The sequence below is a fragment of the Tachysurus vachellii genome, chromosome 1, assembly GCF_030014155.1.
Source record: "Tachysurus vachellii isolate PV-2020 chromosome 1, HZAU_Pvac_v1, whole genome shotgun sequence".
Lineage (NCBI taxonomy): Eukaryota > Metazoa > Chordata > Actinopteri > Siluriformes > Bagridae > Tachysurus > Tachysurus vachellii.
Window position 1 is genome coordinate 26601303 of NC_083460.1, and position 137475 is coordinate 26738777.

Below are 137475 nucleotides of genomic sequence, written 5' to 3' on the forward strand. Positions count from 1 at the left end.
TTAATAAATCAGCGACACTCAACTCTAATCTAGCATGGCTAGAGTCCAGCACATTTTGGTTATTTTCCTCCTTATTGCCCCTTTAAGACATCTATTACAAACAACATATGATAATAAATGTCATATAATAAATTGTCCCTAGTGTGTGAGTGCGTGAGTGAATGAGTGTGTGTGTGTGCCCTGCGATGGGTTGGCACTCCGTCCAGGGTGTATCCTACCTTGATGCCCTATGACGCCTGAGATAGGCGCAGGCTCCCTGTGACCCGAGGTAGTTCGGATAAGCGGTAGAAGATGAATGAATGAATGAATGAATGAATAATAAATTTTAAGGTGTCAATCCATCTAAGTAGGAGGGAATACAGTTAGCATAGATGTACCTGCACACATACCAGTGTAAATACAATGTGAAATGTGAACAAAACAGGTGAGAAGGAATTCCACATCAGGAAAAAGAGCATTACTAAGTGAGATGGACGTCCAGAACAAGTACTGTGTTTTCAAAGCAGTAAGCATAAGCACCACCTTGTGGTCATGTGTTCCAATATTACAAGAATAAATGATGGGTTTATTCCAGTAGTTCAAATTTTTTACTGCTCCTGTATTTGGTTTTTTTATGTTAGCAGTTTTTAAACTGATTGCATTACTCATAGAGTGTGAAGACAATTAATCAAGCAGAAAGGAGATAGGAGATATTTCAGCTCACTGTTCATTATAAGCCTCTGAAGATCACACATCATGTAGGATGACAGCCTTTGTTTTCTAATTGGGTCTAATCAGATGTTATCATAAAAACCCAGCTCATTGTGAATCGAAGAGTTCATCAGTCAATACTTTGTTCATTCGTCATCAGTACCACTTTATTTTAGTCAGGGTCAAAGTGGATCTGAAGCCTATCCAAGGATACGTATTATACTATTCACAAGATATCTGAATAGTCTAATATGGTTAATTATGATGTATCTTTCAGCATTATGTTAAAGCCAATTAAACACAGGTCCTTAAAGTACAAACATAGAATATAGGCAGAAGTTCAAGTTGTGTTTTATGTAGCGGATTTCACTCAGCACTACAAATGAACCACCAACTCCAGGCTCTTTGGTGAACTACGTCAGCAGTTTGATAAACAAACAGGTCAACAGTCTGTCAGCTTACTTTCTTCAGCCACATTCAGAACTGAGAGAGTCTGAAGAGTCACCGATTGACGTCACTCAAACTTTAACTGCATATATTTTTCATTTTTTTTTCCCAAAACACATTTTTTTCTGTACCATATAAAAAAAAATTATAACATATATGAGCTGGACAAGAAAATACACAGGGTTACAAAAATTTCTCCATATTCTGTTTCTTTCAAAATAAAAAACATTAAATTTGCTGGAACACAACACTACTATAATAACCAGAACATGGCTTTCTCAAATCCCAGGACAGCCCTTGAGGCATTGTTGGGTGTTTTGGCAAGATTCTACCCTCTCAACTTCTCAGCTATAGAGTTGGGTTAAATTCTCTTATCACTTTTATGGATTTGCCATATTTAATAAATGTAAATGTCTGAAAATCATAAAATTACTAAAGATTGGTACATGGAACACTTTCTAATAAGATTGATCAGACGTTACAATGAAGGATCACATGGGAGTCATGAATATTTGTCACTTTCTCTTCAATTCTCAGCAAGAATTTTTCTCTTGCAATGTCTTTTATTATTCCTTTCTTTTTTTTGGCCTCATGCTGTACATGAAACCTGAAATTTATACTAGTTGTGAGCGTGTGAAAGAGAGAGAGAGAGAGAGAGAGAGAGAGAGAGAGAGAGAGAGAGAGTTTCTCTTCATGTTTCCTGGAGTGATGGTTGAAAAAAGTTGGATCTTGATTCACAGAGAAACTGTACCTAGTGTTTATCAGTGCAAACCAGTGCAAGGAGAGTGGACTGCACTCTTTGTGTAGAACAAATCAAGAACCCTTAATGTGTTTTTTTATTTGTCCTTAAATCTCTAACACTTCTATATAGAATCCTGTTTCCATCTAAGAAGTAGAAAGACTAAAGCTAAGAACCCTTAATTATACAAAACACTATAGTGGCTAAAAAGGCAGTTCAGGGATTTGACCTCACAATATTCACATTGTTAGCACAGAACATTAATTACTATAGTCAACTGATTATTTTGTGGCATAATATTTCCACAATACCAAACTCTTACATAGATGATGGTATGGATGTCTTTTTTAAGGGAAAAGCTTCAATGATGATCATTCAGATATCTACAGTACTTAAGAATTATTACGTTACTGCCAGACTCAAAAGACTGCAAAATAAATAAGACTGTCCCCTTAAATCATCTTATTTTCAGTTAGCAGCCATTACCATTAAGACGATAAAACAACAAGAGAAATAGCTTGACAGGTGTGACATGTTATACAGTGCAAGCCTGTAAGGTGTAGGTGCAGAGCCAGTGGGAAAAGGTGCTTAATACTGAGTCTGTATTACTTAATACTGAGTCTGTAATACTTTGTCCAATGGTGCAAAGGAACCAAGAAAAAAAGTTTTTTAAAGCAATTAAAAAAAAAAATCTTTAAAAAAAAAAAAAGTAAACTTTAAAATTTACAAAAAAAGTTTTTAAAATTCTGAACAAATTAATATATTATCACAAATGTGCCAAACTATGAAACAAATATGGATTTATTAGTGTAATAAATTAACATGGTAATTAAAAAAAAAATACCTGTACTCTGTTAGTATGTGCTGATAACAGACATTGCCACTAGATGGCAGCTTTTTTTTTTTTTTTTTTTTTTAAAAGACTGGGCTGGAAAATACCATCAGGCTCTCAGTTATTATCTAGCAAGGTTAGTTTTTATGACTGCTTTATAGAGGACTAGGTGGAGTTATACGACTTGTTGAAAAGAATCTATTCACTCAGAGTCACTCTCAAGAACATTCATAATTTCATTTAAAATCCTTCCTATCCTTACAAAGAATAAAACAGTATAATAAAAGTTTGATTGTCCTTATGATGGAGCACTAAGGCCTAAAGTTTGCTCATGTTAATGTGCAATAGTGGCAGGCATCAAAGTGCATTTTGGATTGTTTGTGCATTAAGACAAAATACACTGGAGATCAAAATTAGAGAACAATTTATAAACAATTGAACAATTCTGAAATGTCATCTTCACTGCTCAGCAATTGAAGGAGTTTTTGTCCTGCCTATACCATGCTACCAGAACACCTTTTCAACAAAATAACTAAGGCATTTCAACAAAAAACATTATTTTGCAGAAAACACACTGATCAAAATTAGAGAACAATGACTGTAGCATGGAAAAAAGATTACAAAATTTTCTGAAGGTTACAACAGTCAGCAATTAGTAGGAAGTGAACAGGCCTCTGCTCTGAATGACTTCAGCACATCTGCATCCACAGGACAGCACTGGTCTCTCACACTGCGCTGGTGTGATTTTGGTCCACTCTTCTTCCAGTCTCCTCCACAGTTCGGTGACTGTAGTGGGTTTCTTGGCCATAACTTTGTCGCCAAGGATTTTCCAGAGGTTCTCTATTGGGTTGAGATCAGGACTCTGGGCAGGCCATGTCATTATTTCAATGTTTTCAGTTTCAAGGAACTGCTTTACCCGTTTTGCTGTGTGACATGGAGCATTGTCCTGCATGAACACTGCAGGCTGATTGGGTGATGAACACAGGGAAGGAACCATATGTTGTTGAAGGTTCTGATAAACATTTGCATTCACTCTACCATGTAGCTGTATAAGAGGCCCAACTCCTGCTGCAGAAAACATACCCCAAACCATGACACTTCCTCCTCCACTTTTCACTGACTTCTTTACACACTTTGGGTTCAGTCGTTCTCCAGTTTGTCGCCGAACATAATGTTTCCCATCGGACCCAAATAAATTAAACTTGCTTTCATCACTGAAGTGAACTTTGGAGCAGTTCTCCTCTGTCCACACAACATGCTCCTCAGCAAAGCTTAGTCTAGCCTTTTGATTCTTCCTGCTAATGAGAGGTTTGGTCACTGCAGAGTGGGCTTTCATTCCAAATGCTCTTAAACGTTGAGACACTGTATGACGAGACAGATCCTTACCCTGTTCAGCACTGAACTGGTGAGCAATCCCAGCTGCAGTGTGGAAACGATTGCCCATTGAGATCCTCCGCAGTATCCTGTCCTCTCTTGTATTTGTCTTCTGTGGGCGACCAGCCTTCTTGGGGGACTTGAATGAGTTTGTGATGTTGTAAAGATTCAATATTCTTGAAATCACAGATTTGGAACGACCAACTTGTCTTGCTATGGCTGATAGGATCATCCCTTTGGCCTTCATCTGGACAACCTGCTGCCAGAGGCTTTCAGTCACTTCAGAACGGCCCACCATCTTGCAGAGTCAGTGAAACTGGAAGTTAGGCTTCCAGTTAAATAGGGGTTGACAGATAATCAAGGAAATTAGCACCAGGTGCCAGATTAACACCAATAACTGGGAGGTATCTGAAAGTGTTCTCTAATTTTGATCAGTGTGTTTTCTGCAAAATAATGTTTTTTGTTGAAATGCCTTAGTTATTTTGTGGAAAGTTATTTTCTGGTAGCGTGGTATAGACAGGACAAAAACTCCTTCAACTGTTGAGCAGTGAAGATGACATTATTTCAGAATTGTTCAATTGTTTATAAATTGTTCTCTAATTATGATCTCCAGTGTACAACCAGGCAATGAAGAAAGAGCCTGAAATACAGCTGAAAGGGACTTTGGAGATTAATATACTACATACTAGACAGATTATCCTTTTTTTTTTTTTAAACCCTTTAGGTTATGCATCTTTAGATTTATAGATCTATAGCACTACATTAGTGATTGTATAAATAACTCACACCTATACAGTGATTGTATAAATAACACAACAGAATCAGAATCAGAATCAGAAACAGGTTTATATATTCTTTCTGCACTTGGTGTGCAGAAAGAAATAAAGGAAACACAGATTATAAAAGTTGACAGAAACGGTGACATTCCAGCTAAATATGTTTTTATGTGTAAAACAGCTGTGTTAATGTGTTTATGCTTTTAATAAAATGTAGCTTCATCTGGCCGAAGAAAAACCTTTTGTTTTATTTATAAATAAATAAATAAATAAATAAATAAAGCAAGCTGATGACGTAAACACGTTTTTGTGTGTGTGTGTGTGTGTGTGTGTGTGTGTGTGTGTGTGTGTGTGTGTGTGTGTGTGTGTGTGTGTGTGTGTGTGTGTGTGTGTGTGTGTGTGGCTACGTCTACGTGCGCGTTCTTGTGCGCGTTCTCGTGCACGTCAGGATCAAATAGAGGACGACGAGCGAACGGCTAGTCAGACAGAATCGGGCGATTGAGTCGTCGCGCTTGTTTTGTATATTTACGTCAAGTTTTTTTTAAGTTATAGTACCGCATTTCGTTTGAGACAAAGAGCTAGCAAGCGTGAGGAGCCAACATGTTGTTTCTGTGGGCGCTTGGTGTTGTTTTGTTTAGTTTTCAGCAGGCCTTTGCGGGGACAGGTAAGAATTTTCAGCTCTAATCGCTGACCAGCCATCACTTGATGCTACACATTAGCAGTTAGCTCTTTCGGTTGGTTTTAAATGTACGTCACAACGAGCAATTTAATGTAATCGTAGATGAGTCGTGTAGTGTATTAGATCTTATATCGCAGTATTACTGAGCTTTAAACGTTAATAAAAGGATTTTCTCGCCAACAAAGCCGTTTTAGTTATGAGCTAGTTAGGTAGCTAGCTGTTTGCTAGCTAGCAACCTATTTAGCACGTTTTATTGTTTAAGTATAAGTACTACATTCATATATATTACGCGTACTTTTAATCATTACCGACTTTTCGACATAAATGTTATTACGTTGATGTTGATTAATATTAATCGCCTACGCATTTACTAAAGTGGCCTTTTTCCCCCATTTTAAAATCCCATTCCTATAAACTTTGCTCTAAAGATTAGGTTGTGGTGTTTTTGTTATTGCACTCGTTGTGCTGCCTACTTTAGAGCCAAAATATCTGTTTTTGATAATAGCGTATGGGGTACTATTTGCATACTTGATTAAACCGGTTTAGACCAGTTTTCTAACCGCCTACGTCCTATAAATCCTCACTTTCTAAGATCAGGTTAAATAAAAAAAAAAACCTGTTGCTTTCATACTGTTGTCTGTAGTGTTGACCATTGTTGTTCTTAGACAAATTCAACGTGCACATTGCAGTAATCTAAGAACCTGTCTGTTGGAAAATGTACTTTTCAGTCAGGCTTCAGTCTTTAAAGGATTAAGTATAAGCTCATTATAACTTTACAGAACTGTGAATGGCCATGGAGCAGAAATGCATACCGGCTTGTTGCTAAACAAAAGAGGAGCAGAAAAATGCTGGTGATTAGGTCAGCCATGATCTGTTTCTGAACCTGTGTCTTATGTTTCTTTTTCTTTTAAGAATATGCACATATATTATTTTGATCATTAATTCAGTGTTCATGTCATGACTACATGTTTTGGCACTTGAAACAACAGCTAAGTGAATGTTTGTGTCTGTTAATCCCATACCGAAATAGCAGCTGAGGTTAACACATTACAAATAAACCCAGGCAGTCTGCATGCTGCTATGAACTGGAGCCCAGTTTTGTTTTTGAAATCAGTCTTTTTTTTTTACCCATGTCATTTTATGACCACCTTTGTGCTAGTAGAACAGCAGGTAAAAGTTGAGGTCATCTGAAGGCAGTGACAGACACTGTTAGCTGAGAGGAGTTGTGCTGTAGTAGCTGTATGTCAGAATTAAAATTAGATTTTCCCTCGAGCCCTCTGTCTTCTGCTCAATGCAGCCTGGAAAATTGGGTTAACAAGAGCATGCAGGTATTTATCCAGAGCTGGATCGATTTGGTATTGTCAGCATGATGGCTGACTGACTAGTGGCTGCCATTTTGTTCAGGGGAGCATTTCTGTCTATAGAGCAGATTTACACAACATTGTTGTACAACATAATCAGGAACATCCTGTATTTCATAACTAAGCTGTTTTAGCAGTAAACTACATTATTTTGTTTTGGTTTAGTCAAAGATGCTGTAATCATGACGTATTTAGATGGGTGTGTGTGCTGTAGCATCCAAAATGGCACTTTTTCCATGATGGAAAAACATATCACAGTTTATATTGAATATATTTATATTAATATAATGGTTTCTGTCCAATTTTTGTACACAAACAGTTTCACTGATGCAAATTTGTTTCTCTCTCTCTCTCTGTAGAGATGAGTATATTTCTTAACTCGGGCTGTGTTCTGTGTGTATGTTATCAAATATTTGTTCTCCAGCCTGTAACTCACTTGCAAAAATTAATTCACTGTCACACTGTAACTGAGTTTGACATGAAAAATTATATAGAAACACAGATGCCTTATAATGAGTGTTCTTGTTCAACAATATTTCAACTGATTAATGAAACAAACAGAATGAAATGTATCAATCATTTACTTGGGACCAATTTCGAGAATAATTAGCATTCAACAGGAAAAAAGTCCATTATTGTTTTAATGCTTGTTTTAAAACTGTGTAGCCAAATGCTAATTTAAGGAAGTGAGTAAGTCATAGTCTTTGGTTATTTAGTGAGGTCTGAGCTTATGCTTTTAATTTTGTAAATATATAACCTTTTAGTAACGGTCACAGATTCAGCCTATTCCAGTTTAAAGGCCAAGTGATATTTAATCACGTACACCGGCTGCTTCCTAGCTTACTGGTTGGAACATGCAGAATAATAGTGAATACCATTCCTTATACAGCTGAAACTTTTATTTCATCTGTGACATGTATTGGAACCTGTGCACAGTCTCCTTAATATTGAAATATAAAGTTGCACTAGACTTCAAGACAACACATTTTGTCAAGAGCTCATGTTCTCAGCATTGATGTTGAAGTTTGTTTATTAATTGGAGACGCATGTCCTCCTAGTAGTTCCATTGAACTAACTCCATAGGGGTTTAGACCAAGCCTACCTTTTGTGTGCAGGCTTTTCCTAAAACAAACTGAAGCCTCCAAGAATCATCGGAAGAGTTCTGAGTTTCCGTAAATCTAAAACAATATCACCATGGTCTGACTTTATATTCTTGAGAAGTATGCCCTGGGTCATATTACATTACAGTTACAGTTTATTTTCCACCTTGTTCTCAGTTTCTCCCCACATTTTACTCCATGCCCTGGCTGTTGTCTTTGCTTTTCAAGATCTGTTTTCCGTTTTGAATTTGGGTGTCATGTAGTATCTACGTTCATGCAAGCCAGTATTTGTTCATGCACAGTAATGCCCAAAATCTAGAAAGCATTAAGTTATATCTTACATTACTTTCTTTGTTCTAACCATCTCTTCTTCTTTTGTGTTTTTGTTCTCTGTTGCCTTAAATAATACTTATTAAACATTACCATCATTTATTATTCCTCATTCCATTCAATTCTTATTTTGAAACCAAAATCGATCCTTGCCACTTGATCTTTTATGGACAGCGGGCTTCATAAAGTCCCCCATGTCCCAGACAAAGCTGGTAGGTGACAGTGCAGTTATGCACTGTGAAGTGATAGGGAACCCCATCCCAGAGATACAGTGGTGGTTTATAGAGGGGGATGAGCCCAATGAGACGGCCTCTCAGCTCTTTGAAGGAGCTCAGCATGATCGTGTGCGCATCAACACCACCTACATCCAACATGGTGCCAGTACCCTGCTTCTCTTCAACCTCACTTTTGACGACACTGGTGTTTACGAGTGCCGCGCTTCCAATGACCCAGACCGCAACGCCCTGAGGACACTGCCCAAAGTCAAGTGGATCCGCTCACAGGCCAATGTTATTGTATTTGAAAGTGAGTGGTGAGGTGTAGAGGAGCAGCCCACATATAGAGGATGTGAAGCCCTTAGATTCCAGTTCTTACCCATGTAATGCTCCTCCTGTGTCTTCCCTTCAACCACAGAGTGGCCCATCGAAGTTACTGTACCCGAGTTAGCAAACTAAACATTTAAGTGTATAAAGTATAGCTGCTACTGGAATTGTGTAAGATTTCCATTTTGTTGTGTGTGTGCGCGCGTGCGTACCAACAATGCTTAGGTGGATGGTGTTCAGGTCTTCCTTTTTAAACAGTACCTGCTAACTACTATTTCATTTGAAATCCAATTATGCCATTGAAGTATATGAAAAGGGCCCATAAATTATTTGCTTTTCTTTTTTACTTTATAATACTTTTTGTATAACTTGCATTGTTTTAGATTATTAAATTTATTATTATTTTTAAGCATTACCTGAATTCCAGTCCACTTCTTGGTTGGTTGGTTGACCCTCATCCCCATCACCTGCATTTATTAGCATGCCACTAATATAGCTTCCCTTTCTGACCTTTAGAAGGTTCGAGTTCTCCTTTTCTCCTGTGCCCTTTTTTTAACTTATGAACATTTGACAACTTTGTGCCTTTTGATATAATCTGAAATAATTATACAACTAGATGCAAATATTGAGATTAATTTTCTTGAGCTTTATCAGATGTTAAAGAATGTGCCTTGCAGGATCCACTGATTAGTCTGGCCTATGTAATTCCCTACCAGCACATTTATTTAAATGTCTAATTAATAAAAAAATGTTACTTGTTCATCTGCAGAGCCTGTGATTTTGGTTAATCCAAAAGAGGTGAACAACCAGACCTCTGCCACACTCAGCTGTAATTTTACCAACCCTGCGTCTCCAGTCACAAGCCACTACTGGAAAAAAAATGGCAAGACTATTGAGAGCACCAAGAAGGATGGAGCAGAGCTCTACACTGAGTACACGTATGTTCTCATCCCACTTACTAACCAATATTATAGAGCTACTGCACTATATTACACTGACCTAATATTTAATGGCTATTTCATATTACAAAACTGGAATATTACAATAGTATCAATCTTTAGAATGCGAAAACCTTTACTAGAGACAGAAGGCTTCAAGCTGTTCTATGCATGGTAGAGATGGTGGATACTGAAGGACTTTCTCATGCAGACTAGAGCTGGCAGGGTTAAATCACCCCAGCACTGACTGTAATTCTTTCATTGGTGCTTAATAGACCTAGGAATGTTGTAGCTATGGGGATATGCTGGAGAATTGCCAAATGGAAGGCATTTATTTTAGACATCGGCTTATCAACCTTAATCGGAGAGAATATTGAAACTCAGACTTGTTTTGGTTGGTTTTCCTACTCAAATAAACTTCGTTACTTCAGGCATTTAAGGATTGGATTTGGGCCCTTCTCTGGCCATACAAAATATTTAAGAACCTCCTAGAACTAGAGACTTTTATTGTTTTCTCTTCTCTGTTGCAGCATTTCGAAGATTGAGACCAACTCTGGAAAATATTCATGTCTCTTTGTGTCTGAGACACCAGCTGAAGCAGTTATCGAAGTGAAAAGTGAGAATGTTTAACTTTGTTTGGCAAGTAGGCCTTAGCAGCAGCACAGACTTTGTAGTGTAAATTGAACATGATGTACACTTTTGAGTTCATGGTTATATGCTTTAGATTTAGAGATTGTAAAAATATTAAATTAACCAATGTTTCTTTTTTGCAGGTTCTCCTCATATTTTGGCACACAAGCACTCTGAGAATGCTAATGAGAATGACAAGGCAGTTCTGCTATGTGAGTGCCACAGCTACCCTCTGATCACTGACTGGTTTTGGGAGAAAACCGATGATTCTGGCGAGAAAATGGTATGTTAAGCTTAAAAAATGTGCCCATTTGCATTGAGTTGTTGTATTGAGTCACATTTGTTTAGTTGAACTTTTATGTATACAGTGCTGCTTAAATGTTTGCAAACCCCATGAGCAGTTTTCCGTTTTAACATGATTTTCTTATTTTATCACCAGCTTATTCTGTTAGATGTATTTTTATTAATTGCATGTGATTTGTTTTATAAAGGGAATAGTGTGAGTTGCAAAATAAATACATGGAATTGGCGTATGTGCAAAATTAAGTGAACCCCCAGCTGCATTGGCAAAGTCAAGTGGGTAAAAGATTCAGGTGAAACAAGTTTGGATGCTTAATTAATCAGTTTAGAAGACTAATCAAATAAGACATCCCTAGGAAATGGGTTGGGCAACAGTGATTTAAAAAGAAACCAACCAAATCACTTTAGTGCCAAGGTTTACCCAAAAAGACCAACAAAGCTAAGCAGAAAGGAGATATCCGAGGACATCAGGAAGAAGGCGGTGATGGCCCTTCAATCTGGGGCAGGATATATGACAATCGAATGTTTCTAGCTTCATCCACCCACTGTAAGACAAATCTACTACAAATGGAGGACATTCAACATGACCACCACTCTAGAAATGGTCTTCCAAGTTCGGATCTCAATCCAATCGAGAATCCAATATTGTGGCTAGACCTGAAGCCGGCCTTACGTGCCAGTTGTTCTTCCAGCCTCTCTTAAGTGGCGGAGTTCTGAGAGAAGGTTTGGGCAAAAATCCCTAAACACCGATATGAGACTGGGCAGTGGTTACATATGAAATTTGGTTGATATAATGGCTGTAAAAGGAGATGAAACAAACCACTAAATAAAAGGGTTCAAAAGTCAAATTTTCAATTTGAGAGATATCACTTGTTGAATAAATAAGGACTTTTTTTGTCCATGATTTTTAAAGTCAGATTAAGGTTTGGTTGTACTTTTGATAAGGTTATTTTGATATTTTTACACAAAAGCAACGATCGTGTCTGGAGGCTTCATAAACTTTCAAGCTGTACTATTTGTGTATTTTGATCAAATGTAAACTGATGATTTCTTTGTCACTTAGTCCATCGTGAATGGTACTGGGAGGTATGTAATCAAAAGCACACCATACAATTCCACACTGACCATCGAGGACCTGAATAACGAAGATGCAGCTATCTATATGTGCTTTGGGATGAATGAGCTGGGAAACGCAACCGATAAGATCCACCTACGTGTGCGTAGCCGTTTAGCTGCTCTCTGGCCATTCCTTGGTATTGTGGCCGAGGTCATCATCCTTGTCACCATCATTTTCATCTACGAGAAGCGGAGAAAGCCTGATGAGATTACCGACGGTATGTGTCAGTCACCTGGTTTACCTGATTTTGCTTGCAGCCCACTGTGAATGTACAATGAATGTATGTGTTACTGGTGATCAGGAAAAAAAACCTTTTAATGATGCCCGTTTTTGTTTCATCATGTTTTTTTGCATTCTTGTGTATATATTTTTGTTATATCTTGGAAAAGTACTTGCAGTGATTTAGTTGGGTCTGTGTTTTATTTACGTTGTTTATTTCTCTGTTCGCTGCTGCTTTTACGTTGTGGTAAGTGTTCAAAACTGCATGTCAGGCTGAAGTGGTTTTTCCCAGACTAGGAACAAGGAGCAGTTTTTTGAAGTCCAGATGCGCTTCTTGCTTAGAGTAGCTGCTGCTAAAAATGGTGAAAAGGGAACAGCTCTTTCATTGGTTCTTGGGGAAAGGGGGTTTTAAAGAGCAAATTTATGGTCAAATGATTGCCTCTCGGATAATGTGTTTCAACCATGTCCAATGAAAGGGCTAAAAAAAAGTCACACCTGACTCAGGAAAGATTTGATTGTTTGGAAAAATAACGTAACATTTCAGGGCTCAGGAGACGTTTAGCAGCATCATTGTGCATGCTCTTTGCATCATACTCTCATTGCATGGGTAACGCTGGTGAATTGAAGTCTCTCTCACCTCTTTTAGACAGAATTTATCTTCAGCAAGTAAAATATGGGGGGATGACATGCTCAGTAATATGGTTCGCTGTCTTGGGTTTTGAGATTGCATGAAATATTTACTTGGGTCAAGCTCTTCATATTTGTTTATGATGCATGAGTTAACCGCATTGTGCATGAACTATTAAGTGTTTGTTATACCACACACATCATGGGAATAATTGTCTTTTTAGTTGTTGTTGGGCAGGTTGATAATTTTAATAAATTTTTAAAGTGGTAGACATGCACTAAACTGTGTGCTGATTTGCTGTCTTAAAATATAACAAAACCAAGCTTCTGATAATTTGACGTTTCTAAATCTAAAACCTGACCAGATATTTTCAATTGCTTGCCAAAATCAAAATATTGTTTTTCTCCTCTTTGTGCTTTCCGGCTGACTTCAGATGATGACTCAGGATCAGCCCCTCTGTAAGTCTTTCATTACTTTTTCACTAATAAAGTTTTAGCACACTCAATGAATTCACCAGTGAATTAAAGAGGAAACTGAGGAAACACATTGCTAATGTTCTGTGTTTTCAGGAAGAGCAACTCCGCTGCAAACCACAAAGACAAGAATGTGCGACAAAGGAACTCCAACTGAGAGAGAACTTGGGGTAAGTTCATTCAAAGCAAAATATCACACACTGTTCCCTAAAGGGCTTTTTAGGATCAAACAGCAATGTTTCAAAGCACATCACGTTCAAAGACGACTTGTATTTCACTTTCTTTGTAGGAGTCCTGATGACTACTAGTCAAGATACAAGAAAAGCATGAAGTTGCTGTGTGGCTTTTTAAGATCGAATAATTGCTTTCTGCTTGAGTGTAAAATGTCTTGAGATATTGATTGCTTTGTTTTCATTCTTTCCCAGTATTTCCTCTCTGTATTGTGCTGCCAGCAAACTTGTTCTTAAAAAGCGGGCTTTGGGTGGGGGGGTGGGTACATGCATGATTATTCTTGCTGTTGTAGTGAAACCTTTCATGTGGGAATGAACAATTGATGGATTTTTTTCTGTCTGCTTGCTCTACTGTGCCACACAACTTTAGCTTGGACGCCAAACTATTAGCAGTGTGATCAGCTACAACCTGCCTCTGAAATTAACTTGGACTCTGATTGCTCCTGTGAATTAGAATTTTTTGGATGGATCTGCTTCAGCCAGTTTGAACCATGTTTGATAATTTGATACACTAGCTATTATAATTGTACTATAAATAAACACACACACATGTTTGTTTGGCAGGCTGGGATATGCAGAGGTTCAGTGTCCTCAGCTATTCTTTATGCTTTTTAGATTTTGTTGGTAGAATTTATTTTTTTTTTTTTTTGGTGCGCTGTGCTTACTTTTTAGACATGGAAATATTATACTGTCTAACTATTATTGCAACATACAACCAACCAGATGTTGTTATTGTAGTATATCCAATTGCACTGTTAGTTAACTGCAGAATGCCACTTTTCTTTGCTTAATTCTTGTTTCAGACTAATGTTTTTGTCCAAGAAACAAATTTGTTTTAGGGATAATGCTTTTTAATTAAGGGCAGTGTTTGTTTTTTTTTGTTTTTTTTTTGTTTTTTTTTTTTTTGTATAAAACAGTAACCATGCATTGAAGAGGACCAAGCATGAACAGTGCCATTTACTACTTGGATAATAATCTAGAATCCACTACTAATCCAGACTAAAGCTAATTTTAGATCTATAATTATAGAAGCAAATGTGCCAGAGTTGAAGTATTTGTCCTCCCTATAAGTGATTCTATATAAAAAAAAAATTTGACTGATTTTATGCCATTTCTTTGAAAAGGAATATAAGAATTTGATCTGATGTAAATTATTTTGCCTGACACACACATGAAATTTAAAATGTCAGCTTTACTGACTCACACACTGAATAAAGTTATTTGGTTTGACTTTAACATCAGACTGGTCTGTTGGATCTGATCACATACTACATTTCTAAAATATTTGTTGTGTGAAATTTGTGGCCATTCATGTAGCAGTATTTGGGACCTAAATTGTCACCCTGTTAAAGGAATATTACAAGGAAATATAAAATTACTAAAAATCTGCACAACATAGTTTCAAGGGAAAATGTATTATAATTGCACAATAAATCTTCAGTAATGTACACAAGCAGATGAACTCTTATCAACACTGCTTTTGCATGCAGGCTACTTACATGGTTGGATTTGCCTGCAAAGACTTTCCTTTTCTTGATTTTCTTCATAATTCTTAATCTAAATAAACCATATAGTAATTTACTGCAATCTGGTTAGCACTTAATTTTAAGACAGAGTGGAAATGCCTGCATAAGCATCAAATAATTCAGTCAGCCAGTCAAGTGGCAGCAAGTTGATGCATAGCAACATTCAGACACAATGCTTCAGTTAATTTTCACATGAAACATCAGAATAAGAACAAAATATGAACTCTTTCTTCATTCTCATGAGCACATTTTGGTGCCAAATTGGTGTTTTCATGCACATTATTCCAGTTTCCTTCAAATGTTGCTCAAAATAAACAAAAAACAGTTGGTGCGTTACAGTTCTACAGGTAAAAACCCCTTGTTGATGAGAGGTGTCATAGGAGAATGAGCAGATGGTTAGAAGAAGCCTACAGTGAGATCTGCAACAGTCAGCCATGAACAATAATATGAGACAACTGTTATTGCATGACTTTTTCCAATCCGTTTTGCTGAGCTTTTGATTTATCTAGCTGCTTGAATGCTCTGTATACTGTTGTATACTTGTGTGGGCTACAACCAAAATAAGATCTGATTTAACGATTGTCCATCTTCCATCCAAGGACACAGTAGATGGGGGTTGACTTTATCCTCTGATGTGTATTTACACAACTCCACCTTTTGTCCCTACACTCACAAAGCATAGCAAAATGAATGCCCAAAATAAATAAAAGATTGTTTAAAATAACAGGTTCAAATAAAATAATGTTTAAAATAACTGATTCTTAATTGCACCTACTAGAAATGTTTTCAGTACAATGCAGTACCAGTGGTAGCTCAGAGGCTAAGATAGACACCTGAACAGAAGGTTGCAGGTTCAGATGCTAGGGTAAAGCTCTGGATAAAGGCGTCTGCTAAATGTGAATCCATAATAATAGCATTCGAGGCACATCATGCCACCACAGTAAAGGCCACAACGTTTATTAAACATGGAGATATTTTACTGAGCACCAGGTGGCGCTTTTGCTTTAGGGATGATTTAAGTTGCTTCTCTCTGATGAATGCAGTGAGTGTGGCTCAGCTTATTTACCAGGCCATCTTCTTCTTTTAACCAAATAAATAACAATGTGAAACTAAATGATTAAAAATAAATAAATAAACACGACCTGACTTGAATATTGTGATTTATTTTATGTTACAGTTTATTACTATTAGATATGCTGTTGTTGTTAAGCCATGCAACTAGCACCAGTTGCTCTCTCTCTCTCTCTCTCAAATGTTCTCTCATAATCTAAATAAATATATATTCAGAGGAGCATATTCAAGGCAGCGCACGCATGCCACTGTAGCCATAGCAACGCGCCGCGCGCGCGGTCCCTCCGCCACAATTGGTGTCGTCTGGAAGAAGTAAATCCGCGCCGCCGCGTCTCCGCCTTCACACTCTGATCTCCGCCCGGTGGAAGAGCCGTTTTACCGCCATGGACGAAGCGGAGGAGGGTGACGAGGACCGCGGACGTGAGCGGCTTTCGAGGCTCGAAAGTGGAGTCTTAGCTGACCCTTCCAGGATCAGGTGTTTAACGCCAGGAGGGGGAGCAGCACCGAGCCAGACTTCTAACAGCGGCGGCGGCGGACCGAACGAGCTCCGTGCGTCGCGGGAGACGGACCGCGCGCCTGTCTCTCTGTGCCAGGGCGACGCGTGCGGTTTCGGCTTTGGATTCAGTTTCACGAGCAACGACGACGACACGAGGACCTCAGCCACTAGTGTTGATGTGGAGCAAGAAGACGGAGGCGAGGAAGAGGTGGAGGAGGAGGTGGAGGTGGAGGAGGACGTCGGCATGAGACGCGCCGTGAACGGAGATTGCAGGAGAGACACGAGCTCGCCTTCACTCCTCTCCAAACACGAGAAGCAGACAGGTGGCTCGGTCACACCCGAGGAGAGAAGACTGGGTAGCGCATGTCCTTCTGCCACCATGGACGGCACGATAACGCCCGTCGGCTCTGGAGCTGCTGAGATGGAGAAGAAGGATTCACGGGTGGCGTTTTCGAGCTCGAATCCCGCGCCGACCGCAGCTCTATCCAAGACTGAGGACGGGCAGATGACTACGGAGGACGGAGAAGTCAGGGACAGTCAGACCTACATGCAACGGCAGTTCAGCTCTATGTTACAACCCGGAGTGAATAAATTCTCCCTGCGCATGTTCGGCAGCCAGAAGGCGGTGGAGAAAGAACAAGAGAGGGTCAAATCTGCTGGGAACTGGATCATCCACCCGTACAGTGATTTCAGGTATTTTCAGTGTGAACATGATGTCTGCATACATTTATATTTACTAAGAAATATATAGATTACTTCGTTATGCGCCTCTGTTTACTGCAACATAACTTTAAAAGTACTTTGTACTTTTATTGGCATTCAGTGCTAGTTTTTTTTGGAAATTCACAATAGTGGCAAAAACTATGCGCTTGTTTACATGAGTTAAACTTTTTAATCCGACCCACAGCCATAATTGCGCTAGATGCAAGTATGAACAAGATGCACCACACAAAATCATTGATGATCGCAAGCGGTAAAAGTTGTGCCTGTATGCTTGAATACATCCTTGGTCTGATTTTGTGTCTTGTGAATATTTCACTGTGTTTCTGATTCGATGTCTTGGCGCATTTCTCATTGCAAAAAATCCTGGTGCTTGGGTTATTCATTTCTCCTTTGGATATGTGGTAATGCGAGCTTTGGAGGAAGGAGTCACGTTTAAGTTAGACGTACGCGTGGCATTTTAGTTTTTCTTTTTTTTTTAGTTTTCTTTCTTTTTTTTTAATAACAGTATTGTCTGAAATTCAAATGCCTATATATATAGGGTTATATATACTATTAATATAATCTCAATATCCTAATATCCTACAAGAAAATATCGCCTGTTTCTATATATATAGATTAATAGTGAGCACAAAGTGAGAAGATTCCGACAGGGATGGGCTAGTGGTATTCACTGGCATACTAAACAGTCTCTGAAAATAGTACGCCACCTACGGTAACTATGGAAACCTGGGGTGGTGGTGTATTTTGACATAGTATTTAACGTGCGGTTTGGGACGCAGCAAATGTCTGATTTAGTAAGTGATCGTTAATTAAAGTATGATTACGGTGCGTGTAAAGGGACTATTTCAGCACCAAGGACAGCGTCTTCACCGCCATTGCTCATCAATATGAAATAAATTCCTATTTAGAAAGGATGTCCCTGTGTTGGTGTCTACATCGCCTCACCTTTAATGTATATGTCCTTGTTGACGACCTTGGTCAGGAAGAAGATTTATGGAGACCATATATGAGACATATGAAGGCAATATAACATTAAAATTGCACTACACACGTTACCATCTAACTCAACATGTATATGCTCATTTGTTCCATTTGGTGATTAATGTGTTACATATTTCAAACTGAATGTGCTTTCACAGAATATTTCAAAATACTAAAACCCTGATTGTGAAACTTTGATGTTAATTGTTTGCAGTGTAATAATCTAAATTTCAGCAATACTTTAGAATGTTTTTATTTAAATAGCACTTATTACAAGTGAAAATTTTTAAAGATTAATATTCAACACCAAGCTGACACAATGTTCAGTTCCTTTTCTTCAACCCCCTTACATTCTTCTTAAAGCATTCTAGTAATTAAACTCAGTCTTACCTTTTGCATTTTTTAGCAATTCAAGTGAAAATACACAGAAAAACGCAGAAAATGTGTAAAACTTTATGAGGTCCTGAAGTCTTTACTGGATTAAAACTAATTCATAAGGCATACATAGTTTCAAAAGAAGTGAATGTGGTTGGTTAGGAGAAAGGAGAAGGCTGCACAGCGTTTTCATTCTGTAAAATCACAAACCGCTCCTTTGGAGATCGGCCTGCATCACCTTCAGAAAAACAATTCCCGCTTGGATCATGCGAAAGCTGTGATTTATACAAACAAGATACAACATACATACTGTATGATCGGCAACACACAATAAAGCAATTAGGGATTGATTGGAGGAGTTATATGAATGTTTTATCCTCATGACATTGGTATTGCAAAGACAAATTTTGCAACAATCAATAACAATGAATGTAATGTGCAATTCTAAGCCTGCTCTCTGATTGTATGAAAAGAAATAAACAGTTTATGGGCTTTATGGGTTTGTCCCAGTTTTATGAGCTATTTAGAGAGTGTAAAGCTTATTCCCCTTATGTGCACATTAGACCAGAAATGTAATATGTTAAAGAAAAAAGTGATTGTTAATATTTGATTGCAAATCATTTAAATGCACAAAGTATGCTATCATTTCGGCACTAGGTGTACGACTTCTGGAAACAGTGTCTCTCTGTATGTGTTCTTTACATCCATTCAACTCGCATTTTTTTTTATGACATTTCATGTGCAGAATAATTGCCACAGCATGAAGTGCATGGATGCAGTGCATGAGTAAAAAGGATATATTTAACAAGTGATAAGGTCTGTATCCTGCGAGTCAGTCTGCTCCTTCCTGGTATGCTGTTATAAATAAACCTGTAATTTGAGTCTCTCATTGATTCGTCATTTCAGTGAGTCTGCTCAATGAGCTTCAACTTTCAGCTTCAGCGTTTTGACATTGGAATCATTTTGTTATAATTTGTTTACACATTTTGTTTTTGCTGTTTCTACTCTGGTACATCCGAAGACCATGAGTGCAAAAGACAGTGCTATTCCAAGCACAACCTGCTTTCAGCTATGTACTTGACTTCTTCCTGCAATTTTCAGGTAATTATAAAACCACTTGTTTCAGTTCCACACAGACCTGTGCTTCTCTCTTTGTGCTCTGTAGGTTCTACTGGGACTTCACAATGCTGATGTTTATGGTTGGCAACCTAATCATTATTCCAGTCGGCATCACCTTCTTCAAAGAAGAGACCACCACCCCCTGGATTATCTTTAACGTGGTCTCAGACACGTTCTTCCTCATGGACCTGGTGCTCAACTTCCGCACGGGCATTGTCTTTGAGGAAAACACAGAGATAATCCTGGACCCTAAAAAGATCAAGCAAAAGTACTTGCGGACTTGGTTTGTAGTGGACTTCATCTCATCTATCCCTGTGGATTATATTTTTCTCATTGTGGAGAAAGGCATGGACTCTGAGGTTTACAAGACAGCGAGGGCATTGCGGATTGTGCGCTTCACCAAAATTCTTAGTCTGTTGCGGCTTCTGAGACTTTCTAGACTTATCCGTTACATCCACCAGTGGGAGGAGGTAAGAGAAATTTTGAGAAAACTGGAAGTGTCTAAAGCAGTGAGAAGATTTTCACAGTTCATTTGTAAATGCAGTTCATACCAGTTTAATCTTTAACATGGGTTACTATCTGGATAATTTTGCTCGTCCTCCACATGTCTGTGTAGGTTTTTCGGGTTCATCTCACCACCTCTTTCCTCCCAAAAACAAGACAGTAGGTGGATTGGCTACTTTAAACCACCCCAATGTGTGAATGGACTGGTATTTCATCCAGGATGTATTCCTACCTTATGCCCAGTGATATACCCTGACTAAGATAAAACATTTACTGAAATGAAAATGTCATGAGCCGGTAGACACACATTTGGAACATTTGGAAGTCCCAAATGATGTTTAGTCAGTGCATGAATGTGAAATGTGTAGATAATGAAGCAAAACATTTTGATTGTAATTATGCAGCAGAAGTTAAAACTCGTGTCTGAATCTGAAATTTAGTGCACTCTCTATACTGTTTTAAAAAAATGAAATTGAAAACATTATTATTATTATTATTATTATTATTATTATTATTATTATTATTATTATTATTATTATTATTATTAATAGTAGTAGTAGTAGTAGTAGTAGTAGCAAGTATTTTGCACTGTTCCTAATTGCAATAATTTATTTGCTTTTTGAGTTTTAGAAAATTATTACTTAAATTCATTTATTAGTTAAGAACAAATAAAACTACAAGCTAATGACATTTTTATCAGTCCTTTCAGTAGAACATTCCCTTAAAAACATATGAAAAATATCAAATGAAGAAATAATAGTCAGTATAATGACTGAGATGTTCACATGGTATCTGAATTATTTTTAACTCTTTCAGCCAAAAAAAACAAAAGTGTCGTGAGTGTATTCCCCATAATGTTGTGCAAGTATGACATGGTGGTGAGCAGCAGGTCTACTGAGTATCTCCATGCTCTCTGTGAGGCCCAGCTGAGTGTGGTGATTTATATAAAGCATTATCACACACTACCTACTTCTTAGACAGTAAGCTATTTAATCTACTGCTTCATGTAAACAAACTATAAAAGTCCTCCTATTTTTTAGTAACTCTTTGTACACTCGATTAAAAAAAATAGCCAGAGCTAATCGAGTGGGTCTGTGGGTGGAGATGCTCAGTAAGCAGGATAGAAGTTACTTTAGTTTCTGTGTTTTCATAATCCCTCCCAGAGTTTAGGTTTGCAGAAATGAATACAAAATCAAGCAAACTCGGTGATAGTTAGATGAGTCTGGTGAAACAGATTTTCCGCAGGTTTGGGTTTGACGAGTTGTGTGACATCAGTACAATATGCATACACCTAAATCCCACTTTGAGTCACATCCTTCCAACATAAATACAGATATTATAGAAAATAATGCGTTTAAAAGTTTAAAAGAAGAATCATTTGCTTGCAATTTCACCAAGTATTTTTTTTGAAGAATTTTTGTATGCGTCACAAAAAAATCAACAAAATCATCATAGAGGATCTGATTTGGAGAAAAGCAGGGCATTGATGTACACTATTGATTAATGCTAATTTGTAAAGGGGGTTAAGATTACAAAACATAAAGCTTTTTTTTTTTTTTTACAAAAAACTTACCTATCATAAACCCGAACCAAAGAGAAGTTTAGGAAAAAGAAATTGTTCTTTCTTTTCGAAGTTTATAATTAGACTCACCATAAACGCAATATCTGATAGTATGTACTGAACATTTTGACGGTAATTAATTAATTTCACAATGACAAACACAGTATTAATGTAGCTCTCCAGGTGTGTTCAGCTTCCCTGTGAGCAACTGTGCACCTAAAGGTGAGTTGCTCAACTTCATGTTTAAAAAAAAAAACCCCAGAAGGCTTTAGCCCTTTTGTATTAGTATCTAAAAACACACCTTTATTTTGGGTATTAAACTTGCCTGAAATGTCCTGCATACTTGATCCTACTTATTAGCATTAATTCTGATTCAAGCTAGGTATATTCTTGTTAAAACCCTGTCCTTATTTTTCTAGCTTGCATCATCCAAGAGCTGGTCCAGTTTCTTATGAATTGACTAAAGCAGTTAGGTTTCCTCCATTTCACAAGTCTGCTTCTATGCCATGCCTAAAAACCCACCACTGAAGTATTAGGCATACTTTCCATATATTTAGATACAGAAAATTAGGACCAAATTAAGTTCACTTCTCTACTGTCCTCTCTGGGACAGAGAGCGTCCTGCTGTTTCTGTCCTTGAGCTGCTCGTTTTTAGGCTACGCCACACAAGTATTGTTCATTTAGTTCACAGTAACATCCAACGAGAGTGACCGCAGTGAACAAAATGGCTGAACGGCACATTGCTCTTACTTTATCTATTAACTAAATCTAAATCTGTCAATCATCCATGTGCTGACTGCATGAGAGTAAAGAAAGGCATTTGTCTCATTCATGAGCCCTTACCTCCTGCCACTGCAGAAAGTTTTACAGAGCTGCTGTGGTGGAAAATTCAGTCTATTGTAACCTATTTGCTTTACATATCAAGAGAAACCATAGTGCTAGTCTCAAATGAGCAAGAAAGGTCATGTGCTAATGCCCTCAGGGCTTTTTTGATAGGCATGTCCCCTTTAGAAGCAGACACTCATTTTGCTTGCAGTTACAAAAGTAATGTTTAATAAGCTCTGAAATGGGAGGTGCTATAGGAATAAATGCATGTATAATGCACATCTTTGGCTAACCGACTATGTCAGACTATTTTCTGTTATTAATAGTTAGGTTTGTGAACATTTTAAATAGATATGTGTTTTTTGTGTGATGATGCAGAACGACCAAACTTATTGGAATGGTCTAGGAACCTAATAGCTATCCGTATAATTGGTCAGTGGGTTTTGCTTGAAATCTGTAGACCTTTTATACCTTTATATATAAAGGTATATAAAGGTACATGGTTATACCTTTAACCATCAAAACCTGTAAAAGCTAAAGAAATAAAATACAACAGAAATGAACAAAACTAAACTCAATTATCATTTGTAGCTCTCTGCAGCTGCAGTAACATAAATTGCCCTGCCACTTATTTTCTATTTTGTTAAGCACCCTCTGTGGCAAAATCAAAGAACGCACTATGCTTTAAATAGTTGATTAATGAAACCATCCTCCTAGACCTAGACCTCCCTCTCAGGAGAGGATATTTGATCAGTAATGGGATTCAACAGTCTGCACTTCTGTAATATTTGGAGTATTGGAAGCTCAGGTTGGGTAATCAGGCTTTATGGCTCAATTGAATTAAGACAAAACCTTTATTTGTCATATACAATTTATATAACAGTTAAATTATTTCCTATCTATATCCTGGGATTATATGGTTTGGGTTATGACACATCACTCCTGGAGAAGAGAGGGTTAAGGGCCTTACTTAAGGGCCCAATAGTGGCAGCTTGGTAGTGCTGGGCCTTGAGCCCCTGACCAGTAACCCAGAGTCTTCACCACTGAGACACTGCTGCCTTTACTTTTAGCATAGCTTTTAATAATTAGTTAGCCTCAAAGATTGAATACATGATTACAAAAACATCTCAAAGCACCAAAGATGATTGTAGTAAATAGGCAAGGCAAGGCAAGTTTATTTGTATAGCACATTTCATACACAGAGGTCATTCAAAGTGCTTTACATAGAAATTAGAAAACAGTTTATAAGAGAGAAAAAAAATATATGTAAAAATAAGAGACACGATAAAATCATAATAAAAACAAAGAACAATAAAAAAAAATAAATGTTAGACAATAATACAGTTATGTATAGGATCTGATTGTGCTGACTCAGTCTTAAGTGTTTTTCTGATTCCAGTGGCAGCCTGTCATGAGCATTCATTTCTAACATAATTATGTACCCCACCTGGTACCCTGGCTTCTCTCTACTCCGCTTTGTTTAAGACTTCTCTCTACTCGGCTTTTTTTCCTTGTTGGCTCACTATTGGGCTGTCAGAGTCCTTTCAGTCCAGAGGACAGTGATTGTGATCTGCAGGTGCTATCTTTGACACCGAGCTGTAATAGATGTTCATGGTCAATGTTTCTATGGCTCATTAATCCTGAGAATCATTTCAGTGGCTGTTCAGGAGGCCAGAAGGGATTTATCAGCGTTATCAGACTGATTAGGCCTTTAGGAAGCTCTGAAGAAATGCTGTTAATGATGGAATGTATATGTGCTGTAGGGGAATGCCTTTACAAATACAGAAACTCAGTGTGCTACTTTGCTGCTGTAATTGTGAGAACATTCAAAACTCAAGTCAGGCTATTAGCTGATGACATAAAGTGAGTTTGCTTAACAAGGCTACTTAACGTTTAACATCAGCGTTGACTCCTCATCAGTGTGACTCAATCTTTAAACTCACACAAGACAAAATCACGGGTTTGACCCAGAGATAGTAGGCTTACTAGTATCTATCTATCTATCTATCTATCTATCTATCTATCTATCTATCTATCTATCTGCAAATGAATTTCTCTCTGCGCTCTCACAATATCTCCATCAGATCTTTCACATGACCTATGACCTTGCGAGTGCCGTCATGAGGATCATCAACCTGATTGGGATGATGCTGCTGCTGTGTCACTGGGACGGATGCCTGCAGTTTCTGGTTCCCATGCTGCAGGATTTTCCCTCTGACTGCTGGGTTTCCCTCAACAAGATGGTGGTAAGTTTGGATTCTAAATCAATTTCTCATGTCTGCATAATTTACATTGTTTTTATTTGCTTGGATGAGTTGATGTGAGAATAAGATGTTAATAATGTATCATGCAAAGTTTCCCATCATGGCTACAAAAGCACTTGCACTTAAAATTATGTGAGAAACATTTAAATTCACACCTTCTGTCATTATACCAGCACAGTTTGCATGTTGTGTAATTTGTATTTTGACAACACTATATACATTTAGATTCTAGGTTTAGTTTCACATTTTTTTGAATAAATGAATTATAGAGTATCAGATGTATCAGTCACACAGACTAAAAATTAGTCAGCGGATTAGTGGATTCCTGCCATCACCATCATCCTCTTCTACTGCAGGACATACACCCAAAATGCAGGTGTGTGTCAGGCCTATCAATATAATTGTACAAATCATCCTGATGATTTTATTTACTTGGCCAGTTGGGTGTAATTTTTACGTTGGGGTGTCACTGCAATACTCTGACATTACTGACATGCTGCATAAAGCTTTAAGATCAAATAATCTCAAAACCCTAGCTGTTCCCAGTATCAAGGTTCTCAGAGGGCAAACACTAACATGTGCTTCTTCTAAGACAAATCATTAGGCTGATGCTGTATTTGGGAGCCTAGAAAATAATATTTTGACACTTTTTTGGAGCCAGTGCAATATGGAGTGTTTGTCATTGTTACCCTATAGCAGCACTTCAGTTCAGACGTCTGAATGAGCAATGGAGCTCCGCTATAATTCTGTTGATGGTTCATTGTTCACCTTTTCTTCAGTTGTGTTGGAAAGGACATGCACTTCTGTCTGAGTTGAATTACAGGCACTCAAGGATGGTTTATGATTCCTCTCCACACCCACACGTAGATTAGTCACTATCTTCTGACAGATGAAAATAAGTTGAAACTCAGAGAAAACTCAAAGTAAAACTAACCTCAAAGCTGCTGTCACATTTTGAGACGCTGTGTGTGTTAAAGTTTTCCTTGTGTATTCTGCTTGTTATGCTTTTGCACTGAAATTCAGAACAGCTGCTGATGCCCACCTGCTGATCTGAGGACACTGAAAAAAATAAAATCATGTAATTTCCATAATAATAGGGAAAACATGTCTATCCATCTTTCTGTCACTCAGTAAAAAAAAAACAATCATTCCAGACATATGTCAACTGGTGGGCCATAATCTGGATGCATTTCAGCAGACTGAACCAAGTACCCAGAGAATACTATAGCAGAACTGATCAGTGTGTGAAGAAATATAATATAGATGTAGTTTTATAATTCTAATTTTCTAAATATAAACCATCATGGTTTTCTGCAGCAGATCCCCTGTTGACTCTGTTGACCTTCATGGATTTTGTGTCTTCTTTTTAACCTCTGTGGACTGTTTAGTGAAGTGTGGCTTTTATTAGTGGAAATATGGCTTTTTTTTTTTTTTTAAATAAATAAATAAAAACAAATGAATCCATATACCACATAACACACTTGGAGGAAAATGATATCTTCTCTCTGTCATATCAGTTTTACGAAGGCCTGACTTGCATCCATTCATGAAGAATCCATGGAAAGTTTGTTATAACTTCTAATTAGAACGAATGTTTATGTAACTGTCACTAACTATATGGATTGAATTTTTAACTAGCAGGCTAATAGAGATCTAGCTTGGAACTGACTTGCTGCTTCAGTGGTTTTGTTGCCTTAATTATAGTAGAATAATGTCAGCAGTAGATAAACAATAAGTTCTTTTAATACAGTCTAATCTAGTACTTTACATATTTGCTATAATGCTATGCGTATTGCTATAAATTGTAAAACTGTAAAATTCTTAATAGAAATTCTATAAGTGTGAAATGAATATGAGAGTGTGTGTGTGCCCTGCGATGGGTTGGCACTCCGTCCAGGGTGTATCCTGCCTTGATGCCCGATGACGCCTGAGATAGGCACAGGCTCCCCGTGACCCGAGGTAGTTCGGATAAGCGGTAGAAGATGAACGAATGAATGAATGAAATGAATATTTCACTGGATGTCTAGAATGAAGGTCAGATTTCCAAGCATTGTTCCTTGGTCTTTAAATTCTATTTGTAACAAAACCTTCACCAAATGTACTGCTTTACTTTGTTTTATAATACAGCCATGTTAGTCTTTGGCAGCACTTTAATCAGCTAGCAATCAGCAACAGCAGCTCTGTGGAAGAGAACTGCTTCAAACAAATGACTCAGTGTCGAATGATCTCTCTGATGAACCAGTGCCACTTCACCGTTTCTTACTTCAAGTCCCTGGTTGTTCTTAGGTTCTTTAAGATACAGGATTGCACGCGTTTGTTCACATTAACATACAAGATTGCTATTGCCCTAAAAATGACAAGGGGCTGAGTGGTGTTCTGGTTTATAGTGTTAATAGGTGACCTGCAAAAATGTACAGTACAGATGTGTATTTCACATGCACTAACTCATTACAAGATAATGATTATTAAGTGTCTATATCATTTTTATCATGCTTATTGGGTTCAACCTTGAATTATGACTCATACACCATCTGAAAGCCTTTATAAATTTAACTGACCAATTGTTCATAAATCTTGGACATTCTGATTAATCTGAATAATCTGATTCAGGCCAAATTGGATGGATTAATTCAAAGTATCATCTTTAAAAAGTTATTTTCCTGAAAGAATGTCTTGATGTTTGAAACATGGTGCAATGCCAGCCATGATGTGCAAGTGGCTCTTAGTCATGTTTACTGATGGCAAAGTATCAGACTCAGAAAAATATCCAAGTAATAAAATCTGGCTTGTGAAAGAGCATGTCTAAAACCATTACTCCCAAGTTTACACCCAAGCCTCTCCCACCTGCTGTCCTTAGAAATATAAAAGTAGACAAAAATGACAGAATACACCTTATAATCACAAATGATCATTTTTATATTTGGCATTTTGTTCCCTCTACCAAGCAATGACACATATTACACACTCAACACACAAAGTACAGTTGTGAAGACAGACATGAAGATCGAATACAAGTGGTTTTGCTCATTAAATGTTTGAATACATGAAAACATAACATAAATGTAAATAATTCTGACATTAAACAAATTGGACAGAGGTCATATCTGTACTTGTAAGCTAATCATATTAGAATTTCATTTAGTCTGAAATAAATAATATCCAGATGGTTTGGATATAATTCCTGCAGGACCTTATTTCCAGCCAGACAGGTCAATGCAAGCATTTCATCCTCTTTGATCCATCTGTACTGTGTGATCTGTGACCCGGCTTTCTATAATCCTCGCTCAGAATCCACGATAAAGCATCTAGTATCAGGAAGAGCCATGTGTATCTAATATATGACATCATATATTAGAGCCATGTGTCTCTAATATATGATGTCATATTGATTGAATGCTCTGCAGACATGAGTACAATCTAACATGCTCCATGAAATAGGCACGCCATTCTCGAAAGTGTATTGTTGAACAGATTTGAGTATGTAAGATTTGAACAGCAAATTTTAAGCCCAGCCTTGGCTAAGGTGCAGCAAGTCTCTGGAACTGTATAGAAACGATGAACACTATTTTTTGAGATATTCATTTTAATTTGATGATGGTGAAAGAGTCTAAGAAGTAATTTCTGTTGGGTTGAGATACGGTGACTGAAGGCCATAGCTTATTATTACATTATTTTACATTCTTTTCCATATCATCCATTGTTTTCAAAGCATTTATTCAGAGTTAGTGGGGACAGAGATCCTCTCAGGATCAAAATGTTTCATCATAGGATAAAGGGGATCAGCCAGAAGAACTATGTATGTTAGGGGAATACAAATAATTATTCAAAATGAACAAATAATGTACTCTATATAGATACATATATATATATATATATATAGGATATATATAGGAGTTGAATGGAATGAATGGTTCACAGAGCTTCTGGTTGAGACTGGAAATATGCATCAGGTCTAAGAATCTGTGTGTGTGTGGGAGGTGTGAAGGAGTGTGTAAGAGGTCAGATATCAAGCTTGTGGAGCAAAAAAAGGCCACAATCATTAACATGAACATAGAATTTTCATTCATTCATCCTTACTAACCACTTGGGTTGGTTTCAGTGGATTAAATTAGTTTAAACCTTCTTATGGTTAAGGCAACCCCCACTTTGAATCCAGGATTTTATACAATAAGGATAAAGAGATGAATATGTGTAGCACTAAACTGATACAATAATGGCACCACATTACACTCCTAATGTACAGTACCGTTTTCTGACAACGTAGCAGTTCATCTTTTGGTCCCTTTCAAAAGCAGCTGCTTGCTCAGCTCCAGAACTCACAAACCAGTAAGCAAAAAACAAAAATCACCACAGAAGAGCCCTCATGCATTACAGCTAATTAGGCCCCTTTATTTATTCAATTACCATGCAGTGCCTTGCTGAGCCACCACAACATGAGAGACACATGGACAGTACTTGTTTTCTTCGTTCTTTCAGTCTCATGAATAGACTTTCAACACTTTTACCATATGATGTAACAGACTTTGATGATGTAACAGCTACATCAGTAATAGTGGAGGATACACTAGCCATTCAAATAACAGCTTAGATTTTTGACATGCTTTGAATATCAGCTCATATTCCACTGGCCAGAATTTCTGCTAATGCTTCATTTAGCCTCAGGCTAAGTTTGTACATCCTTCTAATTCTTCTAGGAAGCATCCTGTTTAAACCGCTTATTCCCTGATAGAAGAAAATGTTGGTAGTAGATGAAAACATGGGACACGTGTCAAATACAAAATAGGTAATAAATACTGTAAATGGGGGAAAAAGGTGAATGTCTTTAAGGGAAAGGAGCGCACTCATGTAAGCTGACAAAATGCAGGCATTAGCATGTCATTGTCCCTGCACTTCTCTGAGGCTTTTTTTTTTTTAGCTGTTTACTGAAGAACCACATTGTGCACTGTGGCCTTGTGGCAAACTGATCGATGTCTCCTGCATGACTTCGTGAAACAGTATCAATTTAATTGATCTGGTTTAGGGACGAAGTGAATGGATCTTAATTGTGAGATCAGTTACAGAATGTGAACAAACAAATGAGGCTTCACGTAAGTTAGTTCAGGTTTGTTTGCACATGCCTGGTGAACCTCACAGACACTTCACTGTCCAGGCAGTATTTAGATTCGGATGTTCTGTTTATTCTTGGATCTCCAGGAAAACCTACACACACACACACGCACACACACACACGTCATGTTCTCTGGAAAGATTGCAGGGAGTTTTGAATTGGTTTGGTTTTACACTCTGAATAATTAAAAGAGCAAATTAGACAAACAAACAAAAAAAAAGGGAAAATGTGAAGAAAACGTCACCAAGTGAATGTACAAATCCTATACTGTATATCACCTGAGCATTGTGAACATGGAGTTGGTGCTAAATATGTTATTAAACAATTATAAAACAACTGGTTTAAAATGTTTGTGTATTGCATCAAGGTTTTTTTTTTCCATCTCTCCAAATATATCTTGAACACATCAGATTTCTGCAGTGCTACACCTCTGTCCTTTGGCTCAGTTTGTGGCTGAGTATATCAGCTACAATTTTCAGTTGAATGCTGCACACTGCCTATAATACATGCTATGTATGATTCAACTGTTTCAGTGTCACTTCAGAGTCGAATCACTTTGCAGGTTTGATTACCAGCAGAACAGTGCTATGCTGACAAGTTGTTTTTGTCCATAGCCAAAAGCGTGACTGCTGGGTTCTTATCTGGCTTAGGAACCAAACCACGCATGAAAACAGGATTAAATACAAAACGACTAAATGATGCATTTGTGAAAACGCCTTCCATCGAGCAGCCATCTAAACTATGTGGCCAGGATTGGAGAGTCTGTCTCGCATGGTTGTCTTTGCATTACTGGACCTCATAAGTGGACTCTCTGCATTCAGTGGAGGGTGGATATGCTCCTCCTATTACAGTTTGAATGAGTGAAATTCTGGACTGTTCAGCATTTTTCAGAGCAGTAAAAGGATCATAGCTATTTGTAGGCTGCTTAACAAGAGGATGGAGTAGTGATCAAGCGGTTGTTTTAGATAAAAGTGCAAACTTTAGATCCAGATTTCAGCAGTCACATTATTTGAGGAAAACAACATTGTCACAATTTTTCTATAGTATGAGTACAAAATGGCTTAAAAAATAGACATTATTTTACAAAAAAATCCTTAAATGTCAAGAATAGATCATTAATTAACTAAATAAACTGTTATTGAATTCAACTGCAGCATGAAATGTTTATTAATGCTACACCACTACTAATGAGTTGAACTCAGTTATGATGTCCTATTGTAGCAACACCGAACACTGTGTTTTTGTATTAGTTCATATAAAATGTGTTCATCCTGCCTGTATACCATACACATGAAAGTTACAGGCATTCATCTTTAAATATAACTAGAGCAATATTTTTTATTAAAAAAAAATTGTTGAGGTGGTCAACTTGTTTTCATGATTTTTCCAGGGCCTTTGAAGGCTCTTATTTGTAAAGGACCCAGAACCCAGCAATCACCCAAAGAACATTTTTCTGAAGTTTGAATATCTCATCAAACCCATCTTCCCCCCAAATCCTCTGATTATCAGCCTTTTTTCCAGCGTTCTTCAGCGTTCCCTGCTCAGAATTTCTCGTCATTTAAAGACATTTCCACTCTCTTTTTAGTGTTCTCATGTCCCTAGCCAACCTGCTACCTCATTCAAACTAAATGCAAATGCAGAATTTTGTAGAATCCATTAGGTCAGGTCTAGAGAAGATACAGCTGGGTAATGGAGAGCATAACAGATTCATGAAGCAATAAGTCTCATGCAGATAAAAGAGTAAGAGCACTTGAAAGAGGTGCAGTCCAGGGCATAAGACTGGTTACAAAGATAAATAGTGCTATGCTTCTTGGTTGTCTTTTTAAGGCTAAAAAAGAGAACATAGATAATGAATCTTTCACAGAGGCAGATTTATAGCAAACAAACTGCACAGAGATGGATAAGTTAGATAAATGTCTAATGGGACCACTTTAATAACCACTTTATTTATTTGTTCTCTGTGCAGAACGACTCATGGAGCGAGCTGTACTCCTTTGCTCTTTTCAAGGCCATGAGCCATATGCTGTGTATTGGCTATGGACGCCAGGCCCCAGAGAGCATGTCTGATATCTGGCTCACTATGCTGAGCATGATTGTGGGAGCCACCTGTTACGCCATGTTCATCGGCCATGCCACTGCTCTCATCCAGTCACTGGACTCATCACGCCGCCAGTACCAGGAAAAGGTACGTAACCGCTTTCCTTGCACAACACACACCTGCAGGCGACTGTTTTATGTGTCATCTATTGTTTGATCTTGGCAGATCAAAGTCAGCAGCTATTGCCTGTTTAGTGAGATCGGGTGTGCTCCAATTGACCACTGATGCAATACAGGACTCTGGGTATCTCGATCTGGCATCCCTGCTGTCTGATCCACCCACCAAAATAACTGGTAGCTCTTTGATTCTCATAGTGGCATCTGGTGGTTTGTTTACTGCAGTGTCCCCGCTTTGCAGCTCATCTCCTCATGTCACCATCCATTTGGCATCCTATCAGATCTCAGTGTGGTTTGTTTTGATCCTCCTCTTTTCCAAACCTGGAATTTTTTCCTCTCTCCTCTTTTAATTAACAGAGAATTGATGTTTTCTGTATCACGTTGTGACCTAAAAGAGAAACACATAAACACACACCATTTCCCAATGAGTCGAAGAAATAATATAAAAGGAGTGTTTGGATATTTATGGACAGTTGTTCAGGTCAGAACTGAATTTCTATCAAAGACAATGACCGTGATGAAGACAATATATAAAACAGACATTAGGTTCTTCTATTGCTTTACTACCGATGGCATGCATGTAGGGCATGTATGTTCAGAAAATTTTCAGAGAAATCTGGTGTATTTCCATTAGCCTCTGCATTAGATTCAGCCAGGATTTAGCTCAGAAAATACTGAAGATTAGTGCTGTGGTTATGTCTAACCTTCCAGGATGTGCAGCTGTTTGGGAGATTAATTTTAAGTGCTGTTTACACAGATCATTTCGATTAAGTAGTAAGGACTTGTTTGAATTGAAAGACATGATACAGTCCCTCAGTGTGTCTCTAAAGTGGAAAGGTATGTATAGTGTTGACAAACCAGGTTGGAATGAGAAAAATCTGAACATATGAAAAAATAATATTCAAGCAATATAAGATTTCCAGACATATGTACTGTAAGTAATATAAGTGAATTCTGAATATTAATATATTCTAAATAATATTGAAGAATTCTGAATTGTTTTGTAGGGTTTGCGCTGGATAAGTGATCTGTGTTCAAATCACACAGAGTTGTGTGTGTCTTCATGATGTACATATGCTCATGACACTTAACATTTCCACACCATAAAAGCTTTTGTTGTAGAGTTTGTGGCTGTGCAAGTAACATGCATAAAGGCTATGTCTATGTATACAGGCATCGTATAAAGTTCAGTAACCTGAGCTCAGGATCAAACAAAAGACCTGTGAGGCAGCAACGCTACCATGATGCACTCTAAATTGCAATTATGTTTTTATTGTTAGTTTGGATTTTATCTGCACCACTCTTAACCACAATATCATGAGAGTACACTTCCCAGAAATCCAACTGGAGTGATGTTTTTATAACATCTGAAATCACATTGTGACATAGTAAGGCAAAGAGTGTCATCAGATCTCCCCACAGGCAGCAGACATTCCTCTTTATTAATCATTATTCTGCACAGCCAGAGAGCTCACAGCCGGAGAGCTGTCTCATTCATGGACATGGTTATGGCAACATAGTCATGGAACACACTTAAGGACCTGACAAAAAACATTCTTTGAACAAGATAACGTACAGTGTATAGGGGAAATATATCAGATTTATTTCCACTGCACAGAGCAAGCAGATGTTTTTGATTCCTGTGTTGGGCATCCACAGAGCTGGTAGACGTTGGTGGTGCTGGAATTACTTTAAAGTTGATGGTTATGAAAGCTCTACAGTGGCCCATAATGCAAAACACATTAACCAACCAAAAATGGAGCAGTAAAACCAAAAACATAACATCAACTTCAGGAACACAGCAACATTAACTGAAGAACAGAAGGAGGAAGCCCTTACTGTACATTACATACTTGTTGCTGATTGGCAGCATGTGGTGATCATCAGTTGCACTTGGTTGATAATTCTTGGGAGTTGGCTTGCTGTGCCAAAGTGCTAATAAACAAGTTCATGGCCTGTACATCACAGCTTGGAGTTTTGTGTGTGTGTGTGTGTGTGTGTGTGTGTGTGTGTGTGTGTCAGTATGTTCTACACTGTTACACACATACATGCATGCACAACTTCATATACACTCACACATACAAACAGATATAAATAGCTATGTCCTATCTATAACCTGAAGTGACCTGAAGGTGCTAGTTTCCACTTCACCACTGTGTTTGTGTGTGTGTGTGTGTGTGTGTGTGAGAGAGAGATTATGAGAGTTCCTCTGTGGTCTCTGTTTTCATATTTATGATCAGAATGTCCCTTGTTGCCCAATCAGTCCTTCACTGTCTTGTACAGAGTGTTTCCCTGATTCCCAGTAGTACAGGGTTACAACACTTAATGTTATGTAACATCATTACTCTCTCCTCAGTCTGTTCTCTTCACAATGCTTATAAGCAAACATGTCTAGAAGGTAACTCTGCTTGCCTCAGATCTATTTATTTTTACCTTTAACATTTACATTTATGGTATTTGGCAGATAAACTTATCCAGAACGACTTACATTTATCTCATTTATACAACTGAGCATTTGAGGGTTAAGGACCTTGCTCAAGGGACCAATAGTGGCAGCTTGGCAGTGCTGAAATTTAACTCATGATCTTCCAGTCAGTAGTCCAACATCTTAACCACTTAGCTACTGTACCACTGCCCTTTTAATTCACTATATATCCGATGTTTAAACACATCAAGTTGACTGTCTCTTTAAACTCCATGGAAAAAGCCAGCATTTCAGCCCCAGGATCCAATTCTTTATGCAAATTTGTCACAATGAACAACATGAATAAAAAAAAAGTAATATTCAGAAATCTGTAATAGACTGTAGGTTAACATGTGTTTGTTAGACATGCTGTTACCGAAAATGAGTGTGTTCTTCCATACTGGGTGTGAAGCAATGCAGCACGGGTTTTTAGTTCAACTGAAAACCATGAAATAGTTTTACATTTTTATATTAGTATATAAACTAAAGTGTACATGTGTACACTAACGTGGCATAGCAGCTGTGTTACTCTGAGATTTTAATCTGAGATCAGAATTTTCTAACACTGCCAGAATGTTGCTGGTTGTCTTTGGATGCATGGTAATAAATTGGCCATTGGGAAGCAAAACATGTGAATTGTAAGAAAAACTTAAAAGGCTGTTATGTACGGAAGAATACTCCAAGACTGGCATTAAAATGCCAGACTGAAATTTGCAGATGTTCACCACCTTTTGTAGGATTTTCTTCTGCTCTAGATGAAATGATCATTCAACTGTTTGTAGAAGAAAAATGGTGAGGCTTTTAATTAAAAGATCTGTGAAGTATGGTGATGGCAGCATCGTGTTGGTTGTGGTGGTATTTTTCCTGGACATTTTAGAAAATAGACGTTATCATGAGGCACGAGGTTTATCTAGAAATTCTTTTGCAAATCCTTACCACATCATGCAGAAAGATAAATCTTAATTCTAATTGGGATTTCCAGGAGGACAATGGTTTTAAGCAACAAAAAAGTAAAAGACAACAAAGTGAAAGTATAGATAGACATTATAAAGACCCAACCTGTATCCCATAGATCTTTTGCTGTTATTGGAAAACAATCTGCTTCACATTGTCCTGCATCTCACCAACTGCATCTTCTATTATTTTCAGCAAACCTCAAGTGTTTTATTTCTTACTTTATTACTTTTTATCCACTAATAGGACTTAACAAGCTGAGTTTAGATGCTAATGATTCTCAGAGTCTAAACAAATTTAATATGTAGATACGTACCAGCGAAGTATAAAATTCTATAAATGAATTCATACCTAAAAATCAATAAATAAAAATAAAACATATTAATAAGAAATAAGTAAAATCTCTGTAAAAAAATGTAACCAAAAATGTAAACAAAAAGGTCTTAATCTGAATGAGAGCTAAGTTATTGGATGGAATGTACTGCGATTGGTTTTCTATTATTTGTCCAGACAAATGGATCTTCAAAACAGCACAATTTTTAATACACTTTTTTCCTTCCTGTTTAAAATTGGTCCATGACTCACGGTGTAACTGCTGAACTGCTAATACATTTTAGCGATTCGGCTGATCTTCCAGATAAAATCCTCCTTTCGATATATAGTGAAATTAATTATCATTAAGCTAATTGCAATGGCCATAAAAGATGAATACAGAAAAAGCATGTGCACCTCATTATACATCCAGAATAATAGAGAATGTTACAGAATGACACAGCACCATGCTATTTTGTGAAGCAGATGTTTCCTGTACGTGCCAGAACATTGTTAAAAGTGCTATACAAATAAAATTGAACTGAATTTAATGCTAAATTGCAGAACAATGACAAATTATCATTGCATTCATCTCACATTATATCTCATAAACATGGTGTAAATTAATTTAGCTCATAATACTGCATGCTCTGATATGCAGGCAGTTTGAGTGCTATGATACAGCTGTAGGGTTAAGGCAGATGGATTTACTGTAAAGATGTTTTGCTGGAAAGATAAAGCAGGTAATCTGTAACATGTCTATAATAATTGCAGCGATTAAGCGTTTAGCCTATTGCATAATAAGCGTTTGATGGCAGCACAGCACAGTACAGCACTCGCAGAAGGCTGGTGTGAAGACGTTCATAGAACAATTGCATAGTAAGAACAGTCAAGGCTAAGAGGCAAATTATATGGTGCAGAACTGAAGCTTATATTTGCCATGGACAGGAAAAATACTCATTTCTTATTCAGTGACAGGCCTGTTGGATTGTAACCATGACAACAAACCTAAATAATGTTATTACTAGGGCCCATATTATACTACACTAGTGATGTCAATATCAACACATCTAACTAACAGTGAAATGAATAAATAACTGTCACAGTAGACTGCAAGCATAGCTGTAACTGGTACAGTCAGCGGAAGTTCTTTCTTTAATAAGAATACAAATGAAAAAGGCAGTTTTTGTAGTCAAACAGGCAAAAAGGTCAGGCAATGGTACAAACACTCTACTGTATAATAAGCAAAACCTGGATCAGAAACTGAGAAGGAGAAAAAGGCCATAGAAGCTAAACTCAGCTGAAATACTCAGAATAGCAAATCCAACTGAAATAACTAAATCTCACAGTGAGCAGAGTGTAGAGATTAAATTCCATTGGATTGGTTGCATTGGAGTTCAGTGTAGTTAGAAGGAATTGGATTAGATTGTGGAGCTCAATGTGGCAATAACATGGATTTAAGATTTATTTGGAGAATACAACATTTTGAATAAAATTGTGCAACTCAATCCTAGAAGGGTTTTTCTAGGATTTAGGTGAAGTTTACTTCACCTAAATTTAGCTAAAAATCTTCCTTCCTTCCTTCCTTCCTTCCTTCCTTCCTTCCTTCCTTCCTTCCTTGTATTATTTATGCTTTCCTTTCCCTTCCTTCCTTCCTTCCTTCCTTTTTTCCTTTTCCTTCCATCCATCCATCCATCCATCCATCCATCCATCCATCCATCCATCCATCCTTCCTTCCTTCCTTCCTTCCTTCCTTCCTTCCTTCTTTGTATTATTTATGCTTTCCTTCCTTCCTTCCTTTTTTCCTTTTCCTTCCTTCCTTCCTTCCTTCCTTCCTTCCTTCCTTCCTTCCTTCCTTCCTTCCTTCCTTCCTTTTCCTTTCTTCCTTCCTTTCTTCCTTCCTTCCTCTTTGTTTCTTCGTTCCTTCCTTCCTTTGTTCCTTCCTTTGTTCCTTCCTTCCTTTCACTGGAGAGAAGAAGAGAGATGAGAAGATTAGGGAGGAGGTGATGTAATTCTATGAAGGTGATACAAGAGAAATATATGCTGATCTGATTGCTAGTGACAAACAGTAAATTACAGACACTTTGTCCAGCTTTATGAAAAACTTGTCTGTGCTTGAATAAAGATTGGTTGTGACTGCTATAGACTGTCTCATTTCATTAGCCAGTGCTTAACCCTCATTTGACACATTTTTATGTTGTAGAAAAGCTTCCAACTTTTTTGTGTGTTTTCTGAGTTCAGCTGTGGGATTAGCAGGCGTGCAGAGCTAAAGGACAAGTGGATAAGAGGAAGGGCATTTTGGAAGCCTTTTGGCTTATTTCACTCTTATCCCGCTGTAATGAATTGAGATTTAATTAGATTAGGATTGTATGCGGATTACTGAAATAAAAGGTTTTGTGAAATTGTTTTGTAATTAGGGATTGCCAGCATTTCACCTCTTGAATACAATAATAAAAAAAGGAAGTGAACTTCTACCAGAAGTGAATGTTATTCCCAATTTTGTCTTTCGTTCTACACTGAACGCGAAGTAAAGTTCTACACTGAACGCGAAGCAAACACTGTTCAAATACTAGCCCTAAAGTAGCATTCGTGTCAAAGTGGAGAAAGGCATAAAAGCTTCATTTCTTTTGTGACTTTTCTTTCTTTCATTCTTTGTTGTGTCAATCATGCTGCAGGGATTTCTGCACTCTTAATCAGTCCTTTCATCCTCTCAACGATCCCATACTTCTGTTCTTCATTCTTTCCTTCCTTCCTTCCTTCCTACCTTCCGTCCTTCCTTCCTTCCTTTTTTCCTTTCTTTTCACTAGCATCTATCAAAAACTGATTAAAGAAAAATAAAATCAGATAAAATAATAATAATAAAAAAAACAACAGAAAGAATAGTTAGTCTACATGCTTCAACTTAAAATAGACATTTTTGATTTGCCTGGAGAAAGAAGGAGTACAGCTTTTGAAAGAAGACAGGTTCATCAATCTGAATCTTCTCTTCACTGGAGCCTGTTACAGAGATGTTGCCAGGCTTGAAAGACCACTTTTCACCTCTTTGTGTGAGTGCCACAGTTATGCATGACAGATCGAAGCTTATTAATGCTCTCACTCAATGCATCTTTCAAATACCTGGAGAAAAATAAACCTGCACCATGCCACAGTTTTACAGGGGTTGTGGCACCCAAAGAAAAAATTGAGTAGCCTACCTGTTCATTTCTGGTTGGAGAGCTCAGGGTTCACAAAACAGGGTTGTTGAGGTTGTTCATGGACTTATGTGATTGAACAAAAAACATTCGGTTGCCTATCTATTATATTATGTTTTATTGCATTTTACAGTACACCAGCAGTTTGCACCAGAAATAGAAGAGCACTGTTTCACTGGCGCCTCACTACTGTCACAATCTCACATGCTCCTGAGTCTATCACATCCACCATAAATAACCCAGTCTGATGTCTCCTAACATAGTAACAAAGCCCAAACAGGAAAGCCATGCTGTCTTTCTAATTATGCAGCCTTATCTGTATGTAAGGATCATCACCAGCTCGGCTGTTGCTCAAGTAAATAAATGAGATGGATGGAAAATGGGAGATTGAAATGAACAAGCTGTTGCTTTGACACACATAACTGAACACGTCTGTCTTTTATTGTTCTGTTCTCTTCAGTACAAACAAGTGGAGCAGTACATGTCCTTCCACAAACTTCCTGCTGATTTCCGTCAGAAGATACACGATTACTACGAACACAGATACCAAGGCAAGATGTTTGACGAAGAGAGTATTTTAGAGGAGCTAAATGAGCCACTGAGAGAGGTGAGTCCTTCATTAATCAAAATAAACGAATAAGGGAGTTTAATAACCACAAATTACATTTTAAAACTAATGTTTGTCTCAGTCAGTACATTTTGTTCAGTGATGACATTCGTTTCCAGGAAATTGTCAATTTCAACTGCCGCAAGCTGGTGGCTTCCATGCCACTTTTCGCAAACGCTGATCCCAACTTTGTGACAGCCATGTTGACCAAACTCAGATTTGAGGTCTTCCAGCCAGGAGATTTCATCATTCGTGAGGGGACCATTGGCAAGAAGATGTATTTCATCCAGCATGGGGTCGTGAGTGTCCTTACCAAAGGCAGCATAGGCATGAAGCTCTCTGATGGCTCTTACTTTGGAGGTAAAGTCCACACATGCAGGCCAAGACTCAATGTACATCACATTTTGGAAGTAATGTACTTTTGATTGAAGTGAAATTAGAACTAAAATACAGTTGGGTGTCAAAGTAAAGGGAAAAGAAATATCCTGACACGATGTTGTGGTTTCATTGCAAAGACTATTAGTTTGATGAATATAAAATGATGTAAATCACATGCTGTGGTCCTCAGTCACCAGCTCTTAACACAAGTGAACACTTAATGGTAATTGTGATGTGAAATTGGACAGTGATGTACACCACCATCATCATCAAACCACCAACTGAGGTAATACAGAACAGTGTTCATGTGTCCAGTGCACTTCCTGAGACTTGGCAGAAGGTCTGCCAATGAGCATTAAAGCTGCACTACAGCTTGCATTAGAACAACACCTTACTAACATACTTTATATTGGGTTTTAAAAATTTGCCACTTATCTATTCCTTTAGAATATTTGATTTACTTTTATACAGATAATTATTTATTTGTATGTGCAGTACTCATTGGTGCTTGATTTAATGTTATTGAAAAGAGGAGAGCTACAAATATGGTGACAATGATAACAGGTAAAAGAAAAATGCTATGCTATGTAAATGTTTCTATTTATGTGACCCCATTTTCTGCAAGCATCTGATCGCACTGATTGATGATGTAAGCAGAATGTAGTCACTTTGTTTAATCACAGGTCTTTTGTTAGAGAATTTGCCTAAGATTTTATTGCACTCTCATTTTTTTGAGATTTTATATCATTCCATAAAAAAAAAAACTTTTTAAAAAATCAGCTGTAATCACACACTGTAATCTGTCAAATGATTGCTTTAACCCTTAAATGGCTACACATATTTCACACTATTTAATTGCTTGGTGTCCACTTCCATAGTTTTAGAAACTCTCAAACATATCATCATGGATATTTTATATAGTTATATTTGAATATAATTGCTTTGGCCAACTTTAAAAAAAAACAAAACATTGAAGTCTATTAGATGATACTTACATTGTTCAGCCATTACATATTTCAGCCTCTATTCCACATCTTTGGCTAGAATTTCACTTGAGCTGGGAATGTGCCAGGAAATAAGAGAACCAACGGAAGCCAAGGATTCAAGAACCAAGTGCAATTAATTACATCTAATTAGCAGGGCCAGACAATAATGACAGAGTACTTTGTAATGTCAACCTTGAAGATTCCCTACCTAAAAAAAGTGCATTAGTTAGCCAAGTATGAAAAAGCATAGTATGATGTTAACATGATGACAACTCATGTGCCCTAGTTTCTCTTCAACTACATGGAAATAATTCTGTTATGTTTTCTTTATATTCTTTTCTTTAAAGCCAGAATGGTAAGATACTTATGTTACAGTGGGTGACTATGGCATGAATTCTAAATGCACCATTTCTTCTCAGGACCACGGGTGTCTTTTATTTATTACTTTTTTTTGCACAAGTTGAGCCTTACTTAAGTATGCACTATTTAAGGGGAAATGTCAGGCGAGCGTGAGCTGGGATGCTTTAGTCAGTCATACACATTGGCTCTCATTCCCTGTGCAAGAAAAATCATTAATCTTCCCTGAACTGTGAATATCACGTCTAACAGACAGACACACACACACACACACACACACTTACATACTCATATATGCATGACTCATACAGATGGTCAAGGTCATATGCTAATGTTTCCCTTTTTTCTTTCTAAAGAAATGAAAGAATAATGAAGCAATATAAAGCATGTTATCTGCCTCTCTGCTTACCTGTGCAGAAATAAAACACTATGTGATGCTATGTGACCTTAAGACCATTAAATATCTTTGATGTGACAATATACTACTAGGACAATTGACCAATTGACATTTATATCTTTTTTCAAATTAGGGCAATTCACATAAAAATCTGGATTTGAATTGTAGCAAAGAAATATATACAGGGATTGATCTGCATGGTTAGCCAGTGTCTCGTGGGATTGTTGTGGATGAAGCCGTCCAGAGACTGTCATGCCTTCCTTGAAACAATATTGTGTCAGTCAGCTGTATGGTCTGGTCTTTATCAGCAATCAGGTCTGCGCTGAACTCCATTAGTTCCTCAGGAGCTCTCGGTTGCACTATTATAAACTGTTGTAGAAAGGACATTATTTACATTTACATTATTTACTGTAGAGTGTCACCCAAATGAGGATCGGTTCCCTTCTGAGTCTGGTTCCTCTTAAGGTTTCTTCCTCTTATCATCTCAGGAAGTTTTTCCTTGCCGTTGCCTCCGGCTTGCTCATTAGGATAGGGATAGATATATATATAGTATATAAATTTTTAAGTTAATATTTTTAAAATGAATTTTAAACTTTAATTGTATATATTCATTTATTTATTTTTATCCTTATTTTTTGTTGTTGTTCTTCTTATTATTTTTATTATATATTTATGTCTTTTTCTCTCTCTTCTGTTTCCATACTTCTGTAAAACTGCTTTGAGACAATGGGAATTGTTAAAAGCGCTATACAAATAAATTGAATTGAATTGAATTACACATATATCTATAAATGAGTTATATATGCTTTTTAACTGTTTTGTATATGTATTTAATGTTGCAGAACATCCATGAGAGGTTAGTTCCAGATATCATTTATGTAATTCCAGCTATAAGCAGCTATTCCCTCACCAGTTTCTCTTTTTTAATGGACAAGACCCAAAAAGAACTCCAAAACAAAACACAAAAAAAAGAATAAAAAAAAAAAAGAAAACCGGCACCATATCAATATTTCAATGTTTCCCTTTGTTAAATAACACATTTTTGTAATTGTTTATTATGTTTAGACTAATGGTGTGTCCACCGTAATACATACCTTGTGTAAGAGAATTAGCTGTTACTATAGAAACAACAACTTATTAGCATGACCACATTAGTATAGGACTATCATTTACATATTAAACCCAGAATTACTGTCAAAAGCCATGCTGCTACAGGAAATTAATATATAAGCCGTAAAAAAAGCTTTAATTAAGGCATCATTTTAGAATCAAGTGTAAATCAGCTGCAGTGAATGAGCACTCTGCTTTCGCTCACTCAGAAGTACGACCATGTTTCCAGCCATATGACTCCCACATGAAAAGTGTCTTCTTGACTGAGTGATAATTGGGCTGGTGCTTCCCAGCCCTGTGGTGTTGGCTCTTGACCTTGAGGAAGAATAGCGTGCCCAGAAGCACGAGGGATCCAGGTCCTGACCCCTTCAGAGACCAGCTAATGGGGTGCTAAATATAATTAGATGTATTAATTAATGCATAGCCTGTTAAAAGCCAATTGGAGGGCATTTTAAGAATGCTCTGGAGCCTATTTCTGAACAAGTGCTTGGCATTAAGAACATATTAATTAACAGAGACAATTAACAGAGATTAATTAACAGAAACAGAATTGATGTCAGGTTCATAAAAAGCAGGAAATATTATTGTATAGCACGGGAGGCTATGACACTGGCAATGTGTGTTTCAATATAATATTAATGTAAAGGATAAACAGTATTTTGCATCCAACATGGTGCTGTTCATGAGCCATGGTTCATGGATCTATAAAGGTTTCTAGAGTAGTTACAACTTATGTTGTAATCAGGGTAGCATGATGCTGACCTTGTGTCTGTGACTCTCTCAGAGATTTGCCTGCTGACTCGGGGAAGACGCACAGCCAACGTTCGCGCAGACACCTACTGTCGCCTGTTCTCACTCTCAGTGGACAACTTTAATGAAGTTCTGGAGGAATATCCAATGATGAGGAGAGCCTTCGAGACCGTGGCCATCGACAGACTAGATCGGATAGGTAAGGATTTGTTTCTCTGTTAATCTAATCATCCATCAGTTAGCACAGGGGTTGTGTTAGCAATTTGAGGTAAAAGTCACTAAGAGCCTGAATGGCTGCAACACATTCAGTCTGATTGAAAACCATCAGAAAAATGTTTATTTATGTTTTTCCTGAATTGAGAATTTTGACATTTTTGAATATAAAAAAATGCACGTGTCTAACCCTAGTTAAGGGTTATCAGCTGTCTCACTGTCTTGTGGATTGAATATTTAACATTTTTGACATTAGTATGTAATCTGTTCATCTGGAAATGTGGATATAACGAACCATAAACATATTGAAAAAACTTAAATTCCTTTTTGGGTAAAGCACCACATACTGTATACACTTCTTTGTACCAGTGTATGGCACACTCATGTGTGCTTGGTCTACACCATTTTCAGAATTAGTTCCCATTAGAACAGCCTTCACTCTTCTGAGATGGCTTTAGTGAGGTCAGGCACTAATGTATGGTAAAGAGGGGAAAAAAAGAAAAAGCAAAGCCTAGCACATAGTCAGTGTTCCAGTTCCTCCCAAAGCTGTTCAGTAAGGTTGATACTCTGTGCAGGTTACTTGAGTTACAACCTTGGCAAATCATTGTTATGGACCTTGTTTTGTGCACAAGAGCAGTGTCCCACTGAACAAGTTTGGGAAATCTTAATGTTACAGCATATAAAGACATTCTGAATAATTCTGTTTAAACAGTTTGGGGAAGAAACACATATGGCTGTGATGGTTAAGTATCCACAAACATATAGTGGCCTATATAGTGTACAAACAAATGGTACAAAATATGTATACAATTGAGGGCACCACCCAATCAAGTAGGTTTTTACACTTGGTAGTGTGGAAGACAGAAGACATTTATATCTAAATTGTTTGCCCAAAAACTCCTTAATAATTTGGAAAAAACAACTAACCTGACGCTTTATCCTTCATCCATTAATCATATATACAACATACACAACCTAGCGTTTCTAGTGTCAGTATCTATCTGTCTGTATTATACGAGTGGTTTATCTGTATGTATTTGTTTGTATATGCCTTTTGTCCATTGCACAATGAAAGGACAAAGGAGGAGATTATTTCATCAGTCAACTCTGTTTAGCCTTTCATCATCATTATTTATTTATTTATTGTTTTTTACAATGGACATCCAGCAACAGTATGTAAACATACAATCTGCTAAGTGACGCCCCTCCTCCCTGTATCCCGTGCTCCTCTTCCAACTGCTGCTGATGTCACATGACCACCTCGACTGTTTACAAAGCACCTACATTGCCACTTCCTGCCCTGCTGTTGCCATGGTATCCACATTCCATCCGAGATCACTTCTGCTAGCGAACGAGTTTGGATTCTAGAAACAATGACAGCTCATCCTGCCGTGCCAGCCCTGTGTTTGGACGTTTGGACATTTAGCATTATAGAGTCGGGTATAATATTAGCTAAATGAATGGTTATGTGGATTTGGGAAATGTGTGGTTTTTAAACAAAGAAGATATGACATTGGAGCTTCTGATATAGCTTCAATTCGGATTTAAAAAAAATAGTTGTATCCAAAATAAGCTTGTTTATTTTAGAGGCTTTTAAAATGCTGCTGAATGCATCTGCTCACACATATGAGAGCATGCCCCTATCTGTTAGTGTTTACTTTATAAGCGCAGTAAGGTGGATATGGAGGGACTAGACCCCCTGGGGAAATGCGAGTCAGCACTGCGGGTTATACTGAGATGGAAAAGGGTTGGGGGATGAGCATAATAGAGAGAGATGGTCATGCATTGTCTGTGGGAGGTAGGTCATTTCACCTGGAGAATTGCTTTCTCTCAGCAGTAGGAGTGATTGGATAGGGCTACGGCCACATGCTCCATATCATGTTAGTAGAAGAAGTACAATGACTCAGCAGAAAATAGACAAAGGATCCAGACTACTCTGGCTGCTGCAATGGGTGGGACCACCACTGGTGCAAAACTTTCACCGTAAATTTGGGGTATTAGATCAAAACTGAAGAGAAGTTATTTGCATAAACAGAAACAGATTCTCCAACCTCTGTAATTACTGGACAGGTGAACCACAGACAAGCCTTACAATTTTTTAAATTAAAAAGGCTGTGTGCCAGGCTTTGGATTAGATATTTTAACTACTACTGCAGCACTAAACAAAGCAATCTGTTTCAAGCACTGTAATGGAACAGCATATAATAAATAATAAAATGCAATAAGACTGGTGTACAGATGAAATCATTTACAAATATCTTTTACAATGGAGAATAGCCCTGCAGTCTGAACAGGATTAAAGGATAATACTATGACAGCAGTATTTCAAAGCCATATATTGTGTATAGTAATATATAGTATGTTGCCACTTTATTAGTTACACCTACCGTGATCTAGCACAGCAGTTTCAGCTCGGATTGTTTTTCCTGGTCCAACGTCCAAAAAATGGTTTGGTGTACCACATGTATCAGCCCATCAAGGGTGTTTGTTTAATTGCCACTCTGACAATAATATCTGAGCAGTGAGGGGTCTTTTTTGATCCATTTCCATTGGCACATGCTGATGTGGGGCTAAATTGTGCATAGCAAAAGATAACCTACAACAAATAATGCTATATATATATATATATATGTATACACACACACACACAAGTAGAAAGTACATAAATATATATTGCTTGAAAGTTTGTGAATCTTTAGAAATTCCTATATTTCTGCATAAATATGATACAAAACATCATCAGGTTTTCACAGAAGTCCCAAATGTAAACAAAGTGAATGCAATCAAACAAATGAGCCAACAATACTAAACTTCTTTATTTAATTATTGATAAAAATTATTCTGCAATACATGTGTTTGACGTGCAAAAGTATTTGAACCTAACCAGTATCTGTTGTGAGCCCTTGTGCAGCAATAACTGTAAGTAAAGTTTTCGGTAAAGTCTTGCACAACAGCTTAGGAGTATTTTATTCCATTCCTAAGTACAAAACAGCTTCAACACTCAGATTTTAGTTTGTGTCCTCACTTGAACTGCTTGCATCAGGTCCTTCCACAATTTTTCTTTTGGATTAAGCTCAGAACATTGACTTATCCATTCTAAAACATTATTTTTGTTCCACTTTAATCATTCTTTGGTAGACAGACTTGCGTTCTCGTGATCATTGTCTTGGTGTATGACCCATTTTCTCTTTAGATGCAGTTCATGGACAGATGTCTTTAGAATTCACTGGTATAATTCTGAATTCATTGTTCCATACGTTATGTCAAACTGTCCTGGCCCAGATGCACCACCATGTTTCACAGAAGGTATAAGGTTCTTATGCTGGAATTCAGTATTTTCCTTTCTCCAAAATTAATGCTTCTCATTTAAAGAAAAATATTTTGGTCTCAGCCCTCTATAAATTATTTTTCAATAGTCCTTAAGCTTGTCAACATGATCTTTAGCAAACTTCATGGGCAGCAATGTTCTTTTTGGAGAGTAGTGACTTTCTCCTTGTAACTCCTTGCACACCGAGGCTATTCAGTGTTCACCTGATGGCTCATGAACATTAACATAAGCCAAAGTAAAAGAGGTCTTTAGTTGCTTAGAAGTTACCCTGTATTCTTTTCTGACCCAACAGACTACTACAGTACATGTCTTGTTTTTGGAGTGATCTTATTTGTTTGATGATTTCTGGGAATCTGGGAATGGTCTTAAATTTCCTCCATTTCTACAGAATCTATATGACTAGGAGTCCAAACACTTAAGAGAGGATTTTCTAACGTTTTCCAGCCTGATGAGCAAAAATAACACTTTTTTCTGAAGTCCTCAGAAATCTCCATTGTTTTTGTAATGAACCCCTTCCACAAACACACATCATGAACATCAGACTTTGATATATTTCTGTTCTTTAAATAAAATAAGACACTCATGGAGACATGACTGTCATCTAATTGACTGAAATCAGATGAACACTAATTTGACCGTGAAATTAAGTACTAAGCCTAGAGGTTTGCGTACTACTTGGAACATTTTCCTGAATAAAAAATTACCAAGTATAATATATTTGTCTGATCTGTTTGTGTTCACTTTGTTGTTTTGGGTTATATTTATGCAGAAATATAGAAATTTCTAAAGTGTTCACAAACTTTCAAGGGACACTGTGCATGGTAACTGAATAAAATAAGGCAAGAAAAATTAACATTGCTTCTTTTTATTTCCAGGCAAAAAGAACTCTCTGCTGATGCACAAAGTTCAACATGACCTAAACTCTGGAGTTTTCAACAACCGTGAGAACGAGCTAATTCAGGAGATTGTGAAGTATGACCGGGAAATGGTGAAACTAGTGGATTTGCAAAGACCCAGGGCCATGTCAGCTACTCAGTCCACCCATGGGACCATGTTTCCTTCTGCCAATCAGCCTCCAACAGGCTCAGCCATTGCCACCCTGCAGCAGGCCGTAGCCATGAGTTTCTGTCCCCAGATGGCCAACTCTCTGGCGGCCCACGGAGTTCTCCAGTCCCCTCGCATGATGCGCCGTTTCCAGGTAGTCCAAAGCCTCTCTAGCCCAGGCACCCAGCAGATTCCTCCAGGTTCACAGTTCTCCAGCACTGTTCTGCCCTCTGCCATCACTAGCACGCCTGTCCAGAGTCCGTTGCCTACCGGTGGTCGAACATTCCAGTACAGCTCCAGTCCCATGGGTGCTCCTTCAGGCTCCCAGCTCTCCCTGGTACAGCAGCACATCTCCAGTCCCACACACCGAGCAACAGTTCCCAGGAGTGCAATGACCCAGGATGCCAGGGCACTCTCAGCCTCTCAACCATCTTTGCCTCATGATGCCATGCAACCAGCTGCCCCAAGCCCACCCCAGTCTACAAGAGTTTCCTCCACCTCAATTGGACCTGGTCATAATCTCCCTGGGCCCACAGGCATAAGGGTTGCCATTCCTCCCAGGATGACACTTCAGCACCAGATGTCTATGGGCGCATTCCCACCTGCTTCCCTACCACAAATGAGGCCAAGCCAGGACTCGGGACTGCCCAAGAAAGATTCAGTAGTCAGCCTTCCAGAGACAGAACATCATGTTAGATCCAGATTATCTTCCAATTTGTGACCTTGATGGAGCTGGGTGTGTAGGTGTCTCTTCCTTCAGCAAGTACATTTCTCAACCCTTTCTCATGCCCTGGATCTTACCTTAAGAATGTACATGGTTCAAATTGTGACACAGGGGTGGGGAGGGGACTTGAACTGCCAGACTTGACAGGACACTATTAACCATACACATTCTGTAAAAACTGAAGATTTAAATATCGGAGATGTTTTGTTGTACCCACCAACATAAATATCAATGTAGCTCCTTCCCCACACACTTTGCCTCTTAATAACTGCTTACTTTTGATGTGGTTGTATACAAACATTGCAAGAAACTGTTCCCTACTGTACACGGTAGTTCAAATAATACAGTGTAGAGTGGAATGCAATGTGGGGAAAGGTAACGTGTCTCTGATTACTATGTAACTCCTTACTAAGTGTTTTTGTAAGTCTCCTCCAACCTACTTGGAGTGGTTAGTGTTTTTAGTGTTTTTAATTATGATTGAGCAATATTAAAATGACTATAGAAAATGCAAGAAAGGTGTATTTGACCAAAAGTGTAATTAACAGTTGAGCAGTTTGGAAGCATTGGTACAGAAATGGATTTGACCTTGTCATTTCTGGACCAAAGTTCACAGAATAAAAAAATGTTGAGTGTTTAAACAACTGAAATGAAAAGAGAGAAACATAATTTCATTGCCTTGATTTCCATTTAGAAGCCATATTTTTGTCCAGGCCTGTGTGTACGTTTAAAATATTCAAGCAGTCATATGTTCATATTTACAGCCCATGGCAACATCCTACATTAATTTATTATTAAATCTAAAAAGTGAAGAAAAAAATTATAATAAAAATATATATATGGATGGATTTAGTTACAATGGAAACAAGAAATGTAGGATGAGAGAAACAAGAAATGGGGAAAGACACAACAAAACTGTAAATACATTTTTTCCCCATTGTTGATGGCTTTTGCAGTACTACACCTAAGTTAGCCTCACAGTGGAAATTAATCAACGATTCTGAAGATTAGACCGAGATAGAGATTTCACACACCAATGAAAAAGGATGTAGCAGCAAACAACATGGACAGTCACTCTGTACAACATAGAAAGGTCTTATGGGCTAATATTTACGAAACGCTCCTTAGAATTACAGAAGGAGAAGCAAGGTAATGTGAACCAAGCAGGAGATATTAGCTGCTTGTTATTTACACACTTTATGCATCAATGAGGCTTTCTGTGCTCATGTGCTACCAATTTTTTTGGCTTCACAAAATAACAGACTGCGAAACTTTCCACACTAACATCATTATTGATTCAAATGTGTTTTTCATCACAGCACTGTTTGAAGATTGCTGCCTGTATTGTCCCTTGTGGCTCTTCCATTCCTGTTGCTTTAGTAATGTCACTGGTGAAGGCCTGTTACATGTAATACTCACAATATTTCGTGGAGGCTTCCTGTATTAGGGTGATGTAAGCCAGCGTTGTCTTGCTCATGACCTAATACAGTATTGTTCAAAATAATAGCAGTACAATGTGAGTAACCAGAATAATCCAGGTTTTTAGTATATTTTTTTATTGCTACATGGCAAACAAGTTACCAGTAGGTGCAGTAGATTCTCAGAAAACAAACAAGACCCAGTATTCATGATATGCACGCTCATAAGGCTGTGCAATTGGGCAATTAGTTGAAAGGGGTGTGTTCAAAAAAATAGCAGTGTCTGCCGTTGACTGTACAAACTCAAAACTATTTTGTACAAACGTTTTTGTTTCTAGGATTTAGCAATCCTGTGAATCACTAAACTAATATTTTGTTGTATGACCACAGTTTATTAAAACTGCTTCAGATCTGTGTGGCATGGAGTCAATCAACTTGTGGCACCTCTCAGCTGTTATTCCACTCCATGATTCTGTAACAACATTCCACAATTCATTTACATCTCTTGGGTTTGCTTCAGAAAGAGCATTTTTGATATCACCCCAGAAGTTCTCGATTGGATTAAGGCCCGGGGATTGGGCTGGCCACTCCATAACGTTAATTTTGTTGGTTTGGAACCAAGACTTTGCTTGTTTACTAGTGTGTTTGGGGTCATTGTCTTGTTGAAACAACCATTTCAAGGGCATGTCCTCTTCAGCATAAGGCAACATGACCTCTTCAAGTATTTTGACTTATGCAAACTGATCCATGATCCCTGGTATGCGAAAAATAGGCCCAACACCATAGTAGGAGAAACATGCCCATATCATGATGCTTGCACCACCATGCTTTACAGTAGACAGGTGGTGCAAGCATCATGACTGTCTGTGGCCCTTGGACCCAAAAAGAACAATTGTACTTTCATCAGTTTACAAAATGTTCCTCCATTTCTCTTTATGCCAGTTGATGTGTTCTTTGGCAAATTTTAACCACTTCTGCACATGCCTTTTTTTTAACAGAGGGACTTTGCAGGGGATTCTTGAAAATAGATTAGCTTCACACAGACGTCTTCTAACTGTCACAGTACTTACAGGTAACTCCAGACTGTCTTTGATCATCCTGGAGCTGATCATTGGCCGAGCCTTTGCGATTCTGGTTATTCTTCGATCCATTTTGATGGTTGTCTTCCATTTTCTTCCATGTCTCTCTGGTTTTGCTCTCCATTTTAAGGCATTGGAGATCATTTTAGCTGAACAGCTTATAATTTATAATTTTTGCCAGAGAGTTGGCCATCTGGGGATAGAAACTCATGGCTACGGCCTGCTACAGGGTGGTAATGGCTGAGCCTTTTGGAGTCTGATATAATTTTTTGCACCTCTTTGTAGGTTTTCCCCTCTCCAATCAACTTTTTAATCAAAGTAGGCTGTTCTCAGGCTTTCAAGTGCTGGCTTCATCCTTAAATAGGGGCCACCTGATTCACACCTGTTTTCTCACAAAATTGATGACCTCAGTGATTGAATGCCACACTGCTATTTTTCTGAACACACCCCTTTCAACTAATTGCCCAATTGCACAGCCTTACGAGCGTGCATATCATGAATGCTGGGTCTTGTTTGTTTTCTGAGAATCTACTGCACCTACTGGTAACTTGTTTGCCATGTAGCAAAAAAACCTGGATTATTCTGGTTAGTCACATTGTACTGCTATTATTTTGAACAATACTGTACATACATGTATAATAATTGTTTCAAATCCCTTTTTTTTTTTTTTTAAACACAGTTTGATTTTAATATTCTGGCCCTGAAAGACAAATGTGTTAAAAATATCCCCATTTGCCCATTGTGTATAAAGGTTTAAGTCTAAAACAGTTAAACCTGCTGGCTGGTATGCGACCACCTAAAATTTCTTACAACCCATTAACACTGCAAGAGAACATTTTTCCTTTCTTCAGATATTCGACAATCTCCCTATTCTTGTATACTGTTCACCAAATTAAAAAACAAAGAAAAAAAATAATCAAAAGCAATAAAAATCTTTCCATGTTTTGACCAAAAGAAGCACGGAAGGTAGACTGAATTGCTGTTCAATATTAGAAAGAAAACATGCCACAGGTTTTGCTATGCATTCAGGCTGGGGATGACTTTTGTTCTGTGGTTTAAGTTCATCTTTCAATAAAGAGAGGAAGAGTCAATGTTTGACCTTCATGCTTCTTTTTTTGTATTTTTTTCCCCCACTCAGCACCACTTATGGCTTCGCAACTGAGAACTGCAAAGCATTTCAGTCTTGTATAAAGGAAAAACAGCTGTTTTTTTTTTTTTTTTTTTTTTTTTTTTTAAAAATTTAAAATTTATAAATAAATCTTGGCTGTCAGGTTCCAGTGATGATCCAGTATGATTGTGTGACCTTTACTAACTCTACCTATATACACATTATTTCAGCACTCATCTTATTTCACGCATCTAATTAAGGTTGGTTAACTTGGGGAAGGTACTTGGAAATAATGCCTAAATATATGAGCACAGAATTGTTAGCGCTTCATCAATTAACAAGACGGCGGCTTTTATAGTGGGCCAGACAGAATGCCAGGATCATATTTCAATCCGTACTACAGTAAATTATTCAGTTTCAGAACAACCTCTACATTCATAATCCCAGAACAATATAGCAGAAAACATGACCAGCAATACAAAGCTATACAGCTGTTTATACTGCATGAGTGATCTCATTGAATAGGTTCATAAATCCTTCTAGCGTTGTGTTTTAGTGAACTTGTGACCTGTTGAGCTTAATCAGGGTCAGTGAATATGGACGAACAGTGGTATAGTACATGTACGATATAGAGTCATTTGTATAAGGTGGAAACTGAAATGCATACAGTATATGGAAAGGTTATATGGTAAGTGCAAGGTGTTTGTTTTAAGATGTAGTCAGTGATATACACTGTATACACACGCGCACACAACAGTTTCTACAGGTTTCAGTGTCGTATTTTCTTATTTTTTTAATTAATTTGATCTTTTATTTTAATATATTCTCAAATAACCTTAAAAGCACTGCAACATCTTTCAAGTAAGGACAGAAAAGGCCAGTGTCTAATGTGAGACAAGGAAGTGGAGAGGCTTCCAGGATGACGGTTTATATTGGCAGGTTCATAACTGCTATGCAAAAGTTCAAGTCTTTAAAGTCTCTTTAAAGTTCAGATTTAAAGGATGATTGGCACATTAGCAATTTTAACTGTGAGGGGGAGAAAAAAAAAAGTGTGCTGTTGTTTTTGCATATTTATAAAATGCAGAGCTTGTGTATAATGTGTAAAATTTGGTAAATAAAAAAAGAATCATCTTAACAGAATAATACCTTTTATTAGACATTGATCAATATTTATACATTATAGCTTTTGCATAAAAGGTTTACAAAATACCATTATGTGCCTGTAAATCCTGAACTGTGTTCACAGCATTCTTTACATTATATCCTTTCTCCCTGCTTGCTGTGCCTTGCTCTGAGCCAAACAGCAGCAGACTAGATGCTAAATGAGGATATTTTAGAAATGGCAGAGTGGCCTGTTACCTGTGTGAGCTCTCATTATCCTGATGAGAGACTAGGTTGTATATTTAATCAGCCTAGTGTTGTCAAGGAAAGCAATCAGCGTTACAGAGCCCACAAAAGCACATTGCTTCCATACAGGCTCTTTGCCAGGACTCTGCATTCATCTTTATGAATAGAGGACACAGATTATCTACCTGCACTCACACACCTTGAGACCACTCCAATCCTCCGGTGTGCCAATATTCCTTCTCTTTCAGTCCCAGTCCCTGAAATTGTCACAGCATTAGATGCCATGCGAGCAGCAGCAGGGGCTCCAGGGGCAGAAGATGCTCCAGGGGTAAAGCAGCATTTCCTCTCCGGTTCAACCTATAACGGTTCTTCATCTATATCAACTGAAGAAATATGTGGATTCCTTCACCCTCTGTAGATCAAAATCACCTGGCAGAAAGAACCCAAAATATTCTCAGGCAGTGATAAACCATACACATGTTTTCTTTATCTTTTTAATTTTGTGCACCTTCAGTAACTAGGCAATATCAGTGTAGGGATTTTCTATTTCCAAAGTAAAGTGTAAAAGCTTACACCTCGACCAACCATGTATACAATGTAATAAGTGACACATAGGCCATATATAGACATACAAATAACACAAAGAGTAATATAAAAAAAAATCAGGGTGAAATAATGCAATGCAAATCACCTCACAATGAGTTTTATTCCTCTTATAACAGCAATTTGACATTATAACAAAAAAAAAATTTTTCCTAACGAATCACATTTTAACTGTGTATAGCTCCATTTTATGTTACAGAACGTTGGTGCGAATGTTACAGGAAACTGCTTCCTTTACCAACCTTTCTTTTGAAGCCTTATTAGAAATCGGAGGCAAGTGTACAAACATGTAAGCTGTCAATCAAACTGCACACACCTGTTTCTGGAACCTTCCCCAGCAGCTGAGACATTTTCCAGTATTCCAGAAACTTCTTGCTCTTGGTGTTAACTCTGGAAGCAGACAGATGTACATGTGCAGTTGATCAGGTAAAGAAAAGTTAGACAACAGTCTGGTCTTATAGAGCTACCGGATACATCTCTCCGCTAAACATATGGATATCCAAACTGAAATAGACCCAATAAAAATACATTTAAAACAGATTTTAACTATTTCTAATTTGAATTTAAGATCCCCTGCCACTATTTAAAGGGGTCCCACAAGGAAGCATTTTGGGGCCTACACTTTTTAATATTTATATTAACGATATTCCTCTTGCTGCAGGTGATTCTCACGTACATTTATACGCAGATGACACTATCATTTATACATTCCATTCTTCCTTGACCATTGCATTGTCTTTACTGCAGGCTAGTTTTACTCATATCCAACATGCCTTTTCTAATCTTCATCTGGTTTTAAATACAGTGATGCCTCGAGATACGAGTTTAATTCGTTCCGTGACTTTGCTCGTATCTCAAATTGCTCAAAACTCAAAACAATTTTCCCCGTTTAAATGAATTGAAATCCCATTAATCCGTTCCAGCTCGCAAAATTCCACTCCAGTTGTTTTGTTTATGTGTTTTGAATATGAAAAATACAGTACCTGTATTTATAAATGACAAATATTGTATAAAAACATACAGTAATAAAAGAGAATGTTAAAAAAATAAACTGGTTTTACTTTACGGAAGATGCGCACGGAGGTTGAGGGAGGATTAAACAGGAGGAATTTTGTCTCGTACGTACACTTTCGCTTTTGTTCACTTACTCGCTACTGTACACTCTTAATGCTACTTTACACTTAAATGGAACTTAACTAAACTTCACTAAAATTAACAAACTTAAAATCAAGCATCGTGTTAGTTCTGGCAGGCCACGCGTCAAGCGTGCATCAGCTGTTAATCAGCTGTCCACGACGCGCACCAATCCGGTTACAACGTCCATATTACCCGACCATTTAAATTCCCATTCACAGAGCCGCTTTCTAGCGCTTCGCTGCTGCTGCGATTTAAACTCCCTCCTCCAACCCCGACTCCACCATGCCGGAACCCGTGTTCCTTGTACCAGTTTACGTCATAAATCTCCACATATTTTTCTCTCTCTCTCCCCTCTCTCTCTAATTATTTAATTATTTATTTATCAATTCATTCATTTATTACTTTCCAAAAACACGTAAGCGAGCATATCTAATACTATGCATGATTAGTGGTTCTGTTATACGGGGGTCTATTCTATTTTCGCTGCTTTCTCCGCTGGATTCTTGCCCAGAACAGAACCATACCGCCAACACTAACTGTATGCATATCATCTAATAAATTCTCTTTTGACAAAGTGGTCCTGACAGAACTGAAATTCTCTTAACTTAACTAAACTTAATTGCTACAATTTCTGTTTTCTTTACATTAATTTTGCTTAATTTTCTTCATCGCTTTTCTCTTCACTTGTTTTTGCCTTTTTTGTCACTTTCCTCACTAACATATGCCGGTCGTTTTAATAAAAACCTGTCCGGTTCGGCGTATCAGATGCAGTGTAGTCGCACAAGTTCAAATTTTTTTTAACGGATCCAACGCTCAAAACGGATCCGAAAATGACGGATCCTCAGATGGTCGGCACCTCACGCAGCACCTTTGTGACTCTCCATAGGAAATGAATGACTTCCATTTTATCGGCCGTCGTTTGTCGTGTGCGGTGGAAAGGCGGCTTTAACCAAGTGAGATTCGGGAAGCTGAGGCGGGGGAAACAGCACACGTGGTTGTTGTGGATCTTTGTTTCGGCGGCAGCGGCTCGGATGCTCGTATCTCAAAAATTTGCTCATATCTCAAGCCAAAAATTTGGTCGAATCACAGCTCGTATCTCAAAAAATTCGTATGTCAGAGCACTCGTATCTCGAGGCATCACTGTACAACTAAAACAAAATGCATGGTTTTTCGATAGAAATCTACCACATGTTGAACATTCACCTAAAATTTTATCTTTGGATGGGTCTGAACTCGATTATGTTGAATGCTATAAATACCTTGGTATCTGGCTTGATAGCAAGTTGTCATTTAAAACTCACATAAAATGTACTGGTCAGAAAAGTTAAATCTCGCATTGGTTTTCTTTATCGTAACAAATCTTTTACCCATTCTTCTAAACAGCTTTTGGTTAAAACAAGAGTACTTCCAATATTGGATTATGGTGATGTAGATTATACTGTAGGTCCGCTTCAAAAACTGGATGTTATTTAACACGATGCAATCCACTTTGTGACTGGAGCTTCATTTAACACTCACCATTGCCTCCTGTATTCTTTATTATTGAATTGGTCTTCTCTTCATTCTCGCAGACAAACTCATTGGTTTCTGTTCATTTATAAAACTCTTATCGGTAAAACTCCCTTGTATTTACAGTCCCTTCTTAATGTCAATAATACAAGTCGTAATCTGTGCTCTAGCCGATTCTTTAATTTCTGCATTCCTAAAGTCCGTACGTCCTTTGGTCGATGCTCTTCTCAGTTTTCCGCTGCATATGATTGGAATCATCTGCAGCAGTCTCTTAAGCTTAGTTCATTTATATATCGCTTTCTTCGTTTAAATATTTAATTCAGTCACTAACTCATGATCACTGTACTTGTTTTTAGTTTTTGTTTGTTTTTACATGTCATTGTTTATAGCTGTGTTTGTGTATTGTATTTGTTTTTTTGTTGCCTCTTTGTCAGGTCGTCATTGTAAATGGGAACTGGTTCTCAACTGACTCACCTGGTTAAATAAAGAAATGTATATAATTTAAGAATAATAAGTAAACTGGAAAATAGAACACCAGAAAACCAACAGTGCTTAGCCATGTGTGTAACAGAGTATGTGTATCTGTCTGTATGCATTTCTGTGTGTCTATATGAAGGTGTGTGTGGCTATGTGAGTGTTTATTTGTCCCTCTACCCATGTATGCACAAGTCTCTGTGTGTGTCTGTGCCACTGTATTTGTTGCATACATGCATCAGTGTGTGTGCATATGTGCCACAGTGTGTGTTTGTGTTTTTGCATACATAAGTCTGTCTGTGTGTGTGTGTAAACTTACGGTGGTCCAGAGCAATACTTTTGCAGCAGGAACTTGGAGAGGTCCTGAAGAATGGGTTGACTGTGCAAGGCCACAAACTGCTCACGACACACCTTAAGAGAAACAGGAAACATTTACTAAGTGGCCACACACACACACACACACCCACAAAACACAACACTTAATAAAAATGTAGATTTCAATCAATTTCCTTCATGTGATTAAGATGAAAGTCAGCTAGAATTTGAAACAACAGAAAAACAGCAGCAGGGAGTAAGTGCACAGTCTTAGCTCCTCTGTATGTGTAGTCTTGGTCTTGTTGATCTTTCCTCCTCTGAACACATATTTTATTCCTGTCCAGAGACATATATATTACTCTGCAACAGCTTACATAAGATTTCATCCAAATGTCTATATGTTTGTCCAAAGAAACCGTTCCATCCAGGTCAACCGTCTGCTTGACCACATAGAGAATTGACCACATAGGCTATGCCTCAGATAGTACTGGGACGTATAGTAATTTATATTAGACTTTAGAAACGTTCGACTTGTATGGCAGCATACTGCACTCAAAACTAATGCTGTAAAATACAAACAAATAAACAAACCCAAATAAAAAAGTATGATTGGTGGTGATGGTGTTTTCTATAACATGTTTATGTTGCTTTTATTTTTTGGAAGGTATCATCATTGTCATTAAAGCTTTCTGAGTTTTCAGTATCATCACCATTTGCTTTAACTTCATGAAAGAGAAAAAAGAGGTAACCAAATTAAACAAGTAACTAGACTCCAACATTAAATGTACCTAAAACATACAAAACATGACATTTTTTTTCAATTTTGATACAGCAAAAGAACCCATTTTTGGAAGGGAACAGTAATTTTGCATATTCAAACAACCACATTTTTCAACAGCAACCATGAAGTGTTTTAACCCAAAATTGTCGATTTAATTGCAATAAAAAAATAAAAACAAATAACGAAAAAACTATGCTTTTTATCAGTTTCTAAAAAAAAAAAAGATAAAAATGTGTATGATATTTAATGTGCACAACACAAAAAAAAACAACAACAAACAAAAAAAAACGCATGCCTCATTGTGTTACCAAACACAATCAGCTGTGTTACTGTACCACATGCACTTTTTATTTGAATGTGCACCTTTAGATTGAACACAACTAAAGTCCATGCTGTCCATGCTGTTGGACAGTACTGATTCAATCTAAGATCCAATCCCAAATGATGTTTAATGTAATGCTTTAAAAACCAATGTGTGTAAAGGATGTCTAACATCTACTCAAGGCCACCAGAAGCCAATTACAACTGTGCAGACCTGCGGCATAGCAGATGGTACAGTCACCAATTTAACAGCTGCTTGTGGAGACTGAGTGCAGGGTTTATGAGAGGGCCAAGAGAAGCTCAGGATCTTAACAAGCACGGGCTTCTACACAGCACGGCAGGGAACAAGACGTTGTTTCGGACATACCTTGTTCATAATATCTACTGTAAGAGCGTGGGTCCAGTAGCAGTCATGCACCGAAACGAATGTCAAACCAGCACTGAAAACACAGAACACCAGCTTTAGTGCCAGAGACACTTGTATACATCTACATACAGTATACACATTACTCAGAAATCCCTGAACAGCATTTCATGAAGAGCCATAAATTTTTTTAAAGAGAGTAAAAAAGTACACAGAAAGCGTGTTACCTGTAACAGTTGAGTGCCGTCAACATCATGTGTGTGGAGTCTAGAGAGTGGATGAAGTTTGGAGGAAAGGCATTTTTTTGCTTTACTGTGTCTGGTCTCCTAGAAACAGTTAATAACAATAACAGTGATACACGTACGAGCGAGACACTTCAGGTTTTCTGTCATTCTTAGAATTCATGCTCCACCAGATCTACAGGCCTAAAGAGAAATCTGAGTACTGTTTGAGAGCTGAGGCAAATTTTACTCTTCAGTTTTTACTCTCTTGTGCTCACTTAATGATTGCTGGATCACTTCATCTGTGAATAAATGGTCACTGATGGCAACATCAATTCTATATATTTATTACATGTGTTTAAAGATAAGCTGAAGGCAGATTTTTGGTCCTCAGTCACAGGAAAGCTGCTGCCAGCCTCAAATTCATCATTAATTCAGGTTGCAGCACTAATGAAGCCCTTTTCAGACTGTAGTCATTACGCGTAAAGGAACTTTCGGAACATCTATCCAGGAAGTTAGTGATTATGCATAGTGTACAAGGATCAGGACTGTTTCATTTAATCAATTATTTTCACTTAGTCATAATTTCCTCGTGAAAAGATGTCACGGTTACAATGGTCATCTAGCATGCTGGGGTGTGAGTGCAGCTAGATTAGGAAAGGCTTAATAAGTGCTTTCCAAATAATAAGGAGACCAATACAAAATGAATAATGCTAATGATACAAAAGAAAACTTTGGATCAAATGTACATGAATTCCTTTAAAAAAAAACAAAAACAAATGCACATTGGGGTAAATTTGAGGCAATAGAGTCTTATATACGGGGAGGTGTTCCGGGCATGTCCAACTGGGAGGAGGCCCCGGGGAAGACCTAGGACACGCTGGAGGGACTATGTCTCTCGGCTGGCTTGGGAACGCCTCGGTATTCCCCCGGAAGAGCTGGAGGAAGTGTCTGGGGAGAGGGAAGTCTGGGCGTCCTTGCTTAGACTGCTGCCCCCGCGACCCGGCCCCGGATAAGCGGTAGAAAATGGATGGATGGATGGAGTCTTATATATGCTTGATTTACCTTTCAAATGACGGTTTATAGAGTTCAGATTTCTAATTATTGTGTATATTTTTGATATTTATTATGATTCATTCTGCCTGATACAATATAGCAAACCAAATTTAGCTGTATTCACAAGGAGCTTTTGAAATGTCTGAAATGGTGTTTATACACATTGCTGTTTAGTAAACACTGAACTGAAGTACATTTTGAGCTAATCCAGTGCAATGCACACAACGATAATGTCCAGTGATACTGTGAACTGTTAAAGACTTTCATGTATACACAGATACAGATACACAATAAGACATAGCTAAAATATCCATGCTTAGTTTAGGCTCTAATAGCTTAGATACCGATTCCTCTGTCTCTGCATCTCATCTTGCATCCTTTTTTCCTATCCTTACAAGGAGCTTTTGTCCTAGATGCACAGAAAGGAAACAATGAAGTGCAACTAGAGGATTAAATGAAACTTATATCCATTATGCTGAATGGGAGGTCTGTATGTATATATTTCCATCTCAGCTGAACTACTTTGTTTCCCACACTGAGGAGTAGGTTTGACTTTACACTTCATGTCATGACATACTGGAGAGGACTGTCACCAAGATTGTGGTGGCTGTCAGTCGAGTGTGTTGAAGACGTGCCTCTCTGTCTCCACTCCAGCTTCTGATAATGTGATCCCAACATAAGCTGTCTCAGCAAAAGGCAGCTGTCTATCAAAGGCAGTGGTAGATGACTATCTTATATCCCCCCCGAGACCAAACTTCAGACCTTCAAGTGTTCATGGTCAGGGAGATTGGTTGCTCTGAGACCAACATGATAATAAATAGGTAATATAAAAACTAAATAAATAAATTAAATAATAAATTAAAACAAACAGCAGTGTTTTAAGCACGTTGCCATTATGAACTCAGCAAACTAAAATTTAGGATGCTAGTTGATTTAGACATTAGAACTGTACATGCCTCAATACCGACACTACACGAGTTCAATCAGTTCAATACAATGCTCATTTATTTGCATTAACCAGAAAAAAGCCATCATCTGATACCACACAGCAGCAACCAACAAACAGAGATAATTACAATGTTTAATGATACCCCTCATTGCTAAGTACTAAGAGGCTACTAATTTCGGTATCATTATACGAATCAATATTGATGAGTACCAAAGAAAATCGTACTGAACGAGAAACCAAAACAAAACCCAGTATCATCATATTTCTAATAGGAACACATGCTAAAAAGCACAAGAAGAATTGCATACATTATCATATCCCAGTCGAGGAGTTAGCAAGCCACTGTCCATTCTAGATGATACTCCGTTGGGTAAATAGTATGCATGAATATCTGCAGTGACATTTCAGCATAAATGCCATCCTCATTCTCTGAGGGACCTTGTGCCTTCTAACAAACAGTAGTTCTCTTACTTTCTTAGCTTAAATTCCTTTCTCTCTTTCCTCTTACTTTGTTCACATTTCCCCTACAACCCAACACAGGAGCAGGTTCGCCTTTCTCAAAAGTTTGCCACTACGCCACCAACCAGCAAGGTGGACAAACTATACCAACGCTCATGACAACACTTGAGGGGCAGGAAGATGATGCCCGTTGTGACAGAATAAGAACTCAGCTATTGGGTGGATAGAAAATAGCATGCAGGTTGAAAAGGTGAAGGTCGAAGCTGTGGTACTCACTCATAGACGTCATGGTTTATCTGGAGACTCAGAAACTGAATGTTGCTCTTGAGCTGTAAAAAAAAAAAAAAAAAATCTAATTAAGTATGAAATTAAAGAGATGCAATAATAAAATGGAAAATAGGGTTGAGCTTGTTGCTTATTACATTTGCTCAGATCCACACTGGTTGCTATAGTAACAACATGGGGGAAATACGTTGGTTTAGCTAGATAGCTAAATCATCTTTACTAAATCGTCTGGTCAGAGTTGTGGTGGATTCAGAGCCTAATCCCAGGAACACAGCAAAGGAAGCAGGAACACACCCTGGATGTTTTTAAACTATTAAATAAAAACCACACCAGAAGCACTTACTCCTCCTGACCAGACTCTCGCTCCTTACCTGCAAATACTGCAAACATCAGATGTGAATGTGTGATACACTGAATGTGTGCACTGAATGTTGCTTGGAATTTGACTGGTGAAAATGAGCAGCAGAAAGTATGAAAGTATGTTTTTGACTCGTGTCTTGTCTGGGCTTCGGTATCTCAGAACGTCGTAGATGCTATAAAGTCTCAATTTTTTGCAGTAATCAGGTTAGCAAGAACAACGTTCTATTTATCTTCTTGCTTAACTTGACTCTCGTTTGTTCCTATCTAAAATTGATTACCTGAAGTCAAAGTCAATCTCATGCTTAGTCTTTATGGTCCAGACTGCACTTGGACTGCTCCAGTATTGATCTCTTCAAAGACAAGTTTATATATAAACCTGTACTATCTATCAATCAGTGATATATATTAGTATCACATTTGTCTGTACAACATAACAAGCCAAACCAGGACAATCTTAGGGGAAACATTTATTAAGAAGGAGTTTTTAATAATTAACACGTAAGCTCCAATGGCATCTGTGATTTAGCATGTAATAAAAATAGATTTTTAAGTTAAAACGTCAATGTTAATATATTTTCCCTTTAGGTAATGGGTTCCCTTATTAGCCACAATGCCATCTGCCTACCTGCTCATATTAGAGCTTCAACCCTTGCTTCATCTTTACTTAAAGACAGTGATGTAGCAGTGCTTTAACCTGTCCAGCTCACCTTCATGCTGTAACATCATACAGCTGCATTTATTTCTGAAACTGGAACATTCTGGCATTTTACTCATGAGTTTGATGTTTCCACACTTTTCAGTCATTAATATGAATATATTGAATGTCACTGAGCAGTGATGAGTTAGAAAAGAGTGACGGCGTTGTTGCTTTAGGAGCCAACAGTAAAACCTGAGCATTATCGCTTATGCTAAATTTGCTTATTTTAGCATTAACCAGGAAACCGGCACCAGGATCAGGAGAATACAAGACTGAGATGCCCAAGAAAAAACAGCATATCCTGAGTACAAAAACTGTAGAAAATGATTATTAATCAATCTTTTTCCAGTTCAGTATCTTTCAGCAATTCAATTAAACTTCAACTGAGATGTCACAAAGTCCAGGTGCCATGACTACAAGCAGATATTTCATATATGCCCTTAATGAATAAAAACGTTTGTTGGATACGTTTCTCAAGGTTTCTCAAAGCAGTGAGTGAATATGAGGGATTTCAAGTTTGTGGCAAAGAGAACCTGCACAGGAAGCTAAGTGGTAATCAATCACAGTGATGTACGACTCTATTAACTAAGTTAATTGGTGAACAACGTAATGCATGGGAAAGTGTTAAAAGTAGCAAGAAGTCTGGACTTCTGGACAGCCAGGTCTTTTGGCTTTAACAAGACTCCATGTTGCATCCAATTTCATCCCATCCATGATATCAATCCCAGGAAATTACATGTGTTTATTGTAATACAGTAGATTCAATATCAGACATTTTTATACCAAGCTCTGTAATTGAACATGAGCAGTCACACAGGAGCAACCACATCCTTCATGATACCTGCACACCAAAAAGAGCTCAATACATAAAAGTTGAAAAGCTCTAGGCTGGAGATCGGCTTCTGTTCATCTCCTGTTCATCTCCTACGGCATCTCCTAATGTTTTACAGCCTGCCTCGGCATCACTTATTTTCTTTACTAAAAAAGTTTTCCCAATCCTCAGGATTATTTTAACATAAACATGGTCTAATAAAAAAATTGGACATCTAAGCTGGTATTAGTTTCTCCGGGTTAGGTCTCATAAAATTTCCAAGTCCCTTTAGTCCCTACATTAATTTGCAGTTTCCTGCTGAACAATATGATCACATTACTGATTATTCCCACTTAACATTTGAATATAAAGTAATTTATCATTGTGACTGTTGGTTATATTCAACCCATTTAAACAGCCTACATAATTGTTCTCTTCTAAATGTTTTTCACCTCTTTTTTTTTTTTTTTTTACCTGGTTCCTGAAGTATTCTCTGTGGGCTTTATCATTAATCTCAAATTCCCTGGATCCGTCAGGTGGACTAAGCGATTACTATTTATTTATACAGGAAATACCTTTTTTTTGTATAACTAATTCCTATTTCACCGCATATTCTACTGTGTATGGTTGCGTGTGACAAATAAAATCAGGGTCAATGCAGTTAATTATTAATTACGGATTAATGCTTTTTTATGTATTTAAGTGTCCTTTGATTGCTAATGTTAAAATGGAGAAAGGTGGTGTGGCTGGCAGGGACCAGTTCATATCAGAAAAGACAAAACATATGCAGAATAATTCAATAATTTTAGAGCCATATGTCAGTTAGTTGCTTGGTTTTATTGGGTGCATTTTTACTTGCGTAAAATGTGTAAGAATAAATAGGTCTCCTAATATATTCCAAATGTAGCTGAAATACATTAGTTGTTAACAGTTTTCTACTTTCTACATACAATGTTTTCTGAAAGGCTTGAGGAAAAAGTGGAACAAACCAAAAGTTCATTTTATTTTATAGTCCATTCTATTACAATTATAGGTAATTAAACACTGAATATGACTCATTTTCCACTTGAAGAAATGTCTGTAACAGGACCTTTTTTTAAAAATATGCTGCTTCAGGAAAACAGACAAGCTGTTATTAGTGTCATGGTGATGCGGATATCGCAGGCTCACTACGGTGCATGTGTCATGCTGAAGGTCACAAAAAAGTTTTACAAGGTGTGTGTGTGTGTGTGTGTGTGTGTGTGTGTGTGTGTGTGTTTTGGTGGGGGTGGGGGGTTAGTTACAAAAGCGCCTTAAAATAGAAACATAAAACTGAAGATCCCATGTAGCTGCCAAAGACACAGTACACACAAGGTGAGTCAATCAACTTGCTGTATGACTGCAGCAGCTAATCTCGTACAAAGTCATAAAGAAAAACCCTAAGGCCAATAGTAATAAACCTGCACTCATGTTAAATTTATGTCTAGGATATCACTTTATAAATCTAGATGGCACATAACCATCTCACATTAGTAAATGCAAGTTTTGAATGTTCACATGCACCCACACTGGCACTTTCTGGATAAGAGTGGACACCTCTGATCTATGAGCTCTTTCGAATTGACTGTTTATATTGAATGAGAGCATGGTTACCATGAAAAATTGGTAATGTGGAAGCTGTCCTGTGCATCAGGAAGTACACCATGGTACCAAACCAAAAACTACCTGTAGGAGGTGGAATGAGTTCGGTTGCACTCAAAGTGAGAATATAAATGCAACACATGCTCTGTACCATGAGTGGCTGGCGAAACCTTGTGCGACACATTAAAGATTTGGGGTATTAAAGACCAAAAAGACCAAAATTGGGGTAAGGGATGTTAAAAAAAAATTATATGATGAGTTGAGTTGTGATCTGCATGCAGATTATTGCCCCAATATGAACATAAATTCAAACACAATTGATTCGATAGAGTCTGAAACCAGTCCGACACTGTGGGAGAGACAGGAACAATCATTCGGATTTGGACCATTGCAAATGTGCCCAGTGTGAAAATCACCTAAAATGATGCCACTGCATCTTTCTGATGAGCTGCACCAGAGGGAAGGAAAGTGCTATTTACTCTTTACGACATAGGGTATCTCAATGGATAAGGTGTTGGACTACTGATTGGAAGGTTGTGAGTTTGAATCCCAGCTGCCACTGCAGGGCCCTTGAGCATTTTTTAAACCATCAAAAAATGCTCAATGGTATAAATAAGATAAATGTAAGTTGCTCTGAATAAGTTTGAAACTAAATTATACCAGGATCGTCCAATCTTATCCACAAAGGGCTGGTGTGGGTGCAGGATTTCATACCAATCAAGCAGGAGCCACACCTCATTTTACCTGTTTAATCAGTTGCTGTTGGTCTTCAATAGACTCAGGTGTGGCTTCTTCTTGGTTGGAATGAAAACCTGCACCCACACCGGGCCTTGTATAAGATTGGACATTCTTTATTTACACATTTATATCCTGATTTTATATATTACTATAAAGCTGCATTGTGACAATGTCCATTGTTAAAAGATCTAAACAAATATATCTGAACCGAACTAAATTAGTGCCATCTCTCCATAACCATGACAGATCTGGTCATGAATTTGCGTTCTCATGGCAATAAGGCAAATGCCTTTTTGTTGTGGAAATTCCTGTCTGTGATAATTATACATGCTACAGACAAAGAAAGCCTGTGTAACATATATACATACAAGAACAGTGAAATTTCATTTTCTTTGTATCACAGCTTGGGAAGAAGTTGGGGTCGGAACATATGGTCAGCCATTATACAGTGCCCCAGAGTGAGCATCTTACTCAAAGGCACAACAGTGACAGCTTGGTGGAACTGCGGCTTAAACCCATCACCTTCAGTATCCAAGAGTTTTACCAGCTGAGCCATCACTACCACTAACCCCAGGGAGGAGAATTCATTTCAAATTCTACTTCAAGCTTTCCTGATAATAATCACCAATATGGCCACTTATGGTCTTATGAAAGCACCAAGCTGACTCTTTGATCTCATATCCTCAGGACATCAGGTGCAATGTTGCACAAGTTGTACAACAACCCTATGGGAGACACAAATACGGACGTCTTCTGTAGGTTATTCTTGGGTCCTTGTAGCTTCCTCGGGTCTGTTCAACTCAACAATTCAAAGCGATATTGACAGTGATATTAATGCTAACAAACGCCCAGAAGATACAGAATTAGCCAGTAAATTTGGCTTTAGAAGTCAAAGAACTGTCTGTCTCTTATGAACATTAGTAAGCGTGTGTCCTTGCTGTATGACCTAAAGATAAAGCACAGCCCTCTGGGGTAATCACATTTACCGTACTTTTCCAGAGGACACTTTTGACAAAAAACAAAAGAGCAACTGGATTTCGTGACACCTTCTTGCAAGTAGGCCAGCTTTACAGAGTCATTATCCAAAATATAAATAATACCCCATAAAACCACTACAAAAAGTGACCTGCAAACTGATTAACAATGCTTAATTACATTAGTAGGCCTACTGATGTATTGTCATTGTCTGAAACATCCCCAGAGCAATTTCCTCTCCCCTACCAGAGACATGACAACCCGGATGTGATTAAGCATTGGCAATCTCACCCCAGATTCATTTATTTCTATACAGTATTGACATGAAGTTTTTATCCTCCCAGCCTCCTAATCATCTAATTAACGCTGAACTACCCATGCAAAGAGGAGTCAAGTATGGATGGATAAAAGAGGGGCAATGACACTGATGTACACCCTGTTCTTGCTGTATGGTGGGCCATTTTGAGGATTACATTTAAATTGTGACTGCTGTTTACGTCAATGGCATTTCATACATTTCTATTATTAATGCAGGTTCTGCTGTTTGCATCAATATTCCATGTGGTTTTTAAGAAATTAGAGCTGCATCCTGGAGTGCATACAGTGCAACATCAACCCATGCAGCAGTATCTAAATCTGTATCTAAATCCTAACAAATCTTTCGGTACTATACCAACTCTAAGAAGAGTTACTGTTACCACCAATAAGTATTTTTCTGTGTCCTGAAGTGTATTATTCCTTTTATACACAGAATTTAACGATAATATATTTTCATTTATTAAAAAACAATATGTTGTATATCGTCTCAATTAATAGATTCACTTAATGATGCAAACTGTCCATGAAACAAGTCTGATCCGGTCATAACTTACATTATAGCAATGAAAAACAGTCTCTTGCTTTGCTGAATGCAATGTTTCTAACAAACTACAAATCATATCATATCCTATAAATATCCAGAAGACTTTGATGTGTGTGAAAACTTAAGGTTTTACATCCGGCAAAGCTGACACTGTAGACCCTTTCCAAAAACTTCCCGATATTTACAAATCCACCAATTTTTACAAATACAAGTCCTTGTGCGAGTTATTGAAATTACTATTTACATGACAAAGATGTCCTGTAAAGAACCTAATTAACCTTTAGACCAATCAGAATCGAGCTTTTTACAGCAATGTGGTATAATTGCTTGCTTGTTTTCACACCAAGCATCTTAATAAACTGTCTGAGGTTCAGTCTGCAGGTTTTCAAACATAAAAAAAACAAAACAACAACTTTAAAGTTACCTGTGGTTATGCTGCCTTCTAAATAGGGAAAATTTCAGAAACTTAAATGTGGCCTAGCGATGTAGTCCCACACCAAAGTCAAAACATTTGTGCTAATATTTTTTTCTAAGTTTTTCAAGCCTCCAGGTATAAAACACTGAACAAGCTTAAGAGCAGACTCATTCAACTCCGCTGCTTGAAGGAATGACTTTAGGAAATCATTCCTGCCCAGTGCCATCAGACTTTACTGTCCAAATCACCTGCCAAGGGAGGATCTGTCGTTTACTAAATTGTACTGAGCTATCTTTATTAGACACTCCCTAAAAACTTTATTGTCCTTCAGTAGTTGTATTTATGTCAGTAGTTTATTACATATTTTGTTTTCTGTTAAATTTTCTTGCACATTTGTCTATTTTGCACATTGTCTATCGGTCCATCTAGCATATCTGTCTATACTTGCACATATGTCTGTTTTTCTGTGATCTACCTCAGCATTTTTGTACTATTGTATGTTACTGTACAGATCGAACTGCGTATGGCATCCCCATTAAACTCTGCACTTTTTGTTTATTACTGTGTCCTACCTCAGTATCGGTTTTATTTTTCTATTTGTCTTCTTACTGAATTTCAAACTACCACGACAAACTAATTTCCCCTCTAAGGATTAATCAAGTTATTCTATTCAATATATACATATGCGAAATAAATATTGCATGCAAACACAGCAACAAAAAACCCAATATTTACCGAATGCTGGTGTAAAGCTAACATTAAAGAAGCAGGTTTAAACTATGAGATGGTCCAACCTTCACTGTGGGATGGTGAGGGCACACAGATGGAGGCAGAGAGGGAGGCAGACTTGGAATTGGGACCCTGTGGTGATTAATGAAAGCCCCAGGGTTGCTACATTAATCTAGTTAGTGTGACACTCTGCAGAACCCCAATGAGCCTGGGAAAAGTCCTTCCACCATCCAGGGAATTAAAAAAAAAGGTGACAGGTGAAAAGCTGACACCTGAAATTAAGGAGAGATGTTTTACAATTTCACCCTTCACCTTTGCAACCAATAGTGAGAGTCATATATTGATGATGGGATACAATGCTTCGTAACACAAAGCTGCCTCTGACTCAATATTTCCTGAGTGAAAAGGATTTTGCAGAAGGCTACCAGTTCACAGACTTTGTAATAAATGTGACAAAGACATAAAAGTGATAAGTGGTAAATTATATAATGAGAATAATAAGGCCTGAACGCTTAAGTTCGCAGAGTAAATGACATAGTAGCATACAAGAGCTTCACCCTCAAATGGCAGCAAAATAAGCCAATGCTTAATTCGTATTTATTTAAAAACTACACACCAACAACGATGCATCACACTAGGTAAAAGTATAAAGTTATTTATGCAAGGATAGAAACGTGCCGGTTTATTTTTAAATCCTATTCTAAGCAGATTTAAAAACATACTCTGAAATAAACAAAAAGTGCTAACGTCAATTGTAAGAGTAAAAGCTAGTGTCTGGTGGCTGTTCTGTGGGTCTGTGCTGGGTTTGACTGCTTGAGTGCATGATTAAAGGCAATTAAGTGGTGACTAATTTGTGAAGGCGCACTGCTCACTGGGTAATGATGGCCCTCATCAGAAATTCCATAAAAGTCCAATAAAAAGTAATGACCTGAAATCACAAAGCCGAGTTATGATATTTAGCCAAGGGCGGTGTATTGGAGAAAACGAGGCCAGCAATTGCCTTCGCCATCACTCCCTGACTATTTGATAAAAGTCACTAAGCGGAAAAAGCCACAGATGCTCCTCACAAACAGATATAGTACGTTTCTAGACAATGATGACACATTGCCTGTTTCTGCAGAAGAGGCAACTCTCACCTCCTTTCATGGTGCCGATGAGCTTAACGGGGGCCATTAGGGAGCAGTTCCACATCATATCCACTGCCTGTCTGGGAAAAGCTGAAAGGTAGGAAGCTGTGAAAATCCTTGCAGCACAGCACAAAATGAAATCCGGAGGGTAGTTGTTAGAAATGACGAGAAGAATCATGTCACAGACGCGCACAATAAGACAAGATGTGCTAGAATGATCTCTACACGTCAGTGCTTTCATTATTATCAGAACATCACCGCTGACCTTATCTGCAGTTCACACCAGAGAGATGGCCTAAATGTCCAATCCATACTTCTCTTCAGTGTTTTCATGCAATAACAGAAACATCCAAATTATCTATGGAGCTCACAGGTAGGGTTACCGTCCAAGCAAGTGTTGAGGATCTTACAATTTTAATATAAACTGAAATGAGACACAAAAAAGTTCTAAGAATACATTGTTTTTTTCCCCCATGAGCCACACAAGACATGAATTGGTCCTGATTTGAAACATCTACCTCAAAACACTGACATTATTATTCATTCATTCATCTGCCATGCTCCTACATTCACAAATATTAAAAACACATACACTCTCCCCATCCACACCACAAATACATAGGAAAATAAGCTAGAAAAAAAGCCAACTTTGAACATTATGTTCTGTTCGGACTTCCTGAGGCAATGAACTAATCAGCCTTTGTTTGCATATTCTATTCAAAGTAGACAGAGTAACAAAAGCACTTAGCCAGAGGGTTAGATGCAATACTCAACAGAGTGGTAACAAACTTCTTTCAAACCCCCAAACTAAAGGCTTTGTTGGCCTTCCTTCCAACCCTGCCTACTACAGTACCAGACACCCTGGTGAGGATCAAAAGGACGGCTTTCCAGATGCTCTCTGCAGGACAGAACACTGGCTTGCTGGATCTCCCTTACGCTCTAATGTTACCAGCACCCTTTGACAGCAGTGCAGGGATGGACTTGTGCAAAACTGCCAAAAACAACAGGCTCCTATTTTATTCCCAGCTGTGAAAAGGCCTTTGAGAGGCATCAGCAACGCTGGACTTGGGTGGGGTATAGAAAGTTGTTCAGGCGTTTAGTCTTTCGTCATGTGATACACGATGTAGCCATGGGAGGCATCAGAGTGCAGTGACTTGCATTACCTGAAGGAATGAGGTCATTTCCTGTTTACTTCAATAAGACCTTCAATTGTTTAAAAAAGGCAAAATGAACTGTTAGTTAGTTGATATCATTATTATAAAATTTTATTTTATATACTCAGTGGAGGACAAACCAGAAGCCTTTGCACACACAGGACAAGCAGATAATGTATACGAACTGTTATTGCTTTATTCGTAGTTTAATTCATAAATTTATACGATTTATATTCTGAGACTGATGCAAAGCAGCTTTAGAGGAATATCAAAATTCAAAATAAAAATGATAAAATTGAAACTTTTAATTTATATTTATCTCTAATGTGCAAGTCAGAGGTGACAGTGACAATGAAAATCTCTGATCCGATATTAAGAATAAAAAGCTGAGAGCAACGAAACTCAAAAGAGAACATCCTCATCAGAATGTCATGACATCATGCCTAAAAAGAGCGATATCATGATAAAAATCAACTTAGTAAACAGGGAACCAGTTTTAGAACAATCATCAAACACATGCAAGTTAACACCTGATCACGACACCTCAGTTCTGGCCATATAATGTAGTTCTTGTTTGTACTTCATGGCTATATCACTTCAAATGCTTACATCTTTAACCTGTATCATAAAACAGCAGGTTTACTCATAGAAGTCTGTGACTTGTTTTCTTCTAAATGTGTGTTTGTATTCTGATATCTAAAATATCTTCTCCCTCAGCTTGCTTTATTGCTTAATAAATGTTTTTTTATTTTATTTTCTATGAGTGACTTAATTATACTAAAAGTAAATAAGGATGGATTAGTCACATCAAGTTGAACTCCTGCTGCTTTAATTTTTCTCCATATCAGAAATCCATCTTTCATCTAGAGCTACACGGACTGCGACTGTACAATAAAGCGCAATATATCTTACAAGTACTAAATCAGCTGTGAAGACACAAGCTCACTCTGGTGAATTTATTAGTGTCTGGGGAAAGTGAATTCACTTGCAGTTCAGACGCCTTTGATCTTTAACTTTAAAAGGTCCAGAAGGTTAATTTGAAAGAAAAAAGGCACAAATCAATAATAATTGACAGGACTGTGTAGTGAGGAACACGTTACAACACTCACCACGTGGTTCCTGGTACGGTGGTAAGGCTGAACGATGGGTAGTCCGAGAGGGGTCACCCACTCCACCGTACTGCCGGACTTAGCGATTAGCCTAGCACTCTCTGTAAGCCAGTCCTGCAAATAGACATACGCACAGCTGTTTCCACAGGCACAGTCAAAATAACAGGCACATGTCAAAATAAACAACCAAAAATAACAACGCACTGCAGAATGTTTATGATTCAGCCTATTTCAAATGTCTAGCAGTATGTTTGTGCAAATGAGGACAGTAATACATGCCCCTTTCTCATCCTTTTCAAGATGAAAAACTGCAGCATGCATGTCTTCCCTCTGGAAGCTATGAGCAACATCCATTTACGTGCATTCTCAAAGAAGTACAAATTGTCCTTAAGGCAATCCCCAATCCCCAACACAACCAGGTTCTATTACCTTGGCTTACGACCCTCAGCAAAACAACAGATCAACCGACTAAAGGCCTCCTTCTTTACACAACTGTGTTTTTAACTAGGGCTAAGGAATAGTGCTAAAACAGGTGGCCAGCTGTTGCTAACCCCTATTTAATAAACCTGCTGATTCAGAGCATGAATGCTGGCTTCCCAGTAAGTCTGACTTGCAGCATGTTTCCCAAAAGGCTTTCCTCCAGAGGACTGGGAAGATATAAATTCCTCCTTTCTCCATGCATAAAAGCAGTTCAGGCCCCATGCTGGTCCATCTATCAGACACCTCCCCTCCTTCCTGCCCCAGTTATTTTCCCTCCTTTCCCCAACGCAGCCAGGTGTTGGATATTAGCGGGAAGATGTACTGCCTTCCTCGCCCCTCACTACTTCTCCTTTTTTTCCTCGATTTTTTCAGGGCCTGACCCATTTACAGGAGATAGGAGTGTCTACATGCGAGTCGGGGTATTTTTCAAAGCGTCTGGGCCTGTCTGAGTGTCTCCCACAGGATTTGCAAGAAGAATTCCTTCCCCTGTTCGTTTAATGGTAAGAAGCATGCAGCTGCATTAGGAAACCATATGAATGAATCCAGCTCATTCATAAGAAGCTAAGTGTAGGTGTAGATTATTTTGCACCTGGGATGTAGACACTGGGAAGCAAGTGAACAAGACACAGTCACAATTTCCGCAGTGAGCAACAATTGACACGTGAACTTAGATTTACTGCTGGAATGGTTTTGCAGACTGATTCAGATTCCCACTCAGTTCTTTAAGTTCCCACTGTGTGATGACGACAAAAAAAAAAACAAAAAAAAAAAAAGTCTGGTTTCCTATTATCTGCTGTATATGAATATGTGCACACTTATGTGTGTATATAATGTGTAGAGACATTACAGTGAAAAATGATGCTTTGAAGAAGGCAGTAAAGACTATTAACCTCACAGGTCAGAGTAGGAAGCTAATAAGAGTTTGCTTTATTTGAACATTTTTCAATGTTGACACACCCACAAGAGACAGAATCTGTTGTATCACACTGATTAGAGACAAACTATGGCTTCTTGCTTGATACTGTAAAGTGTTTCATGTAATCGTGGTGTACCTGAATCTCTCTCGTCCCGGTGAACATTTCCTTCAAGCTGCTGAAGACCTGATGCACTAAATAGTGAGAGGCATCCCAAATATACTCCTGCAGACAAACAGAACAAATAGGTGTATAGCCAATATAATTAAGACAGGTGCACTTAGTCATTTTAGAGTGCTGGGATTTGGATTAGGGCTTCAGGAACACTGTCCCTCCCCAAGAGTACACATTAACGGTGAGAGAAGCTGCTGCTACCTGACACCTGCTGGCAACCCACAAAGGTGCTGATCCAATGAGTCTGGTTCCTTACATACACACACCTGCATACATAATCACACACTCTAATCACATACACACACCTTTCTTGCTGACTCCCTCAAGGTGATAATTACATGCTACTTTGCTGCTGATTTTGAGTTACTCGCTTGTTTGTCCACAGAAGGAAACAACTGGGAAAAGAAGGCTGAGACAAACAAAAATGATTTAAACCTGAACTGAGGTAGATTGTTGTAAGCATTACTCTAAAGACTTCACATGACATGCTGCAAGGGAGAACAAATCGCAATCTCGGCACCCAGGACAACAATATGACAGCAGGCTAGCGGCCTCTGGTGTAGTGCACTTGTTTTGTGCTGTAATTGTGTTTTTATTTATGCCGTTTTGCATTCTCTTAAATTAAATATACTCTCAAGTAAATATACTCTTTCTGCTTTAATTGTGCTTTCATCCACAGGAATCAAGCAGAACCATATGTAGATCGATCTCTGTTCTGGATCAACCAATACAAAAGAAAATATTTTAAAATGTATATTTTAAGGTCTCTTTAAAATAACACCATGCAATATATCACTGTAATGGACTACAATGGCAATTATTTTTTTTAAGGAAAAATTAATCCATCCATTAAATTATGGTCAAATTTCTTTAAGTGCACAAAATCAAAATGGGGCCACAGTTTGGTAAGTGTGCTGGACAATTAATAAATTTGCAAATATTTGGTGGTTTAAAAAAAATAAATAAATAAACAATAATTGTTGCCACTGTGGCTGAATTTTGGAAAAAAGGTTTTTTTGCCCAAACATATTATATATATATTATATAGATTTTAGCCTTTTTCAGTTTTCACAGTCCTAGACATTAACATTGTTCAGACAAACTCAGTGGAAAAAACTTAAGACTAAGTTTGCAGGTAAAGGAAGGTAAGATTTTGGGCACTGCTAGAGAAAGAGAGAAATCTGGAGTAAAGGAATATGCTTTGGTCACCATGACATAGAGAATGAGGAAGATTTTTAGTAAATTATTCTCCATCCTCAACTGCTACTTGTCTAGTCAACTACCCTTCTGACAAATCACCCATAAATGCCAGACTACCTTAGGAAAGTCATCGATCTCCTTAAGGCGCTTCTCGATCTGTAGTCGGCCGCCATAGCGCGTGACCCCATAGACCACCGTCATCACTGTTTGCTTCACCACCTTCCGGCTGATGAAACCCTCCAGCACCTGTGCAATCTTCATGCCCTTTGCAGCGTCTCGGGCTCGAAACTCTTCCACCTGGAACACAAAGCAGGGGTCTAGACTCAGTGCCCTGCTTCATGTGTTTCGTCTGATAGTCAATCAATTAGATGACAGAGAACACCATCGCCTGCCACCTTCACGCTCCAGAGCCAATGCTTTCTTAGCAAGAATCGATGATGAACATCAAACAGCTCAACATGATCATTTCAATCATCATGGAGTCAGTAATCAAAATATTTTTTAATCAAACCAAAAATAACCTGAAGAGAAAAAGTCATTAATACGGTCATTGCTATATTGTAATTTGTCGAGTTAAATCATGTGTTTCACAGTAACGACTAATGTAATTTAAACTTCGTTTCTGGCCCTAAAATGTGTTCTGCCACCAACTCAAACAAATCTGCTGCTATTCCTTTAAAAAACTGTATACTTTTAACAGTGGAGGACAGATGAGGTTAAAAGAAAGGTTTGCCCGTATTTTATTGCACTTACACCAGAGAGCTCTAAAATTACAAACTGCTACTTCAAACGAGTCAAGACACAATGAGATTGTGTTCCAAACCCTGACTCGAGACTTTCCCCTGTGACACCCAGCCATCATGCTTAAATCTGCTTTGTTGTTTGATGTTTCTCGCCAGAAATGGAGGAAGCTTTACTTAGTGCTCACACACAGTCCCAGCGGAGATAAATCAATAAGGCAAGCCGCTAAAACTTTGCAGTCTTGTTGGAACATAAGCCTTTTGTTTAGTTCCTCACTCCTTTGTTGCTTTCTAAAACTCAGGCCTCAGCATCTCTCATTAAAAGTCAGAGCTTAAAGATGCTGCAAGGCTATAAAACAGTATGCACACACAAGAGCTCTTAGAACCTAGCGTAGGCTGACGTGACGATCGGAAGACTGGATGGAAGAGCTGAGCCTTTGGTTTATTCTCACTGACCTGCTGAGCCACACTACTGTAGACATCCTGAGGTTCTTCACAGGGCACCAAGTTTACAGACATTGCACCAATCACATCACGACCCAGTGCAGCATAGTGCTGAAGGCCATTACAGGAACCGTCCTGAATGAAATACAGAAAGCAAATAAAAATGACAGTCATTTATGAAGAAACCTGTTATAACAGAAACATTTTTAATAATCCAAGTGATCATTCTATTGTAAAAACAACAAAGAATCAAAAGCAAATAAACTGAATGACACCCATCCATTAAAGTTGCCTGATGTTCAAAGAATTAGAATTTTGATGTCACTTTCTCTGCTAGAAGAATGTTGAAAACTACTTTGCGAGCCAATTGCGCTGTGCTGAATCCTACTCCATTGCATCCAAACACATACAAAGAGAATTCAGTGCTGCATCCCAATCCACACAATGCACACTAGCAGGAGGCCTAAATAGTATTCACATACAAACAGCTATACTACAGTAGTCTGCTTTGCACCCCTGATGGGGTTTGTGGTAGCCTAGGGGTTAAGGTGTCGGGCTACCAATCGGAAGGTTGTGAGTTCGAACCCAGGTCCACCAAGCTGCCACTGTCAATTGTATAAAAACGAGTCTCTCTGGATAAGCGGCATTTGCCAAATAATGGAAATAAAAAAGCAACAGATTGTTGTCTATAATGAGGTTGTCTTTTAATCTGCATTTTCCATGAATTAGCATTTTTCGCTAAACTAAACATTAAAATTGAACACAAAAGAACATTTAATTCCAACAGAACAGTTTCGAGCACTGTGCTGCGCCTCAGTTAGACACTATAATAAAAGCCAGGAGAACAACGGCAAGTTTTAATGAAGTGTCAAATCCAAATTAAAGTGAAACAAAGTGTGTTGGTGTGGCAGAAAAAAAGGTCAGCCCTCATCTTTAGAATAAAAAAAAACCCAACAAAGTCAATTTTCCAGTTTTCTGTTACACAATCACAGCCACCCACACAAACAAACATAAAGATGAAGAATATTCTGTACCTGATGTACAGGGAAATGGGAGATGAACTGCGTGGGGTCATGTGATCTGGAGGCATTTGCTATTTCCATGCAGCATGCCAGAGTCTGCCATGGCTCATCAGCATTCATCCACCACTTCCTGCCCTAAAAAACAACACAAGACAGTTCTGTCACATCCACACCAGACCTGCCAACCCTGAAGAGGAAAAATGCAAAGTACCAGCATTGGTTATAGGAGGTAAAAACACAGCACATTTTTACTATAGGTTGTTTCTGGCAACCACCAAAATCTTGGAATTGCAATTCTGTTTACAAGCAGTAAGACAGAAAACATTTGCCTTGTTATTCACTAGTGACATATTAAAACAGTTGCAAAAATAATCAGTTTGGAATAATCTACCATTGTAAAGGTTTATGTAGGCATGATCTGGACACATCTTTCTACCCTTTCCCTCGATAAAAAACAGCCATGGTCTACAAACATGCAAATTAGAAAGCAAGATGTGATCCTGAAATCACAAATAGCTAGCCGAACATTTAACTGCTAATATACGGTTACCATTAGAAACTGAGAATTTCTGTACTGAATCTATATTGGCATTGCGCTTAGAAATTTATATTAAAAGCATGTTCATACTCAACATCATTAACAATTAAAACAAGCTCATCGTTTGGTTTCAGAATTTGCGTCCTGATTTGCACCATCGTATATGTTTTGACTTTTATTTAATAGGAGCTAAACCTATTTGGCTCTGATCAGAGACCTTAAACTGAGTTGCAAAATTACAGCTGTGTAAAAATGCACGGTAATCAAAATTAGCCATTAAGAAGGAGCCATTTAGAAGCATGTTCAGGGTAGGGTGCCTTAAGTTTCATTTTTTGTATAAAACAGAAAATTGAAGTTACCACCCACCGTTAAAGGTTTGTCTGCCGAGTCCAGGATATCATCCATGATAGTGTTGGCGTATTCCAGTCTCCCAGCCAGCGAACTCCGCTTTTTCAGACCCGTCAGGTTTACCAGGTGGATCTTTAACCAGTCCAGGCCTTTAGGACCCAACGGCTTTCCTTCAGCAAACAGCAAGAGGGCTCTGGTTACATCACTTCCCAGATGGTTAAAGTAGGGTGGGCATGGGTAAGTACGCCCACGGAAATCCATGTTGTGAGGGAACCAGAAAATCTCATCTCGCATGTGGTTGGCAATGGACAGCTTGTAGAGTGCATCCATGCGCAGACTGTGCATTTCAGCCACCTTCTTCTTGGCCCGTGTGGCCTCGCGCTTAAGATGGGCCTTCTCGGCAGGAGTGTATTCCGGGTCGTGAGGATTGAAGCGAGGAATTTCTGGTGCTTCTGTAACAGGTGGGGGCACATCCAGTTTCTCACTGCCCTTATCATTAAAGATGGAGATGATTATGTCCAACAGAGGTTTGTGGATCCTCCAGGCACAGTTGCCCAGCTGGCTGAGGGAGTCCAACACAGCATACAGTTCCTCATCCTGGCATTTCTCCAGCAGCAGCTGGTGCTGGATGGCACCCTCAACTGAGCGCATAAGCTTGGTGGGAGTCAGCAGGTAAGCCCCACTCTTGGCTGATGTCCAGGGAACTGGTGGGCACAGCATGGGCATCACATACGAGTCAAAGGTCAGCTTGGTCTCCATGGCTTCTGACTGTATTTGGGTCAGGATTGGATGTGGCTTGATGAAACCAATCTAGAGAATCAATGAAGACAGCAAAGAAAATTAAACCAGATGCTCATTTCTAGTTCATTAACCGGACTTATACAAACATCTGACATACATGCTTTGACAAGCCAAAAGGAAACACTTGGCATACAGATGTTTGGAGCCAAAAATGAAATTAGATCCTGACACAAATGCCAAAGCAAGATTACCCCTGCTGCTGTATCTCCTGCTTTGTTGTATGGAACCATTAGAAATTATGGAACCTCCTACAAGTCACCTTCTTTCTACAATGAATAATCTTACCTGCGTAGTCCACAGGTCACACTTCCCAAGCAGAGCTGCCATGACAGCAAGATGCTGTGGTGTTTAAACTGTATTGTAAAATGATAGTGTTAAAAAGGCCAACCGGAGTGAACAAATCAGTATCAGCAAGAGTTGTCATTAAAACAAGCTCAAGGTGATGAGCTGCACCTTTACTTGCGAGCAATGTGTAAACCTTGGCAGGAAGTGTACATGCTTTGCTCGCAGAAATGAAGTATTCTAACATGTGGCAGGTTTTTCTGCACTTCTAATGAACATGCTGATACTGCTCTGAGCACTCAGGTCATCCAACCATATGCTCTCTATTAAATTGACTGTTTCACAGCCATAAAATGTCTAATAGTGGCAGTGTTGCAGTCTTGAAATTTTCACATAGCACAGTCTGAATTCTGCTTTGTTTTGATCATAAATTGTAAAATACTTCCAGATTGCTGTCAGTTTATATCTTATATGTTCATTTGTACAACAATGTACATTACAAATAGTATCATATGGTACTGAATGTTGATAGTGGAGCATGTGTGTATGAGTATAACATTAGATTGATCCCACTATTTAATACAAAACAGAGTCTGATACATTTGTGATACATATGTGTGATACATTTACTGTTTTTTTTAAATACTCAAGCGATGTTTTAAGCTACGTTCAACATGAGCACATCTGAAGTATCTTCTGTTATCATCATTGGGAGCAGGTTCTGGTTTTTGGATATAAAACAAGACAAATGAGGGTACTTCAACATGAAATAAGAAGGCTGTAAAAAAAAAAAAAAAAAAAAAAAAAGCACTCGACAAAGCAACATGACATGTACTTCAACTAAAAATAGCCAAACAGCTCCAAATAGAAGTATAGCCAAACAGCTCCAGTCATTTCTCCTCATTCAAAAAAACTGCTATGAAAAGTAGAGGGGTCCTGATTTCTGAACCTGTGACCAACACATTGTATCAGTGCGAGCTAGCCTGAGTCAAGAGCTCGCTCCTGCTGTTCAGGCCAGCGCACGGAGATATCCGACCTCTAATCCGTCATCCTCCTTCTAAACCCCTCCCCACACCACACACACACACACACACACACGTAGTCTGTAAATCACACGGCCAATTAAGAGCTCAGTAAAAAAGGAATTAGTTTCAGAGAGATCAGTCTCCTTCACCTGCCCTGTGTCCATTCTAGAAAGAAAAATGTTTCCATAAATTATACCGGCATATTCGGCTAGGAGCTGGAGAATTTGTATGAAACTGTAGTATAAAATCGCAAGCAATCCTACAAAACTACATATCTACCCATCTATCTACTCAGCTATCTACCATCCATCTACCCATCTAGATAACCAAAAAAACACTTCCAATGTACATATTTGAAGGACATTGCAGATTAAAATCCTAAATCTTTTGTTTGGTAACTAATTTTAAGGTAGCAGTTTGACCAAACTGGAATAAAGTCCCTTCCAGAACATTTCAAATCATTTGACGGGAATTGTTGCTGAAGAAAAAAAAAGGAATATTCTGTTCTTTATGAGGCTTGTTTTCTTTGTTCCATGGCAGAGCTTCACAAACACCCATGAGGTAATTTAAGGAAGCCACCATGTTGTTGAGAGGTGGTAAAAAACCAGAGAACCTAGAGGAACCTTCAACAGATTTGAGCGGAACAGGAAACTCCGCACAGACAGTAACCTAATCGCATCATCAATACTGTCTGCAGTGTTTTCTGCTCCTTTATTTATTCACTTACTCTGCTTTCTTTTTACTATTTGTTATTGCCATTTTTACCACATCTGCACTGTTACTTTTGCTTCGTTTAGCATTTGTGAAATGGGTGTCTCACCTGCCGATTGCTGCGGAATGTGTACATGTGATAGAGCACAGGGATGAGCTTGTTCTCCAGCGACGAGTTCAGGATGTTGTTCGGGATTTTGAGCTCACGGACCAGCAGATCCACCAAAAAGCTGCCCAGCTGAATGACCAGCATGTGCGGCCACGGTGTGTCATCGCTCAGGAGTGAAGGGCCAGCTGCTTGCTCTTCCTCCAAAGTGCTCCATTGCTCCCGTAGCAGCACACTTCTAGGCTGGGATTACACAAAACACAGTCTTGTATTTAGAAACCGAAAAGTTTATTGGCACTTGTTAAAAGTTCCAAGGTTAAGGGCATTTTTTTTTTCAAAATGCCAATTTAAATGCATTTCAATCTATTACCGCCAATCAATTTAATTCATTTTGTAAATCCCCTACAATTCACAACTCCTCCCCAACCTCTGCGCCCACTCCTAACTTCATTACATGTCAAACCTACAGACAAACATGGTATTGCTGATCATCACTAAACTGAACAGCTATCTATTCTGGCTGACCAGTGCTTCTCTAGATTTTGTATTTATTTGTATTTTTTTGCCACACAGTCACGATCTCTTACAGATTATAACTACAACATGCTAAATCCTGACAACGTAAGACAGAAAGAACAGTTAGGAGATTTGATTATTTGGCTGGCTTTAGGTTTTTGTTGTATACTGTAATTGTGTAAAAATACATACAATTTTCAAAAAGGAAAAACACCATGCAAAGTTAAAATGACATCACTACTACACTATTCCAGGGTCAAAGTTTTAATCCAAAATGTAAACAACTCAGAAAAATCAGTGTTCTGATGGTGCCCTTTCAGCAAAAGGCAGATTCAATACATACCGCTGTGTCTTTTCCGAGCAGTTTCGCGTACGAGTTGTAGATGTTTCCCAGTTTTTTTACTATCTGGCTGTGACTCTTCTGTTGGATGCAGTACATATTGTGAACTCTGTTGCCCAGTTCCTTAGCCAGGAATAGCAAAGACTCTCCGCTGGGTGGCAGGTTGGCCAATCCCTAAGCATCATGAGTGCAACGCAGAAGGGTAATAGGTAAATGAACATAGGGCATTTTTAGCAAGGTTAAGGAAAGTTTTAAAGAAGAAAAGGCACCACAGTTTTTTTTTTGTTTTTTTTTTTAAACAATTTTTAGGCATGATGAACAGGAGAATCAAGGCTGGGTCATACCTCCAAGACCCATCTTAGTCTCATGTTAGCTGCATCATGACAGACTACGAAATGTCTACATGGAGCTTTTCTTATTGGGCCTTACTATTGGTCTAGTCTCACATGAACAGGAATACTGGAGAGTCTGGAGATGACAAGCAAGAAACTTTGGCTTAAGGGTAGGTAGAAATGCAGTGGTGAACACACACGTGAAGACACCAGTTAAGACACCTTGTGAAGACACCAGTTAAGAATAAAGGAGTACACACACCTATAACAAAATCATCTGACACCATCTAACAAACATCTCCGATCTGTTTAACCTTTTTGTGTGCCCTTATCAAACATGCTTCTTCCATTTCTACTAAATGTTACCTTAATACCTTTAATAAACCTTAAATATTAAAGGAAGCTTCGGTGGTAGCTAAGTGAGTTTTTTTTAGAAATAATTCTCTTTTCTATTAGTTTCATTGCAGATAGTTTAGTCAATGCGACAGACAAACTAAGAGACAGGTGTATACCTGCAGCATGATGTTGACATAATCCTCGTCTCGAAGGATGCGCAGGAAGGGGTGGATGCTGATCTTCCAGTTCCTCTGGTTGCTGCTGCCTAAAACCATCCGGCTATCTCTTAGAGCTTGTAGCAGAGCTTTGTGCCAGTGGGAGCGCTGCTCAGCTAACAGCTTCCTCTAAGACACATCAGAGTGCAGAGTGAAGGAACGATGTGAACCGACATTTCAGAGACTGCTATTATATGTATGTATGTATGTATGTATGTATGTATGTATCTATCTATCTCTATATCTATATCTATATATATATATATATATATATATATATATATATATATATAGTGTTAAGTAGTTGTGTTAACTACAGCACATTTCCATCACACTCTGTATGAAAGTGGGTTAGATATTCAGCAGGGTTACTCTTTCCCTCGACCTAGTAGAGTGATCAGATGACACAGCGCTGTAAGGCTGGCCTTCACACCCAAACATGGGGGCAGATTATACGACATTAGTATTCTATTCAGCAATGTAGTAAATGCTGCTGGACCACCAGGGAACCCCTGACCTCTCCGATATGAGACCACAAGCACGAGAAGCTGAGCAAGTAAATGCCACTACAGAAAATATCACTGAATCTCAGACAATACTTTCTTTACTTTACTCAGACCTACTCAGATATGAGGTGACACTTTTTTGCTTTCAATTGTTCTTTTTAAAAACAAATATTAATAAGCAAGGAATGGGTCTTCTAAAAGTACGTATTTACAAAAATAAAGAATTACTAGGCATTAACTAATGTAACAAATGCATTGAAAAATTTCATAAATGACTTAAAATATAACATTTTATTTGTATGCATCCGTTAACTCTGGAGCTCATATGTGCAATCATTCTGATTACACAGGATGGCAGTATTAAAAAAAGAAAAAACCTTCAGAAAAAAAATATCATGTGTTAGATGGCGTAGTCAGTATAATGAAGAACTAGAACACTGTCTATGTCTTTGGATTATAGTAAACTGTATTAGTAGAATTAAGTCATTATGTCATGAAGCCAAACTGCTCCGAAATGTGCACCCATCCACTTATATTAAAATCTTAAGCAGTTAAAGTGTGTTAAGGGTGAAGGCTGATGTGCAGAAGCAGGGTTGGACTCCCCTGAGCCTAGTTAGTGTGCATGTGGATGAACAAGAGGCAGCAACGCACCATCCTGGCCATGTGTTCAGTGACGGGTTTAATGGCCTCCACAGAGTCGATGGTGATGGTGTTGGCCTGCTCTATTGCCAGCTGATGCCTGAAGCGCTCTTGCAGCTCAGCCACGCTGAAGTCTAGCTTAGGATAGCTGGCGTTTTCCCGCTGAAACAAGGTAAATAGAGCAACATAGCATTTTGCATTGATTTTCAGAATAAACATGAGTTCAATGTCATACTTACGCAACACACAGAAGTGGACTCAGTGGTTCAATCATACATAATCTACATTTACATGCAGCCTAATAATACACTAAAAAAAGAGCACAGATGGCTCAGGAATAAAATCCTTCATGTACACATTTCAATGAAAACGAATAAGCAGATTTTGACCAGTCAACCTAAGTGTTCTGGTATCAACACTACTTACACTACTTACGTATGGTATCAACACTACTTACTCTAACATGAGCTGCTGGAACAGTAAACATGCCTCAGGTGAAGCTCTGATTAATGCATGGCCAGTTGATTAATTCAGCATATAGGTTGCTCATTTTCATATTAGTATCTGTCTCAACAAGTACCAAAAACACGTGTACATCTTCTCATTATTGGTTTAAATAAAATCAAAAATCACTAGTGTACTCTAACTTGTCCAGCATCCAATACTTCAAAAAAAGTGCTAAGAGCAGCAGTGATAAATTGAGCTTAATCAAGTACAACTGCCTTATGCTCCAGTTTCTGACTTTTTTAGCATGTAGTGGTGCAGACGGGGCTCTCAGACACGCTTGTTACTAGTGACAGATTTGTTCCTGCTGTCTGCTACAGCAACAGGAATGCAGCGTGTGGCACGACGGACGATAAATGGGCTGAGGTGGACCACGGCAATGAATCATTGAGAAAAAGCAGGCCACTGAGTCCTGATAGCAACATCTCCTCTGGTTAAAAATAGCCTGTATTGCAAGCACTCATTCATAAAAGCCAAGGCCTGTTTAAGCTTTTTTATAAACCAGGTCTGCCCTGCCAAGCACAAGACTGCTGGTATGAAACAAACAGCAGCCGTATGACGCATCAGCCATTCATTGCAATCTGTCAGAGACTGTGTGGATAATTTGCATGATCACGTCTGCGTGCTGAGAAATTATTACAGGTATGTAGTAAAGAGCATAATTAGCATTTTAGGGGAGTCCTGGGAGTCCACAAGGTAGTGTTGCTACATCACACCTTCAGGGTCCCTGGCTCGATCATGAGCTGTGGATATTCTACATATCATGTGGTTGTTATTTTACTTACGTGTGTGTGTGTGTGTTTGTGTGTGTGTGTGTGTGTTTGTGTGTGTGTGCACAGACTGACATCCCATCCAGGCTGTATTCCAGCCATGTGCCATGTGATCACGGGAAAAGGCTCCGGATCCACCATGAACATAATAAAGCACTTACTGAAGATGAATGAATGATGAATGATGAATAAAACTGGATACCTGTGTATAAAAGTTCTCCACCAGTGGTGACGAGCAGTGCGGCCGTTCAGAAGTGGCGTGTGGCTCGTAATCGGGTTGTACGGTACGGATGGCCTTCAGTACCACGTCTCTCTCATCCTGTTTGAAAGCACACTGCCTGAACATGTTGTCCAAATGCAGGCCACTTTCAGCCATCTGCTGCAGACACCTACACATATACATAAAGGAAGTGGGAAAGGTAAACACCTTCTATATACACTGGTCAGTTTCAAGCTCATTATTGCTTTGTGGCCTGGATCCTTTGGCTAATACGTAAGCTACGTAATTGTAACTGTCTGGTTAACGTACTGTAACTGTGTGATGCTGATCATATTAAATATGTTGGCTGGATGTTTTGTACCATCTTAATTGTACATCTTCCTATGTAACTTAGCAGTTCTTGGCTAGATTGCTTGCTGATGCTACAAAGAGATAGAAGTCTGGACTGCACGACTAAACATGAGTTGGGGATCAGCTAGTAAGATCACAGTAACCATGCAATATTTACAATTATGAAGATATTAGGGAATTATTTGACAAGAGAGAGAAAGGCTTACCTCTGCCAGGAGGTTAAGACATAAACCATAGACAAAGATTTCAAGCCAAACATATTCATATAAGTGAAGGCAACACTTTAGGGGAAGCGTTAGCTCAGTGGTTAAGGTGATGGGCTACTAATCTGAAAGTTCAAATCCCAAGCCACCAAGCTGCCACTGCTGGGCCCTTAAGCATGACCCTTAGTCATTTAAAGGAGATAAATTCACTAGGAAAGACACTAGAAAGTCGCTATGGATAAAGACACCTGACAAATGTAAAAAAATTCAATCGCAACATCGAGTGGACTGAGATGTCTCAGAGGAATAAAGGAAATATGGAGAACACCAACATCCATTTACAAATACCTCCAACCTTTATAGGCATTACTGGAAGAGAATTCTACCAGGAAATATCTATATTTGCTTGTTTTTTAAAAAGGGTGCTAACACAGGAGAGCGGTTTAATCTGTGCGGTCCGTTTTTTAGTCTCTAGAGCTGTAAATGGAATAAAGGAGTGACGCTGCACTGAAACGCAAAGCTGGTAGTACTGTTGGTGCTACAGTAGGTCATGTTATGATTACAAATAGCAGTAACACACTTCCATTAAAGTGACCCTCAGTAACAGCAGCAGCAGAATGTTTTCAACAAAAGTGAAAAAATGCTGTACATCCCTGACCTCCAGTTTATGCAAATGTATTCGAGTACGACAAGGATGAAAAGCACGCCGTATACAATTTGAATCTTCCCCTTATTTTTTGTGACCATCCAGGAACTCTTGCTCGGATACTTTTGCAAAACCTTGCCGCCTTGAATTCCAAATCGTGCCTTAATGCATCAATTGTGAAGGCGAGAGCGACTCACGACATCAGAATATCAAATACCTGCGCTGACACTGAGAGTCTTGGGACAGAGCTAAGTGTTCTCATCTAACAGGATGCCGCCATATGGCCAAGAAAATGCACGGGAATCGTTGTTCAAATGAGACCAACCCGAGGGTTCGACGTCTGCCGAGCGCGGATTTGCTTGATGTGGCCGTGGGCGGAATTATTAATAATATAACTTAGCAGGAGGAATCTAGACTGCCTTACTGACTGTCTAGTCATTTGCAATTCGCTCACAGGTGAATACAGAGAGCAGAGTGGAGCTTCAGCTGGCTCTCATATAGGAAGAAGACATGGAATCTAACCACTGAAAATTCAGACAATCATTTAACTGATATTCTCTTGTAATAGATGTCTATGAAGGTGTGTGCTCATACAGATCATGTGGAATCGACTAGTAGTAATAACCGAACGCATATAACTGCCCATGTGGCATTTTTCTGTCCACTATGTTGGTGTTATCTGTACTAGAATAATTCAGTGTGCTTGTAAAAGCCCACAATGTACTACAACAGCTTCGTGATCAAAAACTATCCTCAATCACACAGAACACCCATAATGCACTGACAATTAGAGAGAAATCCAGTTTTTACAACCGAGTTTAAAATCCCACCACCTAAATGTAACTTATCTAACATTGCTCAGTGTTACCACCATTGTCTTTAAAATTTCACACGAGTCACACCCATGGCATCATGAAATACCATGGAAAAGACACCGGACACTTATTTTAGTTATATTTGTTTTTGAGGACATCTTCATGGCAGAGAAAACTGGAAAACAAGAAAGCCACGTGAAGCTGAACCAAGCCTTTAATCTATTTACAATGCCATCTTAACCTAGACAAAGGGAGATGCTGGGCCATGCAGAAGCACGTTTCTAAATTTTAAAGAGACTCGTTTCAGGTGGAACAGAACAGAGCACGCACTCCCTCTTGTGGGCTTTAAGTGAAGGGCTGGAGCAGATGCATGGGAGGGGCTGGGCATGAAAAGCTGCCTGTGACTCAGTAACAATCACATCACTGGCTCCTTGGCCTTTCATACACGAGCTCATTATGACGCACACAGTTATCAACTTTCCCCATGGCCTAATCGATGTGACTCCTTTGGCATTTCTTTGTCCACTTTGCTACGTAGAAGTTTTAAACAAACAGAGATGCCTAAAGCCAGGAACAGTTACTACGGGCGTCAGGCCGTGCCATTTTAGAACATTGTGTGCGTCATTTACATTTGCTGAACGCCTGAGACACACACACACACACACACACACACACACGGCAGACAGCTGTCAATTCTAGAATGTCAGTTGAAGAAAGCTGTTAAAAATTTGAGTGGAAAAGGTGACAGGAACTGAGAGACTGAGAGGAATACTGAAGTTAAAGGAGCTGAGCTGCAAGAGCACAATGTCATTACTATTGCCTTACAGAGATCGATCTGCCACCACCTGCCCCATACACACACATCTACACACCCCTTCCTGTCAGACTGGATGCTAACAGTCACCTTCACATCTGCTGGGCCAAATGAGGAACGAGTGCTGCTCTATCCATCAAATACAAGTGGGGATTTTTGTTACAGTGGTGCGAATCACAACACACTTAAATTCATCATATATATTATTGGGTTCATATAGTTATTAGTCTGTTTGTCTGGTCAGGTGAATTGAATGAGTTTAATGCAAACCTCAATAACTCTAATAACTAACAGGATCACTTGAACCTAACAGATGTTCCAGTATTTACCAGTATTAAAAAAAAAAAAAAGAGCCTAGTCTGTGTATAGCTGGATTGGATGTTCATTAATCTTTACCAAGACAAACAGTGTATAGTAATAGAGTGTATAATGAATAGTGTATAAACATGGCACAAGCTAGGGACAACATGTTGTTGTGTGTCTAGTGGCGTGACAAAGTTCTGAAAAGTTGAACTTTATGCAGATGTGTGTGAGTGACTTGGTGTAACGACAACCAATGGGAGTGAAGACAGTACAGTTCGTGGTCACAGAACACACACACTGCTTCTCCTCTATCTCCTTTATGATTTGATGCATCCTGTAGCTCCAGCGGTAGCTAGTGCCTCATTCTATCCAACAGAAATTCAACCCCCCAGACCAGAATGAAAGACAAACACACCCTGAGCGCGCACACACACACACACACACACACACACACACACACACACACACTCTACTGATCCATAACAATTGGCATTTCTATTTTTAGGCATTGTCAGGGTCTGCTCAAAACGATCTGTCAAACACCTTCTCTCACTGCTCCAGCTTCCAAGAATGTTTAAAAAATATGCTTACAAACACATTGGAAGCGTCTCAAGAGACACTGGGCAACGTAAAGAGGAAGGATAGATTGATTTTTGTCTACATTGCATGGTTTTCTAAACTTGCTACGAACATTTGGGAATATGAAATGGGACACACTGACCCCTGGCGGCCATAAGCATCATCACAGAGCACTTACACTCACATGAACATGAAGGTTTTCTAACAGACCTCTGAAACTTGCATTCATTAAGAAACAAGCCTATTGAATCAATCCATCAATTTCTTGGGGAAAAAAGCATTGTTTTTTTTTGTACTATTCTTGTAAACTCTTAAGACTTATGTTTGAAAGTCTCAGGAGTTCAGCCATTTAAAAAAAATAGCCTATCTGACCAAAACAACCACAATAAAGTCACAGAAATCACACGTTTTCTATCGCTGTGAACATTACCTGAAGCTACTGACATGTATCTGCATACGTTTCCACACTGTAATACTGCTACTTGTTGAGCTGATGGGAAAACTGCATAAACAAGCAGATGTTCCTATTAAAGTGGACAGTGAGTGCATATGTGTGAGAGGGAATTTAAAACAGTATTTTTCCTACTAACATTACCAGAGTATTTGTTGATCTGTATCCAAAGCAGATCACACTGACGCAATAATTAAAAAGCTTTGCTTGTTGTTTTTGTCTCACTAACTTCAAGAGAAGGAAAAAGAGTGTATTGCTGCTATAGTTGTTGCCTCATCAGCCTCTGTGATAACAAATGAAATGAATCATAACTATAAAGAGATAAAAACTATGATGTTTCAATCATTAATAAACACACAATTACTAGGGATGGCTAATGACTTCCCTAAACAGTATGTCCTTCCTGTTATACCAAAGTAAACTTTAAAGTAGTAACAGTTCACTACATGTCAGGCTGCGTTACACTTTCCTGTTATTAGTTATTTTCCTATAACCTCATGCTCTGTCACGTTTTATTCAAATGAGCTTTTCCATTCAAATATTTGATTTTTCATTATATTATTGATTATATTTTAAATATATATATATATATATATATATATATATATATATATATATATATATATATATATATATATATATATATATATATATGTTGTCCAAAGACAGGTGGTAGGTTGACATGGTAGGTTGATTGGCATCTCTGGAAAATTGTCCGTAGTGTGTGATTGCGTGAGTGAATGAGAGTGTGTGTGTGCCCTGCGATGGGTTGGCACTCCGTCCAGGGTGTATCCTGCCTTGATGCCTGATGACGCCTGAGATAGGCACAGGCTCCCCGTGACCCGAGGTAGTTCGGATAAGCGGTAGAAGATGAGTGAGTGAGTGATTGAACATGAATATAACTAATGAATCAGATCAACACATGAACTGCCCTTAAACTAAATTCCTGACAAAGTCATTAACATCACTCCTGTTCACCAATGACGTCTGACTTGGGCCTGAGAATATTTACCTGTTAATGGTGCGTGTAGAGGTCTCAGCATTGCGGCCCATGCACTCCAGAGCTGCACAGTATGACGCTATGTTGGGCTTCAGGCCTGCTTCTTCCACCATAGCGAACAAGCGACCAATGTGATTCACGGATCCCTACAACGATCCAGCCAAGAGAATATTTAATCGCAATATCTGACTGCACTAAACAACTTCTGCACTGTCAGTATAACCAAATAAACATTTTTGGTGATTCTTGACATTCATTCCAATAGTACAGAGCATCCTTGCATTAATACACCATAGTAATTGTTATAATATAAACTCTGATTGCAATATAGTATATACACAATATAATGCAGATCTTTATAAACACAAATAAAGTATTCGTTCAGGGTTTGCTCTCACCTTCTTGGCCCACATCCTCATCATGATGTTGTAGGCGCTGATGGAGAGTGATTTGCGTTTGCTTAGGTGTCTGTGGTGAAAAAACAGGCAACGCTGTGCTCGCTCCAAGTCCCCAGTAAAAACGCATGCCTCCAAGTAGCAGCGCAGGTTCAACTGGGCGTCACCATAATGGTTCCCATCTTTATCTTCCAGAAGTTTCTCAGCATTCGGAGTCCATTCACCGATCATCTCTTCAAGCTCTTCGACTTCAGCCAGCTCTGCAGCTCTGGAAAGTTCTTCAGGATCTTCCTTCATCGAGGCCACGCTTGTACTATGTTTAGACACTTTTAAGTGTTGGACTCGTTGTGGACTAGGCTTTGGACTCGTTGTGGACCCGGGTTTGGGTTGGTTGCTCCTTTGGGCAGTAGATATTGTTTTCAGGGATGTTCCAGGTCCCATCAGATTTCCTTTACTGCTTTTTGCTGCTCCGGCTGTTGCTGCCTTGTTTTGAAATTTCTGCTGCAGAGACGACTGTTTTTTAGACTTGTTTGACTTCTCAAGCTTCAGTTTCTCAATCCAGCGGCTCACGTGTGTTTTGGACGGCTGGTTATCTTTAGTGGTACCTTTTTTAGTGGACTGAAGAGTTTTAGGAGTTTCTGCCTCTGTCTTTTGACTCCTCACTGGAGTGGCACTTTTTTCACCATGAGGCACAATTTCAACCTTCAAATGTTTTACGTGTAAAACGTCTGACTGCAACTGTTGCATCCGAGCCTCGAGAACTGCAATTGAAAACAATCAACAACACAGTTAATCCAAAAAAGACTAATAACCCCAAAAGCGAGAATCACATAATTTGTAATATATTAATTCAGTAGGTAAATAAAAATTGTTATAAACAGTGACAGTTTTATACAGAGCATGTAACAAATCTGATAAGTGAAATAAAATCCATTCATTGCTTCTATAATGTTGCATTAAAATTGACAACAAAATATCATTACGGAGAACCTGAAGAAACTCTCCGAAGCACACAGAAAACATGCTCTCCACAAACAAAGGACGGAGATGGAAATCAAACACCTAACCCTGGAGGTGTGGGGCCAGTGTGATTAAAACTAAGGTACTGTGTCCATGTCCTTCAAACTGCCTCCATTTGGTTTATTGGGGCAGTGTACCAGGCTCTCCAGAAAACTCTAGGAAAAAATTCTCTTGCTAAATCCTGTACATAGCCCAGTCTTCACAAACCTGTTTCAATAAATGTCATTTCTCACCGTAATCTCATCTTCACATAAATTATTTTGCAAAACAGTTACATCAGTCAGGACTGAAATAAAAGTATGTTTAAAGTGTAAACTATGCTAGCCTGGAAACCCCAGGTCAAACAGAGCAAACTAAAATGAGCAAATTAGGTCAGTCTGAACGATTACAATTACAGTAGTAAAGACAGATGATAGATCCACCATCACAGCTACACTTTGTGAATCTTAAGATCACCAGGCTAAGAGAGGAAAGAATAATACCGTCCAACAAATGAGACTGTTCCCACACTCTTCTTCTCCCTTCTTCCTTCTTGGGAATAGCGGAGTAATCCCTTTGGTGTAGTGTTGTCCATGGGTTGTCTGAGAAAACAGGAAAAAAAAAGTGAAACTAAATGAATCTGGGGTGTGGTGGGGGGGTCATCCATAATGTGTTTCACTGGTATCAGAAAACCTCTAATATAAATACATTAGCAGCTGTACCAATAAACACTGCTCCATTAGACCGAGTGTAAACAAATATAATTACCATTGATATTTAGCAGTAGTTTATTTATTTATTTATTTTATTTTTTTCATTTTATACAACTAAACAATTTGGGGTTAAGAGCCTTTGCCTTTACTCAGGGGCCCTCAGTGCCAGCATGGTGGACGTGGGATTCGAACCCTCGACCTTCTGATCAGTAGCCCAACACCTTAACCACTAGGCTACCTGTTTACATGTAAATATTTTGTGCATTGCTTGTATAAGGTGACTACAGGTCAGGGTAAAGGCAATAAGCTTAAGCTAAGAGAACAATATACAGTAACCAACACGTGCTAAGCTGCTAGCGTTAGCTTCTATGTGTACAGGCAGAGGTGGGAGTAAGTCCAACATGTGCAAGTCACAAGTAAGTCTCAAGTCATGAATGTCAAGTCAAAGTCAAGTCGAGTCTTTTTTTTTTATATATATTTGTCAAGCAAGTCTCAAATTTGCGATTTAAGTCTGACTCGAGTCAAGTCATATGACTCGAGTCCCCCATCTCTGTGTACAGGTTAATGTTAATAGTGTTATTTACCTCTGGTTCCTCTCTCGCTGTTACTCCGTAGTCTGAGTCGACAACGGTTGACATTTACTGTAGAGCAGACACTTCTCTCGAACATTAATCTACCGCTTAAGTGTTTGGGAAAAGCGCAGAGTCTTAAAAGTGACATTTCGGCATGTTAAAGAGTTCACAACAGCCGCGTTACTCTCTCACCTGGCGGCCATTTTCATTCAGACGCGATCAGAAGACTATCGATAGCCGGTATTCAGGATAGAAAAACGATCACAGAAAATTGTTTGTTCAAAACAATTCAAGTCCCAGATATTTCTACACCTAACACTAGAGTCTAGGGTGCTCTATCTTTAGTGTCGTTTTATTAATTAAAAAAAATAGATACTTTTTCCATATACTTTTTAAATGTTTGTTTAAGCTCTTAGACATAAAACGTGCAATTCACCTGTACACCTGTAGGTGTCAGTCTTCCCTAGTATGCTGTTGGTTGGCATATATTACATTTTCCTTGAGTTAAACAAAGATAAACCAAAGATATACACAGATTATGATTATAGTGTAACAATTAAAGTGAATTAACATGTTAGGGGGAAAAAAATGACCAGTGACCCCATTTTAAGGACCCCAAATTCCAGTGATTCTTCAATTAGCCAATACTTCTTATAGTGGCATTTATTAATAATTATAGGCCTGCAATTTAAATATAAGTAGTTGGTAATGAGCATAGCTCTAATACAAATAAGTGCACAATCCACACAATACTAGCAAATCAATATCAAAAAGATATGAGTGATAAAACATATACATGGCATTTAATTATTATATATTAAACAGGAGAAACGAGATTTTTTTTTTTTAATAATACACTCAACAATGCTTTTATGAATTGCTGAGTGTAAGATGTTTGAACATGTCTAAAGAGAGGTCAGGCTTGGGCATCAAACTTTTGTTTATCAAAGTCATGATCTCTTCTGAACTACATCCAACCGAGATTGATATGATTTGAGTGATGCACACAAGAACAATGAACCTGCATCCCATAGAAAGTGGTAGCAATATGCTCGGTTCTTCATGTTCATATATTAGATTTCATGGAACATTTTCATTTCCTATTTTATACCAGAAGTCATGAAACGTTCATTTGTTTTAAATGGGCCAAAATATTAAAACAAACTAACAAGTATAAAATGATTGAAAATAATTGACAATAATGTAATTATATAAGACGTTATATAAGATGTTAAAGGCCTTAAGTGTAAGGACTATTGAGGTTAAAACCGAAAACTCAAAAGCAATAAAGCTACATGTTTATTTCAAGCCATTTATCTGCACATATCAACTAAGTCACTCTATCCACATACACAGCATGGCTCAATACCCTACAAACATTCTGAACACTCAGGAAACAGGGAAACTGAAAATCAGTCTGTATTTTAAACAAATGTTAGATCTATGCCTACCTGCAATGCATGCAAGGAAACTTTCAAATAAGCAAGTCCCTAATTTGACTTAGTGAAGCCAAATGTCTTACTTTTAAGGTCTTTTTTGTTAGTCACAAAAATGTAGCACTGATAGCCACTGATAGATGTTTTGTTGAAAGGGCCATGGAGTTTTATACTTAGGATGGATTTTTATGTCTGTTCTTGTTTGTCAGATCAGATCTGATTGGCTTTGGACCACATTTTTTAAACGAAATACAGCTATATTTCTTATTACTGTAAATGTGTAATGAATTTCTTCTGTGGTGACCAGAAATAAAAGAAACATTGAGTAACTTTAAGGTTGTTGTGCTGCAACGTATTGTATAAAACAACACAGTTTTTCATGAGCTCTCTAAAGAGGATTTTCAACACAGCGTTACATTTACAAAGCATGTGAAAACACTTACAGTAACTCTTAACTCTAGTGTGACATACAGTCTCAGCATAACTGTTACTACAAGTCACATTTAACTGTTATAAGCATACACATCACTCAGTGTCAGCTGTCAAAAATGGTGGTCAGCAAGTGTGTGTGTGTGTGTGCGAGAGATTGTAGGTGGCAATCCGAGGCTGTTTGGTGTCACGGTTCATGGGCTTTGCAGCTTTTTCTGCAGGATCCATTTGATGTTTTCTGGTCCTTGTCGGCGGCTGCCACTTAGCACCGGTGTGACAGTCATGGCCCGGAGAAAGACTGTCAACAATAGAAGAGAAGACAGGCATTCAATCCTGTAATAATAGCTCGACCAAGGCAGGTCCACCATTCTCATGGACTTTGATCACAGGACCTGCATGCACACCTATGTGGGAACTATTTATTTGTTTTGCAGATTTGAAGACATTCAGCTGGACAGATGAGACTTTGTGGTTGGCTCTTGTTAGATAATGCTTTTGACATTAATGACCCTCTTTTTTTTGTGAAAGAGGAAAAAAGGAGCATGGGATACCGTAATAGCTCTTCGCAGTAGCTTGAAGTGTGTCTAGACATCTCTAAAAGTTATATAAAAATATACTTCACATAAGATGCTATTACATGCACAATATATATTTAATGTTCATTTACATGGATTCTTTACGTATATTCTTAATCCTGTAACCATACGTGTGAGTATAGCAAAGACAAATTAATCATGATTTATAAAACAATAAAAAAGAGTAGCACTGATGTAACATTCAGTCTCATTTAGAATTTTTCCGAAAGTGATATCTATTGATTTTTTTTTAACACATTAGCTAATTGAGGAATTGTATGTTGTTCTTATACTTTAGAAATATTTTAGAATATTACTAATTCACTTAAATGAAAACTTTCCTATCACAAAAAATCTATTTGTAATCTTTATGTAGTTATTTAGGAAATCAGTATTCCTGTTAGAAAAAAGTCAACAGTCTCAGTTCAGCATCACGCCATTTCAGATTAGCATCCAATCAGCTTTATCAACCCCGTCATCTGCTGTAACCTTCTCATCCTAAGTGATGTTGTTGGCTGTGTCTGTGTGCTTCTGAATACCTGGACTGCATTGTTCGACTTGACAAACAATTTAACATTTACATTTATTGTATTTAGTAACTTACATATATCGTATTTATATTACATATAACTGAGCAGTTGAGGGCATTTCTCAAGGGCACCAGTAGTGGCAACTTGGTGGTGCTGGGATTTGAATTGATGATGATGATGACAATTATGATGACTATCTATCTATCTATCTATCTATCTATCTATCTATCTATCTATCTATCTATCTATCTATCTATCTATCTATCTATCTATCTATCTATCTATCTATCTATCTATCTATCTATCTATCTATCTATTCTCTGTACCACTTAGGAGGTAATCCCAAGGGACTCAGGGTGCAAGGCATGGGATAATTGGTATTGGGTGCCAACCCATCACAAGGCACAATCACACACACTCACACACCCGTTCACACACAGCAGACAATTTACAGATGTCCCTTAGTCTACAATGTACATCTGTGAGGAAACTTAGGGAAGAAACCAGAGAACATGGAGGACTCCCCTAAAGCACAAGGAGACCATGCATACTCAATAAACACACAAGGCAGTGGTGGCAATCAAGTCCCGTGGAGTGAGGAACGTCTGCTATCATTTATGTTAAGATTTTATTTAACATTCAAGTATTATTTCATTTCATTTATAACCATTTATTTTATTGACTGTAAGACATTACATGGTGGTCAAAACCTAATGGAGCTATTGATAGCTTTTTATCCCTCCCGTTTTTTATCAGCACTGCGTGTCAGATAAACCAGGCTCCTGCTTTTCTCTTCAAAACTTTCTCAATCTGAAATCGCTATTCACTGAAGGGAAGAAGCGTGCTGTTGTTCAGACAGATTGCTCTTGCCACTGATAGCACAGACAATAGATAATGGTCATGAGCAGGAAATGCAAATGGTGCCCACTGATGGCTGTGACAGTGAGCTCCAGAATTAGAAACAGATGTTTATCTAGGCTATCCTGCAGTGTGCCATGGCACTTATCTTAGACACCTGCTTTGGAGGAAAGACAGGAAGTTGACAATGGACATAAGACACCTTGGATAATTTAATTTCTGGAAATATTATTATTAAAAGGGCTTTAAAAATACACAGGCAGACAAGATGACAGGGTAGTGTGCTTAGTGTTGCGTGCAAAAAAGCTGTCTCAACTATTTGGCTGTGAAGGAAGACATAGCAAGAAGCATTTCAACAAAAAAAACTAGCAGCGGAGGTGAGAAATAGAAAGGAGAGAGTTGAAGAGCGACTCATGGGAGTTCTAGGATTGAACCGGTGAGTTCACAGGAGAGAGAGAAAACAATAATGCAAGCTGTTTCAGGGATATTGTCGGTACTAAGAGGGAGGTCAGATTTCAGGCTCTTTTTTGAGGACTTCGATGATACAAAACAGGCCTCATTACTGAGATATTATCTCCATTCATACACTTCCAGAGCCGCTCGGAGCCCTGCTGGGAAAGATTAGGTTGCTTTCGCTTGTGAACATCCTTCCCAGCTGCGGAGGTTTTCTAAACTTGGGGCACACCCAGACCTTCTCAAACATCATTGTGCACACGGAGCTGTTTAAGCCCTAATAGCATAATACGTGTTTATTTAGGACTTGTGGGTGTGAAATGGTGATCCTCCACAAAATATATTATATAACATAGTTAATATAACAAAATCTCTCTGCTGGAAATCTTTCTGCATCGAACACAAGACTCACATGAATATACAAAGCATAATCCCTAATATTTCAAAATGATAGTATGCAAAAAAAAAATGAGATCCTTTGAATAAATCTTGGGGATCTCACCGTACAGTAGTATGCTACACGAAACAAAGTGTCCTTGTGTGCACCATGTTTCTCAGAGCAGTGACCAGACTGAATGTGCGGATATCTCCAGCCACATCTGACATTCAGATGGACGACGAGACTTTGTTCTTGACCCCAAGGGCACGCTGGCTTTAAAGCGAAACATCTTACAGTGCCCAGAATGATTTTAATTATCATTAATTTCCAAAAGGAAAGGGGCACAGTGACTTCCGGGGTGGTTTAGTGTTCCGGAGGGGGTGAGATTGCCTGCATGAAAGGGTTTCCTGCTCATCTGGGATGGCTGAAAACAGAGACATCTGCTCATAGACTAGTGGAAAGGAGGACATTTCATTTGTTAAGAGAGCACAATAAAAAGAAATCACCTACAGGTCTACGTTGGAGTGCTGCTTACTTCAAAACATTTGGACTCACGGCACTAAATAAACTTCTTGATGGATTTTGTCACCTTTAAAGAACAGAGAGAACACGTTCTATTCCCTAGACTTGTTAACAAGACCTGAACATCCTTCAACAATTACACAGACAGCCTGTAATCACTCAGCTATCCCAAACACAACTTCAAGTCATTTGTTTTTTTAAACAGATGGTAAATTTCACGCTGGTGCAACCAAACCACAGTCAGTCCTACATAAATTCTGTCGTGTTCCTTGCTTAACAAGAAACTAGCGTGAAGTGTGGCAATTACTATCACTCTGTCCTGCTGTTTTTTGTAAGGACAGATGACACTTGTGGATGCCGAGAGCACTCAGGGAACACTGAGGTGAGGTTTAATTGGGTATAAAGGACTGTGAATTTTTTTATGACACCCCAAGCTGGTAAACTGGAGTGGCGCTAAAGAGAAACTTTGATGCCCAACACCCAGAACCCCAAAGGCCAACCAATACAAGCAGACAGAAATGAGTGAGGGGTTGAGCTCAAACTCTCCAGACTGCTGTCTCCTCCAGGTTTTATGAGTCAAGCATGAACCTCAATGTTTCTTCATGGTGTTTGTTAACTACATGATGTTGAGTAAAGTGACTGCGGCCCCTCTCTCCCTGAAGCACATTTTGTAAGTCCCTTTTCCACCCAGTTCCCTCCTCATCCTCAATGCTGCACTGATCACTGGAACCTTTAAAAGGCATGAAAGCATTTCCAGTGAGCCGTGTATTCATTAAGCACTACTGCTGAAGCATGCAGCAAACACCGTAATTAAGTGGTGAATGTGTAGTAATTATATCACACTATAGCTCTGTAATCATTTGTTTATTAGTTTTTATAACATTATTATTTGCAATCAAAAAAAAAAAACCTACTATAAACTAAATATGTTAATATGTAATAAATAAGTGAATAAACAAGTAGACAACCAAAAAATTAAAGTACCTTTTTTATTAACAATTAATTAGTTGTAACCATTTGATAATGGTTATATTAATTAGTAATGATCAGCTTTGTCCCACCTCCTAAAAATGCCGGTAGGTGGAATGGATATGTTAAATTCCACCTAGGTGTGTGTGTGTGTGTGTGTGTGTGTGTGTGTGTGTGTGTGTGTGTGAGTGCGTGTGTTGTACCCTGTGACAAAGTGAAGTTTTATCTGTGGTGTATTCCCGCCTCATATCCAGTTAAAATCTGGATACACAAGACGGTCACCAACAATGAAGGAAGAAATGTAGAAATTAAAAAATAAAACTAAAAGTAACAAACAACAGATCACAAACTTTGATAAAGTTCTATTTTTATCAAATACAATATCTCAAACTCATCTCAAAGCGGAACTGAAGTGATCTGCATGTTTATCTGAAGCTTTGGCTATAAATTATGTAGCCTTTGTTATATGCTGTTTATTTTACAGGTACAACAGGATGAGTCAAAGCGAGTGTCGATCATTATATTGTATTACTGCAACTCTCATTCAGATTTTCTAACATTGAGTCACATTCTTTATAGTCATCTATTAGCGGTAATAATAAAACCTATTGAAGTCTCATTTAAAGAGAAATGACAGAGGGTTAAAAAAAATAGCATGAAACAGCTCTGTGGGTTGGAGCAATTAATATAATACACGCTGTTCTTGCCAGATGATGATTATCCTTAAGGGCATGGCAGTGCCAGAAAAAAGGTGATAAATGATTTAAAGAGTTATAGTTGTGCAGTGATTATGAATAAACCTGGACCCACCCATCTCCATTAGTTGCCCTGATACAAGCCCAGCCCAGGATAAAATGTGAGGGAAGTGTGAGCCACCCCACCAAAGAGCAGAGAGCAGGGCAAATATAAAGAGCGTGGACACCCAGTTACGGCTATACAGCCTCTCTCAGTCACAGTGCTCTCACTGCTTGTTCTCTCTCTCTCTCTCTCTCTCTCTCTCCTGCTCCACTCTCACTCCCTCTCTTTGACACACACACACACACACACACACACACACACACACACACACACACACACACACATAGACACACAATTTGCTCAACTCTTTCACAGACACGGGTCAGGCGGCCTCACGTTTCACCTTGCTCTGCCCCTGGCTGAAAAGAGAGGGAGCCTCTGCAAGGTGCAGCAATAGTGCCACTGTGGTTTTACAGCCGGGTAAGGTTAAGTCAAGAGACCTGACGCTCCAGGGAAACCTGAGAAGAGCAAGAACCTTCTTTGGAGATGGAATTACAAAGTGCTACATCACCTCTGCAGTAAAGAAGCAGGACAACCAGACACACAGACTCCAGACCATCATATTGTGACTCACCTCAGTTTGGTTTGCCATGCTCTTCCTGAATGGTTCCTGGTGAAAGCAGCTGCTGCTCACAAGGACTCTACGCAGTGGGGTGGCGAATGGGGAGCACCATCATGCCAGCTATTTGTGCAAAGTGCACCTTGGGAGTGTGACCCACCATGTGCAAATGGACGGCGGCCGTTGCTGCTCACTGCGCCGACCTCACCTCTATCGGCCCAGCCCATATCGGGCTACCTCTTCTGCCCGGCGCTCTCCCTGTGCGCCTTGCCTGCATCTCCTTTCTTCTCTTTCTGGCCAGTGCAGCTCTTGCCGGATGCCCGGCCGGACTGGGTCATGACCCACTGCACGTGCTGGCGAGGGGCACAAACTGCTCATGGACTCTGGAACGCCACACACGCAGTTACAACCACCTGGAGGGTGACGTTCGACTACGCCGCCTATATTCCGCAAACAAGTTCTTCCTCTGCATCGACAAAACAGGCAAGGTGGATGGCACACGGCGCAAAAACTATCCTGACAGTGAGTACGCAGTAGCGTCTTTTCCTCTCAGTCTACTACAAAGGGTGTGGGCTTATTATAATATCAGCCTTCACTTTTATTGCATGCTTTTTCTTTTTATGGCTTTTTTATCACTTGGGATTCCTCTGTCTTTGCTCGGGTCAACAGATTTTACCTTCAGTTCTTTTAGGGTCATGGTGCAAGGCATTGCTAGATATTTTTTGGAATAGTCATTAAAAAGCCATGTTTACCACAGAATACGTTTTGAATACTGAAAAAAATAAAAGGATAAGTTGTGTGATGGCTGGACATGAATACAAAAGCAGGGAGCAAGAATATTTCTTATAGGATATTAGCCATTCATTTTTCTGCATTTTAAAAGCGTGGGTTGATAGCATATGTTATGAATTGTATAATACAGTACATTTTAGCACTCTAATATTTTATCTATATTTCATGATCATAACTTTCCCCTTTTTTAAAACAGCAAGTCAACAACTTATTCATATTTCACAACATTTCCTGTTACAAATTGCCCAAATTTTCCCACAAATTTCCCACAATGTTGTCACTGAGCTTGCATGCTTCTAGCTACTCGTAGCCATGCATGGCTTACCACATGTATTTCTCAGCAACTGGACATTTGACAATATGAGTTGATGTCAAGACAACTTTGGCTTTTAACGGTCATGAGACTAACACACTCTAGTGGTTTGGGGGTCTGACCTTAGTTTGACCAAAGACTTACTTTGTGTGTTTATATGTGTTGCTGAGTACCCTTTTTGCAAACAGTGTGAATCATCTCTTCCAGACCAGTCACTCCAGCTGGGAGCACAGCTTTGCTCTGTTGGTGTGCAGCTGTCCAGATTCAATAGAATTACACAGAATTGCAAGTGACTCTCATTGCATGATACTAAGTGTGGGACAATGAGGCAACACGTGACAAGCAGCATGACTTGATAGACTTCAGAATTCAGGATAAGGTTCAGAAAAACCATGTAGACATTCATGTGACAGTAAAAGATATCATAAAACTGTAGGTTTGGAATACTTTAATCATGTCTGGTCATTTCTGCAGTCAGTCATGTTTTGTTATAGACCCATGAGGAATTCCTGTCACCAACAGTTGCTTTCCAAAACTGTGGATTTTCTCAGTTTTTGGTTTCCAGGGCTCTGTCAGGTTTGCTTAGATGTTGCACATGGGTTTGGTCAGGTGAAATAGTGCAGTCCTCCAATGCAATTTCCACATTCATTTACTAACTATACTCTCATTTCCTGCACCGAAATTTCAAAAGTGCCCCTTGAGTAGTCAGGGCCTCCTTTGCCATGATATAATAAATCTTCATGAATTGTTCTCATTGGTGCTAGCAGAAAAAAATACTAGAATTATTCTTCGTAATACTTCCTAGCAAAATGCCTAAGATTATTTAGTAATTTTACAGAGAATGCAACGTGAGGTCAATCAAGCATGTTAATAAAATCAAATGAAACTGTTGAGCAAAGAGTAGCTAAACGTAAATCTGGACATATCTGATGTGTATTAATAATGCAGCAAAATACCTTATACCTTAATATACAACAGACTCGAATGAGCCATTGTCTAGGTGTATTCTCATTTACAGATCCTATCTTATTTCTTACAAATTCGCTAGTGCAGTACGCATGGGTGGAGAGTGCTGGTAAAGGTGCTATCCAAGTTTGTCCCATCCACCTTTGTCCTCGGCATAGCCCCCGTGATCTGTCAACATGCTGCCCTAGACGAAACAGGGGACATTCGTACACACCCCTGGACCTACTCACTTTTTCCCCTTTTCCAGCCCCCGCTCCCGACTGCTCAGGTGCAAAAACAGTCGGAATTAGTCAACGAGCCCTCGGCTAATTGAGGTTGGAAAATATTGTATCAATCCCAGTGGAGTGGAACAGCAGAGGGGAAGATGCAGACCCACGAATTCAAAGAAAAAGGAAAACAGAGAGAGAGAGAGAGAGAGAGAGAGAGAGAGAGAGAGAAGAACACAGGTTTATAATGTAGAAAAGGTAGAATGAAAGAAGAGAAAGGAGAGATGGAGGTTTTTGTGGGATTTGATAGTAAGCCAGAGCTTCTTTTATGTCAGAGAACTGTTGTGAATGGAACAGTACCCATCTAGACTAACACTGGCAGTCTGAGCTGAATTAAAACCTGGCAACGAGTTGAAGCAAACACATTTTTTTTTTTAATGTTCTGGTTTTAGCACTTGTCTGTTGCCATGTCTATTTTAGGAAAGTTCTAGTTTAGCAGTTCTAAAACGCAGAACACTGACTCTGAGAAACAAATAATTTCACTTGCACAAGTAATTCAATGCTGTGCTTTGGAATACCTTTGTCTCGGCTATAATTCCTGAATTTTGGCTTAGTCAGAAGTTTTGAAGTACAAATTGGTTTAGCAATGAATAGTTGAGATAAAGCAATTACAAGGTTGATGGACAATCTGTACGAATCAGAGAAGGATTTCACGATAAAGTGGTTATTGGTTGTACTCCACTCCAATTGTTCTGTACAGAACATAAAACCTGGCAATGAGGAGATTTGAAGAGATTCAAGAGATTTTTGAGAAACATTGATCATAAACTCTGTTCTGTCCTCTCAGTGGTCAAGGGATCAAACAGCTAAAAAGCTTTACCTTTGTTCAAATGTTGTGTTGCAGATGGTTTAGTTCTGCTGAGAGGGGGGAAAAGCACACACCTTATCCACAATTATTTTCTCCATCAGCAGTCCATTTGGAAGAATTTGTTTAGCCAAAGTTGTTTTTCTTTTCATTATTCATGTCACAGGTACTTATGAAATATTGGTGGTAAGCAGGGCCAGCTTGCACAATCTTTTTTTTCCCTCTTCAATGGGACTTTAAAAGGACACACTGTTAAAGTCTTGGGTGTGTGGCTAAAGACATCAAATGTTTGAATCGGGTCCAGGTGGTGACACTGTGCTTAGAGCTGTGGAAATAAAGTCATGTAACCGGCATAATCAGAAAAGTCACTTGTGTTAAAATATGCTCACTTTTCTGTGTGCCAGGCCCTGTGCCTTCACCCTCTCTCTCTCTCTCTCCTGCTCACTCTCTCTCTCTCTCTGTCTGTCTCTCTCTCTCTCTCTCTCTCTCTGTCTGTCTGTCTGTCTGTCTGTCTCTCTCTCTCTCTCTCTCTCTCTCTCTCTCTCTCTCTCTCTCTCTCTCTCTCTCTCTCTCTCTCTCTCTCTCTCTCTCTCTCTCTCTCTCATGCCTCTGTTTCAGCCGTATTTCCAGGACTTGTGTCATGTTTACCAAGTTTCCCCGTCGTAGTTCTGCATCTCTCTTTACATGCTACTCTTTTCCTTTGCTGTGATTTCATAGGCGTGTTGCGCTTGGCCCCAAGTCACAGGAAGAAAATCATCCAGCCGTTCTGAATATATTGTGGATTTATTTAAAACATATTTCAAGAAGCAAGACTGTCAGTCTACTGAGGCATGGACAAGCCACAGAAGGGAGATTGTACACTACTAATGCTGGCATATACTGTAGGAACGTTAGCAGTCACCAGAGGTGAAAAGGAATGTATATAGTAGTTATATTCATTATTTTGGCTCAAACATGTCAGATGAAACTTATTTTCTGGAAGAATGTGTTTTAACATGCATTAAATTACTCGTGTCCATTAACAAAGTGTGTCTCAGATTCACAGACTCATGAATTCAACACAGAAATGACAGTAATGATGGGAAATACTTCACTTGTAATTTAGTGGTCAAGTACTGTATTTTGATGGACAGGATTGAGGCTACATATAGGCATATGCAAGGATTTTATACAATTTTCCATTGATTCAATCAGAGAAGTCGATATTGGTATTGTAACTTCATACTGCCATATAGCAGAACAGCATTATTTGTTGACACGTTGATTTTGGAACAGTTCTCTTACATCCTGGTCTTGCTATTTCACACCAATGCCAAATGTCTGAGAAAAAATAGCATTCCTATTTAGCACCATTATGACCTTTGCATAAGATGTAAGTAATAACCTTAATATAGTGAAGTAGGTAGCCATTTACCACAAGCTAGTCAGTCTAATGTGTGACCCTTGTATACAACTAATTTTCTTAGGCTGCAAGGTGAAGTTGCTATGTGTAATTCCCCACTTACAACTAGTAATATCCACTGAAATTCCCTTAACAAAGAAATTTCCATTCATCAACTTGGGATGGTCAAATCAACAGAGCCATTTTTCTAATGTAAAAATCACTTTAATATGCATTTACATTTACAGCATTTGGCAGATGCCCTTATTCAGAGTGACGTACATAAGTGCTTTGTGCTCCAATGGGAATCTCTCTCATTGGATACATTAATGCTGGTTCACTAGGTTGCATACTTAAGATACCACGAGTTTTAACATTAAATGATATACAGGCACAGTATTTGTATATGTCTTTAAAATTTACCACACTAATCAAAGTTTTGAGAAGGAAATCATTAACATTAGTTATCTTAGCTGGTTTGATTGTTGCTAAGCTATTCACTAGTGTCTGCTGTGGTTGCAATTTCAATCCAAAATGTTGCACTACTCACTACAATAAAACAATATCAGTACAGTACATATACAGTATTAGCAACCACTCCTTGTTGTAACTATTAAAGAGCTTTTCATGAGCTTTATATGCTGTCAGCACAAACAAAAGCCACACTTTCCTAGAGCAGGCATGTTTTTGCCCCCAATTTTTCATGTAGATATGGCATTATTACAACTTACCGCAAATTAACGCTTACAACACCATGACTGCAGCATTTCAGTTTTTAGCCTTATAAGGAAAGGAAAACCAGCTTTCTCATCATTTTAAGCGTAAGGACATTTTGGAAAGGTATAACAATACTACTAGATTTACAGTCTGAATCATATTACCATAAGTAGTAATTATAAAAATTTCATTTTTTTGCACTAATGCTAAATAAAGTATTTAATAACTCAGCATTAAAATGTTTTCGTAAAGTGTTCAGTTTGACAGAGGAGATAAAGACTACTCTGATGTTTAGATTCAGGTTTATTTGTCAGGTGCACTCCAGTTTTAAATTGTAGAGCTCCTATGCAAAATGCGTAAACGTTAAATCTAATAGGCATTAAATCAAAAACTGCCAGAAAGAAAAACACTTAGAGTCTACTCGAGATTGTGGTACTCATTGAGCAGCATGCCAGGTGATTCCAGCCACTTCTCTAAAATCTTAGAATGTTGCTTACTTTAAGTCTAAAGAGAGTTCCTGGGCCATATGGTGCCAACAAGATGGAGAAAACTGCCTATTTAATCCTTTCAAACAGGGACATTGGGTCCAACTATAGTGGGAAAATGCACAAAGTTCATCTCTTGCCAGTTGTTCTTGGCACTGAACCGGGACAAGGGAGAAACATGAAAGACACACACACACACACACACACACACACACACACACACACACACACACACACACACACACACACACACACACACAAACTTGTAGGAGAGGTGTGGCAATAATATTTAAATTAATATAACCTCTACTAACTAAGAGCCAAGTTTGATACCATGAATAAACACAAAAGTCTCAATTACCAGTTTTTTTCACATGTATAGTCAGCCTTTGTCTTCATATTCAATTGTACTGGGTTCATCAATTTGTTTATTAAGTCTGACTTTGAATCCAGATGGCTTTTTTTTCTGCTTAATATACTGAGTACTTAATACACAGAGCTGTCTTTACCAGTAATGATTGAAATATCACATGCAACATCAGGGGGTCAGAGCAAGCTGTGTATTGAAGTATTGTGAATAAGGTAAGAAAAATTTACATGTTTAAAAGGCTAGTTAAGCCATTCTTAGCTTTGGTGTTATAATCAGCTTTTGTACTGTATTATAATCAGCTACAAAAACATTAATTATATATAGTTGTGTTTCTGTGAGCCCACATATCTGACAGAGGTGCTAAGAATAACCGGGATCGTGTACCCATACAGCTAGACCTTCCAAGAAATTGGCAAAGTGACGTATGGTACATTATTTGCAATAAATACTGCTGGCATGCAGCTATCTTTCATAAAACTGTTTGACTAAACTTTGGGAGAATCTGTGATGATTCTAAATAATAATAATAATAATAATAATAATAATAATAATAATAATAATAATAATAATAATAATAATAATAATAATAATAATAATAATAGGGGGGCAACGGTGGCTTAGTGGTTAGCACGTTCGCCTCACACCTCCAGGGTCGGGGTTCGATTCCCGCCTCCACCTTGTGTGTGTGGAGTTTGCATGTTCTCCCCGTGCCTCGGGGGTTTCCTCCGGGTACTCCGGTTTCCTCCCCCGGTCCAAAGACATGCATGGTAGGTTGATTGGCATCTCTGGAAAATTGTCCATAGTGTGTGATTGCGTGAGTGAATGAGAGTGTGTGTGTGCCCTGTGATGGGTTGGCACTCCGTCCAGGGTGTATCCTGCCTTGATGCCCGATGACGCCTGAGATAGGCACAGGCTCCCTGTGACCCGAGGTAGTTCGGATAAGCGGTAGAAGATGAATGAATGAATAATAATAATAATAATAAACCTTTACCCCAGTTACATATGGAGGTCACATTCTTTTACGCTCAACTGATCCACCATGGGTTGGGTTATCACCTGGATAACACATGCTGATAACCCAGATAAGTAACCGACTCACCTTAAGATTCTCTGGAATGACTTTGGAGATGATGATGTTAATTTTGAATTACCTGAGGAAAGTGCACTATAATGTATTGATACCAGTGGTGCAGTATAAATGTATTTCATTTTAGAACTGGTCAATCTCTAAGTATTGCACAAAGCAGAACCCGCCCTCATAGGGGGTCTGAGCATCCAGCCATATAGGACTATGGTACTGACTTCCAGGAAGTTCAGTCTTAAGTAGAACCATAATTCATGCATCAGAGAATGCTCTTCATGTTTGCCTTTAGACTTTTAAACACTCCAATGGATATTTGGTTGGTCTACAAAATTGGGTAATATCACCAAAATTGCGTTTTTGCCTAAGGACAGAAAACTGATGTTCTTCTCCTGAATGTGAATGTATGTGTGAGTAGCTTTTCTTCTGACTGTAGGATCTACTTTTTCAATCAAACCTCTGTCCATGAGGGAAGACATTTCTTGGGTCAACAACCCTTGATGGGGTCAGATATTTTTAAGGTCTGGTCCTCTGAGAACATTTGAGGCCATGCACAGGGCTGTAGTTTGTATTTTCTGAATCAGTGTCTATTATCCACTAAATGAACTAGCTAAGCATAAACTAGCTAGCTAACCCTGCCTGCCCAGTGCTACTTCTAGCAATAGCTAGCAATACAACAACTCACTTATTTGTTATGACTCCTGGGCTGAAGCCCAGCATATTTATTAAACCTGTGATCCAGTTAAAAGATGGGTACTTGGGATGCCGAACTCAAATTTTAAAAGAATGATACCCAATAGACGGTCTAGAACCGCCACTGGTTGCTGCATTCTGACTGGGGCTGCTTAAAGTGCGAATGCGCAAAATACACATACCTAAATGCTGCCCAAATAAATATATTTTATATACATGTACACAATCACTGAAATAATTATACAGTAGAGTGGGTATTGCTCCACTACACCAACAATGATCTAAAGCTAAACTAAAAGGTGACATTTAATGAAAACTGATCCAAGACCAATTTTCTTTCCCCTCAATGAAAAGTTATTAGCACTGTTATTCTAATGTTTTTATGCAGGATGTAAAACAACTATTAATTAGATCAGTTGGGAATCTATGGCTAAGCTTACTCATGCAGCACCATATGCTGACTAACATCTGCCAAAGGAAACATTGTCAGTCTTTCTGCTTGCTGAGGCTAAATGAGCGAGAGCAGACAGGCGCTGACAGTCTCAGCCTCACTGTGTCAAGACCGAGGTACTGGCAACATCTCTTTAGAATGCTCTGTGGGAATTTTAGGAGCTCTGAATTGATCTTTTGATTAAGACGTGCATTAACCCAGACAGTACAGTATTTTTTGGAAGCTGATTTTTCAGGACTACTGGGGATTCCCTTGTATTTGCTTTTGAGATTTCTGAGTTGCAAGTCCTCAGACCTACTGAACAAACTGAGCCTAACTGAGAAGATAGTGTGAACCAGTGATTCACTGTAAGCTTCCAAGAGAAGAGTGCTGAAAGTGTGGAGGTTTATTAAACCCATAAATCCTGAGCTTTAACATGCATGAAATGGCATGCATGAGGCATGTTCGTCACACTTTTCCTCGATATACTGTAGGAAGTAAAGCATTTTAAGCCATAAACCTACTGAACTCTACGCTACACCACTAGGACCCAGATGTCTCACTAATACCTCACTGTCTGTAATCACCTTGCACTTCTGCTCCACCCCATATACTCTGTAACATCTTCTCTACATAATTATAAATGTATATAACTGAAAATTCATTGCTTACCCTAGTTTACATATATATATTATACTATAATAATACTATAATAATAATATAATACTATATTATACTATGTATATATATATACTATAATATATACTAATATACTAAGTATATTATCTGTAAATACACTGTATATTATCTTGGTTACTGTTGGACATAGAATGTACATAAAACACACATTTGCACAGACATATATAATTATTTTTTTTACAAGTTTTGTTATCTATCTATCTATCTATCTATCTATCTATCTATCTATCTATCTATCTATCTATCTATCAAACTTATGCTCAATTGAAACGATCATGCAAAATGGCACCATAGAAACCAAGCTACAAATTCATTGCTGACTAAGAACAAATATGACATTCCAGATCTCAGATGGCCAAATGATAATAAGACGGAGGCACACCCATGGCTCAGGCGTTCACATTTCAGCCAGGATAGCACGGATATTCAGCTGATTAAGCTATAAAAGGGCACAAAAGGCAACTATAAAAAGTATGAGTCATAGCAGGCATATATATAAAAATATCTCTAAAGCCACATAATAGAGATTTCACGGCTCAAATGAAATACTAAGCAATCAGTAGACTAGTATATACTATAATATATAGTATAAATATATCAGAATACTTAAAATATATACAATGATCATTTATACCACAATGATGTCCCATGTCATCACAATGATGTCCCATGTCTGATGTCTTGAAATATTGTTTGTACAGACAAGAACTAAGCAGCTTATGCTTTTTTGACTAAAATTATGAATTTATATAATAAATCTATGAATTTGATTCACCGTATTTTTTTCCTTTAAAAATAAAACTGTATCCATGGGAAGAGACAGGCCTGTTTACCAAAGCAATTCATAAGGATCTTTGCCCAGCTGTCTTACCCACTTATCCATGTTCATAAATATTATGTAGGGAGGTTATAAAATAGTTCAGAATATGCAATATAACTTCTTTATAGCTTCATAAGGAGCTAGTACAAACAGGGCTGACCAGACAACATGAGGCTTGTATTAAAAGTAACTATGACCTGTTGAGATTGACAAATTGACAAAGTTTGTCTTCAAGGAATCTATTAAGTTGCTTGCGTACCTGTCTGAGACTACAATAGCACAGTAATTGATTCTCAGAACTACCAACTTCTCCATCTAAATGATACCTAATACTTTGACACTTGATACAATGACTTCATCGTTTGCAACTAAGGTAAAAGGATGTTCAGTGACAAAAGGTATATAGCAGTACTGTATAATTTATGGAATGCCTTGAAAACTGTTAAAAATATCTGGCAAACACACTTTACTAGCCTTTTTCCTGCGTAGCTAATTACCTCAAAAAGTGTCTATACTGAGGATTAATTTTGTCTGGTACATGAAATATAATAGTTTGTCTTAAAACAATCAAGTAAAGTATCAAACAAAAACTCTAATGACATACTGAGAAAATAATAAAGCATTAAATAAGATTAAATGTGCTGTAACAATAAAGGGCTTTGAATGTGAAAGATGTCCCAAAATTTTTCTTAGTCTTAATGCAAACAAATTTGGCAACAGCCAATAATTCCATCTAGAAAAGTAACACAGATTAATACGTCTGCAGTCTTCTACAGCAAAGTGTCCTCACTTGACTTCACTGTTTGGATGAGCAGCTCACAATCACCCCCTGTAGAGGATAGGGTTAAGGTCAAGGCCTGTGTCACTGCTGAAGACATTTGACAGGTCTGACAGGTGGCTGATGGTACTGTTGTGTCATCTGTCACCCCCCTGTCATTTCAGTACTGCAGAATAGAGACTGTCCTGTGTCTGGTCAGCCGAGTGTAACATCCTAGACCTTGCTCTGCTGCTCTTCCCTTCTTGTATATCTGGAGCTGTTTTTTTTTTTTTTTTAGGATTTAAGATTTTAGAATAATAAAGGAAGAAAGAGTGATGTAATTTATGATAATCTGGTTTGTGGCTTCAAAGTTGACCAGTTTAGAATTAGCAAGTCATGTTATGCCATCTGGTCACTGCAGTAACAATGTGTTCCCCAAATGTGAACTCCCCCTGGCCCTTTTGAGAGCTGCTCGAAACAAGCAAACCTCATCAAATCTGTCTTTAAATGTCATAGCAGGCCTTTCCATGCAAGGCCACTCTCTCCTTGATTAAAGAAAAGTTTCTATTTAGGGCCTGAATTCTGTCTGCCACCAATCATTCAGTCTCACATAGATGCAGGCAAACTAGACCACAGTTTCTTTAACCTCTTTCACCTCAAGTGAGAACCTCCTCTAGACCTCCTTAAGTGTGGGGTTGGAAGACAAGTGATTTTTGGTTATTTATTGTACGACAGAATTTGCAGTGATTAATGACTAAGCTCTATTCAAAGAGTCATTCCAGCAGGATATGTTTATTTAAAGGCAACTCAAGTAAGGTTACACACATTGTTTATGGATGCAAACATAGACAAAGCTCTCCACCCTGCTCAGGCTTATATAACAGCATTCATCCAGAGTTACCACAGCCATCGTAACTGTTATGAGGCACTTTTCACAACACCGATAAGATTACCACCCTTGTAATCAGTTTACGCACAGTGCAGATCAGATTCCCTTAAGATCACCTCCAGAGCATTACAAATCCCTGTCTTTCTTCTGCAGTTCAGGATGTCCCTGGATGGATGCAGACTGATTGTAAGAGTGAAATTCTAAGAGTGTATAAATCTGACTGAGAGGAAAATTATGACCTCTGACCCCGGAAACCATTGATTGCGGAAGTGGTATTTTTATCTGGCTCTTCTAATTAAGACTTTCTAGGCTCCATGAGTGTCCCCTTAATCGATAGCCTCAACGGGGGGTATGTTTATGGGTTGTTTTTTTTAATTTTTCTATTATTAGAAAAGCTTTTCTGAGAAGAGTTAATTAGATTTCCTGAGAATTCATTAATTATATGTAGGTAATAGGGTAGTAACAGTGTGTGTGAGAAAAATCAATATTTGTTGTGCTGTTATTATATTTGTATCTCGCTGTGATATTGTCTAACAAGTTCAGTTGGTTCTATTCACCAGAAGAAGGCAGTTACTAATCCTGCACTAGATGCATCATGTTCATGTTGCATATTACATGATTTTAGCTCTAATTTTCCCACTAATCTTAGAACTTACCCACTACCCACCCCAGCACGATGACTATTCTCACAGCAACCACCAGCAAAATTTTCAAACATGTTTGTATTGCCTTTCTGATGAAGATACATCTTGGATTTCATTTTCCAATGAAGGTACCTCATGCAGCCACTGTGGCATGAAGTTCTGAACAACCAAATAATATTTTTTGACTTATAAAGGTCATGAAATCAAGGAGATCTAATGTTTCCTGTCGATAGTGGCCACTCCGGTACTTGTTCATTCATTGTCATTTTAAGACAGGACTACTGCAACTTCTGTCTGGCCGGTCTTCTGTATGACCACGTGCATGGATGGGTCGATAAATAAACCATGCTAATGCTCAACTTGTTTTTAACCTCCGCAAGTCTCCTACATCACTTCATTGCTGTGTTTCCTGCAATGGCTTCGTGTAGCTGCCTGCATCAGATTTTAAACATTGATGCTTGCCTACAAAGCCAAAAATGGACCAGCGCCCACCTACATTAAAAACTCTTATCATATGTACCCTGCGCTGTACTACTAGCGTGGCTTGACTGGACACACTATCCAGGATACAAGAAATGGATCATGGATAAAGACTCTTCTCTGTCCTGGCACTCAGGAGGTGGAATGAATTTCCCCTGTCTGTCAGAACAGCTGAGTCACTAATGGTCTTCACCGTACACTTGACTTACAAATTTTATTATCAAAGAATAAATAAATAAATCTTTTGTCTTGTGTGTTTTTTCATGTTGTACTAACATTCTCCAATAAACTATTAGCTTGATGGTATTCTTAGTCTATATAAGGCAGTGAAAAGAGTGAAGGTGAGAGGGTCCTAGGTTTTGAGTGGTTCTGCCTTTTTGTCCTCGTCTGACCCCTGCCTCTGTGCCTCTCACCTGGCCTATCTGTGTGTGCGTGTATGTGTGCGTATATGTGTGTTCAGGGGGTAACGGGATACCTGTCACTGCCACTAATGGCCTTTTGAAGGACCTGGCTAATCCCCGGAGCCTGCATTCAGCAAGGCATAAAGGGGGAACGGGGATCAGGGCAGGCCCCTGAAACCGTACAAGCAGCGGATTGTGTGAGCAGGAACGTCACCCAAGTGTGCAGCAGTGTGAGAAAGGAGCACAAAGAGTCCCGCTGCCAGCGGTGCCAGGTCACGCTGCCCTAATTACTCGCCTAATTTATACAAAACGTCATTTGAAATGTACCATTTTCTAAGCAAAACTGATGACCTCTGAACAAGCAGCGTAAAATCGCAGTGATCGCTACCTTACTGGAGAATGTAATAAGTCCAGGTAAGGAATACGGTGATAGACATGGAGATGGAAAGTTTGACAGTGTCAGCATTAAAAGCAGTTTCCAATCCGGAACACTTTGGTGTATTGACTATTCCTTTCACTGTCATGACAGCTTGAGTGAATGTGACAAATGTTTTAATATATTGTAACATGATGAAGGATAAAAAAAGAAATAGAAACTGAGTCTTAGACAGGTGTTCCATATTATAGCCCGAGGACATTTATTAGTTAGGACAGAATGCTCTGCAAAGCTGTTCAAATTTACTGAGTGTGACACTGTCCAAAAAGTTTGCCTTTAAAAAAATCACCATAGGCTGTAAATTCCACAAAGATAAAAGTTGGATCATTGGTTTTATTCTACGTCAAGACTGGATGTTGCATATTATTATTATATCTGGTATAGTCCAGCAGGGAACTTAAATAGCATAATCTCCTTAAGATGTGCTTAGTGAATATTATTTTAATTCTAATAAGAATTGGGGCAGTGGTGGCTCAAGTGGTTAAGGCTCTGGGAGAATCGGGGTTCAAGCCCCAGCATTGCCAAGCTGCCACTGTTGGGCCGTTAAACAAGACCCTTAACTCTCTCTGCTCCAGGGGCGCTGTATCATAGCTGCCCCTGCGCCCCAACCCCAACCTCCTTAGTTGTGATATGCGGAGAAAAGTATTCCACTGTGCTGTAAAGTATGTGTAGCGATATGTGTAGTATGTGTAATAAAAGCTTGAAATGATGCATCCCAGTGTCAAGTGGAGTTAGTTACCACATCAAAGTTAGTTATTTATCAGTATCTCTTTTATAACACCAGATCAATTTGCCAAAGATTAAAAATGTTAAATTTCTCATTAATTAAAGAACATGATGTGCTTTCATGTTACATTTAATATTGCATTAGAGCAACAGTTGTTCCTTTACAGCAACAAGCATAAAGCATACAATTTCCAAGTCTCAGAGAATAAGTATTTATTATAGAACAAATAATAATAATAATAATAATAATAATAATAATAATAATAATAATAATAATAATAATAATAATAATAATAATGTTTCAGAGACAACAAGAATTTGGGACAGATAGAAGAAAACAGGCTCACAATCACTGAACATACTCTTTTTCCCTTAATTTTCCTTTCCTTTTTTCCTTTCCTTTCTGAAGCCTATGACAGAATTAGTGTATATTAATTGCAGTAGGATATGAGAAGAATATCATAAGATAATTAACATCCAAATTAGAAAAGAATTTAATATTACCATTTTTCAAAACGTCAAAACGTGGTTTTTTATACCACATTTAGTATTTGATTTTGTCACAAAACAGCTTTACAGCAAAATATCAATTCAAGAAATGAATTATACATTTTAAATACTACCTTTATGAACCACTGAGAAACCTATTTTTCTAAGAATGTGACCCATTGATTTCACTTAGGTAAAAATGCCTACATTCCCTTTCTACATGAGCCACACTCTCACACACCAGTTCACTTCCTCTCACTTTTCCTTTTACTAACATTATTCTTGGTTGGCTTCTGTAAACAGCGTAAATTAAGACATCATTAATTATGAGAATTTGTGTTTATTAGTGCTGTGGGGTGTCATAAGCCTATATTGCAATCATTGTTAGTTTTGAAGAATTACCTCATTTGAGGAATTAAAAGTGAGACCAACCCATAGCAACTGAAGTACAGTCAATATTGTGTTTGTGTAAACCAGGATGGGTAAAAAAGTCATATGTTAATGTTCACATTGGAGTGAAAAAAATGTTTATGGATGTGTGTTGTGGGGGATGAAGGAATATATGACAGGTTTAACTTGTGGGGACATTTGGCTGGTCCCCAAGAAAACGGCAGCTTTTATATAAATAAATAAATAAATAAATAAATAAATAAATAAATAAATAAATAAGCCAAAAGGTTTCCTAATGGTTACTGAGGTAAAGGTTACAATTTAAGTCTATCTGCATTAATAATGATGCCAGTGGAAGGTTCTCAAAAGAACCTTTAGACATGTCTCATAGTCTGTTGGTGGGATAAATGAATCTCACTTGACTACAGAGGCTTTAAGAATGATGCCTGTTCAGAAACGCAAGTTTTTTCCTCACAGCTCAAGTCTCTGTGGAAAAACTCAGAGCTACTCATAAGAACCATTTTTACGGAGTTGTACATTTCATCAACTTCAGCAAACCTCTTGAGGGAAAATCATATGTGTGGAAAAAAGTGTCTAAAAACACATTTCTCATGTAAATAGTATGATTTAGCTTTTTGAGCAGGTAGCACTTGTGCTAGAAAAGCGGGAATAGCACAAAGTAAAATACTGTACTGACATAAGCTCCTAGTAAAGTTTACAGAAAGTGTTAGACATTACAAATGCTGTATATTGTTGGTAAAATACTATTACAATATTGATGATTTTCATTTTATCGTCATCTCTTCATTAGTGACAACTTACACTAGGCTAATGTAACAAAGCATCATGTGCTATAGATCGTTCATCGTTCATCAATGTTATTAGCAAAACATAACACTGGATTGATAACTGATACCAGTATTGGTACTGATGTATCCTAGCATTAGAGTTGCAGGCCCAGAAGCTAGAAACATTTCTGCAAATATTACCTCGGAGTTTGTGTGTCAAGCCAGTTGAGGACATTACGGAACAGCTTTTTTATCACTGCCCCCTGGCAGGATAGTGCAAGCTTCACTTAACAACGTCGCCATTCACCTGCTCATTGTCACCAGCCACGATGATGTCAGCACAAACCCAGTTCATTCACAGAGATCATGCTATCATGTTGCAGGTTCACAAGCTTGAATACCAAGTGTTTCTCAGCACCTCAGCAGCAGGAATGCTGCCATTATGGATGTGATATATCAGACTGTGATACAGGAAAGCTTTGATGACATAATATATGACCTACAGACAGTTAAAGCAACAGTTTGGTCAAATAAATTAAGTACACATTATTCATTTTGGTTCAAATAAGACAAGATGAGTTTACAACTGCTAGTTTAGCATCATGGCTAAATTGCACTTCTAGATTATCTGTAAATATGAGTAACAGTATTAAGAGCAACCAGCTGGGGGATTCATGCTTAGTTTATTATTTCACATTTGTTTACTGTGCATTGATTCTTTTTCACTCTTGAATAAGACTCTTTGATAAGAAATTTAACAATAAATTTGTCTATTAAAAATGACAAAGCAATGGGGCCCTGCAAATGGAGTTACACAATTATATAGGAAATTGTATAGCAAAGGCAATGCAAGGTCAGATTTACAAAAATTTCAGCTAAGCTATTGTTAAGCATATTGACACTCAATAAATTTAAAAAAAAAAAAAAAAAAAAAAAAGTAAAAAGATTAACAGTAAAACAGCACATCCAAAAACATCTTAGCAGCTTAGCTTTCAGATTGTTTTCTTCATTATCATGAAATGACTGATAATCATAAAAGCCTTGTTAAATGTTTGTGTGCATTTAAATTAAATAAACTATTTAAATGAGTTAGCTTATAATTTAAGTTACCTTATGATTTGAATTTAGTCAAAATAGTTGTAGGACATAAACATTTTGACAGGCTAATTAGATTTTCATGAACACTACATTTCTTGCATAAAACCTGCGAAAGACATTTGTTATTGTTAATGAGGACCAGTGCTCTCAAGTCCCCAAGAACCTTGAAACAGTCTCATGAGTCGGCTGTTCCTAGTGGTAACTGGTGTGGCCTTTTTATGATGTGAGATCTCACCACACACAGGCCGAGACAGGAGCCAGATCGAAAGCACATCCGCGGAGGCAGATCAGATCAAAGGTCCTGGTCATGGCCATTAGGGCCAGAAGAGAGGAACCCGACATGAAAAGCCTGTGTTTTGAAAGGGAAGCAAAGAAGAGAAAGAGAAGGAGCAGAGAAAAAAACAACAGTGCCCTCTCTTAGCAAACTGTGAAATAATTGAAAAGGTACGTCAATCAAGGGCATGCATACCGTTGGAACCGAGAGATTCCCAGGCTTTTTTTAGAGGGGGCAACAGGCCAGGGAGAGATGCTGAAGGGGGCGACCTGCGAAATTAAAGACCTCCAGGCAAGTTGGGAAAAGCTAGAGAAACTCTGCCCAATCTTTCACCCGGTCTACCCCCTCCTTCCCTTTTAATTGAGGTGGGAGGAACCTTGGTCTTGGCAACAAAAGCCGGGTCATTAATAAGTCCTTGTCGGCTTCCAGATCTCAGGTAGGTAACAAAGACCTATTCGGAGCAAAGGGCCAGTTGAAGGAAACATAATTTTATGACCCCCCTGACCCCTGTAACCCCCCTACTACCACCACCAAGACCTTCTTACTACTATGTACAACTCTTAGCCCTCCCCTTCTCCTTATTCAACTATACATTTGACAAAAGAAACCCAGTGAGAATTCTCTTTACTCCCCCGCTTCTCTTTCTACCTACTTTCAAGGTCAAAAAAAAGACCCAATGATCTGAAGATGGGCTTTCTTCCAAAAAACTCTACAGACTGGGGGGCTGAAAGAGAAGACTGAATGCAAAGACAAAACGAATAAAGAAGACTAAGCACAGGACTTGTTCCATGCTTTGAGAAATCCCATGCAAGATCAGAAAATGTCTGGTCCACAGTTGACTAAGCAGAAGCGAGGATTTGCTTAATTGACAGTTTTGGCTAAAAGGTTAAGAGAGCACAGACACACAAAATGACCTTTTTGAACGATCTTTGGCATTGCAAACTTGAAGCATAGGTTACAATGCTTTTTCCTGCTTGCTCATAATGCAGTTTTAGATGGATTAGGTGGGCCAGAGCAGAGATTAAAGATGTACAGGTTTAAGGATTAAAGTTCCATCTGGCACGATAAAAGGGTTTTATTATCTATTCCTTCAGGGGATTTCTTATGGTTATACATTGAATCACTGATAGCACCTGTTTAGGCACAGAAGAACTTTCCAAAGCAGCAAATACCCAGGAGTTGGTTAAGCATTTTTCAAAATTTGGTGGAAGTAGTGAAACCCAGCATTATAAAGTTCATATGTTTAATGCTAAATTTGTAAAGTTATTAGCTGCTTTGACTGACATTTAAACTGAATGGGTTTAACCCCAAGAACTAAAAACAAGAAACTAATGTCACTTAGACCATGTGTCCTGTTGGTGGAAAGTTCTGTAGTAAAATGTTCTTTGGCTGTAATAGTTTATTTTGCAGTTTAAAGGAATCCTTGGCTGCAAAAAAAGTTTGAACTTTTGTCTAAATTTTTTTTTAAAAAGTTCTAAAATTTATGACTAAATGAAGCTGGCTGAGGTCTGCAATGTTTGTTTAATCCTGCTTTCCATCCTTTTCCATAAGATGGTACTAATACATAAGTGGTACAATTTCTTGAAATGTACATGAAAACAAAAAATAATCAAGTAGATATGTGGATTCTCTGGGTTTCATATTGTAAAAGCATGGTGTGATTGCTGGAGTAATAGACATATTTTTAACTTCAGCTAGTATAATGGCCTCGAGTGCATTCAACATCATTTTCAAAGAAAATTAATCTTAGTATTAATATCCTACTATCCTGCTTTTACAGATCCCCAATTTAGTTTTTTGTTTAGTCTTCAAGAATCTCAGAGTATGACTCATTTTTCTTGAAACACCCTAAAGCTAATTCATAAGATGTCAATTAAATGCCAATGAGGAGAGACCTTGACTCCCGGGGCTCATACCTAATTATAGACATTAGGAGTAGCAGCACTTTCAGGCACCAGTACTTTTCTCTCGACTGGCTCAGTCCTCATAAACTCATTTTGAACCCCAGTCATCTGGAACACTGTCAAAGAGGATTACAAGCTGTACACATGTTTCTACCACATGATGCTTGCAACACCCTACGGAAACATAAACAGGAAAAAACACACACGGGTCTTCAAAGCACGGGCATTTCTAATGGAGATGATGAGCTGGCTCTGCAGCTGGTCAAAGCTACCTGCATGACCTGCCAGTCTGGTTTCAAGCTGTGACTGGGCTTCCTTCACCCGCAGGTCAAAGAAGAAAGCCGCTCGATTTGTTTATTTACTTTCTTTCTTCACCTGAAGTGGGTGATGTCTATAACTGGCATGCGTACACAGGACACTTGACTGAGCTTCTTTTTCATTTGTTCAGAGTCATTATCACAATTGATGCCAGTAACCATTTAAGATTAAGGGTTCAAGAAATGATACAGTATTCCATAATAAAACATGGAATAAAACATGTGTTGCTGTAAGAAAATAATATGAAAATAATTAACAAAGGGGTGGTTTTACATTATTGTTACTTTTAATGTTATCACCTCAAAGTTGTATTATTTTTCAAGAACAACACTTCATACAGTTGTTTACTCCTCTTAGACAGCAATTTCCCAATGAATACCATTTTTATTTACTTAAGAATGACGCATCATACATTTTATACGTTAATAGCTAATGTTGTGGAACTTCCAATAAACACATTATTTACTTTGCGCTTTAAAGTTTAAGCTGGTCTTCTATGCTAGAGTTTTGAGCTGATGAAATAATTTCTTTGGGTATACAGACTGTGCAATGTCCAGAACAAGCTTTCCACATTTGGCTAATGTTCTGTTTGGAGAATTACTTTTATTCAGGTTGAATCACAGGTTGTTCAAAGATTCTTTGGAAAGTTACATGCCTTTTTTGTATCCTAAAGAAAGCACTCTGTTCTAGAGTTCTTGTAAGGTGTTTAAAAAGGATTGTAAGCAAGACCCCTTAATTGCTAACTTTTTTTAATAATAGTGTAATTTTTACTTTGGTTTGACTATCTAACCTAACACCCATTGCTAGTATGCTTGTAAGAGTTTGATGTGAATTTCAGATGTGAGATTAGCAACCAGCGATTGGCCAGTGAACATTTGTACAGTCTGTTGAAGATTAATTTTGTGAGCTTTTGACACCATTAAACTATTCCTTTTGGAACATGCTAATATATATTCTATCTATTAACACATATAACATGTGACTGATGGTAGGACAAGATATTTCTAGGGAAAAGAAAGGCAAAAAAAAATTGTTTTTTGACATGATTTTTTATTTTTAATGACATGATTAAACTGATAACACTTTTTTAGTCATATTTTCTAATTGTTTGTGCCTCCATGCATCTGTCCATCAGTCCCTCCCTCTGTGATTTACCTTATCACAAGATTTCAAGTAGGAATGCTTTAATCTTTATGTTATTTATATGGATGTATCTTTGCAACCAGCAGATGAACTGATTAGGTTTTGGAATTGATCTAAATTGGATCAAGGTCACAGCAAGGTCATATTTCCAAAATAGTTTTTCTTTAGTAGCTCCCTGTATACTGTATATATCTGTTTTCCAAATATAAAAATATACACTGTTAAGAATTCTACTTAAGAAATATGTAGACAAGGTTAACTGTGACAAGGACATCAATGTATCTTAATTATGCTTCCATTAATTTATGCTCCATCATCGTTTCCAGCTACACTCCAACTGTAAAGAACTTTGTCATCAACAAGGCATCTGTGCCTGCAGTTTTTTTTTTTGTTTTTTTTTCATTCTGTGTCAACAGTTATGTTTAAAATTCCCAGAAGATCAGCAGTTTCTTAAATAATCATGCTCAAAATGTCTGGAAGCAAAATCATGACATAGTCAAAGTCTCTAAGATCACACTTCAGCTATTTTAATTTTTGATTTGAAGATTAACTGAAGCGCTTGACTGAAGCTCTATGTGCATGATATTATGTATTGTGTGTCTCCAACCTGATTAGTGATCAGATAGCTGCACGACTGACCAGAGGTGCATCCAGAATAATCGAATACTGTTTCATAGGTACTACAACATCGGATTTAACAATTTGCGCAAGTGTCAAACAATGGTTTAACCACAAATATATATATATATATATATATATATATATATATATATATAAGAAGAGTTTCAGCACTGGATGCACCGTACAGTTTACATGCACCGTACAGTTGCATTAGGCATTTGGTCTGAACTGTAGTGTGAAAATATTGAGTAGGTGTTATAAGCAGATGTTTCAATATTAATTTTAATCTAGGCAGTGGAATGTGTTTGACCCAAAGGTCTTAGGTGTAACAGATATACAGTCATGTGAAAAAATTACAACACCCCATGGAAGCCTGTATTTTTTTAACTAGTTAAACATATGGACATTTTATCTTTATTTTACCAATATTGGAAGATACAAGTAATATGACTAAACAAATAAAACCGATAAATGATCTATAAAACGTAATTTCTTGTGAGGAAAAAGTAAGGACACCACCACATACTGTATATTTGTACTTAAAATGTATAAAATAGGTGCAAATTATTAGAACACTGTTACAGAGCCTTTTACAGAAGGCTTGCCTTATTTAAACCTCAGATATTTAGTTTGGTTTGCTTTTAATTGTTGAAGTGAGAGTTATCACAATGGTTAGATCCAAAGAGCTCTCTGAGGCATTCAGAAAGAAGATTGTTGATGCTTATGAGTCTGGAGGAATATAAAGGAATATAAAAAGATCTTAAAAGAATATGTAATCAGCACTGTCTGGTTATTGAAAAATTATTTACAAGTAGAGAACATTTAAATCTAGTGCCAACATGGCCAGGTCAGGCCATCCGAGGAAATTCACCCCAAGAGCAGACGGCAAGATGCTTAAAGAAGTCTCCAAAAACCCTACAACATCATCACGGGACCTACAACAGTGCTTTCATTATCAATCAGAAAGAGACGAGAGAACAACTGTAATTATCATGGGAGGTGTGCAAGGAGGAAACCTTTGCTGTCTAAGAAAAACATAAGGGTCAAGAATGAAGTTTGCGAAGGAACACAGAGAGACTTCTGCAATAATGTGCTTTGGACAGATGAGTCTAAAACTAAATTATTTGGAAACAGTAACAGTATGAAATACCAAGTACAGCATTTCAACAAAAGAACCTCATACCAACTGTGAAACATGGAGGTGGAAGGTGGTGGTTTGGAGATGCTTTGCTGCAGCAGGACCTGGCCAGCTCATCATCATAGAATCCACTATGAATTCTACATTGTATCAGAAGGTGCTTAAACATGTGAGACCATCTGTCAAAAAAGTGAAGCTGAAGTGGAACTGGACCTTGAAACATGACAAAAACATACCAGTAAATCCACCAAGGACTCACTGAAAAGTAAAAAACGGAGAATTCTGGAATGGCCAAGTCAAAGCCCAGATGTAAATACTACTCTCACGGCTGAAACATCACACATCGAGGAGTGGTGTCCTAATATATTCCACATTTGAAATATTCATTTTGTTGATTTCTTTTGCTTAATAAGTGAAAAAAACATTTTTGTTGTTAACAAGCAATTACATCACTTTACATCTACAGGTACAAATAAAAACAAGATCAGAAATTGACATGTTTACATTTCTTAATAAAGAACTTAATATTTAATGGGGTGTCCTAATCTTTTCACGTCTGTAATCTAACGGCATAATGCCTTCAACCAGAGCACAGACTTTAAAGCCTTGAAGTTGCCTCTGGTTCAGTTCCTGCATTTGCTGCCTGCATTTCCTAACTGGCGCTGGGACAACATCTCATTCAGCACCTTGATGTGATTCTGTGTTTACAGTCCAGTGCCAGCAGCTGATTTGTCTGTGTCATTTCCTCTCACAACCCACAGCAGAGACTGAATGTTTCCTAGGGTGTTTTGGCTTCTTTTTTTTTAAAGTAACAGCCTTTCGGGAACAGGGATTATCCGGACAGATAGCATGATGCATCAGGGTTTCTTTGTAGGTGAAAACTTGAAATAATGTTAAGAAGAGAGCCTCCCGTACAGTAATCAGATCCCATTCAGATGTTGATGGACAAGCACTGAGGTTTGTAGTGGCCATCTGCTTTATCGTCTTGATCTGTCTCTAGTTTTAAAATAAAATAAGATTACCAAAGGACATGGACAATGTGCTCTGATAAATGATGAAATAACTTGGCAGTGTTCATAAGCTCAGCATAATGCATTTAAAGGTTTTTATTTATTCCCACATAACAGTGAAACTATGCATGTCACTATAAATATAGGATAATGGTGGCTCTCAACTGCAGGTACACAAGAAGACATTTACCTGAAATAATTAAAAAAAAAGGGCTATTGTTGCTTGTCGTGTTTTTTCAACTCCTGGCAAAGAAATATTCTTAGCACACACGGATGGCTGTTTTTCTAATCGCTAATGATAGACCATTTTGATGGCTAAACTTTCCCTTCTCTAACCCAGGCCTCTCTTTTCTGTTTTCTTCTCCAGGTCTGATGGAAATCCGATCTGTTAGTGTGGGAGTTGTCGCCATCAAATCTGTCAGCACCGGCCTGTACTTAGCTATGTCCAAAAAAGGCACACTCTTTGGATCGGTAGGTACATCTTCAATGGTTTTACAAGACATTCTGTAAGGGCTGTATGAGAACTAACAAAATATTTAGAGCAATGGCATATGGTGTACTTTGCAATATGGAACCTACTATTGCTTGAAGTGAAAATAATATTTACCTTCATCCACACCTGGATGTGGTTGATTTCAGTCCTAGCCCAAAAGAAAAATGAACCTAGCAGTAAGTGTCACTGAATTGCCGCTGAACTTTCCAGAAAATAAGCACACTGACCTAAATCCCATTTAACTGAGCTCAGTGAGCTGCCTGAGGTTTACAAGAACTCCTTGAGGGCTCCTGCTGCTCACACTCCTGTTCCTGTGAACCCTGTGCGTGCCATCAGACAGTTGTTTGTGCCCTGTTTAATGAGTGTGTGGTGCCTGAGCACTTTAAGCGCTCTATGAGACCATCTCAGCATGACAATCAGTCACCCAACAAGAACAAGTCAGCCTTTCAGATAGCTCAAGTCTAAAAGCACAAAAACAAACAATCCATGTAGCACGAAAACGTCTGATTTCATCCCTGTTTGAATCTCAACTTAATGACTATTAATCACAACACTCACTCAGGAGCTGATCTTATCTAAGTGCAGGCAGCAGGACGGCGCTGATAACATCCCTGAGCGGAAACCTGAACCACATTGTCATTGTGCCATCTCTTTTTCTCAGGATAAGAGCTCTATCCAGCCGTAGCAAAGGAGCAAAATAGCACTGTAGTAGGGGTGTAACGTAATACGCAATAATCTGTAGCTGTTTAGCGTATCTCTATTCAGATTTGGAAATGACAGAACTGATTGTAATTCTGGCTCTGATACTTCCTCCACTTTGGCTACATCACAACAGATAACATGGGACTATTTTTTATTTTATTTATTCATTTTTTTGTCACACAGTTTTAGTTTTTTTGCTTGAATCTGCCTGTGATTAATAAAGTAATTATTCATTTATTTCCCAACATAAACGTAAAATAAGCTAGTAATTTAACACCCTGCAACACTGATCAGGCAATTACTAAGGATGAATGCTGTGAAAAATGTTCACATATGCATGAACACATACTTGCTCAAATTGTCACACTATTTTTCCTCATTTTAAGCATACATTCTTAAGAAGAAAGATGATCTGCAAATACAGTAAGAAATGTAGGCTTGAGATGATTGATGCTTAAAAAGCATTTAGAAGTGATATTATTACACTTTATTGTAATCATATAATAGTAAATGGTAGATTTATTCAGGATCTTGTTATATCCAAGATGCTTTCACTTGTTAAGATGTGGGTAGAAATGCTGCACTTTCAGATCAGTGTTGAAATCAGCTTCAGATGTTTTCTCATTAGTCTGAAAATGAACATAGTTCTTATTTCTCTTTTCTTTTTTTCTAGGTAAGATATAGCCCAAGCTGCAAGTTTAAAGAGCGCATCGAGGAGAACGGCTATAATACGTACGCATCCCTGCGCTGGAAGCACGGCGGCAGACAGATGTTTGTGTCGCTGAATGGTCGAGGGAAGCCACGGAGGGGCCATAAAGCGCGACGGAGACACCCTTCCACTCACTTCCTCCCAATGCTCCCAACATAGCTGAAATCTCTAATTAGCCTTTTTTATTATTATTAATGTCATACACATATATAGCTGTATATGTATGTTTGCAGAGGATTATTTCTACATCATTTTTTGGTATTGTCACATAGTATATTAACTTATTCCTCCATCCCTGTTAGCTTAAAGCCTAATAAAGCATTTGTAAGGTGTTTAATATTATACATAAGCAGTTACCTTCCATATTTATGTTTCAGCTGGAGAAGCTAAGCATTTATAACGTCTCTAACCAGCTGTTGTAAAATACATTATCACATTTACCTAAACAGCAATAGACTAGTAGGTAAAATTTCAGAAACAAAACTTCCTCAATCACATATAATGGAGATATAATAGAAAACTATTTGTGTTATAACAATTGTGTCTACAGATTTGAGAAAATCCTTTTTGAAGCTGTTTGCGTATGTTCAGATGTGTATTTTTATGCCAGGTGTGTAAATATGAGTGGAAGTGCTTTTAACACATTTGCTACAATCAAACTACACTTAGATTAATCAATGTTACATAGAACCTTTTTCCCTATGAGGGAAACCTTAACTGTTATATGTAGATGACTAAAAATTAGGGCTTTACTTTCTTCAATTTCATTCAGGTATTTGAATATAAGTTTTGTATATTTGAACTATATTCACGTCACATGAAATTAAATTCCATTTCTTTTTCAGTGGCGTATGTATTATGTTTTTTTTTTTTTTTATTTTATTTCATTTTTTTTTCAATTTTTAATGAACACTTTACAGTAGCAGGACATGAATAATCATGCACTTAGACTTGAGAAAGATACTTAAGGGCATGTACTAATCATGTACTAATCAACTGATGAAAAGCTAAATTTAACTATGACCTGAGTCTTATGAATTCCTGTGTAAATAATGACTAACTGAAGTTGTTCATTAGTTAATGTGTTCTATGTTTGTATACAGTAAGAAAGAATATGAATTATACAAGCGTCATTTAAAACTGTTTATAGAATTTTCCAATTTTTTTTTCCAATTAAGTGTGTAAACAAATAACACTGCATGGTACTGGATTACTTCCATAATTTACATGGATCCTCCTTATTGAACATAGAAAGACACTAATTATAAGACAAAAATTTTTATCTCAACCCATTTTTGCATCATTCTCACTCCATTTCTCTTCAAATCACATGTTTTGTGTTATCTGAGTGGCTCTGGCCCAGGGATTTGCTCCTTTGCTCCTTTACAGTAGTGTCTGCTAAATGTAGTAATGCTGCGATGGATGGGCAAATAGATGGGTTGAGATGAAATTGCTGGTGTCATTGCAGCTTTCAAACGTAAAATCATAAGCCTCACTAAGAAGTTAAAGTTAGCTGATCATTAGTTTGTGATTAGTACATGTCTTAACGCAATATTATTTCATATTTATGTATAATGAAGTATAAATTCAGCTATTAGTGCAGGATTATTCAGGTACTGTTATTTCTTTGTTTTGTGCTTGTTTAACCATGCGATTTACTTACAAACATATAATTCAAAATTACAGGTTATGGTTTTGAGAAAAAGTTTGTTTTGAAAATATTTTGAAATATAAAAAAGAAATTTGAACCATAAAAGCAAATCACAGAAATGCAGGTGAAGTGTCCTGCATTCGCAAACTGTTTTAGCTAATCACATTTCCACCAAAACCAAGTAGGCTACATCTCATTTTTTTTTCTTTATTCTACAGCAATATCTAAATTCCTGTTAAGCAGCTCGCCATAGAAATTTAAGATTAGCCAAGACAAGGCAGAGCAGTTTCTTTGTTTAATCATGCACTGATTCATATTTGGTCCAATTTATATAAACTCTATTTTTTTATTTATTTATTTTTTTAGAAAAATTCTATGAAAAACATAACCTATAATTTAAAATTATATGTTTTTTAAATGCAAATCTTAGTTTTATTATGTAAATCTCTTAAATACCCAACCAAATAGTTGTATTTTTTTCAATTTCATGTGTTTATATTTCAAATATACAATTTTTTTTTAATTCAAATACTTATCTCAGTGTACAATCTCCACATTTCTAAGAATCATTTTAGATCGAATGCTAGAATTTTTACCCATCTGAACAAAAACCCTGGAGGAACGTAGAGTGATATCAAGACTAACCACATAACACATACATGGATTGTCTAGATCTTGAGTTTATAACTCTGTAATGTCAAGTTTTCTTTTTGTAACACACCTCATTAAGCTGATCAGGCCTAATAATAAGATTTTAAACTAGAGCAGGTGCTTTAGGAGCAGGAAAAACACTAATCAGTACTGTATTATATTCACTGTTCACTTTTCTTAAAGGACTCCACACACAATGAATCATTTCTTAAATAATGGACTGGATCGACAGCTTGTGTACCGGACTATTTCTCTAAATGACAGTTTGTATTAACCGTGTTTAAATCACACTAATATTTCCCTCACAACCTGTTGCAAATGCAGCAATTCATATATTTCAACCTTTTACATTCTTGAGTTTAGGGGTGGTTTTCCTGTCAATCGTTTGTCTTTCCAAACTGCTGGTCTAGTCCATGAATTACCGTCTTCATGCCGTAAACCACAAGGTGCTGATCAGACAGCTAATGCTGAACATTGTGTGGCTGGCAGAAAGTGGAAATCTAAAGCCACTGGCCACTGGCTGAATTCTAGCTGTGCTAATAAAGTATTTATATGCTGGAGTGCAAACAAAACCCTGCTCACAGCTGTTATGTTACCTCTCTTCTATGAAAGGCCTTAGAGAGGTGTGTTTGTTTAAGGATAAAAAAATGGAATTCTTGAGTAATAGTATTAATAAAAAAAATCCAAAATACATGTTATCAAAAGAAGACATATATAACACTAATATTTTATTTAGTAGGAATCTGTTCACTGATACATCTCCATGCTCCATCAAGTGCACTAGAAACATGCATGAATTAGGGCCCTGAAACTATATGTGTGCTAGGCAAATTGTTAAAATTAGTTAGTTGTATTTCTATTGGCTCTACATGTAACGACTTTAGAATGCACTGATGTAAAATAAAAAAAAAGTTATTTTCCAATAACTACACATCCTAAAGTGTTTTATTTTCTCTTACACTAATTTACAGCAATTTGACAATGATTATACTTTACCCATAATTAAAGAATGATGTGTAGTACATTTTTATCTAGTTACCACACATTTAATGTTGCAGAACACACAATGAAAAAGTAAGAACCTGTTATCAATTAAATTAGCTCAAGTATAACAGCTGACCCTGTCAAAAATGTTTCTGGAGGTTAATCAATCAAAATACAGCCTGCCCTATAATAGAAAAGCTGGAAACATCCTCTGTCCTGAAGACTTTCACATGGTGGAAAACATTTGCTTTAAACGTTTAGCTTTACATCTGGCTGTTACAATGCTGACTAAAGAGACTAAATATGACATCATTAAAGAAAAAATCTTATTTCAATAATTACACACACTGTATACTGTATAAAGCATCTGCTATACTAGTCTCTGTGTCATCATTAATATAGAACATATTAGAATGAGCACACTGATGTAACACTTGCATCAGAGTCGCTGTTAGAGAAAATGTGCTCAGTGTTCCAATAATGTGATAAGTCTATTTTAGTTAGTTCTGACTATGACATACATCTCTACTCATATGAAGTATTATGGTGGAACTGAGGATGGTGTGTGTATGTTTTTCTTTGATCAGTTTGGAGGACACTTTGTAATCAGATGGGATGAGAGAACTACTTATGATGGCTCCAGATGCCAAAGAAAAAAGATAACCGCCATATCTGTGATTGGTCCAAATATCACATGGTTGATTATATTGCAATGTAACAGCAACTGGAGCGGTATGAGTCCTGGGTCTGGGTGTTTACTCGCACCTGTGGAAACAGCAAGCCCAATATGTTTAGAAGAACAACCACAATTTTTCCAATTTTTCTGTTTTCTGTTCCTTCTTTAATAAATAATTCAACACTACAGCCAACAGCTCTCTGCCAAATTTCATGTCTTTTAGCTCCACACACCCAATGCTGTTTTCTGAGATGTGTGTTCTTTTTATAGTGTAGTTAAATTAGTATTGCAATAATAGCGATAAAAATTAGTCGAAGTGGGCAATGACAAGCCCAAGGGAAAGTGAGTCAAAATCAAGACCAGAAACTATCAAATGCTTCTCAAGGCCAAGCCTTTAAATTTCATAAATGCCTGAACAAACATAGTCTTCTTCATAAACAAACTTCTTGAGAATGATTGAGAAAATGCTGCAGAATAATTCTGAACAATAAATTATGCATATGATTGGGTAGGAAGACAAGTAAAACACAACACAAACATTATTTTTTTCCAAACTCTTAATAGACCAAGACTTGCTATAGCAAGAACAATGCTAAAAAAATCCAAACGGGAATATGTCAGAATCAATTCCAGCCTACACAAGTCCTGAGACGTAATGAGTACTTTAACAAAATGTATGAAACTGATATGAAAATATGATATGAATAATTAAAACATTCAGTGTCCATAAACACCAATGTCTTTTACCATGGTCCTAAAATTATCTCATATTACTTAAAATATTCATTGAGTATTCCAAAAATTTGGACCTTAGATCTTAGATAAATGATCTTAGTCCTGTTCATATACAAGCCCTCAGATCTATAAATTCTTAAAACTGAACAGAGGATATCGAAGGTAACCAAAGCGCTTGACAAAAGGTTGGTATTTAAAATAGTAATTACTGTATCGTTCTATACTGCTGTATAGTTGATGACATTTTAAGAGGTGCCTCCGCTAATGCTAACCTCTTACATCTAGAAATACAATGCAAAATAGAATAGCGACAGTGGTAACTGTTTGATATGAATATAAGCAGGTATAAGGTGTTTGATATAATAAACCTCCCAGACACTGTAAAGAGCCGCTACTCCTCAGCTGAAACAGCACTACAGGAGTGCAATTCAAACACCAGGTCTCACAGCATGGGAGGGTACCAGACCTTTAAGATCACAGAGGAGTCAGAAGAGGAGGAGGAGAAATCAAAAGGCTGCATGTAGAGGGGAAGATCCATACTGCTTTTCAGACCTGCTATGGTAAGCTGGTGCAGACTAAAATGGATTTAATTCAGGTTTGGAAGTTCAACAGGTTTCGTTCATATGAACCATACACGATTTCTGTATAACTAAGGCAGAGGCATAGCAAAAATGTTTGCAACAGGGTGGCCAGGTTAGATGCTGTATTGGGGTAGTGGGGTAAAATAATAATACCATGAAAAATGATGTAATGTTGCTAACCCTACTGTATGTGTGCATTTTTGTGTAGTTTTACCAAGAAATACAAAGCAAAAAGAAGCAAGTAAACAAAATCATAGTTAATAATATATTAGGCTTATGAATTATGCTAATGTTTCTCTAGCTAATGGTAACTAATAATAAGGGGTATAAACTTAACAACGACAGAACGTTTTTAAATTATTTGATTACCACATAAGCAATAAACATGATCTGTACTTGGGGTGGGCCCTGCTCGTAGATTCGCTAACAATGATGTTCTCTAAGGCAAATTTAACAATATCATATTTATGCAAATCACCTCACCAGCATGTTAAATGATTTAAATCATGATGGACTTTTTGAATCGATTTATCTCGTGTTACCTTTTAAATTCGATGCACAACTCAATAATAAAAAAATAAAAAGAAGACATTAGAAGAAACTATTGAAACCCAAAGCCTCTCAATAATGACTATAGTTAATGTAAAATAAACAAACAAAAAAAACAACAACAAGGTTTGCTCACGTTTGTTTGTTGCGGTGAGTGAGGCCGGAGAATGGGTCATTTCTGTTAGCTAAAATTATTATTATTATTAAAATTGTTCTTTCACGTAAAAATATAAACAAATGTTGAAATTTCTGAGTGATTAGTATAGCAGGTTCTGTTTTTTATTCATAGTTCAGTTTCTCATCATATCAGGGACTGGTGGCTGCACTGAAAATAATAATGAGAAGACTTACCAATAACAGTACATGAAAAACCCTGCACTAATACCTGAATTAATACCAACTCAAATAGGAACTAATGATATTCTGACACATAAGTTAATGAAGAACTAACCTTAGCTATGACTTGAATTTTATGAATAATTTATGAAGTATGAATAACAGCCACCTAAAATACCTGGTAGTAATATTGTTAGTAGTTGTAGTTAATGTATAAATTAATACATGGTGTAAACTAGATTAATCATGCTCTATAAGAAAGAATTAGTTCAACCCTATGTGTTAATTAATACATTAAGCAAACAAACATCCTAACATGTACTTAAGGCTGTTATTCATGCATGAATTCCAAAGAATTAAAATTGGCTCTTAATTCATCATTAGTTAATATTTTAATAAGGATTAATTGAGGCATTAGTGTATGATTATTCTTGTACCATTATTACCAAGTTTCACCACTATGCCCAAGATCTGCTGGCAAAAAAGTGACTTTTATTAGTGTCTGATGTGAAGGAATTCTTCTTGATCTGAAAGCTTACCCACTAAGGAAATAAAAGCTATAGAAACAGGCCATGCATTTCTTCATATTAATCCTATTTTCCACGTCTTTAGCATCTAGCATAAATGACTTCTAACCTCTCTCTCTCTTCATCCCGTGTGACAGTCAAGGAATTCAGCTCATGTGTCTTTCTCCCTTCTTCTTGGCTTTAAGGTAAGGCCATCTGTTCATGCCAGTCCTTTGCTCCAGACGCACAGAAACAAAACGAGGAGCCTGTAATTATCATTGTTGCGCTACTGTCCTGTCAGTTCCCTCGCCAGAGAAACCAGAGTGATCTCTTGGCAGTGCTGGGGCGAAAGATCAAAGCGGCAAACCTTTGATCATCAGCTTCTTCATGGAAAATCAAGGTGGAATGCTTTAAAGAGAACAGTGCAGAAGTGCATGGGCAGTTCTACAGGATGTTCTCTGCCAGCAGTACAGTAGCGTGTCAGTACACAGTACTCACGTGTTGGATTTTAAATTTAGGCCATTAGTTGTACAAGCACTTGAATGTTCTGTTATTGTATGAAGGGACGTTGTTTCTGGTTTGTAGATGGAAATGTTATTAGCAGATGTTAGACTTACTTGAGAGGCTATAAATGACCTTTGCTGAATTTCTGTGTACTTTAGCTGTATTTTGTTGCAAAACCAGAGAAATAACCAGTGAATAGCTGCATGGCAGCAAACTCTTCTCTTCTTGTCTTGTCTCTTCTTTTCTCCTTCTCTTTTCAGTCTTTCTTCTAGTTTTCTCTCTTTTCTTTTCATTATATACTTTCTCATATCTTCTTTTCTTTTCTTCTCTTCTTTTATAATGGCGTTTTCTCTTCTCTTATTTTCTCTTCTCTTCATTTCTTTTCTTTTCTTTTTTCTTCTTTTCTCTTCTCTTCTCACCTCATTCTCTCTTCCTTTCTCTTCTTAAAGTCATGTGCATTCATTTTTCACATTTTTTTCACTGTTTCATAACTCAGTTATTTTCAAATGTTTTACATGATTATGTTAATTTGTCCACACGGAATGCATGTCTTGTTATTTGTCTTTAAGCACCTCTTCTTCTTCTTCTTCTTCTTCTTCTTCTTCTTCTTCTTCTTCTTTTCTTTCTTTTATTTTTCTGTGTATTTGAGAGGGACTCATTAAGAAAAAGGAAATGCCTTGACATTCATGTTCAATATCAAACTGCAAAGACCTCTACATTTGTTTACAAGCTGGATTAGCTTGATTAAAATGAGCACAATTGGAGTCATTTCTGTAACGCAGTGCTTGAGCAATATATAATAGAAGACATGTTGAGCTGATTTGACCTCACAGAGGTTGGTTATGTGTAGAATCCAGTGTGGTGTGTTGCTACAATTACCCAAAGATTGGTTCATTGTGACACGGTCAAGGGTCATTTTTACCCTTATATCCTTAGTTGTTTAGCAATAAATATTTAGCCTGGATTTCCCATATGTAGGATTTTTAAAGGTACTTCCCATTAATGATAATGATTTATAAATGTTTGCACTTCTGGAATGTATTTTACCACCATAAATGTTAAAAACTTTTGCAATGATTATATTTACAATTACTGTAGAGTGCTTTGTCCTAAATAAACCTGTTAATATTTGAATTAATTTGAAAAAGATTTAACGTGTATGTACTACTATGTTTTAGATTATGCAGGGCACAGTGATTTTTTAGACAGATATCAAACAAAATATTATACTATATATACTATTATATTATATAACATTATTCTCTCATGAAAACGTCTCGCTGTTCCTCTTAACAGCTTCATTATGTCCTCCTGATGACAAGGAAATCTCTGTTATTTAATGCTGCATGAATCACACCTGTAGTATCTCAACATGACACTGGAGCTTAGAACTGTGAATCCTGCCGTTCAGCGATCTTTATGTGATCGAGTGAACTAGTCCTGTCAGAAAAAAGCAGACAAATTTTACCTTATTTATTTTGTAACATAAAGTTAAAAGCAAGAAATAAGTAACTTGAGAATGTACAACAAGCCTTATAATACTATTAATGCTGGTTGACAGATATGATGTCTATAGCAGTGTTGTGGTGGTTCTACTGCCAGGTTTGTCTCCAACCTCGGTATCACCCTTATATGAGTCTCAATTGGTCTCTTTTAACGTTTTTCCTTTTAAAGGACATTTTAAACGTTTGAGAAATTTCCTTTGGGAGAGCAGAGCATGGGAATAAGTGTCTGGATGCATGCAAAGTAGCAGAAAAGTGATAAACTTTTTCCATCACTGTTAAGTCCTCCTATTTGTTGTCATTGTATCATTGTAAAGTCTTCATATTTGTGTTTATTCCAGCACTTCAAAGTCCCTAAGTTTGTGTTCATTTTATAACTGTGTGGTCTTCACATGGTGCTTATCATTTTTGTACCAGGAGAGGCCAGTATTTAAAATCTATTCCCCATAATAGAAGAATTCCAGTTATAATGAGACATCCCCCAGTTCTCATGCTCCAGAATGTCCTGCTCTCTTGTCCATTTTGGCAAACACAAGCATATCTGTCACAACAGCCCTTTTCATCGCATTGTGGATTAGTGTGTGTTGTCTGAAGCGACTGGAGGCAGATGAGAAGCAGCGGTCTTCGAGGCACACGCTCTCCGTGCCCATTTAAAACCCCGGCGTGCCCCTGCTGAGGTATGTGCCGCCACTGTAAAGTCCCCTTAGCCTTCGGCCCCGAGCTGCCATTCTCTGCATGCCTGCGGCTGAGTCAAACGATGGCGGATGTGCTGAGGAGCCGGAGTGCCTTTCACTGCTAGACAGCTTTGGCCAGCTGAAGCAGCCTTGATTTTGGCTGCTGTCCCAGTCAACATCACAAGGTTGTCTTTGGCTTTTGGGGGACTGGAAAAGGTATAAGTCAGGATGGGTTCAGGCAAAGCCAGAGCTATGCCAAACCGTTGTCTACAATGCACATCAAAACATATGTGTGTTTGTGTGTGCAGATTTGTCAAAAGATATGTGGTATCTGTCTTTTATCATAGTATTGGCTGTGATTCTTTCCTAGAGCTGCAGCAAACTCTTTGCAGCTCAAACAATGCTCCAGTATTTTTTCAGTTCCACATAACAACTGCAATGATTTTTAAGTTGGCTTATAAAGCTGTATTGTGCAGTAAATTATATATTTATCTAATAGATAAATCTAAAATATGTGTGTGTGTGTGTTGACACATTGAGAAAATGATTGCATAGTTTAAAGTTTAAGATTTAACTATAGATTAAAGCTAACTACAGATTAAAGTTGCCAAACTGTCATTAAACCCAAATTACACACAGTAGGCTACACTGCACAAAAACTAATATTCCATACACAAATTCAACACCATAGCATTGTATCACTAGTATGTGTAAACCTTTAATAGGTTTCAATTCTTTTAATTACTGACACTGATCACCAGTGATGGCAAGTTGTGATAGTGATATTAGATGGAAGCAACAAAATTTATCTATAAACAGCTTGCCAATGAAGCTATTAGGGTTGAGCAATGCATCATATCAAAGGTCTCATAAAAAGAATGATAGATAAACTATTATACACGCAAAGTGTTCCAAGTTCATAACACTATTGGTTTCATTCCATGTTTCATCCAGATACCAAATACAGTAAACAGAATACTTGTAATCCTTTCTAAATAACAACAAAAAAAAATCTGTAGGTAATTCATTCTTTGAATGAACAATGTGTGCTTCCGCTAACACTCTTAGATTCTCCTCCATGTTTGGATATTAGGGTAAATAATCAACCTTGTTCATGGTCATTACAACTGCATTTCATGTGGAATTTCTTATTGCTGATGATCAGGTTATGGATGTCATGAAAATATACATCAAAATGGAGATGAAATCTAGGTCTGTAGCTAATCACCTGATATAACTGCTACTGATAGTCTGCATATATCTACAGTCTGGGCTAAAATTAAATCAGACCAAGTCTCGCTGGCTGTCAGTTCTACAACAATCTAAAATAATCCTTAAATCTTTAAATAACAGCAAATATTCTAATGTGGAAAAAAATTC

At 38.0% G+C, this 137475-nt stretch overlaps 4 protein-coding genes across 5 annotated transcripts; 3 read left to right on the top strand and 1 right to left on the bottom strand.

Moving 5' to 3' along the window:
- The first annotated feature begins 5303 nt into the window (after nucleotides 1-5303).
- bsg (basigin) lies at nucleotides 5304-14641 on the top strand. Of its 2 annotated transcripts, XM_060880386.1 has the most exons (9): nucleotides 5304-5522; nucleotides 8503-8853; nucleotides 9640-9808; nucleotides 10339-10424; nucleotides 10582-10721; nucleotides 11802-12072; nucleotides 13136-13160; nucleotides 13272-13345; nucleotides 13465-14641. In XM_060880386.1, exons 1-8 carry the CDS (start codon nucleotides 5459-5461, stop codon nucleotides 13330-13332), a joined length of 1167 nt encoding a protein of 388 aa, XP_060736369.1. In that variant the 5' UTR covers nucleotides 5304-5458; the 3' UTR covers nucleotides 13333-13345; nucleotides 13465-14641. The 2 variants fall into 2 exon arrangements, with proteins under 2 accessions (XP_060736369.1, XP_060736361.1); XM_060880378.1 differs by lacking the exon at nucleotides 8503-8853 and having other exon boundaries at nucleotides 5309-5522.
- Nucleotides 14642-16264: 1623 nt separating this feature from the next.
- Nucleotides 16265-51997, top strand: hcn2b (hyperpolarization activated cyclic nucleotide-gated potassium channel 2b). The gene is made up of 8 exons (XM_060880396.1): nucleotides 16265-17191; nucleotides 19743-20166; nucleotides 24671-24832; nucleotides 31924-32142; nucleotides 39553-39699; nucleotides 39819-40059; nucleotides 43712-43876; nucleotides 48094-51997. Exons 1-8 carry the CDS (start codon nucleotides 16386-16388, stop codon nucleotides 48981-48983), a joined length of 3054 nt encoding a protein of 1017 aa, XP_060736379.1. The 5' UTR covers nucleotides 16265-16385; the 3' UTR covers nucleotides 48984-51997.
- A 1744-nt stretch (nucleotides 51998-53741) lies between these two features.
- polrmt (polymerase (RNA) mitochondrial (DNA directed)) lies at nucleotides 53742-94219 on the bottom strand. Its single transcript, XM_060880408.1, has 21 exons — nucleotides 94023-94219; nucleotides 93229-93327; nucleotides 91730-92487; nucleotides 91344-91477; nucleotides 86152-86338; nucleotides 84688-84837; nucleotides 83492-83659; nucleotides 82651-82821; nucleotides 81795-82034; nucleotides 78885-79676; nucleotides 77993-78115; nucleotides 76971-77093; nucleotides 75892-76071; nucleotides 74539-74625; nucleotides 73007-73120; nucleotides 62401-62453; nucleotides 59667-59765; nucleotides 59443-59515; nucleotides 57978-58069; nucleotides 54855-54928; nucleotides 53742-54364 (listed from the first exon to the last, which is right to left on the bottom strand). Exons 1-21 carry the CDS (start codon nucleotides 94156-94158, stop codon nucleotides 54315-54317), a joined length of 3903 nt encoding a protein of 1300 aa, XP_060736391.1. The 5' UTR covers nucleotides 94159-94219; the 3' UTR covers nucleotides 53742-54314.
- Nucleotides 94220-101679: 7460 nt separating this feature from the next.
- Nucleotides 101680-127522, top strand: fgf22 (fibroblast growth factor 22). The gene is made up of 3 exons (XM_060864647.1): nucleotides 101680-102040; nucleotides 125210-125313; nucleotides 126711-127522. Exons 1-3 carry the CDS (start codon nucleotides 101680-101682, stop codon nucleotides 126903-126905), a joined length of 660 nt encoding a protein of 219 aa, XP_060720630.1. The 3' UTR covers nucleotides 126906-127522.
- The last annotated feature ends 9953 nt before the right edge of the window (nucleotides 127523-137475 follow it).

Excerpts from the sequence above, each read along its gene's own strand:
- hcn2b (XM_060880396.1), top strand. The coding sequence starts at position 16,386 with ATGGACGAAGCGGAGGAGGGTGACGAGGACCGCGGACGTGAGCGGCTT. Across the intron at positions 32,143-39,552 it reads GCCGCCAGTACCAGGAAAAG|TACAAACAAGTGGAGCAGTA; the intron begins GTACGTAACCGC and ends TGTTCTCTTCAG. Across the intron at positions 40,060-43,711 it reads TGATGGCTCTTACTTTGGAG|AGATTTGCCTGCTGACTCGG; the intron begins GTAAAGTCCACA and ends TGACTCTCTCAG.
- bsg (XM_060880386.1), top strand. The coding sequence starts at position 5,459 with ATGTTGTTTCTGTGGGCGCTTGGTGTTGTTTTGTTTAGTTTTCAGCAG. Across the intron at positions 8,854-9,639 it reads CAATGTTATTGTATTTGAAA|AGCCTGTGATTTTGGTTAAT; the intron begins GTGAGTGGTGAG and ends GTTCATCTGCAG. Across the intron at positions 10,722-11,801 it reads ATGATTCTGGCGAGAAAATG|TCCATCGTGAATGGTACTGG; the intron begins GTATGTTAAGCT and ends TTTGTCACTTAG.
- fgf22 (XM_060864647.1), top strand. The coding sequence starts at position 101,680 with ATGTGCAAATGGACGGCGGCCGTTGCTGCTCACTGCGCCGACCTCACC. Across the intron at positions 102,041-125,209 it reads GCGCAAAAACTATCCTGACA|GTCTGATGGAAATCCGATCT; the intron begins GTGAGTACGCAG and ends TTTCTTCTCCAG. Across the intron at positions 125,314-126,710 it reads AAGGCACACTCTTTGGATCG|GTAAGATATAGCCCAAGCTG; the intron begins GTAGGTACATCT and ends CTTTTTTTCTAG.
- polrmt (XM_060880408.1), bottom strand. The coding sequence starts at position 94,158 with ATGTCACTTTTAAGACTCTGCGCTTTTCCCAAACACTTAAGCGGTAGA. Across the intron at positions 93,328-94,022 it reads CAGCGAGAGAGGAACCAGAG|ACAACCCATGGACAACACTA; the intron begins GTAAATAACACT and ends CTGTTTTCTCAG. Across the intron at positions 77,094-77,992 it reads CCCATTTCCCTGTACATCAG|GACGGTTCCTGTAATGGCCT; the intron begins GTACAGAATATT and ends TATTTCATTCAG.